This window comes from Brassica napus, chromosome A3, assembly GCF_020379485.1.
Source record: "Brassica napus cultivar Da-Ae chromosome A3, Da-Ae, whole genome shotgun sequence".
Classification (NCBI taxonomy): Eukaryota; Viridiplantae; Streptophyta; class Magnoliopsida; order Brassicales; family Brassicaceae; genus Brassica; species Brassica napus.
Window position 1 is genome coordinate 25,432,293 of NC_063436.1, and position 107,324 is coordinate 25,539,616.

The window sequence follows — 107,324 nt, forward strand, 5'->3', positions numbered from 1 at the left end:
GATGATGGTGGAGTTGCGCCAACATATGCAGTTGCTGGTGTTCCAGACATCTTTAGCCAGATTGGACGACTCGGTGGGAAGTCTAAAGAGGTTTGGTGGTCGAGTGAACAAGACGCTCATAGTGCACACACCTATATTCTACTCAATTGCGAGGATCCATTGATGCGTTATTTTGAAAGGTAACATATATGGACACTTCAAAACACATATAATTAATTATATAATTGCAAGAGATTCATTCCTATGAAATGTGATTAATTTTACAGCCTATTTGTTTCTCAAGTCGAAGAAACATTTCCTGGTATATCCACAAGTGACGTAGACAAAAGGAAAGATCAGCACTTCATTAAGTGGTTGCGGAATCAGGTATTATAACTCAAACTATTTTTTCATACATGATTTGTATTTTAATGTTCTCTTTATTTTTGCAGGTTGATTATGACGACGATGCAGATTATCCTAAGTGGTTACACGAAGTAATTCAATCTCCACTTGTAAAGGTCACCACATCACAGATGTATTTCACACGAGGCTACACTTTTCACACATATGAGTATGGTAGACAGCGGGCGACCAGTAACTATGGAATATGTGTGAAAGGGGAAACAGATTTCTACGGGATCTTGACGGAGATTATTGAAGTCGAATTTCCAGGGATACTGAAGCTGAAATGCGTCATCTTCAAATGTGAATGGTTCGACCCCGTCGTCAACAGAGGTGTTCGGTCTAACAAATTTGGTGTAGTTGATGTCAACGGTGGACGTCGGTACAACAAATTCGAGCCTTTCATCTTAGCTTCACAAGCAGACCAAGTTAGCTTCCTTCCATACCCTCGGATGAGAGATTCGGGTATAAATTGGTTAGCAGTGATCAAAGTTACACCTCGAAGACGAATCATCAGTGGAGAAGAACCACCATTGCAAGAAGAACAGATAAATGAAGTCGAGGAACCTGAACAAGAAGTTGATGACATCCTTCTCATTGATCCGCATAATCACGAATACGAAGATCTTACCGATGATGCCACAGACGAAGCTGTAGAAGACGAGTTTAATGAAAATGATGATATTTCTAGTGATGACGAGAATGTCGATGTATCCGATTGATGTATTTGATTTTGTGTAGTTTGTTTTATGAATAAGGTAATGTGAGAGTTTGTTTTATGAATAAGGTAATGTGGGAGTTTGTTTTATGAATAAGAAATTGTGGGAGTTTGTTTTCTAAATAAGTAAATGTGGGAATTGTGGTTTGGAATGAAAATAAAGATGGGGTTTGGAATATATGAAGTAGAAGATAAGGAATATGGGGTTTTGGGGTTTGGGGTTTCGGATTTTAGGGATTTAAACGTACTGCTCGTTAATTCCTCGTAATCTGACGTCGAATGTACGACGTAATCCTCGTTTATTCCACGTAGGACAGAATCGTCGTAAAGACCTCGTAAGGTAAATTGACGTAAATACCACGTAAAGTAAATGACGAAGGAGGCACTCGTTAATTCCACGTAGGATGATTTCGTCGTAAACACCTCGTAAGACCACGAGGACTTTACGACGAAATTAAAAAAGCGGGGCACGCTAATTCCACGTAAGCCAAAATTATCGTAAAAGAGTCGTAAACTAACGACGATATTACGACGAAAATATTAAAAATACTAAAAAAAAGAAGAGAAGAAAGATGCTTGAATCACATTTGGCGAGACTTACGTAAGTCTCGACCACATGAGTTCCAAATATCTTCTTCTCTTCTTTTTTTTCCAAATTTTCTAAATTGGTGAAAAGCGGGACTTGCTACTTCCTCATAGTATAAAAACTAGAAAAAAAAGAAAAAAAGAAAGATACTGGAATTATATGTGGCGAGACTTAAGTCTCACCCACATAAATTCTAATATCTTCTTTTCTTCTTTTTTTTTTCAAATATTTCTAATTTGAAAAGTATTTTGGTGAGGAGTGTGATTTGAGATAGTGTGTGTTTTGTGAGTTTGTGTGTGTGGTTTGAGAAGGAAAGTTGTGGGTATTTATAGAAAATAAAGGCTCGCTAATTCCTCGTAACTGGTTAACTCGTTAATTCCACGTAACCCTTTTCGTCGTAAAAACGTCGTTAACGAAAACGCGGGCCTTTGTATTTCGTCGCTATTTCGTCGTAACTGAAAACGCGGGCCTCTGTAATTCCTCGTAAGTTTACGAGGAAATTACGAGGACAAGTAATCTTATATATATCCCGAGCGAGCTCGCTCCGTCTTTCCTCTCTACTTCCTCTCCACTTCCTCCCTAATTCATAGCAATGGTAAGTCTCTCTAATTCCTCTCTAGTTTGATTAGTTTAGGATAGATTAGGTGGTTAGTATAGGGAATTTAGATAGGTTTACGGATCTTATGTTATTTAGTGTTGATTAGGTGGATAATGTTGGGAAGTATATGTTCACGAAAATTTAAAAAATTAAATTTTTTTCTCAGGTTCGAAAAGGTAGACTTACTGCCCATTACAGAGAGATGTTCGGTGAGCCGGGTAGTCGTTTAGACCCGTCGTCTTCTTCAGCTCCCGGGTCTTCGGGTCAGGAGACTGTCCCCGAGACTCAGTACACTCAGAGAGTCATTGGATCTCCTTCTTCTAGTGCACCATCGGTTCTTCACGTGCCTCCCCAGATGCCTCCTCCTCCTGTGCCTCCTACGATGCCGGCACCTCCGATGCCCGCGGGTAGGGGTGGGCGTTCGGGTACCCGTTCGGGTTCGGGTCGGATATTTCGGATTTTCGGGTATTTCGGTATAGAGGTGTAGAACCCGTTCGGGTATTTTTGTACTTCGGGTCGGGTTCGGGTATTTTTAGTTCGGATTCGGTTATTTCGGATCGGGTTCGGATATTTAGATTTTGAAAAAAAAATTAAAATTTTCATTTCTCAAGTTTCTTGTATTTAAAAATATAACTTTCAGTTAACTAATTTTTATTTCTAATAGATTGAATGGTTAATAGATTTGGACATAACATTTTAAAACTAAAAAGACACTAATTTAGTTATTTTTTAAAAATTTTGGATGTATCTTTTTGTTAATTTTTGAAATAAAAAATTTGACATGCATTTTAAGTGAATAGCAAATCATTTTTTTCCGTAATTGTATGTATATCATATGAACTTAAAGTATGTGTAGTATCAATATAAATATTTTATATAAAATGAGAGATATAAACTAGAAATATAAGGTTAATTATACATATGTTCGGTTATCTTCGGATATCCATTCGGGTTCGGGTATTACCCGTTCGGGTTCGGGTATCCAATCTCTCCTTATTCAATACCCGTTCGGGTATTTTGCTACTTCGGTTTGGATTTCGGTTCGGGTTTTTCGGATCGGGTTCGGGTGCCACTTCGGATATCGGGTAAAGTGCCCACCCCTACCCGCGGGCGAGATTCATCCCGATTTGATGGTGCCTCCGAGTGCTCCTTACTCGCAGTACACCGTAGAGGACATTCTCCATCTGCCAGGCAGAGAAGGTTTACCAGTCATCGACCCCGACCGACCGGACGGAACTTTATGGTATGTTTCATTATTTTTTTATTCTTTTTAAATTCTTTTATAACTTTAAAAAATAATTTATATTTTAAATTTGTATTTTTCAGGTGGGGGATTGACGGATGTCTTGCATCGGACGTAACCGATACGATAAAAGGTTACTTCTCCATGGCACATCCGAACTGGAAAACGACGCCCCACTACGTCAGAAAGACGTGGTTCAAAATTTACGCTGTAAGTTCTATTAATTAAATATATATCTTTAAATTTTTTTATTATTTATATATATATTTTTTTCTGAAAAACTAATTATAAATTATTTTTTCCAACAGCAAAAATATAATTGGGCCTTGGGGATCACTGAGAGGGTGAGAAAGAAGTTTGAAGCGAAGGCGAAAGTTCGCTTGTTGGACACGGTCTCCAACTAGAAGGGTGACTGGATCGTGAAGGGGTAAGAGCGTGGCAAACCCGCTGAGCTCACCACGGATGTCTGGGATGGCCTCATCCGATATTGGCGTCTTCCTGATTCCATTAGAATCGCCCAGTCTTGCTCTAACTCCCGTAACACAGTCGATGAGCACGGGAACGGGCCGATGCTTCACACTACGGGCCAAAAACCCCACGCCGGTGTCCGTTTGGAAATGGTAATTAAAAATTTAATTATATTAAATTTTTAGTATATTTTTATATATATTCTAATTAACAACTTTCTTAAATGTTTTTTTAGGCCAAAGAGACGGGAGAATTCCCGTCTCTTATGCAACTTTACGAGAGGACCCACAAGAACAAGGCGGGCCGATTTATAGATGGCAAGTCCGAGCAAATCTACAACGATTTGGCTGCTCGGGTTGAAGAACGCCAGACCCAGCTGACCCAACAGTCCACCGATGGATTACCCGTCACCTTATCCACACCTGAAGTGGATAAGCTTTACGAGGAGGTAAATTTTCTAAAATTTTAATTTTTTTAAATATTCATTTAATTTAACTTTAAATTTTTACTAACAAAATTTATTTTTTGTTTTTAAGGTTGTCCCTAAAAAAAAGGGACGGACGTTGGGGATTGGTTCCGTCAACGATGTTCCGAGAGCGACATCGTCTTATGTTCAGCGACGGGATGAGGAAGTCTCTCAGCTGCGTAGGGAGTCCGAAGAGCTGCGTAGAGAGTCTACTCAACTGCGTATAGAGTCTACTCAGCTGCGATCTCGTATGGGTGGACTCGAGGGCTTCTTGGACGTTGTAGCAGCCACAAATCCGGAATGGGCGACTTTGTTGAGGACCATGCGACAACAAAATCCTATCCCAGGCCAGTCACCGACCGACGACTCACATGCCGAGGCGGATGTTCAGGCGAGGAGTGATGAATTCTACGAGGCGATTAATTAACGACCACCCTTAGTTCTTTTTAATTTCGGTTCTTGTATTATGAATTCAAAACTTATTTATATATAAAATATTTTGGTTTTGATTTTTTTAGAATTTTAATTTTATTAATAATTTAAATAATTTAAATTATATTTATAATTATAATTTTTTATATTTTTATAAAATAATGAAACGAAGTAAATTCGTAGCTAATTTTGCGGCTTCTTTACGTGGAAGCTTAACGTGGTTTTTACGAGGAAACATTTACATGGAAATAACGTGGAAATGTATCAAGGTTTTTACGTTTTCTTTACGTGGAAAGCTGTCAAGGTATTTACGTTAATTTTACGAGTATTTATTTACGTGGGTTTTACGAGGAAAGCTTTTCGTGGTATTTACGAGGAAACTTAGCGACGTCCTTACGTGGAATCTTTACGTGGTCTTTACGACAAAATATCCTCCTTCGCTTTTACGACGAAATTATTTCCTCGCTAACTTACGACGAATTAGCGAGGATATATGCGTTACGACAAACGTATAACGACGAAACGGGTTTCCTCGCTAATTCGTCGAAACACTGCTTTTACGACGAAGTAACGAGGAAAACTGCCCTCGTAAAACTTGTGTTTTATTGTAGTGAAAGTCTACTGTCTACATATGGATTATACAACCCCACCTGATCGACTTAGTCATTTGAAACAATCAACTCTGAAAGGCAGAATTAAGAGAATCGGCCTCCAGACATTACTGCGATAGATTCCACAAACTAATTAAATATAAAGGCAGCAACCAAAATTCAAATATGTTTATATCATAAGAAAGAGTCTAAATTATAAACCGACTTTTGACATTTCACAAAAGAATGGCATTATCTAGTGCATTATCTAGTGCATTTGTACTCAATGTTATTAATAATCAAAAAAACGTTGACAAAGCTTAAAAATTAATACTAACTCCGAGTGACCTGAGAGTGTCTACCTATACTACGTCTATACAACGCTAAACGTGATCGTATACATTTAAAACGATAACAAATCCACTAGTAAATACTAGTACTAATTTTTCAAGCTCTAATACTCTCTTCGTTTCATATTAAATATTAAATGTCGTTTAAAATAAAATTTTCATTACAAAATAAATATTTTAAAAATTCATTGCAAATTTATTAAATTTATATGCTTTTATGACTTTATATTTTCCAGTTTATTTTTATACTAATTGAAATATGGTTAATTATATAGATAGGAATATTTTTATTTAGAAAATATATAAAATTAATTTTCACAATTACAGAGCATTAAGCTTTAAACCCACACATACATACATTATAGTATTAAACCCACGAACCCATATATACATTATAGTATTATACAATGAGATTTGATTGCACCCACACTCTCCCTCAAATATGTGTTTCCGATTCACATGGCACTCACAAGACACAATCAATGTTTTTAGGTTCTTTGTCTACCAAAACATCATTAACCAAATGGTTGTGCCTTGTTGTATTGGTAAATGTATTTATTTTCGTTTGGTAAAATGTCATTTTTATTTTACCAACGAAAACATTTTCGTTTTGAAATTGTTCCCTTGAAGCTAGAAGTAATAGACACTCTTGGTTAAGATATTAATTTTCATTAGGTACCGTCTTAAACAAATGTAACATTCCAGTTATCTAAAGAAACGGTTAACAATATGTTGAAACATCTTTTTATTATCAGGAGACTAGAGATTTTTTCCGCGCTTCGCGCGGATTGTGTCTTACAAATTTATTTTATTTATAATATTATTTGTTGGTTTTTTTCTTTTATATTAACTTCTTGTTTTTTCAATGTTAGTTTTTCTTAATTTAAATTTATATGTTTATAATTTTTCATTTTTCTTGTCGTAGATGGAGAATTATATTTTTTATTGATGGTTTTTTGTATGTGAAAGTGACATAAACTTTTTGAAATTTTTAAATAATGTTATATATAGTACGATTAACACATTAAAGAAGAGAAACATATTCAGACACATTTTACACAGGTTTTATATGCATAATTTTAAACATTATATATGTATATATTATAAGTTTGAAACATGTAAATGCTTTCTAAACCTAAATACTTTGTTCTGAGTTTACATAACTTATCGAAAAATTTATTTTTTTTTAAATTCAAATCACAGAAAAAATATCAAAAAGTCAGTATAGATGGGTTTTTTGGGCTTTTAAATCAACACTGAAAAATTACATGAATCAGATAACAACAGTTTTATAAACAACTGGATAAAATTTGACGGAACCAAAGATTTTCACACAATATGTTCTTTCTTCTTCAAATTGCGAAGAGCATATAAGCACAAGAAAAAAATCATAATTTTTGTTTCACTTATATAACATTTTTTCTCCTTTACACATAGAGTTTATTACACTGCTATAAGCAATGAAGAACTCTATTCATATAAGATTCACATCTATGCATTTTGTCAAAGAAGAATTTTAGCCATCTTTAGTTTCGGAATGGACCAACTTCAGTTATATATACTATATTTTCTCTATGATTCAAAACTTACACTTTTAATATATGTGCATATTTCCATGTGAAAAGGCACACACACCATCTATCATTCAACCTATTACTTTTTCCAAAGTAAACACTATAATCCTCGTTTGGTTAACTCCACAAACTAATCTATTTGGATCAGTTTACCAAAAAATATGGATACTAATGTCAGAAAATAATATAAACACTATCAACAATAAATATTGGCACAAGACTATTTGGTTCAAGGAACATATTCCACGTAATGCGTTTATATCATGGCTGGCTTTGCGGAGAAGACTGCCAACCAAGGATCGCTTGAGGCGTTGGGAGTTAAATGTCTCCGGAACGTGCGTCCTTTGTAATCTGGAAATAGAGACTCACCATCATCTCTTCTTTGAGTGCTCTTTCTCTCGCTTGATATGGGAGCCTGTTGCTGCTGAAGTTTGGATTTCTCCTCCGACTGATCTACACTCTGTTGCAGCCTAGATCAATCAACCTCGCGTCAACGCAGATGCACATGCTACTCCAGTCATCAAGCTCTACTTTCAGTCAGCCATCTACCTGTTGTGGAAAGAGCGTAATGCTCGTGTGTTCACAACTGTCTCCTCACCTTCATTAGTCATCCTTGCCTCTCTCGACCGTATGATGCGTGACCGTCTCCTCTCTTACCCGGCAAGTTCTTCTTTCTCCTCTTTTCTACTTCTTTTTATATTTCTTGTATAAGATCTCCTTAAGATTTTTTTTTACCTTGAGTTGTTGTTGGTTGTTTTTGTTTCCTTGCTGTAATAAGTTGTTTAAAAACAACAGTGTAACCTTTCAGAAAATGATAATCTTAATATCATACAAAAAAAAATAACAAATATTGACTTATTTATGTGAATATATATTTTATTTTAAATCATTATAGTGGACGAAGAAAGCACCATAATTTGTACAACAAATTTTTTTAGATTCACCTCATCATACTCACCATTTTACCATTTTAATTACATAATTTTACATGAGTTTCTCCACCCTTCCCGATTATTTTCTCTTTATTTATAACTACAATATAAAGTTATAAACTATATATATTATAAATTAATAATTTATTTACCCTTGAAGTCTAATGATTAAAAATAGAACATAATTCAATATAGATATATGATTCTATTAATAAATTAGCAGTTACAAATTTGAAATTTCTAGAAATATCAAAAATTGTATGTTAGTTAATTATTTTCTAAATGACATTTATTTTTAATTCTTTTTGGATGAGAATATTTTGGCTGAGGTGGATAGTCTCAAAAGCCTTGAATTTAGTCCTTTTTATATAGTAGCATGTAACAACATTTTTAACAGTAAAATGGATTTGTAGCATGGAAATTTATAATGATGTTTTGACACGTCATTTACATGTTATTTATGTGTATAGCGTTGCATTTTTTCATGGTTAATGTTTGGCATATGTATTAATATTTTTAATCACTTGGTTATGTTTTATGATTTATTTTTTCATAGTGCTGTTTGCTGGACAATATCAAATTCCAAATCTTACACATTTATTTGGCTATCAAAACTATGTTTATAGTGAACACTATAACACATATTAGTTCAAAGATGTTGTCATGTGAGTTATATAGTTTACGTAATTTTAATATAGTCTTACACGAAAGGAAAAATATGTGTATCCACCTAATATCCACTTAGGTAAAATATGCCATCTGGCCCAACTCCAAAGTGAAGGAGACATTTGTTTTGTAAACGAAACCATATACCCGATTACTTGAAATTAATGGTTTGGTTAGCTGGGCTGCATTTACAATTATTTTTTTTAAATCTGGCCCAACTCCAAAGTGACGGAGACATCAAACGAAACCATATACCCGATTATTTGAGATTAATAGTTTGGTTAGCTGGGATGCATTTTCGATTTCTTGGTATGGGTTACCAGTGACGTGGCAAAACGATTGGTCTGGAATATTTTGCCTAGGTGGCACCCTTCAGAAGTTCCAAAATTAGTCCCTATTATATAGTGGGATTAGAGCTATAAAGTTAGATGCCGGACGATGTAACTATCTTATCTATTTCAAAATCACGAATTCATTTTTTCGTTCTTTTCAGAAATTGATTGAAAGCTTTTGGGGGAAAAAATAAGATAGAAGAAAATACTAACTGGGCCTTAAAATGGCAGAAAGCCCAAGCTTATGAAAAAAGTCAACTAGTTCAAACCGATATGGTTCGTTGTTCTTGATTCCTGGGACTCCTCTTGCTCCTTGGGATATTCGTTTTCTCTCTGTTATCCGCACGAAAGTGTGCCGATCAATCTCTTCACCATCTGATGATCTCTATAATTTTTTTACTCTGTCTCGAAACGACCAGGTTGCATCAGAAGCTAATGTGGGCACGCGCAGATCAATCCCTGAAGCTATCATATCTGGATCCTATTAACAAGGTTACCATATTTATCCAATACTCCTATCTATGTAACTTCTTTTTGGTAAAACTATATGTGTAACGTTTTGTGTGAAAGTGATGAGTCTTGTGGTTAGTATACACATAATGAATTGAAAATTAAAATTAGTGCGTGGGAATAATTGTTGCTTAAGGACCAAGGTTACATATATATATATATGTGCTTTACAGGGTGTGTGAAGATCTCGTAAAAAGCACTTTGACTATCTGTAACTAAAACCAGGTTTGACTTATCACTTTAATCCTTAATTGTATAGCTTTATCTTATCTTTAAGTGAGCTGAATGCATGTTAGAGAAATGTTTTTAATCCAACTTTCAATCCTTCCTCCTTTAGAGAAATTTAGGATAATCACTCTCAGTTCTGAAATCACTCGGAACCTTTTCAGAATTATCACTGGGAAAGCAATCGTGATTTGTGATGGAGCTTAGGACTTAGTCGTAAGATTGATCAACTAACCAAGGACTATAAAACGTTACATGAACTAGCTTTCAAAAGCCCGTCTAGCTCAGTTGGTAGAGCGCAAGGCTCTTAACCTTGTGGTCGTGGGTTCGAGCCCCACGGTGGGCGTTTCCTTTTTCTTTCCTCTCTAGTCGACATTTTTTTATTTTTTCAAATGAAAACCTTAATATATAGTAGTCACCAGTTGCTCTAAACTCCAATTTGGTAAACTCAATGGAGCTTTCACATTTTCTGCATCGACTCCTTATCTTAACTTGAATCCTACTACTACTAAGATAAGCGTCGTTGAACATATTATATCCTAAGACATCAAACATACTTCTTCATATTGTGATCCCATCTTGTTTTGAGTCTTGTGGAGTATGTTCTCCCTCTTTGTCACAAGTTAGAATCTGTGCTTTGCCCGCCTCTTTCTCCCAATCAATCCTTGCAATAAAAATGAGCAACGTCGAGAAACAAACTGATGCTCCAACCAAAAACCCTATCAAGAATCCTACAAGACCTAGTTTAGCTTTGAACGCCAAACTCACCCCTAACGGCAAAGCCAACAGGTAAAACCCACCAATATTCGCATACATTCCAAGCAATGGCTTTGCCGTTCCACGAACAATCTCTCCACATACCAATAAAGGGAAGTTTATAACCTCAACAACCGCCATTATCAACATCAGCTTCTTCACACCGTTTATGATCATTAAGTCATTGTGAGCGTACAAAGACCCCCATACATCTCTGCATGCTATCATCACTAAAGCTCCTACGCATCCCGAAAAAACACCCACAACGAGTGTAGTGTAAGCTGCTCTATAAGCTCCTTTTGGATTATTCGCGCCGAGCTCGTTAGACACTCGCGTAGCCACGCACGTGCCTAAAGAGAGCATCACAGCGTAAAGCAAGTAGTCGAAGTTGAGAAGTATGACCAAGGTCGATACTGACTCCTCAGGGTTTGGTAACCTCCCGGCTAATATGACCAAGATCTCGTAGCACCACCACTCGAGGCACACGGTGAGACAACACGGTCCACTAAGCTTGATCAGATTAAGCCAGTCTTGACCACGTTGGTCCAACAACCCACCTTGTTTCCATTTGTTATCTTTCAATCCCTCAGCGACTATCACGTACCCCGTTAGAAGAATCACGACGATAAGATCTGTGATCCAAACCGCCATTGCAACTCCTTGGATTCCCTTTGCTCTAGAGAGGAATATGTTGATGGGGATGTGAAGAGAAGTGGCTGCAGCTGTGGTGTACATGATGGGGAGCGTGACGCCTTGTGAGCTTAAATAAGCCTTAAGGGGACAAAGCAAAGAGAGAACTGGTAGATCAGGAAGGAGGTAGATAAGGTATCTCTTGGCTATGTAGGATATGTCTTCTTTTTGACCAAAACTTATGAGGATCTTGTCAACGTTGAGCCACAAGAGAGATATAGGGATCGAGATCAAGAGAAGCAAGAACACCGCCATCAAAAGGGTTTTGTGGAGAAGCTTAAAGTTCTTGGCTCCGAAAGCTTGCCCACAAATGGGTTCCATTGCAGCAGAGATTCCGTATAAAACAGCAAAACCAGTAGCGTTCGCAAAGGAAAACCCTAACGAGCCACCGGCTAGGTTATGCTTGCCTTGACGGCCAAGAAACACAGATGTACTTGTTATCTTACCAAACCACAACAAGTTCATAGCCACCAATGGTAGGCCTATTCTCATTTGTACCTTGAGCTCATGAAAAATGCTCTGCATCAACGTCTTTGAACAACACCCTTTGGAAACTTTCAATCCAGAAGTCTCTAAAGAACACCCTTCAGAGGCTTCTGGATGAAAAGTTTCTAACTTCGATGTCTCTGACATTTGTGTGTGTAGAAGAAGAGGATAATTTGGGGAAAGAGAAGTTAATAAGTGAAGGAATAAAAGGAAGAAAAAAACTTTGGGAGGTTTCAGCCAATTTTTAGCATGGCTTTGAGAATTGCATAGATAATTGCTTGCTTGCTTGTTTGTTGATAAGATCAACAACTCTGCAGGTGGAAAATGGCTTTCATGTTTTCGTGGAGGACTGTAAATTGTAAATTAAAAGCATGGTTTGCGTGAGAGGTTGCGATTTTCTGGAGAAAGTTATTGTAACGCACAAGAAAAAGGGGTGGAAACAACTTGGTGGGTTTCCTATGTACGTCTTAGTGCATTGATGATGATGAAACCATATCAGTCCCATTTGCAAAAAAAAATAAATATATTTTTGATTTTTGTTATTTAATCTTTAAAAATTGAGCAGCTAATATTATAAATATCATCTTCTTAAAGATTTTCTAAACTTGATTCCAGATTTTGTTTCAGCTACTATGCAAAATTCTATGATGGTCAAAAGTATAACTATAATGCACGGATTAAGACCCCGATTAATACTGGCAAACTGATAGTTGAGCTATTCCATCTCTTCTTAGTACCGACTAGAAACTATACTTTTTATTTATTTACATAACTATAAATTTATGAAACAATAGAACACATTAAAAATACGAGGAAAAGTAATAAATAATAAGAGTCAAAAGACAAGAAAAGAGAGGATATGCAACCTTGGCTTTCTATTTTTCTTTATAGAAAAGCAACAAATAATTGCAATAAGGCATATATAACTGTGTGATGAAAATTGAAAACATCATGAATTTAATATACAAACTCCTTTTACGGATCACTTGATATTTCAACTTTATTTTGGTGCTTCTCAAAAGAGCTTTCGTCTAAATTCTATAAGAACCAAAAGAGAAAAATAAAGGGTTCAAAAACAATTCGACCAAAAAAGCTCAAAAAAAATAAAAATAAAATAATGGTTCGACTGGTTGGTACCTATTTTTTTGATAAAAATAATAAAATTCATTACCAAACTTTTAAGGTTTTTTTACAGAACAACAGAAGAACCAAAAACCAGAAAAACTGAAAATAATTTAAACATAGACTCAGATCTTGCTAAGAGAATGAACCGACTACAAGTAAAACAACTAACTACCCGGTAAAATCTGGCATTTCCAATAAACAGTCCTTAAAGATCTATGTTGTCAAGAACTGCTCACGTAGCCCTTCTAATCTGCAACCTCCATGAACAGACAACGATACTCGTGACCAAGTGCACCCGCTCACACTGAATTGAGCTTTGTTCGGATAAGAAACCACCAAAAGCCGCCACAGATCACTGAACCTACACCAAAAAGACAGAGAAAGCAAGCACCACATTGAGTTAAAATGGACAGGAGGCAGTTATTGAGAAAACAGATTATTTATTTATTTAAAAAACTAATTTTTGAGAAAATTTAGAAAGAAAAGATATGACCCGTTTATTTATTTATTTATTTTTTAGGTAACATGATAAGGATTTTCGTGTTTTACCATTAAAGTTAACAGTATTAAATCGGTGGGTGAACATGAGTGACAAACTATCAGTGTTTATTTCATATATCATGAATGGTGATAGTGGACATGAGCCTATATCAGATAATTCAGATTTAAAAAAAATTATTATGCAAGATTTGCCGCTAATCATATACTACTTCTTTCAAAATTAAATCAAAGAATTCGAAGTCCGTGAAATGGGAATCATATGCATGAAAATATGATATCATCGTACTGATATGATTGCCACTCTTCGTCGAATTAAAAGATCGCAAGATTGCAACTTTAGCTGAAACATTTTCTCAGAAGGATAATTTAGAAATAACTACTGCTTTAGAATCAGAGACGTTTAGACTTTTATACGTTAATCACAACTTGACAAGTATGCAACAAAGGCTCGTTTATTTGTGCCGGACCATCAAAGAGTATTTCAACGTCTGTCCGACACATTAGGCAACAAAACATGTTACATTACTGCCGAGTCGATCCATTTGAATAAAGAGGAAAAATAAAAGTAAAAATGAGCTTTCTTTTCTAACCTACACAACATTAAGTGAGTCTATATATGACTGACTGTGTGAAGCTCAAACAATTGTATTGCATCACTACTGAGAGCATTTCTTGACACCGCGGGCAAAATCAAACATGTGATCCTTGACTAACGAACATAATGATGCTTCTGTTGATATTTCGTTTGATATATATAAAGCTTTTTAATCAAAATTATTGGAGAAAGTAAAAAGAATATTTTTGCTGAAATAACTTATACCTATAATAATTTCTAGAAAAACTAAAGTTCAAATTTAAATTAGGGTCTCTTTAAATTATTGGAGAACGTAAAGAAATTACATGTATCTTCGGAGAAGTACGATCTGGGAAAGCAAAACCTGACTACAAAACTCATGTCTTCATATATATTTTAAGTTATCTTGCAGTTACGTACTAGTATTTTATAGTAATATGATTAAGAAGAGATAATTAAAAATTGCTGGTTGGCAGCATTAAGACAATTGCTGTCCGGAAACATTTTTGTGAGCCAATAGCGGAAGAGAGATTACCGTTCAATATATATTTAAAATCTTAATTGAATTTAACCCTCGACGAGCTCCTGAAAAGTTGGACGACTAAACTTATAATTATTGCACAAACCAATATAATCAAAAGACCCTTATTGTTCATAATGCAAGATTCCATTCAGACTGTGTTCAACATTTTAGTTAAGATGAGAGTTTCTTTCTATCCTAAACCTAAACTGATCCAAAAACGCCACAATTTGTATACTAGATTAAAAACTGAACTCAAACAAAAACTATTACATGTTAGATTTCGTTTCACTTCGACCACTGTTATTCCTAAATCAAAGCTCCAAACAAGCATATTTTTAATATCCAACAATCATATTGTTATATCATATCAGTAGCCTTTTTTTTTAGAAGTATCAGTTTTGCAAACTATAATTTCTTTAATAGAACCTAACTATTAGCCCATGTTTGGAGTACTATCCACCCCAAACAAGAACACAGTTAGAGATTTTAATATTTTAATGGCGATCTACTCAAAAGAGTGTAATTGTATCTATGAAATGTGTATGTATATATACGGCAGATATAACTTTACTGATAACACTGAGATTCCTAATGGAAAGAACCCTTGAATCATGTGAGGTTTCTTTGAGCTTTAGTTTGTCGTTAGCTTAATTTGCTCCAACTAGGCCAACTAAATGGTCCTCAGAGAACCCACTTAATCACTAATTAACCCACATGTCTCAATGTTAAAATTGCTCTCTTAATCTCAAACTCTAAATACACAATTCCAAAATAAAAAATATAAACTTATTTACTTTTCTTCGAGAGAAGGTTGCTAACTTATTTTGGAGGATTATTGATTATATCAACTATAAATGATTTAGCATTCACTTGACCTAATAGAGAGAAAAGAAATTCACTTCAACGTTTATATACACATTTATTTACTTACATATGGTGGGAGGGGACCATTAAATGGGTTCGTGACAAAAGCATAAGCACGATGTGATTTGCGGAATTAGGTGTCTTCCACGTGGGACTTCATTTCAATTTAATCATCTAGCTTAATTTACTAACTTTTAACTTAATCTGTTTATCAGTTAGTATTACTTGGAGATCAGGAATAAACTTTCCTAAAAACTGTATAAAGTCCATGTATCTATATGATTCACACAAAGAGGCGTTAAGATTTAAGTATATGTTGGCCTGGATGATGAGGTACGTTTTATATGTTTTCATGATTTCTCGTTTGGGAAAGAATTAATTATAAATTTTATGGGTTCACTTTTAGTAAATGATACACAATGAGTTGTAGTATAACATATTGATTTTACTAACAGTCTAGCTGAATTCCAAAATGAGGAAGTTTTTCGGTAAAGAGTTCTTCGCAAGTCTAAACGCTGAGATCGAAGTTCAAGTAGCCAAGTAAAAATTTCACACGGTGAAGTTGTAATTCATTGTTATAGCCAACCTGTGTCTTTAACCCTAAATGCAAAGACATCATGCCACAGTGTACAGCTTAACAATTGTTTATATCTTAAATCTAAAACTACAATTTCTATATTTGAACCAATGTATTAAAAGTATCATGATATGAAAAGCATCAAAGCTAAATACAATTTATGTAAGATACTGTAGCATATTAATAAAGGCTAGTCACCTGGAGTATTGGATAATGGCACCGCTGGTAGCAAAACATATCAATATATCAGTGTAATAATACCAAAGCATCTATATACAGACTGAGAGTATGACGTCTAAAATGGTTAACACATGTTCATGCCTCGGTTACTAACCCAAATAATTTAACTAACCAATCAACTATTATCCGTAGAATTCGGGATTGAAAGCAAGCTGTCCTGTTCTCTTTTTGAGAGGGCTCGTGAACTTACAACTTTGGTTTGATAGGTTCCGTGCCTTTTGAAACTAAAATAAAATAATTAGTACTGACCTCATTTCCCAATAATATTATTGATTTTGGTAATTGGATAAAAAAACGTTAACAGCCAATCTAATTATTGGAAACAATTCCTTTATGTTAACTTCTCTGAGAATATCAAATACTATTGTACTAACAATATGAAATAGAAGCACACCATTTGATAAGTTAGTTGTTTCATGTACTGTCGTCAACTTTGTTTTAGGTTTATTATAGGAGTAGAAAAATTAAAAAGTGTTGCTCAAAAAGGAGAAGAATTAAAAAGAAACGTCTGTATATTTCTATGATATTGTACACGTTCACATTTGTTTAGCATAATCTGCAATGTAACGTACATATATAGGTTTCATGTTTTCTGTTTTAAATGAACCAAGTTAAAGTCAACCATGAGTAAATTTATCTGTAACTATATTTTGGTGATCATGCTTATCAATACCAACATGATACACCTTGGTTACTACATTACCAGCACAATCTTCGCTTTACCTGTCCACCTCAAAGAATCTGAGCTGAAACCCAAGATATAAAGTAACCCCCGCACAATTCGATTATTCGATAGAAAATTGGTATCCGAGATTTTTGCGAATTTACGTTCTCAAAAATGATAAGTTGTCAAACACACGCAAGCACGGTAACTACCACACATGGATTTGGTTTTCAGAAACTTGCTAGTTTTTACTGGTTGATATAGATCGCAAAATTGTCTCGATGTAAAAAAGAAAGGAGAGGAATGGGAGGAGAAAGGGCACGTGGAGCATGAGAGAGCCGACAAAGAGCATCTCTTTAAGACATTGGAGTTTGTGTTTAATCTCTCTCCCAACAGTTCATGCGATGCCTCTCTCTCTCTGTTTCTCTCTTTCTCTCGTGGTTTTGGAGTTGTCAGCGACATCTTCGCGTCTTCTTGTTATTTCACTCTCTCCAATGCACAATCTCTATCTATATATATATACATATGTGTATTCACAAACTTCAAACCCCCCCACAACTTTAGATCTAGTTGATATTGACAAATGGATCGTTTGACTATCAACTATGTAGACACTACATTTTATATAGAGACCAGCTTATATTCAACGCACAGCGCTAGATCTTATAACCGTGATGATCGTCAAGTACTAAAATAACATTACTAAAATGGCTATTTTCTTTCATGAAATCTAAAAGTTTTAAATAATATTCATCAGCACAATGACATTGATCATCACACCATCATATTACCAAAAAAAAATCAATGATATGCTCAAGATGCATTCCAACATATTTTTTGCAATTGATATTTTTTGTACTTATCACTGAACGAACTAGCTGTAAGTTTGTTTGTTGGTATGTATACATGCTTATCAGATAACCATATTAACTTAAAAAAAGATAACCATAATAATTATATAGCTACATGCAATTATATAGAGGATAGTCAATTAATCATTTGTATATGTATTACAAAATAATTATCATTATAATTATATTATCAGATGCCAACTTTGTTTCTGCCTGATAATTAAAAAGTTTAAACCATTGGACTCTTTTTGCATTCAAAATGTAATGCGTCATGTTTATAACATATGTGTTGATGTACTGAAATTAATGGTTGTAGAACAATCACTAGCTGGCAACTTTACCTGCTGATCTAAACAATGATTCATAACAGTTCAAGGGATCACAAAGTTTACTATCCAAAGACTGCATCATTTTTTCCTATCAAATTTTGATTGGCCTAATAATGACTTACTAAGTGATGTAACATTTAAGGTTAAGTAGGAAAGAGCGAGGAAGTGGGGACCAAAAACACTGCCCATACATAGAAGGAAGGAAGTCACATTCAAAATTCGTAATAAGCACAATAAAAACAAAATATAATGTATTTATTTAACCCTAGGTTACCAATCACAAACCAAATGTAGACTCTAGCTCGCACACATCTCAAATAGTAGCTTAAATAAAAACCCCTTTCTCTGTATCCAAACTTCACTTCATCCAACTCAAAAAGAAGGAGAGAGAAGCTAGCTATACAACAAAAGTAGGGAGAGAGAGAGAGAAACCCTACAAAATAAAAAGGAAGAAGAGACGAAGATGAAGAAGATCCAGCTTGGATTTAGTTGTTCATCATTACTACTCTCTTCTTGGTAGCTTCGACAACAAAACAAGAAGAAAAAAAAGGTCAACTTAAAGATCTGAGCTCTTAGATCCATCAGTCTCTTCTTTATTTTTATCCAATTCATCACGCCATCGAATCATACATCATGGATGGAACACAAAGCTCACTCCCTCCTCCTTTCCACTCCAGAGACTTTCAGTTACATCTCCAACAACAACAACAGCAACAGCAACAAGAGTTCTTCCTCCACCATCACCAGCAACAAAGAAACCAAACCGATCAAGATGACCAACAAGGAGGAGGATTAAACCGACAAATCAAGATGGATCGTGAAGAGACAAGCGACAACATAGACAACATGGCTAACAACAGTGGCAGCGAAGGCAAAGACACAAACCAAGGAGAAGGAGGAAGCGGTGGCGGCGGCGGCTCAGGAGGAGATCAGATGACAAGAAGACCAAGAGGAAGACCAGCTGGATCCAAGAACAAACCAAAACCTCCGATTATCATCACGCGGGACAGCGCCAACGCGCTTCGAACCCACGTGATGGAGATTGGCGACGGCTGCGATCTAGTCGACAGCGTGGCCACTTTCGCACGCAGACGCCAGAGAGGCGTTTGCGTTATGAGCGGTACTGGAAACGTAACAAACGTCACCATACGTCAGCCTGGATCTCCATCTCCTGGCTCGGTCGTTAGCCTTCACGGAAGGTTCGAGATTCTCTCTCTCTCGGGATCTTTTTTACCCCCGCCGGCTCCTCCTAACGCCACCGGGTTAAGCGTTTACCTCGCTGGAGGACAAGGACAGGTTGTTGGAGGAAGCGTGGTGGGTCCTTTGCTATGTGCTGGACCTGTGGTGGTCATGGCGGCTTCTTTTAGCAATGCGGCGTACGAGAGGCTTCCCTTAGAGGAAGATGAGATGCAAACGCCGGTTCACGGAGGTGGAGGTGGAGGAGGAGGAGGATCGATGGAGTCGCCGCCGATGATGGGAGGACAAATGCCACATCAGCAACAAGCTATGTCGGCTCATCAAGGGTTACCACCTAATCTTCTTGGTGGTTCAGCTCATCAAGGATTACCACAGCATGATAATCAGCCTTATTGGTCAACGGGACGACCATCGTTTTGATCACCTCGCACCATCGTAGCTAGCTATATGTATATTTATAGCTAGCTAACCGCAGAATCACGAGTTTATGAACGAATAAGACTATGAACTTAGTCGAGGACGATCGAGTTTCATTTATATTTGGGTCGACATGTATCAGACGAATCAGGTTTTCTTTTTCCTTTTTTAATTTCTCTTTTTGGTTCGTTTTAGCTAGTAGATTTTCTATGTTGATTTGAATAACATTTTTCTTTGTTTCTTGCTTTTTATTTGATGAATTTCCATTGGTAGTTTAAATTTACCTTGTGTTGTTGGCTCTAAGTATGGTATTTTCTTATCAACATTTTATGGTGTTTTCGACAATTTTTATAGTTCATATTCTTAATATGGAACTATTTGGATACACAAAATCTCGTTTATATGACATGGTTGTTAGTAATTGTTATTGCTTTAAGTTTGAGTTTCCGATAGGGAGAGATGGTTTATGTTTTTACAGGAGGCTTCCACATAAATTCTCAGACTTAGAGTTAACTACATTATACAAAATACATTTTAGCTCCATAGTAAGTATATGTACGCTAATTTACACAACAACTATATAAATATGCTGTATAACTAAGACTGATACTGCGGTCTACGTCAACTGATATATACAGCATAACGCATCGAATGAACTGTATTACACAGTTTCTATTGACTCAAGCAACAAAAAAGTTCAAGGACGTTTCCTAAACTAGAATGGCACTTATTTTTTTTTTGTTTGGGTCCAAACATAAGTGCCTAAACTAGAAAAGCACTTCCCAAATCAGATATGATCTTTGGATGGCAGTTATACTCCGCAAGGAGCCAAAGGGATTATTAATCATGTTGATAATTATTATTGGTATGATGAAAAGGACTAAGTATTTTTATAAGTAAAAACATTTTGTGGAGCCAAAAAGAAAAAAAAAGTAAAACATTTTGTAGTGAGAGTTTTCCATCTCGTCTTTAATCATTATGGATATTTAATTTCAATCAATAAGTCTATTTGGATCATAATCACCCTTATTTAGTCTTCATAACATAATAATGATTGTGCTATACACATGTCGTTTGTCGGACTTAAACTTCTGTTGATGATGAAATAAAATCGCATTTTTATGTAATGAGGATGATGTACATAAACATTAGTATATATTAGTATTCATTTGTATAAATACTAATATATAGTACATAATAATGAAATAACATAATAATGATTGTGCTATACACATGTCGTTTGTCGGACTTAAACTTCTGTTGATGATGAAATAAAATCGCATTTTTATGTAATGAGGATGATGTACATAAACATTAGTATATATTAGTATTCATTTGTATAAATAAACATATGATTCTTAATATATAATGTTTACGTACATCATTTTTTTATATAAGAAAAAGCTGCAAAACCGGCGGCTTAAACGGGGGTTAACAATTTACGAGAAAAGTTAAGAGGTATGGGAGCTTTATGTGCATGTTCTCTCTTCATACAGAAACTTATACGCTTACATATGAGCATCAATCAATAGATCTTTAAGTGTGTGTATATATTTACATATATACTATGTATGTATACGCACAAATATATGTGTATATATACGTGGATAAGGAGACACTACATTTGTTCAACTGCTGCCTCACACGTGCGCTTGCTGGTGAATACCATGTTCTTTCGGGACTACCAGCTACAGACTCATATTTATGCATACAATGTTTACTATGCCTGATATAGTCATGTGTATATAGTGTAATTATACAGATATATTAAGTAGCTAAATTATTGACTTTTTATAATAAAATAACATAAAATACTAACAAGTAAGATCATTACAGCTCTTTCTCAAAAAAGAAAGTAAGAAAATCATTATCAAAAGAACATGGTTTTGCGAATACAGTAAATTGTATATAGAATTATTTGACCCTTATTCAGGTTTAAAAGGAGGAATGCCAAGTAGTGCATATATAAATATATATGCTAATCAACCTGCCAAGTTTGCTTCTTCCTTTGATGGCTATTGTGATGTATTAAACTCTAGTGATCCTCCTAGTTGGCTTTTCCTTTATGTTGGAGCAGGAACTGAAAGTTATTGATAAACATAATATAGTTTATTTTTGATAATTAAAAGGTCTTACAACTTTATAATAGTTTTAAAAATTCAGAGTTTAAAATAAATGTTTTATCTAACTGTAACGAGAACCACCCGTCATGACAGAAAATTTTGGGTAATGATTTCTTGATGCAGTGGAAAAAAGACATCTAGCATATACATGTGGGCTTTTAGACAAGGCCTATAAATATCTATTTAGCCAGAAATTTGCAGGAGAGATGGGCCGAATGAGCATTTTAATCCAGTAAGTTTAACTTGAAATCTTAATGTCAATTTTACGAAACCATATTCAACAAAAAAAATGATGAACAAATATTTCACGTGGCACATCTGACGCCTCGTAACCATTCGGAAAAATGAGAAACATAAAATAAAATTGCTGACGACCTCAAGTCCATGATTGAAGCAATTTGCATCACAATCGCTAATAAATATGATGATAATATAGACGTTTCACAACAACATTCACAGGTGTACAACTTGACAATCTGATTCCCGACACAACACATCACATTAGTTGGAACTAGTATATCTTATTCTTATCCTATATACTAATCAAACAAAATTTCATATGACGAAAAAACACGAGTTATAGATAAGATTGACATCTTATTAAATTAAGATGTAATTATCTATCAATTGTTTGCTTAAATATGTAGTTTGAAATTGTCAATACTTTAATAAATGTTTGCTTAAATATGTAGTTTGAAATTGTCAATACTTTATAATAATACATGTTTATTTTGACACGACTATTTCATGTGATTTCTCTCATCAAAGTCCAAACTTGACCAAAGTTCTTAAATAAATCCACAGGCCAAAAGAAGCTTTGATAAATTGATTTTACAAGTTACCCACAAAGATTATAATCCGTACCTGAATAGCATCAAATAGAGATGACTGAGTTTATTAAAGAACCAAATTCATCATCTTACCCCCCTTTGGAAACAATCCACTAGTAGAAACCCAATTCCATTCAAATACAATTTGAGATAAAAGAAAAGAGAGACCAACACCATAGCCTTTCTCAGAACCTTTGAAGTTTATCAGCTTTAATAACCGGATTGGCTTTTGCAATCTCTCCACGCCCAGCTTCTTTGAAATCAAAGCTGCAATCATGTCTCTCAGGGTACCGATGTTCGCCGCAGAAAGTGCTCCCGCATTTGCACTTAAACCCAAGTATACCAACCTTCTTGTTGCAACACAGACACCGGTTCGGCCGTGCAGGTTTAGATGGTGGCTCGTTCTGTTCAGGAACTGTACCTTCTCCTGTTGCAGAAGATGGCTCGGCCACCACAAGAACAGTAGCAACTGCCTTTTCTTTCTCTGGTTTCGCCACATCAGGCTCTGCTATGAAGAGTGTAGGAGGAGGAGGCGATGGCTTGAAAGATTTCTCAACGGCAGCTTTTGCAACAGCTGTTTGAGCTTCCTCTGCGCATATGTCTCGGTAGCATTTCGAGCACAGATCCATGTTTGATGGCGAACCAAAGAAACCACATCCGTTTGCACACAGCTTCGGCTCTGAAGATTGTGTGAAGCTCGTGCTATCATTCTGTTCAGAACCCATTCTTCCTGTTTAAAAAAAAAAAACACAAATTCAAATTCAAAAAATTCAAAATCACTTATTCGACCTTTTTTTTTTAATAATCCAAATCATTTCGAAACAGACCGAATCAAATTCACACAATTACAGCAAAAAAAAAGAAACTCGTCGATTACAAGTAGATCCGAGACAAAACAAGGTTCAGTTACAGATCCGACAAGACAGTCAAATAAAACAATAAAATCAATCAAGACGAAAGATTCTAACCTGTTAGAACTGTGAGATTTCTTCCTCTTTAGAAAGAATTTTATATAACAGATTCAGGAAATGAATCTGATCTATCGGAATAAAAAGTGAATCTTAATCGGAACAAGATGTATTATGATTTGTGCTTAATAGATAAGAATTGAGAACGAAACCTTTCGTTACCAAGAAAGAAAAAGAAATATGAGAGAGAAATGAAACCGAACACGTAACTATGAAGAACATACATCTGTCCTTGTATATATATATTATATAAATATATATTGATGAGTCACGCGTGAGATTTTACCTTTTAGGATATGCGCCGGTATAATATTCTTGTGCATTACGCGTTATTGTACACCTTAGGAATCTTAACTTTCCGATTTTGAAGCCCATCTATTTTGACGGTCCTGATTTATCATTGGGCGGTTGATTGGAATAATGGTTCGGTTCGTTGTATATAACATCAAAAAATGTGTCTCTGTTCTTCTTCTTCTTTTATGCAATCTTCTTTTATGCAGAACTAGGGGTATTCCAGCGCTACACACCGGATTCGAATATTTGTTTGATTCAGTTTTCAAAATCTTGTATTTTGGTATTTAGTTGTTAGCAGTATATGTAGTTGAGTGCAGTTAAAAGGTTTTGCATGTTTAAAAAGTGTTTAAATTGGTATGGTCTTTACCGGGAGTTAGTGTTTTGAAAGTGTTTATATTTTGGGGTCGATAAATAAAGGCATGGTTTGTATCTTAGAGTAATATATGGTATTGTATTTTTGTGGATTTATTTATATTAAATTTCATTTTACTAAATTATGGTTGAGGGGCTAAGCTCGTAAACGCAGCATTTTGAAACGAACAGATAAATTAAATTTAAAATAAAGTTTAAATTTAAAATGAAGTTTAAATTTAACCATCTCGTGTGACATGAGTTCGAACTCACGAAATTGGTGGGTGTTTGTGTTTTATTATAAAGTTTGGAAAACCGTTAAATTATATTTATAATCGAAGAAGCAATTATTTGTATAGTTGAGTCATAGTACAATTTGCATTTTTATTTGGTTATGTTCTTATATGTTTGGCTTTTTCTTATGCTTCTTTTAAGTTGTATCCAAATTGAGTGAGTCAAGGCATCTATGGCTCTTAAAAGTAAACGAACACCCACCAAAAATAAACGGAGACGCAAATAAACAATCGCAAAGGCAGACAGGGTCACAAAGACATTCCGTTTGTATAACGACTCTCGAAACACAGCGAACAACTACCAAAGGAAAACCAGAGAAGATTCTACAGAGATGAAGTCAGCGATCTCTCTGAACGACAGAAAGAAAAGTTCTTCAACTACTGAAAGATAATAATTATGGAACACAATTTTATGAAGCGTGACAATTTCATGTACTTCACGCATCAGTTGATGCTCAACGTGTAGACTTCGGCGAAATGCGAGAGATATGACTTACTGATCAAGACCTTAACAACGACATCTTAGAATTGGCGTCATTTTTCCTTTCAGTTTTAATAAAGAATAAAGGTGGAAAGTAAGCATAGAGTTGCAAAGTTAAGATGAAATTAAATGTAGAAATCTGTAGCTTTGATCCGTTTGCATAAGAGACAATGTATTAGTACGGAAAACTTTATTTAAATTTTATAATATTGGAGTCGATATAGGAACCGCATCAGTTACATCATTTGTTTAGATAATAAAAACAATTTTTTTCATTTGCTTAAAATAAAATGTCTCACAACGGATAGCAATGTCGTTTCTGTGATAATTTATTGTAGGCCTTGTGGCCCTATAAGTTGTGATGTAAATTTCAAACCTTTTGACCATTACTCCATGGAGAGATGTTTTGATGCTGGCCAGCAAGCGTCGGACCGTGCTTTGTTTTCTTTCCATCCAAGTGAATCCAATAGTGGTTTCCCGATGTCCGGATCTCCTCTACATAACATTATTATACCATAAAGGTAAATAGAACTATCATACGAACCTTGTGCTGCAATCTGGAGAAGTGGCAACCCAGCAGCTATGTTCTCGTTTTGGAAATATTCTTGCATTCCACGTAAGTAATGCACCTCCAAGTTACCGGCAGAAACGCAAATGTTCATCATATTTTGGTACATGGTAAGCGATGACAGTGATTGGACTGTGAAACAAATTTTTTCATTTGCTTAAAATAATAACATGTCTCACAACGGATAGCAATGTCGTTTCTGTGACAATTTATTGTAGGCCTTGTGGCCCTATAAGTTGTGATGTAAATTTTAAACCTTTTGACCATTACTCCATGGAGAGATGTTTTGATTCTGGCCAGCAAGCGTCGGACCGTGCTTTGTTTTCTCTCCATCCAAGTGAATCCAATAGTGGTTTCCCGATGTCCGGATCTCCTCTACATAACATTATTATACCATAAAGGTAAATAGAATTATCATATGAACCTTGTGCTGCAATCTGGAGAAGTGCCAACCCAGCAGCTATGTTCTCGTTTTGGAAATATTCTTGCATTCCACGTAAGTAATGCACCTCCAAGTTACCGGCAGAAACGCAAATGTTCATCATATTTTGTTACATGGTAAGCGATGACAGTGATTGGACGGTGAGAGATCGGAGATTTAGGTGTTTTAAGACCAAGGGGTTGTGCGCAGCTTTGCCAAGACCAGGGAATGCCATGAGAGAATTGTGGAATGCTTCGATTGAGTCTTTAGCTAGGAAGAGAATTATTTGTATCTGGATGAAAATTGGCATTAGTTCTAGCTTTGAGATTGATCGTTTTCTAGCCATTGGAAGACTTGAAAAGTTTTTTTGGTTTTTGTGGGAACCGAAATTCGCACTGTCGATTTCCGTTTAAATAAGGAAACTAAGAAAACCCTAGTTTCCCAGAGGACCCGGATATCTGTTAATTACCACACGTCAAGCAATCAGAACACGAGAATAACAACGATAAAAATAAGAAATCGAAAAGAGAGCAAAATAGATCTTATTCCGAATCTGCGTATGAGCGTTACAACAAGGTATAAGCCTGGGCTCGAGAGCTGTCGGCGAGATTCCTAGTTCTAGCAACCCTAAGACGGCTAAACCTAATTGAGTCGCAGCTCGAAATAACAAAAACGGAAAGTTGCCTAAATCGCTCTAAGTGCTAAGTTTGCTCTGAAAAAGTTCTTCTCTGTGCTCCTCGCCTAGGACTCCTTATATACTAGCTCCAAGGTCGGTTTACGCTTTTACTCTTCTGCCCTTAAGCCGTCATAGCATAAAAACGGAGATATTCCATTTTTCCCGATCTTCACAATTATCTTCAAAACTTCCGTATTTATCCGCGGAAACTTGACATTTATCCTTCTTCGCGGGCCAAGCGCGAACCATGCTGTGGTTCACGGGCTTTTGGTTAGGAAAAATCATAGGATGGGCCTCGAGTCGTGTTTTAGGTCCCTTTGGGCCGTCTTCCGACTCGACACGTTTACTACGAGTTTTCCGCGGTTTCTAATCCGCGAAGTTTGATCGATGAATTAGAATAGCGGGAAACATAGACTGAGCTTGCTACGGTCTTCGGGAGATAGCATTCGAAGGTTTGACGAGAATGCAAAGACTGGTGTCGTATCGATGTTCGGAAAGGTTCAATCGCTACACAGCGACCGAACTTTGGCTGGAGCCCGGTCGCTATGTAGCGACCGAGCGAAACGAGTGCTCGGTCGCTACGTAGCGACCGAGCTTCGGCTTGAGCTCGGTCGCTACGTAGCGACCGAGCGGGACGATCGCTCGGTCGCTACGTAGCGACCGAGCTTGGCTGAGCTCGGTCGCTACGTAGCGACCGAGCGGGACGATCGCTCGGTCGCTACGTAGCGACCGAGCTTTGGCTCGAGCTCGGTCGCTACGTAGCGACCGAGCGGGACTATCGCTCGGTCGCTACGTAGCGACCGAGCTTGGCTGAGCTCGGTCGCTACGTAGCGACCGAGCGGGACGATCGCTCGGTCGCTACGTAGCGACCGAGCTTGGCTGAGCTCGGTCGCTACGTAGCGACCGAGCGGCACGATCGCTCGGTCGCTACGTAGCGACCGAGCTTTGGCTCGAGCTCGGTCGCTACGTAGCGACCGAGCGGGACGATCGCTCGGTCGCTACGTAGCGACCGAGCTTGGGCTGAGCTCGGTCGCTACGTAGCGACCGAGCGGGACGATCGCTCGGTCGCTACGTAGCGACCGAGCTTGGCTGAGCTCGGTCGCTACGTAGCGACCGAGCGGGACGATCGCTCGGTCGCTACGTAGCGACCGAGCTTTGGCTCGAGCTCGGTCGCTACGTAGCGACCGAGCGGGACGATCGCTCGGTCGCTACGTAGCGACCGAGCTTTGGCTCGAGCTCGGTCGCTACGTAGCGACCGAGCGGGACGATCGCTCGGTCGCTACGTAGCGACCGAGCGGGACGATCGCTCGGTCGCTACGTAGCGACCGAGCGGGACGATCGCTCGGTCGCTACGTAGCGACCGAGCTTTGGCTGAGCTCGGTCGCTACGTAGCGACCGAGCGGGACGATCGCTCGGTCGCTACGTAGCGACCGAGCTTGGCTGAGCTCGGTCGCTACGTAGCGACCGAGCGGGACGATTGCTCGGTCGCTACGTAGCGACCGAGCTTTGGCCCGAGCTTGGTTGCTACGTAGTGACCGAGCGGGACGATCGTTTGGTTTGAATCCCAAAGAATACTTCTTCGTAGAAATAACCTCGTATAGTTTATTTTTACGAAAATTACATCCCTTCTTTAACTCTTTCGGAAATACGATCTCTGAGGATTTTCGGATGGTAATTCCGTCGTAACCGTTTTTGACCCCAACAGTTAGCCCCCCAGCCCGTTAGGATCATGCATGGGGGGATCCTAGCGTGCGGTTAGGCATGTTTGGCAAGTTAGGCGTGATGGATGGAATTAATATGCGAAAGTCCGAGCTTGAATAGTAAATCCTCATGTCTTATAAGAAGAGAGGTAACTTGTTCCATAATTTTTTCACTTTCTTGTTTTTCTCTAAGATCTTTCAAAAACTTTCTATCTTTCTCTCCACCCTTTTCCTCTATTCTCTTAAGAGAAGTGTAAAGATGTCGAGCAAGAAAAAGATTGCGAAAAAAGGGTCTTCGTCCGCGAGTCCTTACGAAGAGCTCGTCGTTCCGAAGACGGAGTTCGTGCCTCACTCGGTGCATCCTGCCGAGAACGAGGCATGGTGGGTTGCTCATTACGGCTCGTTGATCCCTCCCAAGGAGAAGCCATTCCCGGTCCTGGTCCATCGTGGAGTCGAGGGAAAGGACGCAAGTAGGACCACTGACGAGTTTCTCGCGACGATGCGGTCGTTCTACCGCATCCCGGATGTTGTGGAGTTCCGGGTTCCCTGCCGCGGGGAATGTGCTAACAACCCCCCGGAGGGTTACTTTACTTGTTATGAGGTGTTCATAGTGCGTTGTCGCCTCTGGTTCCCCATACCCGAAATTCTCGTCCGAGTGTTGGACCGTTTTGAAGTCGCGATAAGTCAGTTGACACCCCTTGCCATTCAGCACCTTATTGGGATCTTGATCCTAAGCTATGAGCATGGCCTTTCCCTTTCCGTCGATCATTATGAAGCGCTTTTGAGGCTTCAACTTGTCAAGGATACGGATAAGCATAGGTTTGTCCCTCGGAAATTTATGTCGGTGGTTAAGAAGTTCATTTCGAACTTCAACTCGTGGAAGAAGTTCTTTTTCTTTGTTCGTTTGGACGCTGCGTCCGTCGAAGAGAGTTGCATTCCACTGTTCCGGAGGTTGCCGAACAATCGTCCCTTCATCAATCCTCTTGCTCCGTTCCCTGAGGATATTATCGCGGTGAGGGATCTTCTCAGGAATGGTCCCTTCTTCTGGACTTCTTTCACGCCGAGAAGGGTTCGGAAGGCGCTGAAATTTGTGCAACCTGGTCCAGCTTTGGACGCGGATACGGGAAGCGACTCCGAACCCGACGGCCAGAGTCCCGTTGAAGCTCCGACAGCCGCGCCGGAGTCGAGCTCTTGGAAGGGAAAAGACGTCGATCTCGGCGACATAGAGTTTTCGATGGATGACTCTATGCTTCCAGGATGGGATCCGAACCTTGCTTACGGCGACGGAAGCGGTTCGAGCGAAGCCCCCATTCCGGACTTCGATGATTTCTTTGCTGGGCTGCCATCGGGTTTCGATGCTCCTCCTCCTACGAAAGAATCGGCGAGGCCGAGAGTCGTTGCGGAAGGATCTCGCATCATCAATGGGGTTAGTTTTTTTTTGGGAATTTTTAAGTGATTGTCCTATGTATGGATTTGTAACACGCCTATTGATTTTGCAGGGCCTGAGCTTGCTGGGCTCGGCCATCGAGGCGGGTCATAGAGAAGCCATGGTCTACCGTTTCAAGGCGGAGAAAGCGGAGCGGGATCTCGCCCGCGTGCAAGGCGAGATGCTGGAGCGAGAGGCACAGCTTACTCGTGATCATGCGCGGGCTGTTCGCAGATCGGAGAGGAAAGGCAAAAGAGAGATCGTCGAGGTGATGAAGACTCGCGCATCTCAGTTCCAGGTTGAGTACGGGAATCTTAAGAATGCCTTTACCTCGGTGGGCGACTTTCGCGAGTGCCGTGGTTCGGTCGGAAGTCTTTGGAGGACGCAAGCCGACGACTATGTGTTTGAAGAAGAAATGAGCTTGATGAAGAGTGGGATGAGTGACCGTGCCCACGCTGAGGCGCTTATCCCTCCGATCGACGAGAGGATTCAAGGGTTCTGGGATTCCATCCCGGTTTCTCCTGATACCGAGGAGGTCCCGATCGATTTTCACGGCGGTGGCGAGGAAGTGGATCGTCCTGCGGATGCGTTTGGTGCTTCGTTGTCCGGGGACTTCGACTTTGGATTATGAGGGATGGATCAGTTATCCTTGTTTTCGGTCGAATGTGGCCCTTTGAATTTGGATTTCGTTTAGGCCACGATGGCCGTATTTGTATTTCCGGGACTGGCCGTTGGTGGCTTTGAATCCCTTGCCGCTTTACGCGGTTTATTTATATGATAAATGTTTCGTTTCGAGTTTTTCCTGAGTAGGGTTGAAGTAAATACGAGTTGTCGTCTCGTATGTAGTTCTAATTAGACGTTCGATCTGTTGGTTCGTTCGTGATTTTCGTAAAAATTTATCTGTCTTTACGATTTTCGAGAACATTGAGATACGAACGGAGAGGCATGGTTTATGATCTCGTATCTTTTAGATATCATGCCTTGAGATGTTTGAGACCAGAGCGTTGGGTTTAGGGCAAGACCTAGGTTTACTTTCGGTTAAGGTTTGTGCGGTGACTAGCCGGCTATCGTTTTTCCTGTTGCGATTTCTTCCTGACTCGCACCGGTTTAAAGTCCGCGATATGTTCTCGGCTTATATGACTTGTATGGTACGAATCGAGCATCTTCTCAGAATCTGGAAGTGCTAAACCAAAATTTCGGATTTTTGTTGTAGCGCGCTTTTGTCCTTGTGCTGGACGTTTTTAAAGATCAAAAGAGTGATCGGATTGCGTTTGTTTAAGACGGCTGGCGTGTTCGTCGGGGCCAATCGACGAACGGGGTGTAAGGTTTTTAGTGGTCGCGTTCGGACAATTTGTTTAGCATTGTCCTCGAATTTTAACTTTTTGCGACGTCTCGCAGTTATTTTCGAGGATTATGCGTGTTTGAAAGGTGATAATCTTTACGATTTTTGGGCCGGATGAGGCCGCAGACGAGCGTAAACTGAAGCGTAAGCGTTTTCGATAAAAAGACAGTGTATATTGTAAAAATTTTTATGTTTCTAAAAACTCGATTACAATAATGGCGATTGTGGGAGTATACGAGTATACGCACCCACTCCCCCCCCCCTTTTTAGAGAGGGGGATAGCTGAACTCGTCTTTTGACAAGCTGCCTACGTACCCCTTTCGAGGATCAAGCCATCTCGTAGTTCTGTTTCATGCCGCGAGTGTTCTTACTCGGCGGTTGGTGTCGCGATGTCCGCCTTGACCGTGTCGATCGTGGCTGGGTCGACGCTATTTTCCGGATGTTCCGGTTGAGTTGTCGCGTGGGCTTCGGATTTATGTCGAGCTTCGACGTCCGATGCGTTTGCGTTGACAGACGATTTTACTTCGTCCTTGTGCGGGGTGCTTTTGGCCGAAGATCGATCTATCTTCGCGCGTTTGCCGTTTGCAGAAGCCGTGATTTGCCTTAACTTATGCTCCGCGAGGAAGCATAGTCGCGACTGTTTTTGGCATCCCCAGATGGCCGCGACTCCGCTCGGCGTTGGGAACTTGAGACCCAGGTGGTAAGTTGACGGAACTGCCTGCATGGCGTTGAGCCATGGGGTTCCCATGATCACGTTGTAGATAGCGGGATGGTCGACTACCGCGAATTCGACGATTTTCGTGATCTCCTTGGCCATGACTGGCAATTGGATTGACCCGAGAGTCATCGACACTTCGCCTGAAAAACCCGTGAGTGGTTTTGGCGTCGGAATTACCTCTCCGAGTTCGATACTCATCCGATTGAGAGTGTCGCGGAAGATTACGTTGACCGTGCTTCCCGTATCGACGAGTACCCTTCCGACTTCTAAATCTCGTATGACGAGATCTATGACGAGAGGGTCGCAGTGAGGTTGGTCGATACCGCCGGCTTCTTCCTCCGTGAAGGTGATCGAGCAATTTTGGCCGTCTCGAGGAGGAGACCATGTAGGCCATTTTGCGCTTGATTCTGCCTTCCGTTGGTAAGCCTTGATGGCTGACACGGTATCGCCGCAGTATTGAGATCCTCCGATGATCATATTGACTCTGCGACGATTGTTATCGTTCCCTTTGTCATCCGGCCTCCTACCGCGTTTATCCCCAGGTTGGTTTCGTTGAGGAGATTTTTCGGCGGGCGGATTTCTGTCCGTCTTTGGAGGCCGATCAGAATCGAGGATGAGATCCTTGACGCTAGTTACTTCCGAAAGCTCTCCAGCGAGCAGCTTCGCGGCCAGTCTTGCTCCTAAGACTTTGCAATTAGTCGTGGAGTGTCCTCGGGATTGGTGGAACTCGCAGAAGGTGTTCTCGTCATACCCTTGATTGCGAGTCCATGTGTTGCCCGTGGTCCGGCCTTGATCCGAACTGATCGCATAGTTATGCGCCCCTTGGAGATCTTCCCCCTCGTGATGGACGTACTTGTCGTTACGAGAGTTCTTCTTTTTCCCCTTCGGATCTGCGTCTTTCGAGGATGGTCTTGCCGGCTTATGTTTTTGCGATAAGACTTTAGTTTCTTCCTCCACTATGATATAGTCTGTTGCTTTGTGGAGGGCGTCCTGGATCGTTCGCGGTTTGTCGAGAGTTATCCATTTTCTGAATTTCGACTTGTACCAGAGCGTCTTTCTCAGCGCGTCGATGGCCACTTTGTCGCTTATCCCGCTGACCCTGGACATTATCAATTTGAATCGGCTGATAAACTCGCGGAGGGGTTCGTCTTCCCTCTGGGAGAGACTCCAGAGATCAACATCGGAGGTTTCCCTGTCTATGAATACAGAGTACTGTTTGAGGAATTCCGATGCGAGCTGTCGAAAACTCCCGATGGTGTTGCGACGAAGGCGTGCGAACCATTCGAGCGCTGCTCCTTCAAGATTTTCGACGAACAGGCGGCAATAGCCGGCATCCTTTTCGCCGTCCTTCAGTCTTGCTCTTCCCATCGCGATGTGGAAAGCCTGAAGGTGCGCTTTCGGATCGGCCGTACCATCGTACTTCGGTACTTTGATCTTTCCCGGATCGGACACCCTCATGTCCGAAATGCGATTGGTAAAGGGGGTCTTTCGAGCTCCTTCCAGCAGTCGATCGATCTCGGGGGCAGCACTAGTAGCATGATGGATTTGAGACTTTACGGCTCTCACTTCTGCCGCAGTCTTGGTGATGTAGTCGCGAAGATCGCGGATATCCGATGTCTCGTCAGAGGATTTCCGAGCCTGTCGGCGCTTACTGCGAGTGAGCTCGGTTTGCCTTTCGGCCAGCTCCTCTTGTTCGTTCCAATAGGCGACTTCTTCTTCTTCCGTCATTGGTTTTTCGAACGGGGAGCCTTCCCGAGCGGATCGGCTTCTGGTCCTTCTTGGATGTCTGTCGCCATCCTCGTCGCTGTCGTTGGAGACATCGCTAGGGTCCAGGTCAATGTGTTCGGCTTCGTTATCCTCCGAGTCCTTTGCAGGGAGCGGAAGACTTTCAGAGTTCCCCTTCTCGATGGGAGACTTCTCGCTGGGGTTTTGACCGGAAGGTCGTTCCCGCGCGACTCCTGCTCTATCGAGTGGGGTGGCGAAATCGAGCCTCTTCCCGCGGATTTTGGTGGTTCCGCGGGGACGGATAGCTTGGGTCCTTGCCGTTAAGGTTTCAACCTGTTTGGTCAAGGTATTCACGAGCTTATCCTGTTCTTCCGACCTTTTTTCATAGGTGGCGAACATCTTTTTAAACTCCTCGAGAGTCGCGGCGTTGGCTTGCGCGTTGGCCGCAGATACGTCCGCTACCGGAGTGTGGAGATCGGTGCCGCTGCCTCCGTTAAGGGGAGTTTGCACGTTATCCGCGTCGTTGGTTGACATGTCTGACTGTGTGTGGCTTTTGCGGGTTAGATTGATCCGTAAGTCCCCCTCCTTCTAGCGCCAAACTGTGGGAACCGAAATTCGCACTGTCGATTTCCGTTTAAATAAGGAAACTAAGAAAACCCTAGTTTCCCAGAGGACCCGGATATCTGTTAATTACCACACGTCAAGCAATCAGAACACGAGAATAACAACGATAAAAATAAGAAATCGAAAAGAGAGCAAAATAGATCTTATTCCGAATCTGCGTATGAGCGTTACAACAAGGTATAAGCCTGGGCTCGAGAGCTGTCGGCGAGATTCCTAGTTCTAGCAACCCTAAGACGGCTAAACCTAATTGAGTCGCAGCTCGAAATAACAAAAACGGAAAGTTGCCTAAATCGCTCTAAGTGCTAAGTTTGCTCTGAAAAAGTTCTTCTCTGTGCTCCTCGCCTAGGACTCCTTATATACTAGCTCCAAGGTCGGTTTACGCTTTTACTCTTCTGCCCTTAAGCCGTCATAGCATAAAAATGGAGATATTCCATTTTTCCCGATCTTCACAATTATCTTCAAAACTTCCGTATTTATCCGCGGAAACTTGACATTTATCCTTCCTCGCGGGCCAAGCGCGAACCATGCTGTGGTTCACGGGCTTTTGGTTAGGAAAAATCGTAGGATGGGCCTCGAGTCGTGTTTTAGGTCCCTTTGGGCCGTCTTCCGACTCGACACGTTTACTACGAGTTTTCCGCGGTTTCTAATCCGCGAAGTTTGATCGATGAATTAGAATAGCGGGAAACATAGACTGAGCTTGCTACGGTCTTCGGGAGATAGCATTCGAAGGTTTGACGAGAATGCAAGGACTGGTGTCGTATCGATGTTCGGAAAGGTTCAATCGCTACACAGCGACCGAACTTTGGCTCGAGCCCGGTCGCTATGTAGCGACCGAGCGAAACGAGTGCTCGGTCGCTACGTAGCGACCGAGCTTCGGCTTGAGCTCGGTCGCTACGTAGCGACCGAGCGGGACGATCGCTCGGTCGCTACGTAGCGACCGAGCGGGACTATCGCTCGGTCGCTACGTAGCGACCGAGCTTGGCTGAGCTCGGTCGCTACGTAGCGACCGAGCGGGACGATCGCTCGGTCGCTACGTAGCGACCGAGCTTGGCTGAGCTCGGTCGCTACGTAGCGACCGAGCGGGACGATCGCTCGGTCGCTACGTAGCGACCGAGCTTTGGCTCGAGCTCGGTCGCTACGTAGCGACCGAGCGGGACGATCGCTCGGTCGCTACGTAGCGACCGAGCTTGGCTGAGCTCGGTCGCTACGTAGCGACCGAGCGGGACGATCGCTCGGTCGCTACGTAGCGACCGAGCTTTGGCTCGAGCTCGGTCGCTACGTAGCGACCGAGCGGGACGATCGCTCAGTCGCTACGTAGCGACCGAGCGGGACGATCGCTCGGTCGCTACGTAGCGACCGAGCTTTGGCTCGAGCTCGGTCGCTATGTAGCGACCGAGCGGGAAGATCGCTCGGTCGCTACGTAGCGACCGAGCGGGACGATCGCTCGGTCGCTACGTAGCGACCGAGCGGGACGATCGCTCGGTCGCTACGTAGCGACCGAGCTTTGGCTTGAGCTCGGTCGCTACGTAGCGACCGAGCGGGACGATCGCTCGGTCGCTACGTAGCGACCGAGCTTGGCTGAGCTCGGTCGCTACGTAGCGACCGAGCTTTGGCCCGAGCTTGGTTGCTACGTAGTGACCGAGCGGGATGATCGTTTGGTTTGAATCCCAAAGAATACTTCTTCGTAGAAATAACCTCGTATAGTTTATTTTTACGAAAATTACATCCCTTCTTTAACTCTTTCGGAAATACGATCTCTGAGGATTTTCGGATGGTAATTCCGTCGTAACCGTTTTTGACCCCAACAGTTTTCTATGATTTTGTGGTTGTGTTGAACGATCTTTTATAGCTAAAGTAGGGTATGGTTTTAGATGGTTTGTAGGGTTACTAAGTGTGATATTTGTCAATTTTTTCTCGGGAGATTTATTTGATTTATGAAATTTTCGGCAAATTAAAGTTTTGATACGGGGAATCCCTAATTTTATGCATCATATAATGAGGAGGTTTGATGTATGATTGATCCCTTTTTATTATTTAGAAAAGTCAATTTGATTACACTTATTAACGTCATATTTCACGGAATCGATTTAGTTATTGTGTTGGGTTAAGCTGGTTTAACGGTAAAGTTCTTTTTTTTCAATTACTTTTCTTTAGGGGATATTTTTTATTGGTGTGGCTTTAAATATTAGTTCTGAATATCATAAAATGAGAAAGTGTTTTTTTTTATAAAAAAAAGCTTAACATACTTCGAAATGTAATCAAAAGCTGAAAAAGAAATGCAAATGTCTAAATCGAAATAAGGATAGTTTGGCATGTGCGCAACGTTGATAGTGGTTCTCCCGTAGCTGCTTTACACACTTGATACTGATTTAGTCTTTCTTAGATATTTTGCCTGACGAATCCGACGAATCTCCGCATCATTTTGTAGTGGAAACAGCTTGGACAGATGTTGTCCTTCTCGTTCTTGTGGCAGGTGAGCGGTGGCTGATTGCTCTTCAAAGTGGCTGTGTACTCAGGCTTCAAAATGACATAAACAAACCTCATTGACCTCTTCACCTCTCTCCGAGCACGATTAGTGCGACGTCTGCTTGCCTCCCACCCAAGGGTACGTAAGATAGTTTTTCCTTCTTCAATGTTTCCCATGCATGAAACAACGATGCCATAGAGATAGGTACCATTGTCATAGGAACCTTCAGCTGATTTTTTAGGTGAAGTAACCCAACGGTCTTGTTGTCGTAGGCGAAGAACTGCTTGATACCTTCAGTATAGTGAGCAGCTGGATTGTTGCTGTTGATAGCCTTCACCATAAGATGCTGATAACGATAAAACGTTAGCATGGGATTCATCGCCTGTGGACGTAGGTTGAGACGTTTGATGACGTGATCATCTTGCAAGGCGGAAGAAATCGTCCGTGAGACTGTTAAGTAGTGGCTTATATCTTCAACAAAAGATGAAGCAACCCGGGCAAGAATTTCAGCAAGGAGTTCCTGGGGTAGAGATTCTATTAAAGATAAACTGTTTCAGTAGACATTTTGCTTTATGTTCGAGAGATTTTTTTTGTTTTTAGGTGGAGATGTCGATAGCTTTATAGTGAAACTATATCTTTAGGGTGCCTTTTGAATTCCATGAGTGTAAGTCTGTAACCGATTGTTTAATTTTAATTGCTGGTAAAGCAAATAAGCAATAAAAACATAGTGGGTGTTGTAGTTTAATGCTCATTTTTAATCCTTTTGAACGACGGTTTTGGTATATATTTTTTTATTTTAGATGCAGAAGATGGCTAAGACCGGTGCTTAAGTATTCAGGTTTTGGTTTGATTTATTAATCCATTGTTCTTATAGTTATGCTATTGGTTGAGGGACCTCTTCGGCTTCCTGAAACCAACATAGCAATGTCGTTGATTTAATATTTATAACATCAGAAACTTTTGATAAGGGGAAGGGAAAATCACTCACAGCAAAGCTTGGGGTGGGAGCTATCTCTGGCGCAGCAAACATGCGTGAGATGGTGAAGGTCTGGTGGTTTGCAGTGAAGTTGAAGTCTGTTAGCTTGAGCTGGAAAGTGTAGGTGTTACCAACAATGCCAGCGAGAGTTCGAGGAAGCTCAGTGTCAACATGAGCACTAATACCAATCCCCTGCCAAAGTAGTAAAAACATTACAAATGTATTGAGTTCCATAAGCAATCGTAAACGCTGGAATGGGTTTAAAAGGACTTACCATAATCTGCGCAGCTTCGGAAGCTAGCACATTAGTCAGCTTAGCAACTTCTTTATCAAATCTAAGGAAAGACGATGTGCCAGTCGGGTCTGAAACAGAAAATACTACCCGATACCTGTCGGACATAAATGAATTTCAGTATTTGGTTCAATGACACAACAAACTTAAAAGGGGAAAAAATTACTTCAGTTCAGCTACATCATTGGTTTCATTGCATGAGGGACAGGTGAATGAAGATTCCTCACGGATGAGTTTCTTCGAACAGAGAGAGCAGCCAATATAGCACCAACCATCGTCAAGTTGAATCCCAGTTACTTTAGCCGTGCAAAGGAATTCGATGATCTGTTAAAGGAAAAAAAAAACGATTAATTATACAATTCTAAAAAGGGAGTAACTTCTAATGTATCAGTTTGTACCTGAGGTTCAGCAGAGAGAACAAACTCGTTAAGGTCAGCGACGGTGAGAGGCTCGATCTTTTGTGCATGAACCACCTTTGATGAAGACCCTGTCTCGTCTGCTCCACCACCTGGTAGTCTGTAAGAAGATAATACTGAAAAGGCATCAAAAGGAATGGAATACATGGAACCAAAATATCTAGTGTAGATTATAAACCAAAGGTCTCGCCTTTCAAGCCGATCCTTTCCAGCTGAGGTCTCAGAGTCAAAGAAAATCCTTGAGGCGGATGTTCCATTCAAGTATAACTTGCCTGCCAACAGTAATGTGGAGTTATCTAAGAGAACACAAACCACTATAACAAATGAGATTACTTTAAATGGAATGTTCTTTTACCCAAGACTATTTAGGATTGATTCTGGTGATGAGAACAATCCGTGGCTCCCGCCCGTAGCTATCCAACTTGGTGTGGAACGCAACAGCTAAGGAACAATCCGTGGCTCCCGCCCGTAGCTATCCAACTTGGTGTGGAACGCAACAGCTAAGGAATCAAAAAGACTTACACAAACATTTACATCACTGCAAATAATATGAAGAACATTGTTAGACATTGTAGATAGTGTAAACGATAATAACAAACAGATACAATAACACACAGAATACCTCTCCACACGAAGAGTAAGCATCACGCGTTGTGCTCCGGGTAAACGGTCCGTGATGGTGCTCCTAATTGCACGAACCTCCCCAATAACATCTGAGGTATTATAGTATGATCACATTATCGTGCGAAATGATAAAAAAGTATTATATTAAGGAAAGAAATACTTGGGAGCTGTCTGGAGGTGTTTGCTAACTCAAGAATATGTTCATGTGTTCGGAAGCTTCTCAAAATCAATTCCTTCATTGATACGGATGGAGACAGGACCATCACTCAACTTGAATTTCGGGTTGCTGCGTGTAACGTCAAACTCGCTGAGAGTGTAAACTGATCTTTTAGCAAGACGTTCCCTGAACTTACGTTGGTGAACAGCAGAAACACACCCTTGAACCAGGGTATCCTGTTGATATCAAAGGAGAGAAACATCAGTTAATCAAATAAGCTTAACTGTCAAGAGAGCTAATCGGGAAAAATTAAAAGAAAAGTGAAAATTTCTTAAAAAATCTGAATTAAAATTATAACGGAAGTGAATTATATTCCTGGCCTCAAGAAACAATTAAAATTAAAATTAAAATTTTGTCTGAATCAATTAATATTTTTTTAACGGAAGTTAATTAATGTTTCTGGCCTCAAGAAACAATTAAAATTAAAATTTTGTCTGAATCAATAAAAAAAAATTTCCAAACAGACCAACGCGCTATCATGGAAGTCAGTAAAAAAAAATTTAAAAAAAACTTTGGATCTTGAACATATAAAATCGGGGAATAACACTTACAGCCTCATCGATGAGCAGCATCTCAATACTCATCAGCTCCCCTCCTTTGTTGATATTTCTGGTCTCCCAGAACCTCAGCAAGTGGACCTCAGCAGTATTAGAGCATCGACCGGCTCTCAAATTCGCAAGCAGAGTGTATGAATTCGCCATCTAAAAATGTTGCTTCTAGGAGATCGTATGTTTGAGCAAATCGTTTCAGATGCGAGGTGAAGGGAAAGTGAGGGCCGATATTTATAGATGGAGTTCGAGGCGGTTTGAGGGTGAACGAAGAGATAGATCGAAATAATTATGAATGAAGAGTGGATTATTGAATGGAAAACTCAAAATAAATGTAAGAGTTATGATTCTGGGACGTTTTGGTTTCTATAGTTTCTATGGTTTCTCTTACAGGGTGGAGGCAGGAGAGAAGAAGAATGACGCAGGGGCAAATATTCCTAAAAACTTATGGGCCTATTTTAATATACTTAAGCCCAAACATTTTGTCTCTGATGTCCAGATATTCGGCCTCTCCGTGACACGCGAGCAAGGAAGGAGCGTACAGACCACACAACGCGCTCGCAAAGAAGGGAGAACGTAGACTACACAGACGCCCTACCGAGCCAACACATGTCAAAAAAAGTCCCAACCTGTTTTGGTGTCGTAGAGAGTTGTGTGCATCACACAAATCAATTTTATATATATAGATATTAACTAAATTCTCTTTATTCGAATGTTGATATCATGTATCCAAATACGCATCGTGAAACTTTCTCTATTCCCGCAACTAGTTCGTCTAGCTGCTTGTTATCATCTTCAAATATCACGTTTTTTTTAAATATGGTTAAGATGATAACAAGCAGCTACATGTATTTGCTAGAGAAAGATTAACATTACTTTCTCCATACGGTTTGGATGTAGCACATGGCTTGTGTATTCTGTTCTCCGATCGATCTTCTTAGCTAAAAGAGAATCATTCTCTATTTTCTTTTGTTTGTAATCTATCGACAACATTGAGTCAAAGCTTGTGGATGTGAGGGAATCTTTGACTCAATGTTGTAAGGCGAATAGAGAGGTATAACCGTTTAATGGTAGAAAGAAAAGTTCAAGATACAAACTCAGATCGCAAAATTGCTTGCTTAAGGTGATTAAAATTGAGGGCAAAGTCACTTGCGAAAAGAAGAAGAATGCTTACATACTTATGCATTGGCCTAACTCCCCAGATATGTGATCAGGTGATAAAGAAAAGACTGATGATGTGGTGACAACAAGTAGAGTCTGAAGCTGATCTGAAATTTTGAGAAGATACTCTAGCTAATTTAGAGTCTTTGACGTTGAATAAATGAAACGGGGTCATAGTTCAAGGGGATTAGCTTTTGGATTGGTTGAGACTAGGCCTCATCTGGGTTATACCATCGTCCATGGCTAAAGATTTTTTTGTTCTTTCATAAATTTGAAGTTCTAGTTTAATTTTAAACCGGGTTTATAATCAAACCATCCTTTATGGTGGAATCTAATTCATATAATGTTACAACAAGTTTGTACATAAATTAAAAAATTTACATTGTGTTAAATGCTTAGCTCTTTGTCGTTAGACCATATCATAACGAGTGTGAACCCCATCAATGACATTACCACCGTCTGCAAAAACACAAAAACAATACTCTCCATTGTTATTATTACAAAAAGAAGAAGATTTCTACTATGTCTAAAAAACCATTTCTGACTTGGAACTTACAGATATTGCAGGAGGAATCCCAACAAGAGGATCTTGAAAGAACTTAGTCGCCAGCGCTAGTGCCAAAAGACTACTCTGCATTCCTGTGAATTTTAACAAGAACAAAATGAAAACATGTCTCTTCTCAAAACCTTTAAAACCAAAGAGTTAGTTAAGTTCGTTACCAGTTTCATAGGACAATGTTCTTTGCAAGGCTTTAGAGTCTGGAGCGTTTCTAAAGACTGAACCGGTAAGGAAGTATCCAGAAAGGAAAGCTGAGAGATGAAACATTGTTACCAGCAACAATATGGTTGCTCCAAACGGAGACACAACCGAGTTTATGTTCAACGCCAGTGGCGCTCCAACGCAGCAAGCCGTGTCAAGAACCGATAGAACTGGGAGAAACGGTCTGATCGCATTGGATAGTTTTGGGAACAACCTATAGAAGAAGGAGACACAACTTTGAGGAACAACTGTGTGCTCATATCAATTCTCTTTTCTAATATTCTAACTCACTTGTTTAGTAGCAATCCTGCAGCAATTGGTGCGATCACGACCTGGAGAATGCTGGATACCATTCCTTTTACATCAACGGGTAGTTTCTTCCCTATAAGCAAGAGTGATAGCATCGGTGTGACAAGAACCGCCGTAGCGGTTGATAGAGATGTCATGACGATGCTAAGTGGTGCCAATGCTGGATCCGTCAAGAAAGTCGCGTAGTTTGATAGCTGAGCTCCACTAACACACGAAACCAACATGATTCCAGCACCTATTGGAGTTGGGAGCTGGAAAAGAGAGACAGCAGCTAAGCCAAAGATGAAACCAAGGAGAGGCTTGATGAGATACTGTCCAAGATAACCAAGGAGAATAGCTTTTGGTCTTTTGAAGGCTTCGAGAAAGTCTTTCTCGTTTGAATTGATACCAACGGCAAACATCAAGAAGCCTAAAGCGGGAACAAAGTACCTTAAAAGAACAAGACAGTAAGAAAGAGCTTTTCTTTTTTTTTATAAATTAAAAAAAAAACTAGCAAAAAGTGTAAAGAGAAGAGAGAACCTGGAGGTAAACCAAGTGAAAGAAGGAGGATAGAGAAGAGCTAAGACAGTACTCGCCAACACTACATGAGGAAGTATTGAGTTTGCTTTCTTCAATGTTTCCACTATAGAAGCAGCCCTCTCATTAAACATCTGACGACAGAAAGTAAACAAAACTTCTCTCAATATAAACATGATTGGTTCGAACAAAACATATAAACCTAACTAAACAACCTCCAAGTTCAACCGTTCAAAATCAAAATCAAACCAAACACATAAAAGTTGCACCTTGTCTGAACCAGCTCCAGGATCCAAACCCATGTCTGAGAACTTGTCGGATGCATATCTACGCCACAAATCTATCGATCCGCCACCTAAAAGTTGCAGAACACGATGAAAGTGAGAGAGGGGAAAAAAGGAGTAAACTTTGAATGTACCCAACAACCAAACAAGACATATAAGGTGAATCGAGACCTTGAGAAAGTGAGACAATGCGAGCTGGATAAGTCAAAGAAGAGTTCGACAAGGGGTTTAGCGGGAGAAGTTGAACACGTTGACTTCGATATGGAGCAGGGGAAGCTCGTGGTAGAAGACGAAGTTTTGATTTAAGATGCAGAGTTTCTTTGGGAATTGTGATCACATTCATTTTTATTTGCTTCCTGAGAGTTTCACGAGTTTAGCTTAAGAAGTGGTGGCTAATCTCCCAAGTAGAAGAGGTAACGAGGGGAGGGAGATCAAAGAGAGAGAGAGAGAGAGAGAGAACATATCTACACGCAATTCTTGGCCAGGCCAGGCCCAACCCGGCCCATTTTAAGATTTGATGCTATTTTAATACGTGTGACATAATGAAAACAATATTCACTGTTTGGATCATGTACTGTCACTGTCCAGTGAGATTGTTTTTAAACTATCTCTCGTTTGTGTTGCGACGGGAATCTTGTAAAAACATTAGAAGAAGCATCTTCTACAGATGAAAACGGCCTTTCGGCTACACACAACATTCTCGGCTTTTTAGGAACTGTAGCTACCACTATTCTCATCACAAAGTATAGCGAAAAGACAGCTGTGGATGGAGACCATGAAGAAAGAGGATGAAGCATTGTTGCAATAAAATCCACGTGACAAGCTCTGAGCTGCTGCTTTTGTCTCTATGCTTTTAACCTGAAACATTATACATCGTCTTCTTACATAGTTCAGGTCCGCTCCAGTATGTGAAAGAGCTCTGTTTTTTTCTTGTCTCATTGGTACTTCATTTCATTATTAAATAGTTTTTCTTAAAAAATAAATAGAAGAAAAATACGGTTAACCAATATGAACCAAGGTATGCACAGATCAAATTATTGTGACATGAATGATAAAAACTTTCTTGTTATTTGCACTGTTATCGGGAAACGATTAAAATGAGAGAATCTTCGAATAATTTACTTTTCTCGTATACGTCGAATCAAAATTATTTATAAGAATCTTGTCAGAGCAAAGTTTAATATATCTGAATGAACTAAAATTATTTCGAACATGTTAATTGATGGATAGAAGAAGATAACTGCATCTATTGTCATGGGTATCATGTTAGGCCAAAGTACGTGAATATAAACATCATCAAATAATATATATAGTATAAAGATAGTGCATATAACTAAATGTCCCGACAATTACATGTGCATATGAATCAAGTTTTTCTCTATATTTAGTTAAATTTTCATTTACTACCTTTGAAAATGTTCAACCAACATCTCCCCAAATAAATGTATCTTTGTAATCCCAAAAGTAGCGTTGGTCCAAAACCCAAAACCCTTTGAACAAAACTTATGCCTGGGAAAAACATATTATTAGATTTTCAAATTTTGTCATACCCCAAGAACCAAAAAATGATAATTTGTCCTTTTCTTTTACACAAATTTGGGTCTTTGCGTACTCTCCCATTGAACCGTATTAAATGACAAGTTTTGCTTAAAACAAAATGATGGATAACTTATTAAAATCTACAGTCAACGTCAAGCTGTGTCCACACGTACCTCATTTTCATATGAAACTGATTTCAAAATTACTTTAAATAATGATCTAAATATATCATTTTGAAGATGTTACTTTATAAAGAAAGAATTTCAATTTCCATGTAAAAAGCTTCTATCATCATCCCTCTGGCAATGCAATAGAGTGTTGCATTCGCACGTATACAATAAAAATGGAAAAAAAAAATGAAATTTTCAATTTGATAATTATTCCCATTTTAAAATAGATGTCTCAAAGCTATTGTATATGCTTATCTTAACATCATTCGAAATTTTTTATCTAATGATTTCACAAGAGTAGAAAACGAGCTTTCATTTAGAAATTTCAATCTCCATTCCATAGAATGAAAACTATGTATGTTCAACAAAAGAAGGGAGAATGCAACCGTCAGTGGCAGATACGTAAATAATGACAACACAGAAGGGTAATTATCGATCCAGCCGGAATTGAGAGTGTCGTCGAAAGCCAAGAAAGCTCGCAGACCCAGAGGCGCGCCTCGAAGCACCCCACGTAAGAAAAGAAAAAATATTAATTAGGCTCACTAATCTTCAACTGACGAAAACACCCTCACACACTCTCGCTGGTAGGGGTATAATCGTCTTATCCATGGTCTTAATTACAATTCAAAAACTTCGAGTCGTTACAAAAACCGGAGCGTCCTCTCGCTTCGCTTTTGTGCTTCGAGTGGTTTGTTTGTACACATCACAGCGCTAATACGATGTCGTTTCGTATGGGAAATTAAAATAAAACTTCTTTTTTTTTGTCCGGTAAAACGAAAATCTCAGAAACAGCGAAATTAGTGCCGTTTTCTTCTTCTGCTTCATCATCAGCAGCAGACTCAATGAATCAGAGATCTCTGTAGAAAAGTCAGTTCAGTTCCGTCAGGTTTTTGCAGAAGACGATCGGTGACTGACTTTGGAGAGCGAGAGAGAGAGAGAGAGAGAGACTGTGGAGGTTCTGTTTGATATGGAGTACGAGTTTGATGCAGCTCGGTGGTTCGATTTCACTCGGGAGGAGTCACCAGCTGAGTCTCAGTCCGCCGAGTTCTGGTTTCACTCTGCTCCCTCCTACGCTCCCTCTCGTGAGTGTATCTATCTCTTCTTCATCATCATCATAAGCTTTTTCGCTTTCGCTTCTGTTGAAAAAACTATACATTTTCCTTTGCAATGTTGGTACAATGTGATCACATTTCGATGTTTTATAATTTGCTTCTGCTCATTGGTTAGTTTCGGTTACCATTTCTTTGTTATTAAATTTGTTTGTATTTCTCAGCTTTCGTGACAAAATTGTTGCTCGGAGAAGACATGTCTGATGACAAGACCGAGGCATCCACGAAACCAGAGGAGGAAGACGGTGGCGAGAAGGATGGAGATAGCTATCGCCATCCATATTTGAATAAGACTGGTGAGTTAATGAGTATGTCTGCTTTATCTACCCTGCGCCTCTTTAATTTTTTCCCCCAGTTGATTATATACCACTAGATATGTTTATAGATTCTTTTTTTTTGTTACCTGGCTTCAGGAAATGGAATGCGTTTTGGGGTATTTTCATCCCAACAAGCTCATAACTTGAAGAAAGTTCCAAACCAACCTATATGCAAAGGTGATGACTTTATTTTGCGATAATACTCCAATTATTGTTTATGCTTTTATACACTACATTCAGGCTCTTTAATTATCTTGGAAAATTAGTTTACGTTTCTAAGTACCTTTTTGGATGTGGTCCATCTTTTGTATTTACTTTTTTTTTTGTTTGTGGTCTCTCACTTTTACCAGGGCCAACGGTTAGTAGTCACAACCACAATGATAAACCAAAATTCCGAGCTAAACCAAGCATCAGACCAACTCCAAGGAGCTCAACGCTAATGAAACCAACTGCTAGCCAGTTAGCTAAACAAAATAATGCCAGGTGACGACTGTTGGAAGCATGTTAAAGTCTTTGTATTTTTCTTTTCTCAGCTTCACCTTATACGTAGATTCTTTTGCTTGTATAGTAAATTCCATATGCAAGTGGACCAAGTTCATGAGAAAGGCTTATGTGGGACCGAAGTTCAAGCGGCCAAACGACAGAAACTTGACGGGGGTCTTCTCCGCAAGGTAGAGTTATTATCACTGTTAAAACAGTGCACTATAGTTGGTTCCCTTTTGACAGTGCACTATGTTTATCTGAAATCAGTGGCAATATAGAGTCATTTTTATCCTGTTTCTGTTTCAGGTTGCTGATACAAAGCCGGAGATGACTTTTGTTCACAAGATACCCAAGAAGGTTTGCTTTTTTTGTTTGTTGTACTCTTTGATCTTATGTATAAAGTTTAAAAAGTGTCTGTATATGTAATATTCAATATTTTTTGGGGGAAAGGGAGCACTTAATGAGATCAAAATGATTTAACTATTGCAGGATACAACTCTTGATAGAAACTCACAACATACCAGGACAAAGATTACTGTCCCACAGGAGCCTGATTTTGCTACATCGCAGAGGGCACACAGGACACGGTTAGAGCCTAACTATTTGCTGAAAATGAGTTGTTACAGTAAAGGTCTCATGTTCACATGATGTTTTGCTAATGATTATTTCAGGCAAAAAAATGATGCGAACTTAGAACAGGACTCAACAGCTGTCTATAGATTCAAAGCACGTCCATTCAACCGAAAGGTTTGTATCTGTTACTAAGAACTGTATACTGGAAATGATTTCATTGTCCTGGCCCAACTCAAGCTTGTTTATGATCTCTAGATATTTGATGCTCCTTCATTGCCCATCCGGAAAAAGAGTACTCCAAAACCAACGGAGTTCCAAGTAAGTATTAGAAATGAATTCGTATCAGCTGATATCTTTCCACACAATAACCTGGTGTAAGCCTTAGGATTACATTTATTGACTTTCCTTAACAGGAATTCCATTTGAAGACTTCAGAAAGGGCTATGCAACATTCTTCAGCAGTAACAACAAGGTCTAATCAGAGGAATGATGCGTATAAGGTAGTAACACTGTTACTTTATATTAGTTTTATTGCCTGCCCTGTGATCTTAACGAGTTCTTCTCTTATCTACACAACTTGATCCTTAAAAGTGAAATTTCTTTTTAACAGGGATCAGAAAAATCTAATATAACTGATGCACTTGACGGTATTAACAGAGAAAGTAGGAGGTATGGACCTATAAAATTGAGAAGGATTGCTTGATTTCTCACTTCAACTTGTGTTTGAGGTGTATATAAACTCAAAAGTTTAATTACTCTTGCAGACCAAACGCTATGGATATATCTAAGCATGATGTCTCGGAAGGGAAACATCTTTTTAAAGCTCGTCCTCTGAACAAGAAGGTATCCTTTCTTGAATCTCATCCGCCTGCATTATAATTCTCACACCTGATATAGGTTTTCACTCCTGTGAAACAGATACTTTCAAGCAGAGGAGACATGGGAGTCTTCAAAAATAGCAAGCGAGAAACAACAGTTCCTTTGGTATGATAGTTTTAACAATTATTTTTGCAACTGATCTTCTGTAAATGGAGTTTCCTGATGAGGATGCAAACTGTTTTTGGAATGCAACACAGGAGTTTAGTTTTCATTCAGAAAAGAGAGTTCAACCAGATTTACCAACAGACCTTTTCAGCAAGGTACATCTCATGGTTTAACGTATGATTTGTCTTATCCAGATTACTCTCATAGTTTCTTGACCCGGTTTTATTAACATACAGCTCTCCATCAAACCCGAGATCAAGCAAAATAGTGGATCCCGCTCAAGATTTCCTCAAGCAAAGGTACAGCTTGTGAACCTCAATTTCACTTTGACTATTTTCCTTTTTTCCATTTTCCAAGTCTAATCATTGAGTTGCAATATAATCTTGGTTCAAGGGCTTCAAGGAAAATAGAGTGTACTCTTTCCAAGCAGGGAATGAGGTAAGCTCTAAACTTGTTGAAAACAAAAGCAGCTAGCAATCACTTACAACCTGTGGTTTCTTAATTTCTTGTATCAATACCCATCCATCGCAGGTAACAAGAGTGGCATCTGGAAAAACAGTTTCTTCAGCTGGACATATACAATCTGGTCATAGCGGAATAGTTCCTGAAACAAACCAGCAATGGACCGCTAGTAGGTAAGCTAATAAAGTCAATCATGCAACCACTATCTTTCGTTTCATAGTCGTGTGGTGGATTCATTGTCATGGGCTTATATATCATGCTACAACAGGTGCTTATACCTTATTGCTTTTCTAATTTGGCAGGAGCTTAGGCATTCGCTGATGGTATAGAAACAGCTTTTGTAGCATATGGAATCATCATCAACAACTCCTTTTTACAGTTAGTAGCATAAGAAAAAAAAGATATAAAAAACATAAATGTAAATCAGAAAATACTTTCAAGCTCTTAATACAACATGTGGTTCATATATCTTCATGTGCTTCTCGGTTTTACTAACACATATATTAATTACACAATCTTTAAACATATATATGCCTTCAAATCTTTTGTCTCAGGCACCAACTCCTCTTGTTCGTTCCTTCTAAACAACTTATGCTCAATATGTTGAGCAAATGTCCTTGGAGGAAACTTAGCCGGAGTCTCAGCACTCACCATCTCCGGCAACGGCTTAAGAACGATCTTATCCTTGGGTGGCTCACAAAACACAGCCCAAGAGATTCTTACCTTCTCCTTATTCACCAACCCACGGTGAAGTATACTCTTAAACTTCCCATTACTAAGAATCTCCAACGTATCTCCAATGTGCATCACAATGGAATCAGGAACACATTTTGCGATGACCCATTTGCCCTCGTAGAAAAGCTGCAACCCCGGAACCATGTTGTGTAGAATGAAGGTCAAAGCGCTTACATCTGTGTGAGCTTCCACGCCAAGTGCTAGCTCAGGCTGAGGGCATTTCGGGTAATAGTTTATCTTCATTTGGAGGAGAAGTTCTTCTAAACCGCCAACTTCTTTCTCTAGACGGTCAGGCTCTAAGCCGAGACCGACAGAGAGAGCCTTGAAGACTTTTGTTGCTAGCAAACGAAGATACTTAGCGTACTCACTCGTGGCTTCTCTACAATAATCATCCATAAAAAAAATTATATAACCAAAACAAAGATTTGATTTTATGACTTTGTCTTAACCAAAAACAATCAAAACTTACACGTAATCACTTGGTGTCTTGGGCCAAAGTGAGAGATCTCTCTTGTCTTCAGGATAAACAAGATGGAAGAAGTAGTCTTCCCACTCTAGCTGTCCACTCGCGTTGTTAGCTAATTTACTTCCATACCCTTGGATCTTTCCTGTGGCTTGATCATTTGCGTACTTCTCCTTCTCCTCCACGGACAAACCGAAAAACTCTTCTCCTGCTTTCTTCACACGCTCCATCAGGTCAACCGGTACGCCGTGGTTGACCAAATGCATCACTCCCCAGTCCATAGAAGCCTTCTTGAGCTCCTCTATGCATTTCTCACGTACCGTTTCGTCTTCTGACTCGATGTTTTGTAAGTCGATGGTGGGGACTTGAGGGCCGTCTTCTTTCTTCTCTTCTTGGAAAACGTCGTTGATGCTCTCCAGCTCTTCTTTTGGACGGATGTATTCTTTTGGGATCGATTTGATTCCGCTATTTGCTAAATTCTCGACTCTTTCTACTTCAACCATCTTCTTTTGGCTGGTTTTTAAAGATGAAAACAGAGAAAGGTAAGGAAAGAAGCTTAGAACAGGGGAAAAACAGAGTACTTACTTTCTATTTTAGATTTGTTGCCAGTAAATGAAAATGTGCAAAGGCTTTCTTATAGCAAAAAATATCTCATTTTATTTTATTTTTAATTAAAAAGAAGGATTAGTTGTTGTATTAAGAAGTGTAGAGCTACCGGTTGTTAGTGGATTGTGTGAAGAAGGTTGGGTAAGTAAGTGAGTGACACACTTCATGGTCAACAGAAGATGATAGTTTGGTTTGACTGATGGTTTCACCATCCTTATAAGATCTAACGGTCAAAACGGGGGAGTTCCCGGGTCCTTGTTTGGTATGGGCTATGAAGCTCATTTAAATAGGCCCAATATAATAAACCAATCACTATCGACGATGATTTAAATAAAGGTGTTCAATTCGGTAAAATCGAACCGAACCGATTTGAACCCCAACATCACATTAGGTGGCGTTTCTTCTGCGTCCGTGCGTGCCTAAATCGTATCTCCACGTGTCGACAATATATGGCTTCATCAGTATAATTTTAAAAGGGCAATTGTCAATAATAGCACCTTTAAAGTTTATGTCTCAAAAATAGCACTAGAAGGAGAAAGTCACAAAAATGACATTCATTAAAGGGTAAAATATCCCTAATACCCTTGGTTTAAAATTAAATAAACAAATAAAAATAAATAAAAATAAATAAAATAAAAATAAAAAAAATGAAAAAAAGAATTTTTTTTTATAGTTTCAAATTATATGTTTTCAGATTCGAAATTTTTATAATTTTTTTTAATTTTTTTTTAAATTTTTTTTTTTAATTTTTTTTTTCAAATTTTCTTTTTATAATTTAAAAATACTTTTTGAAACTGTTTTTAAAATTTTTATTTTTTATTTTAGTATTTTTTTTTATAAAATTTTAAACCCTAATTCCAAAACCCCACCCCTTAACTCTAAACCCTAAGGTTTGGATTAATTAACCCAAGGGGTATAAGTGTATATTTACCTCTTTAATGAAACCTATTTTTGTGACTTTGAGCCTTGAGTGCTACTTTGTGAACATAAACTTGGTTTAGTGCTATTCTAGTCTTTTTCTCATTTTAAAATCAGTTAATTACTAAAACATTTTGACTGGTTTTATTATTAGCCAGAATAATTATCTTCTTACATGTTTTTTGAAAATAAAAACAAAACTATATCATATTATTCTCTGTAAAACTTTATTTATTAATTCATTTCTTAATCTGTTTAGATCTGAAAATACATAATTATTATAAAAAATTATTAGTAATATAAATATTAATATGGGATTGTATTATTATAGAACCTAGCATAAAATTAGGTCTATAAGCTAGTAAATTCTGTGTGTTATAATTTATTAAGGGTGGATATTAATGCTGACGTGGAAGATCTCTTTCTCCCTGATGAGAAGGGAAAAAAATATCAGAGATCTCATAAGAATTCATCTCCACACTTCTCTTATCTCTTCTTCCCTCCAAATTTAAAATTTTAATAAAAATAATAATAAATTAAAATAATCAGAAAAAAAAACTTGAAGCTCACAGTAACTCAACACTCATCTTCAACCATAGGTTCATCTTGACAAAACTTCCCCGGAAACAGAGGAAATCTCTTTTCTTTTTCCCAAGGAAAATGGGTAGCAAGATCCTGTTCAGTTTGACAAGCCCTCGTCTTTTCTCCGCCGTGTCTCGGAAACCCACCGCTTCTCTCTCTTCTCCATCTCCGAGGACTCAGTGGGCTCAGCTCAGCCCTGGAAGGTCGATCTCCTTGAGAAAACGATTCTTCTTGTTGCCAGCAAAGGCCACCACAGAGCAATCAGGTCTTCATCCTATCTCTCTGTTTCGAACTCATTCAAAGTTGTAATGAACCTTTTAAGTTTATGAGTTTTAAGTCGTTTGGTCTTACTTTAAGGTCAAGCTGGAGGAGAAGACGTTGATAGCAATATCATGCCGTATTGCAGCATCAACAAGGCTGAAAAGAAATCAATTGGTGAAATGGAACAAGAGTTTCTCCAAGCCTTGCAAGTATAACGGCTACATAAACCATCCTCTCTTTTTTTTTATATATAAGTAACAAATCTTCATGAAGAGCTTGAGCATTGTTTCTTTCTTTCTTTATTGTAGTCTTTCTATTATGATGGCAAGGCGACTATGTCGAATGAGGAGTTTGATAACCTTAAAGAGGAGTTGATGTGGGAAGGAAGCAGTGTTGTGATGCTAAGTACAGTAATCAACTATATAGTCATATCTTTTGTTTTGGTTTCTTAGGCAGAAAGTCATTGCTTTTATGAACAACGCAGGTTCTGATGAACAGAGGTTCTTGGAAGCTTCAATGGCTTATGTTTCTGGTAATCCAATCCTTAATGATGAAGAGTTTGATAAGCTCAAACTCAAACTAAAGGTTCCATTCCCTTTATGCTTCACTCAAGATAGATATATTATTTTTCTAAGCTTCTATTTTATGAATTTTTCTGGTTCTATAGATCGATGGTAGTGAGATTGTGTGTGAGGGTCCAAGATGCAGTCTCCGTAGTAAGAAGGTAAAGATAACATAAACATTCATATGCTTAGTGTTATATACTATATATATAAAGATATATATATTGACAGTCTTGTTAATTTCATTTAATGCAGGTGTATAGTGATCTTGCCGTAGATTACTTCAAAATGCTCTTGCTAAATGTTCCAGCAACCGTTGTTGCTCTCGGACTGTGAGTATATATAACCAGTTCTCTTTTTAACCCCTCAGGTTTTGTCTTTGCTAATATGTTTTCTTTCAATTTATGTGTACTTTCAGGTTTTTCTTCCTGGACGACATTACAGGTTTTGAGATCACATACATCTTGGAGCTTTCAGAACCATACAGTTTCATATTCACTTGGTTCGCTGCCGTTCCTTTGATTGTATATCTGGCTCTAACCATCACCAAACTGATCATCAAAGACTTCTTGATCTTGAAGGTAAAAAGACCATGATCACTCTCAAGGTTTGCATAAGAAAGAGTCCTTGACGAATGTTCTTGTCTCTTTATGTTTTTGTTTGGCAGGGTCCTTGTCCGAATTGTGGAACGGAGAATACCTCCTTCTTTGGAACAATTCTGTCGATCTCAAGCGGTGGCAAAACCAACACTGTAAAATGTACCAAGTAAGATTGTAGCATTAGACCTTTGCTTAGAGAGTTTTCACATATAACAAAGTATCAATCTTGCGTGGTTTTAGCTGTGGAACCGCGATGGAGTATGACTCGGGTTCTCGGTTGATCACATTGCCGGAAGGAAGCCAAGCTTGAACTCTGTGAGGTACAGTACACACCTTCATATATACTAGTTCTACTTCGTTACTTTAAATTCACATGCAACTATGAGATAGTAAAATTTTGATTTGTTCTGTTACAACAAGATGAAGATGGAAAAAAGAAGAATGGGTTTTGTCAGAGGCAAAATATAGATTTGATGCTGTATACTTAAAATCTTGCATGTTCTTTCACATGTTTTCTGATATGTAAGTATTGTGTAAGCAATAAGGGAAATATTTAATGAATATATTCACCAACCTTTCATAGGTAATATGATAGTTAATTCAAACTGCTATAAGCCATAACAAAACTTCAATCTACTTTGGTTTTATTTATTCTGTCTGAATAAAACTTTAACTTATTAAAATTCTAATTTAGGTTTTAATTTGTTCTTTTTCTTACTTTTAAAACGTACAACATGAGTAAAGGAAATGAATTGAAAAGTCTTATTCTTATTGTTAAAGTTTTGATTTCAACTCCAACTTAAAAATGATTATATAAGAAAAAAGTTGCACATGATGTATGCGGTTCACCTTCAAAATGCAAGGTTCATTTTACTTTCTACCGCTTGTTGATTTTCTTGTGATAAGAATTTTAGTTTATGCTTTTGTTCTTCCTACTTGCTCAACAACAACAAACAAGAACAATGACAAAAAAAAAAAAAACATATGATAAACATTTTATTCCGATCTTAGATAAAACTGATTTCCGGTTCACCCTTTATTCAAATCGCTGGAGCGTAAACGAGATACTGGCTTGATCACAAACTTGTTCATGCCTAAAATATTCGAAATATCCTTAATTATAACTTTCAGTTTTAATTCTTCGTGTCCTTTACTCTCCAGTCACTGTAACTCCCAAGGGAAAAAAATGGTTTACATGATTTAACCGGTACGAAAAATTAGCGTGATTAGTGCATAGTGTGGATTAGAGTGTAAAAAAGTTCAAATGGTGTGTAACATAAAGGATTGATTGATAAGAAAGAACTAAAGTCAAGAACACACATAATAAAAGGAACAGACAAAAACCATTACACAAAAGAGGAAAAGTCACACGAATATTAGCACGCCAATGTCTCTCTTCTTTGGCCTTTTATATGAAATAATTTACTAACTATATTATTATTTTTGGTTAGGAAACAAGAGTAATCATGATCATCATCTTCCCATGCTTCTATCATCATTCACCCAATTTTCTCATCCACCACTACACCGATCATTTGCTTTTCTGCTGTTACGAAAAATCATTTAAACCTATACGTTAGAACGGTCATATGCTACTTTAATAGTTATATCATGTCTTTCTGTATAAAGGTAAAAGAGAACTCTGACTAATGAAGTGTAAGTGTTTATAATGTCTGTCTACAAAACACACATCCCCACCAAGTCAAACTCTCTTTTCTCTTTACTCTTCTCCATTTCCTCCTCAACCCTAAGATCTCTTGATCCTCTCATGGATTCATTCTCCATAATCATCATCATTCTCTTCACACTTCTCTTATCATTCCACCATTCTGACTCTCAAACTGCCCAATCTACACGTCTTTTAGATCTCATGATCAGAGACTACACCATTAGAAACTTTAAGCTTAATCTCAACACAGGCACCATACAGAAAATCCATCTCCCTTCTAATTTCTCCGGTATAGATATCGACACGGTTAAGTTAAGGTGCGGGAGCTTGAGAAGATACGGTTCAAGAATCGGTGAGTTTCACATGGGCGCTGGCGTGACGGTGGAGCCATGCCCGGAGAGAGTCATGCTGGTTAGACAAAACCTCGGTTCAAATTGGTCTTCAATCTACTCTACCGGTTATAACCTAACCGGTTACAATTACCAGCTCGCATCACCGGTTCTTGGTCTGTTAGCTTACAACGCTAACCCTGACGGTGTGGCCACGAACCCTTACGAGGTTAACGTTGTTGGTACCGATCAAAACCCAATATTGATCGATTTCTTGAAGATCACGGCAAGTGATAACCCTAAGCCAACGAAGATGAACTCATCAGTCTTGTGTGCGTGTTTCACAAGCAACGGTAGCACAACGTTTAGTGATCAAGTATCACCTTATGTTTGTAAAGGAACAAGACAAGGGCATTACGCTCTAGTGGTGAAGACAGAAGCTAGAGGAAAAGATATTGACAGTAGTGGTGGTGGGATGGTGACGCCGTCGACGGAGGTGGACGGCGGCAGCGGAGGAGGAAAGTTGAGCCGGTGGAAAGTAGCGGTGGGGAGTGTGATTGGGTCGGGGATTGGAGCGATTCTGTTAGGGTTGTTGGTGGTGGCGATGTTGGTGAAGGGGAAGAAGAAAGCAGAGAGAGAAGAAATGGAGAGGAGAGCTTATGAAGAAGAAGCTCTTCAGGTTTCAATGGTTGGTCATGTTAGGGCTCCTACTGCTTCTGGAACTAGAACTCTTCCTGTAATGCCCGATGATAGGTATAAAAACACTCATTTGAATCATCATCGATAAAAACAAAAATTAATTTGTTTTCTGATTTTCCCAAAATTTTGTGTTAATTGAGTTTCTTAATATAATTTTTTTTACATAATTACTTTGAAAGAAATCCAAAGTGAAATTCCATTTTTTTTTGGTTAATAAACCGCTAGAATCCTTTTTTTCTCCCTCTGCAAAAGTGAAAACTTTTACAGAATGGAACATTTTCTCTTTTAATGGTACTATATATATGTTTTTCTAAGTTGGTATATATATATATATATATATATACATATATGTTACCCCCCCCCCCCCCCAATTTTCACACTATAAGATTTGATTATTTTCATTTGAATTTTCTTTTACATTTTAATTTACCCGATTTGTTTCTTTTATATTTCTGATTTCATGAAAAAGATATTTCCATGATTCCATCCTCCACACATCAACAAGGGACATGTCCTTAAAGTGAATGCTATTTTCACCAAACATCGTAATTACATGGAATTTCTTTAATTTTATTTTATTTTATTTTAAATTTATTTGCTTCTTTTGTTTATATATAAAATTATACAAATCTTGTTACAACTGTCTCTTAATTAAATGATGTACTATATAGAAAACAAATCGCCTAACTCAGAACGTGAGACGTTAAAACAAAAACATCTACTCACTTCTTCATCTACTTGCAACTTGCTAGTAAAATTCATTCATTTTAGCAAGATGTTGATTTACTTTTTAAAACATTTTTCAATTTTGATTTATTAATTGATTAATTAATTTCTTACGATAGTAAAAAAGTGAGGTTTTTATCCGATTGGTTTTATTAGTATGTCTAAGATTTAAGTTTTGCTTTAAAAAATATTTAAGTTATATTTTGTTTGCTTCTCAAGAAATTTGGTAATGGAAAAAAATTTCAACTTGATAAAAGTAAGATCTAATTTTATTTAATAAAATTTATAGCTTGAGATTTGGCTTTAGATCTATGAGATTTTGATCTAAAGATCTGCCATATAAGATTTAACTCATCTAAAGTAAATGGGTGAAAATAGGGTTAAAAAACAATAAATAATTAGGCAAGAACTATATGGGCCTAGCTAAAAGCCCATCAAAACTTAAAAAAAGTTGTAAAAAGGCATGACGTAACCAACCCAAAACAGCACCTGATCAACCTCTTAATTCCGCATCAAGTCACATGTCGTTTTCAGTTCTCCTTAGATTTCCCGGGAAAAGGAAAATAAATAAATAAATGGAAAAAGTAAAAAATAACAAAAAGACAGAACAGGTTTATGTTTCAACGCTTAGTTAAATCTGAAGAAGAAGAAGGAAAAAGAAAACAAGTCAAAACACTCAATGGAAGATCCTACCGCAAGCAATGCGACTCCTCCGACGAATTCTTCTCCCCAACTCAGTCCACCACCGTCGATGAACACTCCGATCATCTCACTCGAGTCACGAATCAACCGTTTGATCAATGCCAACCAATCTCCATCGCCATCACGGTCTATATACTCTGATAGATTCATCCCCAGTAGATCCGGATCCAATTATGCTCTCTTCGATCTCGCTAAAGACGGGAAAGAAGACGGAGCTGGCTCTTACGCGACTCTGTTACGCGCGGCGATGTTTGGACCCGAGACGCCGGAGAAGAGAGACATCACTGGGTTCTCTACGTCGCGGAATATATTTCGGTTTAAGACGGAGACGAATCGGCGTTCGGATTCGTTTTCGCCGTTTGTGTCTGATGATGGTCCTGGTGTTAGTCAGAGTCCGATCAAGGCCTTGAGGAAGGTGTCGCGATCGCCCTATAAGGTTTGTGTTTTTTTTGTTTTTTGGTTTTCTGTGTCCGATCGTGCATTGTCGGGATGATTTTGATTGTCGAATTTATTACAACCGATCTCGATCATGTGTTGTGTTTTTTTTTTTTTTGGGAGTTAGATGTGCGCATTGATTGTTTCTTTGACGGGTTGTTGTGTAATGTCTGGATATTTGAGGTAGCAGACTTTAGATTCTCGATCTCGTTGACTTTTGTTGTTAGATTAGTTGATGCATGAAACGTTCTGTGATGAGTCTTGAGATTAGGTTGATCTTAGATCAAACCTATATTGAAGAATGTTTGTTGTTTACTGTTCTTTCTATAACAATGTCAAGCTTGATTGGACTTAGATATTTTTGTGTGTGTGCAATATTGGTATGATTATGGTAACAGAGTCTTTCTTTGTGTTTGTCAGGTACTAGATGCACCGGCTTTGCAAGATGATTTTTATTTAAATCTGGTGGACTGGTCAGCGCAGAATGTTCTTGCGGTGGGACTAGGGAACTGCGTGTATTTGTGGAATGCTAGTAGTAGCAAGGTGAGTGTCCTCCTCCTCTTCTCACTTTCAAATTTCTAAGAAACTTTTCTAAGAAAGCTTTGTTTTGATGTTGATCACTTCCTTGAATTTCAACAGGTTACCACGCTATGTGATCTAGGGGCTGATGATAGTGTTTGCTCAGTAGGTTGGAACTTCCGTGGAACTCATCTGGCTGTTGGAACTAGTAACGGGAAAGTACAGGTTAGATCTTATTTACCTTTTGTTGTTGTAACTTAGAATCTACGTTACAGCATCAAAAAGGAAAGTAACTACACACCCCCTATATATAGTCCAGTCGCGTTGTAACTGTAAATTAGATAGTTCACGCCATATATAAAATCTTGATCATTAGTGGAACAATATCAATGGGGGTTATTACAAAGATGTTTTTCTATATTTGATAAGATATGCTCGAATAAAGAACTATCAAGGGGTTTTAGATTTTTTTTTAATGGAATTTATTCGTTTTAATTGTGTGTTTGGATAGATATGGGATGCGTCGCGGTGCAAGAGGACAAGAACAATGGAAGGACATCGTCTAAGAGTTGGAGCACTGGCATGGAGCTCATCTGTTCTTTCATCTGGTAGCAGAGACAAGAGTATTCTTCAAAGAGACATACGTTGCGAAGAAGATCATGTCAGTAAACTCACAGGTCACAAATCCGAAGTATGCGGACTCAAGTGGTCTTACGATAACAGAGAGTTAGCATCTGGTGGAAACGACAATAGGGTATGTACCAACTACTATATTCCAAATTTGCGGTTACATTATTTTTTAAGTCTTCTTTTCAGCATGGGCTAAAATGGTTTTATTAATAAATGTTTTTTTTTGCAGCTTTTTGTATGGAACCAACATTCAACACAACCGGTATTGAAATATAGTGAACACACAGCAGCGGTTAAAGCAATTGCTTGGTCTCCTCATGTTCACGGGCTTCTTGCTTCTGGTGGTGGGACTGCTGATAGATGCATACGTTTTTGGAATACAACCACAAATACTCATTTGAGTTCCATAGATACTGGCAGTCAGGTATATTTCCTTAGCTTGACATGACTTCCACGAAACATAACCAACGGTTAGTAATCATCTTTGTTCTTGCATGTGACAGGTATGCAATCTAGCTTGGTCTAAAAATGTAAACGAGCTGGTTAGCACGCACGGATACTCCCAAAACCAAATCATAGTCTGGAAATACCCAACCATGTCCAAAGTAACAAATCTCTTTAACCTTTGACTTTGTATATTACTATATGCATCATTAAGGATATGTAGTTAACTTAACCATCTCTTTTTTGGGGGTTCAGGTTGCAACTTTAACCGGTCACACATACCGTGTTCTGTACCTTGCGGTCTCACCTGATGGACAGACGATTGTAACAGGAGCAGGAGATGAAACCTTAAGGTTCTGGAATGTCTTCCCATCCCCAAAATCTCAGGTATAGAAAGCAATCAACTTATCTCCATTTGTGTACTTAATGATCACAAAATGCTATTTTTAGAAGAAAAAAAATAATTCGATTATTTTCCTTCTCTATGCAGAACACGGATAGTGAAATCGGTTCAACATTCTTTGGTAGAACAACAATAAGGTGAAAAGATCTTACAAAACACACAAAGACAGATCATGAATTTCTATTTCAGTTCTTCAACATCAGCAGCCTCTTGAGTTGGTCTTCTCAACCAACGTTTTTCCTAGGGGTGGGCAAAAAATCCGAACCGAACCGATCGAACCGAACCGACTGAACCGAAACCGATTTGAACCAAACCAAAGTCCATTTCAAATCATTCGGTTGAAGAGTTTTCCAACCCGAATGGTTCAGTTCAATTCGGTTTAAACTGAACCGAACCGATAAACCGAAGTGTTTTTATAATTATTTAAATTAAAAATATTAGTGATATCAAGATATTAAAATCCTAAGACTTAGCCCAAGTAATTTTCTTTTGCACGAAGGAAATCCTAATATAATTTGATTTCCATGACACTTCGTCTAACTTTTGTAATATTTGTCATTAAGCCCACATAATTTCCATATTAATTGTTATAAAGTTATAAACTATATTTGTAACTTTTAAAAACATTTTTATTTGGTTTAATATTGAATTTAATTTACATACTTAATTTTTTATTATGACCAACGCGATTATTTCATGACAATCATACATTTATGTATTAAAACATGATTTCTTGTACAATAAATAAACTAAGAGAAATCTGATTAAACCGAATCGAACCGAAATACAAACTGAATCGAATACAAACCGAACCGAATATAAACCGAACCGAACATAACTGAACCGAAATCAATCCAAACCAAACTAACTATGGTTTACTTCAGCTGGAAAAATTCTAGAACCGAACTAACCAAACCGAACCGAACCGATAAAATAACCGAAGTGCCCACCCCTTTCCAAACGGATGCAAAAAGATAACCATTTTGATATAATACGACCATCTGGGTTTGTCACAAAATTTTCAAATTGTATATCTTTATTCAAATTTTTCTTTTTATTCGTCATCATATATAAAAAATTTGTTGTTCAAATTTACTTACGAACAAACCATTTTTATAATGAGTCCATTAATTATAGATGCAATAATTCGTCGCCCTATTCTCCATATATTACTTCTCTGCTCTCTTGCCCAATATGCATGCACCCCATGGACAGAGACAAGTCAAAAAGTCTCATACATTCTAAAACTTTTTATATAAAATCCTTGATTGTTTATAACTTCTAAAATCTGACGAATGAAGTCGGATATACAAAGTCATCTTTGTTTGGTTTAACAACCAAAGAAGAAGATTGTGAGGAAAGATAACAAATAGATCCAAAAGAATGATTTGGAATCATTAGAAGCAAGGAGTGGCCGGTACGCTTTGTATCGTAGACCAGCACACAAGTCTTTTGCCGTCACTCTGAATCTCTTTACCTTCACGTTTCTCCTTTGGTTTCACGTGTTACATCGGTGCATTACGTCCTACTAAATATACGACTATTCATACTTTAATACTATAGTTTTTTAGTATCTACGTCACGGTCTATACAAACCAACTTCTTTGACTTCATTACAAGAGCAGACACATAATATTAAACATGTTTAACATATACAAATAATAGACACATAATATTAAACATGTTTAACTTAATTTAATACTATTAAACATATACAAATAATCGTTACTTTCCTATACCACATTATGTACACCAAACCAGACTAATATTAGATCTACCAAAAGGTTTCCATATACAAAAGACTTGTATTATGTCCGTTGAATCATTAGAGTTTCTCCGGATTAGGAGTAGACATTCCCTCGGATTGAGTCCCAGAGTAGCCACCAACACCTTCGTTACTAAGACTATGAGACCACGGAATCGAGCTAACCTGCGGGAAACAACAACTGCATTCATCCTTGCACCGAGTTTCAGGAAGAGTCTGAGTCCTGTGACCATCAGACGAAGTAGCTTCCCAAAGCGGACCCCAACACTCGACTCTGTTGAACTCATCGGCATTAGAATGGAAATAAACCCAAACAAGAGCTTCTTGTAAATCGGGATAGTTGTTCAACAAGTTGCCGTCTCCATGAACAATAGCCTTCAACACCTGATACATATATCAAAATAAACAATCAACATTTTGTAATGAAACCAAGAAACAAATAAATATTACTTTATTTTTACTTACAACAGGTAGTTCTTTGGAAAAGATGTAGTATCTAAGCTTTGGGAAGAGATCTAAGAGGAAATGGCCTCCGCTAATGTGACAGTGGACGTGAAGAGACATGTCCCCTTTGACTTTCTTCCATTCTGCTACCACTTCATCTCTGTATAGCCTATTTGCCCATCCTTGCAACTGTATCCAACATATCAGCCTCTACATTACTAAAACCATTGTAGCATAAAATACAAATACCTGAGAATTGTTAATGGAGTGAGAAATAGCTAAAGTTAGTTTAGCTGTAATGTCACTGTGAGTGAGAGTGTAAGTCCTTGGAAGCGTTGGTGGATGCTTCTTGTCATCAACACCTAGAAACAATACTTTCAACTTGGATGATTCGAAAATCGCCGGTCCAAACAATCTTGCCATCTGCAACCAAATTATAAGAAAAAACCTTCAAGATATGATATTTTCTTTGATTTAATGAATCATTTGTAGATTCTCAAATTCCTTGAATCCAAAACAAAACAATTTCAAGTAATTCCAAGAATAAATCAAATAAAGAGACAAAAGAATTGATTAAAAGAAGCCTTACAGGAACAACTGATTGGTTCTTCCTCTTGGATCTTGTATTGGAGACGGGGAGAGAGTTCGTACTATTACCCCGTTTGTCTGAATAAGCTGGTTTCAGCCTTGTCGGTAACAACATGTTCGCTGACAAACTATTCATATCTTCTCTCTCTCTTTCTCTCTCTCGAACCAAATCAAGCTTCAATTTTTTTTCAGAATAAGACAGAGAGACCCTTTAGCGAGGCTTTGGAAACCAGATAGATCGATATCGAAAGCTTGGAACTTTAACGATTGCTTGAAGCTTGAGATATTTATCTTCTCTCTTCCTGGAATTTAGGGTTCTTCTTCTGATGATGCGTATTGGGTTGGTTCTTGTCTTGTGTGTGTTAAATGGTGTTTGCTTTACGTTTCACACTTGCTTGCCCAAATCTTATGAGAGACTCTCTCTCTCTCTCTTTTGGAAATTTTTGGAGCATAGGAGAGTGCCACGTGTTATCTAAATCTTTGAATGAGCTGCCCAATGTGGCGTCATGGTGGGGCTAACAAGTGGCTTTGACAGTCTTGTTAGCCATCATCTCCTTGCGATAAACACCGACTGATTCGGCTCTAACCGAACCTTATTTATGAACCTGTCGAGCCGAACCAAGTCTTTCCGGTTTAATCTATTTTAATTGGTTTACTCGGTTCAGAATTTAGATATCAAAATCTATCAAGTCTTTTGATTTCTTGATAATCTCCATCGCTATTTTAAACAGTATGAGAAGCACATTGCAGTCTCGGTGTAGATCATCATCCTGTCTCCAGCATTCGTGCTTGACAAAGGGTCTAATCTCAGCTTCATAGTACTTGGATGAAGCTGCTACATGTTCACCAATACTAACGCATTAATTTTTCCCAAATTCGACACCTGATATGTTCTGTGACGTTGTGAAGAACCGAAGCGGGTCCATAGAGGCTGAGCCAAATAAAGAATGGTTCTAGTAACGAACACAACAAAAGAGTTATTTCACCACCTGACCAGTGAAAAAGCTCCTTTGTTGTTCGGACAGTTATTGATAAAAGTCCATCTGAAGTGGTCTTGACACAAGCTGAGCAATCCTCTGTGTTTTGACTGACGTTAGAGAGGAGAAAGGCCGTTCTTTGTTCAAACTTGAAAGTGCTGCTTTGGTCTGAAAGAGATATAACTCTTGTTTACTAAACTTGGCTTTTTTACAATTATGCCCCTAGTTATTTTTAAAAACTACATTTGCTGGTATATATTACTTTCTCACGTCTATTGTCGGATCTTCGTTGCCGACGTTTTCTTCCAGTCACCACCGTCGACTTCTCCTTCACCGACGTTTTTTTATTTCAAACTATCTCTGGTCTAAGTCGGTAACGTTTAACATTTTTTTTTAAATATAATAAACTAAGCTTTAACATATATTGCAGATCAGTTGTTCGACGAAATGTCTGAGTGAACTTTAGAAACTGTTGTGTGCTTCCGTCAGATATTGAATGCTTTTGAAATGTTGTTGTGGGCTTCAGTCAGATATTGAACAGAGCTTCTATGTTGTTTTTTCTGTCTTCATATGTCATGACAATACAGGTGAATCTTGCAAAGCCTTGATGATGATCAAGACTTTGGTTTCTCCTTGTAGTGTTGTTGTATGTACCGTGCCTCCTCAACCCTTGAGTCTTTTTTTTTTGTTTACCTTCGACTTATTCAATCCATGTGATGTGGCCCAGTTTATATTTTATTTAATTATCTCGTTTTCCATGGAGAGTTAATGTGATAAAACGTAATATTTATTCCTTTGACTAGGGGTTTGGATCTCAAAAACTGAAGCTTGACAGATCTTGTAAGAAAGTGAAGCCGGGAGGAGTAAGGATGGAACTCACAATCACTCAACCTGATGATTGGCATCTTCATCTCCGTGACGGCGATCTTCTTCAGGCTGTTGTTCCCCACAGGTTATATTAATATAACTACCTACAATTTACATGCATATCAATGGAGTGGTTGTGTGTGTGTTTCTTACATACCTGCTTGTGTTTTGTCTGATGAGAAATGGGTTGTGTGTACATGCGTGTAGTGCGAGTCATTTTAGGAGAGCGATTGTGATGCCGAATCTGAAGCCCCCTGTGACCTCCACTGCAGCTGCCATTAACTACCGTGAATCTATTATGAAAGCTTTGCCAGTTGGGAGCAGCTTTGATCCACTAATGACTCTTTATTTGACTGACAAAACCCATCCTGATGAGATCAAGCTTGCCAGTAAGTACTTGCCCCTTTGTTTCTTCATCATAGTCAGATTCATTTTTCATCTTTCAAACTGAGATTGTAGTTTATGTATAATATAATCTCGTTTTTTAGGGGAGAGTGGTGTGGTTTATGCGGTGAAGCTGTACCCTGCCGGAGCCACAACCAACTCTCAAGATGGTGTCACAGACCTGTTTGGAAAATGCTTGCCAGTACTAGAAGAAATGGTCAAACAAAACATGCCTTTGCTGGTAAATGAATCACGCAGCAGATTAGACTTTTTTTTGTCTTTTTTTTACTTTCTTGTCTAAGGAATGTTTATTTGGTTAGGTTCATGGAGAGGTCACAGATCCGAGTATTGATGTCTTTGACCGCGAGAAAATCTTCATTGAGACGGTTCTGCAGCCTCTGATCCAACGCCTTCCACAGCTGAAAGTAGTGATGGAACACATCACTACCATGGATGCTGTGAACTTCGTTGAATCTTGCAAAGAAGGTTTTGTAACTCACCTCTCATTCATTCTTGTCTTTTTGTTAATCTTCCATGCTCACATCCTTTTGTTGGCTTGGCTTCTAGGGTTTGTGGGTGCCACAGTCACACCACAGCATCTCCTTCTCAACAGGAACGCTCTTTTCCAAGGTGGATTACAACCGCACAACTACTGCCTTCCCGTTCTCAAAAGAGAGATACACCGTATGCTCTTCACTTTCCCTCTGGTATCATCCAGATTCCCATTTTCTATATCTGCTTTCTGAAGATCACTGTGCTTTTACTTCATATCCACAGGAGAAGCCATTGTTAAAGCTGTAACTAGTGGAAGCAAGAAGTTCTTCCTCGGCACAGATAGTGCTCCACATGAGCGGAGAAGAAAAGAATCATCATGTGGATGTGCTGGTATTTACAGCGCTCCTGTTGCCTTGTCTCTATACGCCAAGGTCTTTGATGAGGTAACTTCAAACGGTTTCTTACTTTTCCCTGTTTGGAGTTTCCTTTAATGTTCATATCTTTTACCCTCTTGAACATTCAGGCGGGTGCGCTTGACAAGTTGGAAGCTTTCACAAGCTTCAATGGACCTGATTTCTATGGCCTCCCGAGAAACTCTTCAAAGATTACACTGAAGAAAGCTCCTTGGAAGGTTCCTGAGGTCTTATCCTTCTCATTTGGAGAGATCATTCCAATGTTTGCTGGAGAAACCCTTCAATGGCAACCATCTTTCGAGTAATGTGTTGGTTTGGAGTTGTCTAAACATTTCTCCCAAATTGGAGTACCTCTTGTATCTTTTAATTTTGGATTTTCTTATGGCTGAGTTAAAGGTCTGCATTTTTTTTTTGAGAAATAAAAGCAAGATACTGATCAAGAATGCTTATTTTGTGTGTTTGAATCTGTTTTTTTTTTTTTACTTTCTTTTTTCCATTGAATCTAAGACCATCTCCAATGGTTCACTCTATTTTTTACTCTAAAATAGAGTAACTCTATAATAGAGTTGTGATATACTCCAATGGTACTCTATTTTAGAGTGAAAAATAGAGTGATGAACAAACAAAAAACAACTTACTCTATATATAGAGTAAACCCATTTTTTACTCTATTATAGAGTGGAAAATAGAGTACCATTGGAGCATTTTTACTCTAAACTCTATTTTAGAGTGAAAAATAGAGTGGAGTTGGAGATGTCCTAATTGACAGTATAATCCTTAATCAGAGTGTGCAAGATGTCCCATTCTCGTAAACACTACGAAAAGTAAAGTGATTTTTCTTCGATATTACCTATGAATTTTATGATTTCTACTTAATTACGTAGAAAAAAAAGATTGTTTTTTTAATATATTGTAAACAGTATTTATTAAAAATGCATATAAACAAAATACTTCAAGCTAATATGTTCTATGTTCTAAGTTTCCAATACACCCAAAAGGGATAGAACAGTTTTTTATAGAAATTTTAGAAACTCAACCCATTGAATAAGAACAAAATACTACACTATGTTTAAGAACTTATTGACACCTCAACTTTTTGGACGAAAATATATAAAACATAAATAACATTCTTTTGAAGTTGTGAGGCTTAACTTCTTCTTTTTTTAAACTTGGCTTAACGTTAAAGAGGGAGTTTCTTGGATTGTCTTGGTTCAGGAGGTCCAATGAACAAACCAGTCTCCACTTCCATATTGTCAACGCTATCCGTGTTCACTTCTGCTGATGATAACGTTGATGATGGTGATGCTACTACTATTGCTCCCATTCCGCGCCACTTTTATTTACACAATTCACCAAAACTCTTAAATCAGAAAATACTATAGTTCATGGTTACCATAGCATTTACTACTGAAGGAAAATTTTTGTACCTTCTCCTTCAGTTCTTTATTTTCCTTAATGAGATTCCTCTCCTGAGATTTTGACAACGAGCAAAAAAATTTTCTCACTTGAAGTATTGAAAATATGATAAATTTATGTAATTATATAAAGATATGTACACATACATTAGAAAAGAGCGAGAAAAAAAGAAGTAAAGGTGAATTTTGTTTACCTCTTCCTTCAGCTTCTCAATTTCTTCACGGAGTAATTGGTACTGAAAAATAATTGAATTTACGAATATATGTAAACAAAATTTTACATGGTATAACATAATTTAAAGAATAGATAGACCTTCGCATGTACATTCTCATGAATCTTCAGTTAAAACATAAATAATATATCGACACTAGATGTAGCGGCGTTACTCTTTATACATTTGTGAAGCCATGCAAATTAATCATGCACTTAAGCAGCAACGATATACTCATGCATGGAATGCCACAGAAAGGGGATTAAATTTAGATAGCATGTTACGTGTTATATGTTTAACAGAACGTCACGTATTGTTCCATATAACTTTTTCTGCATAGTAATAAAAATGATGAAAACTGAATTTTGATTTAATGTGTAATTGAAAATGCAAAACCATAAACATATAACTTCTATCCTATTACAAAAACATAAAAATATAGTATGTTATCTACACTTAATATATCTTAATCTCATTGTAAAGATGATATTTGAAAGAAACTAAATCCTGATTGCATTTATCAAGGGAAATGATAAGTGGTGTACATATACAAGAACATATATTTTAATTTTTGATATTAAATGAATATCTAGTGTCCTATTATGCAGTGTTTATGTAAAATAGAGTACCTTCTTGGCTCTTATCCTGCTCAAGCCTCGCTCCAACTGATTCTCTAACTGTTGCAGCTCCTCAATAGAACATGCATCAATACCTTTCCCAAGCAATTTTCTGCAATTAATAAACAGCCGCATGATGTTACAGCTTCTAATTCATATCTATACGTAATTTTTTTTTCAGACGTTTATGAATGACAAACCGTTTAGATATATCTAGCTGCTCAATTTTTTTTGTCAAACCATATGTTTCGTCTCTTGCTTGCTGCAAAATAAGTAGTTTAGTCGGTCAAACATATAAACACACAAATAATTTGTATGAAGAAGTTATTCATCCACAATATGTAAAACCCGAAATACGAATGATGATTTGTTTTCAGTCATAACTAAAATCAAAATTGAGATAGAGTTCTGATTACCTGAGAATTATTCTCTCTTGTGTGGTTAATCCCAGTTTCTTTGACCCGTTTCTGATATCGTTCTATTGTTTTTGCTATGCTAAAAATAGTCAAATGCAAATCGAAGAAACGCAAATGTGGAATCAAAATGTAAGCCTTTTGACTTTAATTCCCAACAAACATAATTACTATACGTTATTTCCTTTGTTCCTAAATATAATATTTTTTAGATAAAACACACTTATTAAGAAAGTTGTTTTTTTTATCTAAAAAGTACTATTAAAATTTTAAATTAAAAACTATTCAACTAATTATAAAATAGAACTATTAAATTTGATTGGTTACACAGTTTTTGATAAACTTAAAGCTACCTAGAAATATGAGAACATCCTACATATTGGAACATAAAAATTATTCTAAACATCATATATTTAGGAACAGAAGGAGTATTATTTTAAAATGATAAGACTAAATATGTGAATGAAAAGAAGAAGAAAATATTGGTGCGAATTTATATGTAACTGATCACTTTTTCTATTGTAACTAAACCATATGGCACTGTTGATTATATTGAAGAGATAATTATGTAGATGAAAATGGATATGGTTGAAATTAAGTAAACGGAAAGTATGTGACTTATTACAATAAATAGTGTAATTTTTCAATTATTTTTATATTTAACACGCTATATTGTTGAAATATCTTTTAAAATATTAATTCATTTTGTATCCTCACAAAGAGATAAATGAAATATTAAACGAGCTCAATAATAATAATATATAACTTTATGAAAACAGATTTTGTATATAATTTACACCCTAAAACTGATCTCTATATAAAAGAACTTTATTAGATAATTAAGATTCCACATAGATATAGGACATGACGAGGGGAAAAACCACGATTCTTAATTTCATTGTTCCCAAATTATTAGGATTATATCGTTTATATACTGCTTCCCTTCCTAAACGGTGAATTTTATAGCTTTAAATATATTAAAATATAATAAATATTTATAATTAAATTTATATATATATTTAATCTTAACTTTCTAATAATTATCCAATACTATTAACCAATTAAATATGTTTATAATATTTTAAACGATTTGCAACTTATTAATATCAATTAATAATCTAGCTTTGTAAAAAAAATTCTGAAAATTCTTTCTCTCCTTACGAAAACGGAGGGAATATTCTTAACTGATTAAATACTGAAAACGGAATATTTGTTTATGTTTACTTCGAAATGAATAAGATAGTAAAAACCACAACAACATTCTACTTACGACTTATGATCCATCCAACATCATACACTAATACGCATTCATACAGAGACGGGTAGATGTAAATATAGATGCACATGGACATGCTCAGACAAATACTGAAATTAATACTTACCCTTTAAAAATCATTAAACACTTCATTAAATAACAACTATGATTATGTGGTTAAGAATGCCTAGTTAATTGTGACTAACCTCTCTTGGTTTTGCTCAAAAGACATTTAAATACACGTAGATTGTTGAAATGCCTAATCGTTTTACTGTAACTCTATGTTTAATCCACTTAACTATAACTAAGCGAATAAAAAAAGAGAAAAGAAGGATGAATATAATTCTGATCTACATATGGGCTGACTCCTTCACTGCCATTGCTTAAGTAAACGTGTGTGGGTGAAAGTGAAGATAAATGCATCATTGTTGCCACATTTTTACATATTTATACATACATAATACATCCATATACACACATACAAAAGAAGCATGTAGACTTGCAGATATATACTCCCTCCGTTTTTTTAATATAAGTCGTTTTAGAGAAACTTTTTTGTTTCAAATTATATGTCGTTTTCGGTTTTTTATGTAACATTTATTAGTAATTAATGTTGTCTGACCAATGATAATATATCTTCTATTTTTCTATTGGTTAAATTGTGGTTAGGTAAATAATTAATGATGTTTTTGTTTCGAAAATATAAGAAATTAATGATTTTCTTAATCTATGTGCATAGCTTCAAAACGACTTATAATAAAAAACGGAGGGAGTATATATCAAAGTACAAACGTTTTATATCATGTGCTCACCATCTTAGACATGTCCGCTCAGGCGCTCACACATAAATGAGTAATTCAAAATTTCGAACGTTTGTTCACACACAAACATATATATAGTTAACTATATAAAAACATTGATAAAACCATACTCGCAGACACACACTTGTATGCATACATATGTAGAGAGACACATAGTACACATGTCTACATATGGAACGTTACTTCCTAACATGGCTATTTTGCCTAATTCATGAGCATTCTGATAACGCAGATAGACCTTATTCGAGTAATTAAAGGACTCTATGCTCAAATTCATATCTATATTGCCACATAATAAAACTAACTAGATATATCATATATATGTAGATAGTTAGCATTTGACTTTTCGTTGTTATAAATGGATAAAAATCAAGTATCAGATCATCAAAAAGATCTCATTAGAGAGAGAGAAAGTCAGAATGATCAACTCATCTACAGCAAATGCCATGTACACATATACATACATAGGTTGCAGTGCCATGTAAATCTGATTACTACAAGGGATCTATCCTATAAAAGTACTCCGATCTACTTTTCTATAAACAAAAATCACCATTGAATCACTCTCTATCACGACGACTTTGATAATCACATAACCAAATATAATCCATCGAATCTACGAGTTACCGTGAAAACTGGACCAGGTTAGCCCCAAATCGAGAAATCGATATTTTTAGCACAAGTAGATGGAAAAACAAAGAGTGGATAAGAGAGACATGTATGTACCTAGAGCTAGAGAACTCATAGAGTTTGGATCTTGGAGAGAAGATGATCAAACCAACTTCAGCATCACAAAGGACAGATAACTCGAAAGCTTTCTTTAAAAGTCCATTTCTTCTCTTGGAGAAAGTCACTTGCCTGCTCGTTGCGTTCTCTATCCTCTTGATCTCAGTCTTTCCCCTCACCATTATTCACTTTCTTATCAAAGCCTAAGATCTAAATCGTCTGATTTAATTACGTCAAACAAAAGAAAATAATTTATTTAGCTAAATAAAGCGAATAGCATCAAGAAATTGAAACTATGATTACATTGATTAGACATAGAATAATATAATTTATTCATCAATAATAAGTAGAACTAGAAAAGAAGAAACTCTTTGATTTGACTTTTAGAAGAAAAAAAAAGGAAACAATTTATTTGGTATAAATTGAAAAACATAGATCAATAAAAACTGAAGATGGATTTCGAGAATACCCTCTTTGTATGTTCTATGATCTTGGATTGATGAGTGGTTCTCTATTTGTATATATATCTGTATGTGTTTGTGGAGAGAGATAGAAAAGAATAGATTTGGGGAAAATGGTGTGATACAGATTGCTGGGAACTTCTTAAGAAACCCTAGATTTATGATGAGAGAGAGAACCACAAAATTATATTTTCTTTATGCTTGATATGTGTTGTTGATAATGCCCTTTTTTAATTAATTCTACAATTTTTATCTTTTGCCTACCAGTGGTCTATAAACCTAGTCCACCTGGCTCACTAGTAGCATTACGTTATTTCTTTCTTCTTTTGGTAAAAACTTTAAAATCCAAAGAAGAAGACCAAAATATATCAACAATAAAATAAGTGCAATAATTCTGGGAGGGGAAAGAATAAGTTCCAATGGGATCGACAAGGCTCATTTGATGATATGAAACTTCTTCTTTTGAATTTAAATTGTCTATTCAGTGGGTGATTAAACTATAATTACACAACTCGTACGACGCACATAAATAAATATATTTGGTATGTACGACAGAATTATTTTATGGGATAACTGATTAGTAAATGATACTGTTGGTGTAGTTGCAGATGATCTCTTGAACTTGAAATTATTAAGTATCGGTGATTTCAGAACCGGTGTCCGTCAAAGTGGGCTTCATCAATTCATCTGTAGACAACCAGCATCTCTGTCGGTTGCCAGCTCTTCTCGGACATGATGTGCTCAATAGCTTATTGGCACACGCACCTGACCTTCTGATCTCCGCAGAAATTGAAAGAAAAAAAAAATAGATAGAAAGAATCTGATAACTAAACGGGTAACTGTTTAAGACAAAAAGTTACTGAAACAATCATACATCTTAAATTCTTTTCGCTGTTAAACAGTTTAGGGATATTACAATGTTAGTTCTTTCATAGTATACAAATCGTTTCAAACAAGGTCTTACCTAAATAGATATCTGCACAATATAATTGAGATATCTGTATGATAGATGATTTAATGATGCTTTCTATAGATAAAACTTTATTTAGATCCCTCTTTTTTTTCTTATTATTTTAAGAAATGAACTGTTGAAGCTCACAAGAATTGATTAATAAACTATACTACCTTTATTAAATTTGTTATCATTCTTTTTGTATTTGATTATTTTCTGATGTGATGAGTGAATAGCATTTCATATACACATTCATTCTTTATAACCATATTAAGTACAAATGGATAGATTTGACCAAGAGTAATAATGTTTTTACCAAAAATGTGAAGATACAGTAGTTATTACAAAAGATATGCATTAGTGTATTCAGTGCCAGCTTAAAACTATAGGACCCTTGGACAAAAATCTTTTTTATGCATTATAGCTAGTTGAGTAGAATATTATGTGGATCTTTGTTGTGAAAAACAAACATAAATATAATTATTTAGTTGTGTAAATAATTCATTTTTTTTAATTATCAAACTATATTTTGACCCGTGCAACCGCACGGATGTTTGTTTTCACTTTTCTATACATAAATTATTGTTTTAGAACATAATTGGTATATATTTTTAATGTTAATCATATACTTAAATATTTATATAACTATTTCAAATACAATAATTTTATAATTTACATATTATAATTAATTAATTGTTTAAACCTTATGTATTTGCCACTTCTTATTATATATTTATCTTATTGTATTTGCATTTAGTTATTAAGCAAATTAATATATTAATGAGAAAATATATTTAAAAAATATTTTGTATCTAATTTATGCTAAATTTTGACCCGTGTTTCAAAACTGGATTTCTTTTTACCAATATTTTTATGCTTATTCATTTTAGATAATTTATTATTGTATATATAAAAGTGTAAGATATGTTAATTTTTAGACTTGTATTATATAGTTTGTTAATTTTAAGTTGTTCTATCATCATATTATATTTTAAATAAATAGTTTATATTTATGAAAATAAAATTTATAAATTAATCAATTGAATATAATTTTATCATATTTATTTTAGTATAGTAATTATATTTTAACATGATCATGACTATAAAAGTAGATAAAATAGGATATAATTTATTTATTTTCATTTCTAAACGATAACTTAAAATACATTAAGTTATTGTTTAAATATTTTTACACAGATTTATTAGAATTTTAAAATATAATATATAAATATATATTATATTTAAAATGAAAATATATTATGATTAAAGTAGTTACAAAGATTTTATATTATTAACTTTAAAGAAATACATGTTAATTTTTATACATGTATTATATAGTTTGATAATGTTAACCCATCTTACCAACATATTAGATTTTATTTTTGAACATAAATATTTTATAATTACGAAAATAAAATATATAAATATATAAATTTAATACAATTTTATTATATTTAGCTCAATATAATAATTTTATTTTAATATGATTGATTATGATTATATAATAAATAAAATATTATATTTTTTTCACTTTATATAACTGAATATATTAGTGTATAATAATATTTTAAACTAATTTCAAAATGATTGAAAATATTTAAATATAATTTCGAAAATGAAGATCTTGTAAAAGTCTTTTTAAACAGATTTGTTAGAATTTTAAAATTTATATTTAAAATGAAAAAATATCAAAAGATATTATGATTAAAATATTTTAAAAATTATATTTATTATTAGTCTGAATTAAAATGTAGTATGAATTTCTATGAATAGGTCCATTAGGTCTATTTTTTAAAAAAAATCACACATGAATTAAGGTTGTGACTTCTGTTTTAATATATAAGATACATTGATCAAGATTTAATATGGGAATCCATTTTTAAAAGAAAAAAGGGATCGTCAATAATGAAAAAAAAAATCTTCAAAACGAGAATTATATATATACCTTTATACAACTTTTTTTTATCAACATATATATAATATATTATTACCTTTACTTTCGTTTTATTATAGGGCTGGGCAAATAAACCGAACCCGAAAATCCGAACCGAACCCGATCCGATAAAAATGAATCCGAACCGATCCGAACCCGACATAAATACCGAATGGATCCTGTTTTTTGGTATTTTGGGTTATGAGTATTATCCGAACCGAACCCGGACCTAAATGGATATCCGATAGAACCCGAAACATTTAAAATTACAAAAAGAACTTCTACCAAATATGATCTTAATTATTAATATGTATCCAAAATACTTTAAGATATTATTGAACTTCTAAAATAATTATATGTTACATGAAGGTTGATTGTGGAATGTGGCGGTTGATGCCTGAAGTTTTTAGATTTTGGTTTTGTTTTTATTGAATAATGTTTCTCATTTCATGAGAACTTATTTTTTGTTTTATGATTTCATTTATCTGGTTTTCTTTCTATCACTAACTATATTTATCTTTCGCTTGATTTTGAATAATCACGTTTGATGTTTTTTTTTTTTTTTAAATCGATTTTACTTATGTTTTGGCTATTAAAATATGTACAAATCATGTATTTTAAATCTGAAGAACCGATTTCATTTATGTTTTAGTTACAAAATAGGTACAAATCAGGTATTATTAAACCGAAGAACCGATTGGGACCCGAACCCGAAAGTACAATGGGTTATACCGGTTCTTTGAAGATTTACTAACCCCGACCCGAACCCGATAGAACCCGAACCGGTCCCGAACCGAACTTTTATATAACCCGAATGGGATTGATTTTGATAAACCCGAAAAACCGAAACCCGAATGGATAAAACCGAAACCCGATTGGGACTCCGAATGCCCATGTCTATTTTATTATGCGCACTTTTTGGTTTAACACTTTAACCAGAGTGATGAAGAATTCGCAGGTGAAAACGAAACTTTTCGTGACTTAAATGGTTGTGATAAATTCGTGACAAAAAATAAGAATCAATCGCTGTGATAAACAACAGTGTCCAAACAACGCATGTTATTATAACAGCGACCACAGTCTCGCCGTTCTCACACAATGACAGACCAACTAAATAACACCACGTATACATATTCCCATGTGGTAGCTCTACCTTTTTGTTTGGTGCCTTCTTTGACTCATTTTGTTCTTGCTTTTTTACTTTATTCGCTCGGATTTAAATTGTTTTTTTGTTTTTTGAATTGTTTTAATTATTATGACTTATCTCCATAACCAAGTGGTTATCCCCTATTTGATGCTTTTTATTATACTAATAACACATTCCAAAATATTTTGTAGTTATTCATTTTTCTATATCTCGATACAGGTGTCACACGCTATGAGGACCACATCCCTTTCACGATGAGCTAAGTTATGTGTGTGTATGTTTTCTTGTCCCTTTTACTAGCCACTAAAGCTTGTTGAAATGCCATTCCTTACATTAAAAACAAGAAAACAATCGAGATTAATAACATTGGCTTATGATTCAAGTGAAGACAATAAGTTGATGAGACATTGGGAAGTTGACCCTGATTTTCTCTCTCCTTTCGCTCTGTTCTCTCTCTAAATTCGACACAGAGGAAGGATTGAGAGAAAACTTTCGCCGGAGCTTCTATCATTCTCATCTCCGGTCAGTAAGTTTGATTCTGAGAAGCGGTGATCCTTCTTACACTGCTATCGCCAGCTTTTGTCTTCCGGGAAACGGTGGCTCTGACAGCACCGGTTTTGCCGGCTTTCGTCTCCGGGAAAGCGGTGGCTCTGGTAGCACCGTTCTTTCGCCGGCTTCTTCTCCGGTTTAATCCGGAATCAAGTTCTCGATCTACGCTTTTGGTCTTCCTCTGTCCAATCGACTCTCGATCTGAAAATCTGTTGATTTTGGATCGATCGAAGATGATTGATGTTCTTCTAATCGTAGATCGAGTTTTTTCGAGATCTATAGTTTCATCGGTTTTGGGCTCCACGGTGGAGTTGAATCGCGCTTTGTTCTGAATCCGGCGGAAGCTGTTGTAGTCTTCTGGCGGATCTCCGACTAGTGCGGCGACGAAGGTTGCATGCCGGTGAAGGGGTGGGGCTTCGATTGTAGAACACGTGCCCCTTTGATGGTGATTCGGTCAAGACGTGGCGGCCTGGTGACGCGTGTCCCTCGTAGTGAGGTTTTCAGCACGTGTCCCGTTTCACGCACCACGCGGGAAGAGAGGCGCCTTCTGGAATACGATGATGGGCTTAGGGCCCAATAGGTTACGGTGTGGTTAGCTCCAGTGTTTTGGGCTGGTTAGTAATAAGGCCCATGTTGGGTGATCGGTTGGGCCTGGTTGTATGGTCCACTTTGGGTGGACGATTGGGCTGTTGGCCCATGTTTTTTGTTTGTCCTTTTGTTTGCCTTGTTGGGCTTTATGTTGTTTTTGGATTGGGCTTTTGCCCTTTATATAATATTAATAGATGGAAAAAAAAAGTTGATGAGACATTGGACCGATCTCTTTAATTATACTTTTTTTTAAAGAAGAAATTATATTTATATATATATATATATATATATATGATATTCAACTTTTTCACATGATCTGATTTTCACAATTTACCAAGGTCAACTTTTCTTTTGTGAATGTATTGTCAACTTTCTTCTCCATATATAAGTGTTTTTGTGAGTTTCCATATGCTGATTTTTAGTCTCAGAGTACATTTGCTTGTATATTTTTAGTCTCTTGTTTAAGTATTACAATATATATACTATATACCAAGACATGGGATGTTACACAAAACTTTTATATATTCGTTATAACTTATAAGAAGATGATGCTTGATGATCCTAAATCACTTTAAAAAAAATTGATGATGCAGGTAGACAATAGTCCAACTCAAACCGCAAAACTTGGTAATGAGTCAGTAAGCTGTTTAATACTTATTTCGGTTTGGTTTAGCGGCAAAACTAATTTCGAAATCAATTACCTCTCGTCGTGCTCATGACCTATATAAACCTCCTCTCTCTCTCTCTCTCTCTCTCTCTCTCTCTCTCTCTCTCTCTCTCTCTCTCTCTCTCTCTAGCACCAGTGACATTCGTGAGCCGTCAATGGAGACATTGCATTCAAAACACACGGAGAAAGACAAATGTACATATCATGTACATAATATATCCTTTATGTGTAAAGTTTAGTTTAGCTTAGATTCTTCATTTTATTGATTGTTGGGTTTACAGATAAATTATAGATTTTAGCTAATAAGCAGTCATAGCTTTTTTTGATACTTGCTTGGCTGTAGTGGATATTATTCATTTTTTTGTTAGTCAAATATTCTATTTGTAAATTTTATTCAATTGAAAAATGAAATCAAGTATGTATATTTTGAGAATACTTCTTTTGCAGTTGAATCACAACTTCACAACTAAAGTGGATTCAGTTTCATAGACATTTTGCAAAGTTTTAATTCAGTAGAGAATCCGGTTAATAACTATTTTTTCATCTGTTAGAGATCATCCGGTGGAAACTAAAACTAAAATAATCTGTAAACTAAGAAGATTTTTATATAAATGGATCATTTGAAAAATACATTATTTGTGATTTGAAATTTGAGAAATACACTTCTATTTTACCTTTTTGAAAGTTAACCTTTATTTCATGTGATAAGACACTTTTATCTTGGTTTATTTAGTAATTAAATTTTTATAACTAATTAATTTATAAATATATAACTAAACTAAACTTGTAAATATTATTGTTATTATTATTATAGTAAACATTTTGAGATGAAAACGTGTTCATGCTGTTGATTACTGGTATCTTCGCACATACAAGGATGGATGGACTAAATCATACACAATTTTTAAAGAAATTATCTGCAACTGCAAGAGTTATTCCGTGTTCCAGATTGAAAAAGTTCATTAGATATCATTGCTTACCTAGAATCGTTGTGTGATAGTCAAAGAAGAAAAATACTGTAAAAATAAATTGTAGTAAAAGAGAAAAGATACATAATGCACTATTTGCTTCCTATTGTGTCTAATCGTACATCAAACCAAAATCTTCCAATCACAGGAAGTGATCATTTAGTTATTGTTACAGACGTTTGTGTTATTGACTGCTCGGTTCTTGTTTTTCTTTAAATCATAAGAACAAACAAATACTGAAAATTTGCTATTGATTGTCGTTAAATCTGATTGTTGTTGATTTTATTATAAAAATATGTTTTTTTCAAAAGCATACGATTCTAAAGTGATTCATGTTTTTATTAAAAAAATTGATATTAAAATACTTATAAACATTGTAATTGGATAGTTTGGTAGTTAGAGCATCTCCAATGTATTACTCCATTTTCTACTCCAAAAATAATATTTCTTAAATGATTTCATTTTTATTTTATTAATAATTGCAAATAAATCTTATATTTATAAAAATTTACTAATTAACCCCAACTATTTTATGTTTACGATAAATAATTAAAATATAAATTATTTGAATTAAATATTTATTATTAAAAAGTACAAGAAATCATTAAAAAAAAGACAACATATATGTGGGTTCAACAATGAGCATTAGAATATTTTTTCCACAAATGATCAACTAATGCATTTCGTAATGAAAAATGAGCTTCTTTATCTTTGATATTCCTAAATCGAGCAAATTTTTTTTGAAATTGTACATTTTCATCTTCTGTAATTTCAATACTCGGAAGTGGAGCTTCTCTTCCAAATTCAATTGGTGCATCGAGTTCACGCTCATCCATACAAGATCCAAATGTTCTTGCATATATTCAAGCTCAACCAATACAAATAACATCAAAGCGAAATGCTGAATCACAAGATCAACAAGCTCTTTCTCAGACTTCTCCGTTTGGGCAATATTTCACCGACCTTAGCGGATCCGGAACGAATTTTTCAGATTATTACATTACTTATTTGATGTTATCTTTATTTTTATTTTAATTATTTATGTTTTCTGTTATTTTATGCATTTATTTAAAATTATTAAATAATATTTTTGGAATATACTATTTTCATGTTATTGTATCCATTTTAAATATTATTTAAGTAAGAAATAAAAACATTAAAGATTCAAAGGACTATTTTATAAATAAAAAAAAGTTCAACTCCAAAATGGAGTAATAGCTAGGATTACTCCATTACTCCATTTTGGAGTTGAAAATAGAGTGGAGTTGGAGAAGATTTTACTCCATAATGAAGTTTGGAGTTGAAAATGGAGTAGGGTTGGAGATGCCCTTAGGAATAAGTGTAGTTTTCCAAAAAGAATATAAAGTGGTATAAATTTCAAAATAAAATCTCTTATGAAAGTATTTTTCTAAATTTTCCCTTATATAAAACATGTGATTAGGGATAAAACATTTTTACAATATAAATAAAAAGAAAAAGAGAGATGGATCTCTTATTCTCTAGTCTCCTTTTTTTTCTCGTGTTAAAATCTCTGATTTACTTGGCTCATACCCGTAAGTATCCCTCAAAATTAAAGTCTAACAAGAAGATGAAGAAGGAAGAAGAGCTTCAATTCCTTTCTTCCTTATGATACCAGTTGGTACACCATAACAGACCGGCGCAGCCCCAATCAAGTATGGCAACGTACACACTTCTCTAGCCGCACCTATGAATGATCCGATTTTGCGTCCATGATTATGATTACACTCCATCTTCCCTGACCCATCAGCACTCGATTGTGCTGGCTTGTTACGCGAAGATGGTTTTCTCGTCCTCTTGGTGGTGTTTCCTTTTAGATTCATGGCTGCAAGTTCGTTAGTTAATGACTCACACTGGCTGCAACCACCTTCTGAAGAAAATGGGGAAGGAGAATCTGATCTCTCTCTCAACCAAGCTTCCAACAGCGCTTTCCCAAACCGATCAATGTCTCGGTCTGTTACGTCCCACAGATTCGCCACAATGGCTGGAGATCCAGCTAAGAGATATGAGAGTGGTATGCCTTGTGGGATGTAGCAGCCTTTTAACCATAGCGAACCACTACTGCATCCCATTAGAAAAGTTGCACAACAGTTTTCTAGCTTCTCTATTTCCCGACTAGATAGATATTGTGATCCTGCGAGTATCAGATACAGTAGTAGTAGATGTAATTAGAAAACGAATCTCAAAGTAAACGAGCATTGCACCAAAGACAGGTTTAACGTTTAAACAGCTTAAGGACAGTCATACCACTTCCATGACCGAAATATAGAAATAGATCATGGCTTTTTAATGCTTCTGTCAGCTCTTCCGCACTTGGTACCGATCCAGCTTTCCCCTGAAAGTATACGCAATGATGGAAGTTTGAAAATTTTAGCATCAAGAAAAAGGTTTACTGCGAGTAATGCTGGGCTCTATATTATATGTTACCTCAAAGTTTTGATCCCTGAACCAACTCTCGAATTCGACTTGTGTCTCGCTGAGATCACCACCCGGATTCAGCAAGTAGAACGAATCTAGCGGATCAATAAGAGGGAAGGAAGCAGCTTGAGATCTTGCTGGCTCTCCTTGGAGACTGCGCTTCTTTAGCACAGCAAATATGCTACCTACAGAAGGCATTCGGTACACCTCCTGTTTCCTTAGTATCGGAATATTCTCCCAAGGAAGCATCTAATAAAATATCAGAACACAGTTTTAGGTAAGAAGGTCTGTGAAAGCAAGGGACAAAAAGGACACTCTTATTTGCTATGGGACTGACAGTAATAAAGGATATAATTGACTAACCTGAACTTCGGGATCTAAAACAAGAATGATAGGTTCTCTATTGTCACAACCGTCATGTTGCTCTAGTTTGGTCGCTGCTTCACGTATCAGCTGTAAAGCCAATCCATGCCTACTTTCAGAAGTATTAGCTGCAGCAGTAGGAGTTCTACAGCTATCTTCTTCATAAAGATATCCCCCTCTACCTACATAGCAACCATTACTCAAAGAAAGCTGAGCAACGCATGCTTCTCCTTCAAAATTTTCAATCCCGCCTCCAAGAAGAATCTTTAAAAGCATCTCGTTTACTTCCATTTTGCACTTGGACTTGAGATCTTTTACCAGTTTTTTCTGTACTGAGTCGGGCAATTTGAAGTTTGACAAGTCTCCAAGAAGCAGACATCTCCAGGGACCGAGCCAGGAAGCTTCTAGATTCCTAGAACAAAAGAGTGGTTACCGAATGTTTTTAACAAAATTGTAGACTCGAGCCTAGTTGTGGATTAAGAAGATGGATAAAAAAAACGGTCCTGTATATGCCATAGTTTAAAATCTTAACAAGAAGAGAATAAAATGTAAAAACAATTTTGGGCGTGACAAGATTCTGCAAAATGTCAAGATATATGAAAAGGATTTGATCAGTCTTTCTGAAAGAGAGCCGTCATACCTTAGGAATTTTTTAAGATGATGATCAAGTGTTTTTCTCTTTTTCCACCATGAATTTCTATGCTCTCTCGTGTCTTCTACAGGAGATCCAGATGATATGTGGCTTTCCTCCAATATTGATTTAAATGCTGGAGCTACATCGTCAACCACGGTGGAACCCCATGGACAAAGCCAGCGCCTCTCCAAATTCTTAACTTGAGTCGCTTCCGTAGAACTAATAGTTGCACTGTCGTCGTCTGACATGTCTAGTGGTTCAACGAGATCATGAGTACAAAGAGGAAAACCTTATTGATCAACCAGTAGGCAGTTTATAATTTACCTTCTAGAACCGAATCTACCGGCAAAAGCGTGGCAATCGGTTGGCTTTTCAAGGTGAGGCGTGATACGAGAACCCAGGCACAAACGGGGGAACGAATTTGCATTAGCTCCTGTAACAATTCATTCAAAGCGCCTCCAAGCAAACTAATACAGATGATTGTGGAGCTTGGAAGATTGCTGAAGAATTCTTTAGCAAATTGAACAAGATCTTGAGTACGCTCAGGAGCAAGCCTACAGTTGCGAGTAAGACAAAAATAGAGTAAGCCAACAGGAAATTAATAGCATGCCTGGTTGCTTAAGTGAACTCATGTCATACCTGGGTAAGTCCAACTCCTCAGGAACCATGCAACTCGAGCAAGTAGCCTCAGTACACTGAAAATACAAGCTGTCAGATAAGAGAAGCAACACGTACTTCCAATTGTCAAGCTGAAGATACCTATCCAGCCTCTTTCTCTTACCTCTTTATCTGAGAGGCACTGTGGTTTGTGTCCTCGGCTCAAATTCGAAATGAATTGGTAACTAATATGGGTACCAAGCGAGGCTTGATGGAAGTATGAGACCCAGTGACTTGTAGACAGCTCCTTTCCATCACATACGATTGAGAACTCATCACTTGAGGAAGAAAGCATGTATACAGAAGCAAGCAATCTTGAAACCTGTGGGGGGGGGGGGGGGGGGGGGGGGGGGGGGAGGTTTATACCAGACAATAATTAAGACTGAAACAGAGCCATCAAAGAAAGGTTACCATAGAATAAGCTGAGCATTTACCTTTTGAAAGACTATTGGAACCTCTCTGCTGAGTATAAATGCTAATGTCAACCATGACACCAGTTTTGGGAAAGGAATATGAGACAGATCACAGCAAATAAACCTGTTAAAACTAACAATCAAGAGGGTAAGGAGGATGATAGGTACATAATTCTAAAGGGTATATTTGATCAATTCAACGTATGACTTCTCTCGTGGCATAAATTTAGCATCAGAAAGAACAAAGCTTAAGCATGGCAAAATTGAGAAGAGTACAACCAAAAGATGTCACACATACCTGCTCTCCCTGCAGTGGTAATTGCGCAAACTCAACCAGCATAAGTTGTATAGTATTATTGCCCTATCAATAGCAAATACATCCATTGTGGCTTCTTGGCCAATAAATTCCAGCAACTCACTGACAGAAGGTTGGTTGTGGCTGGACCGGTTACTTTTAAATAAAACAGAGATACTATGCAGTAGTGCTTCATAAGCTAGATGAACTCTACCAGAATCCGCCAAACATTTTCCTGAATTGGAAAACGAGATTATAATGATGCTTAGTGAATGAAATGTGTATATATCACGTATCTTTCGTCAGAGTAGCAGACATATTTTCATGTATATACAAGAGAACGGCCAGAAAACAAAAAGAACACACGGAAAGGGAGAATAAGATCAAACTAAATTTGGCTCAAAACTCACTCAAGGTTTCCAAGACCCTTTACTCTTTTTTTAATCAGCAATTGATGAATTTAATGCTAACTGAATTTCAGTTCTCGTCTACCCTATCAAGCTATTAGATTGTAATCAGTAGGAACATGTCAAAAAGACAACTTCATATGCATGAATTCACGTTTGCATGAGCAGATGAGGTATTAGAGCGTACCGAGGTTAACAAGTATTGAAGATGCAAGCCTCCTATGGCAGAGTTCCCATTTCAAACTTACCAAACTGTTGAGAGACCCAGATTCCATTACGTCTATAGATAGACATTGCGTACATTTTCCTTTGTAGCAAATGCAAAAGCCATGGACTGTGTTTTCTGTGTCCAACAACACCCTTTCACCACCAGAACAATCAGATACATTTGAAACAACTTCAGGCACACAGTTTTGGCATTGCTCTTTACGTGACTGACGCATTGAACGAGTCAATCTTGAAGTTGGCTCAGATATCAAATCATGGTCCTTTGACACGCAAGTTTGGGAAGCTTTAGCTCTCCGTCCCCTCCTGGGGCCTTTGCTTTCAGTTGGCTCTTTATTTACACTGAGTTTTGTTTTTCTTGATTTATATCCTAAAACTTCCCCTCCATTTTTGTCAATCGCTGTTCCATCAGCAATGTCTTCTCCATCAGATCTAATGCAGCTTTTCCATCCTGAGCAACAGATTTTTCCAAGGGCAGCACTAAACAAGCTTTCAGCATGCAAGAATCCATCTGTCTGGGAAATTCTATCCATTTGTATTCGAGATATATCTCCAAGCTGCTTATCCAGTGTAACTTCTAACTTGAGTTTGCACTTTACGCATGAAAATTCTCGCTGATTAGTAACTAATATCTCTTTTCCATTTTGGATTTCCTTTTCTGCCAGATCCAGACTCTGCTTTTTGAGGTAAAAATTTCCTTGCATGATTTAACAAAATATATCAAGTGGCTTATTAACAAAAGGAATAAAGAGAGTAGTTTCATACTTAAAGCAGAAGAAAATAAGAGAGTAGTTTCATACCTAAAGCAGAAGAAAATGCAACTACAAAAGGGAATAGACTTTGCGAGCATGAAATGGCTTTCCCCCATGACAGAAGGGATTCTGCCTCCAACCCATTCCCTATCAGCTCATTAACAATTCCAACCTGCACATTTGGCACCAAATTGAGAAACAGAGAAGTGATGTAACCCCGTTAAAACAGGTCTGAGCAGAAACAGAACCTGAAGGGTGCTTTCCAAATAACATTGGAGTACATTCCAACGACTTAAGTAGCAGTGATTAATGTCCCAGGAAAAATTCCCACATGGCCAAAAGTCAGTTGCTAACGATCTGTACACTTCGAAATCTGTTATGCTATAACTCCGTATCTCTGATATTTTTCCTGCGTCATTGTATTTTTCGAACTGCTTCTCAGCTGTATACTTAAATTTCTCTTGAAATAAAAGAGTTCGTATTCTGTAGGCTTCTTTTGCATATAAAAGAGCCTGTAAAGAAAACACATTACCATTAAGTGCATGCAACAATGACTGGCAATAATTCACAACAAAAACATCGTGGAAGTTTTGTAAAATACTTATAACAAACGTATAACAAATTTAACAAAATTACCTCAGAAAGCTTGCCAAACGATATGAGCCTTTCAGAGAGATCATAATAAAGATATGCAGCTGTGAAAGATGATTGACCAGAAAGTGAGGCCTGAAATGACATTCATTAGCAAAATCTAATATCACCATAAATAATATTTGGCGAGAAAAAGCTATGCAAATAAGTTAAATGTCTTACACTTGAAACGAGTTCTGAAGCTGCATCTGTGATATCATCTATTGTGATATCTGAATGAAAGGGACCTTTATCCTTTTTGGAGCTTCGTAGGAAATCATTTTGTAAATCATGGAAGTTCTGCTGGAACCCAATTAGCCTCGCTTTTGAATCTTTCAGGCAATCTATCCAGAAGTCAATGCACGTAGATTTGTCACCCCAATTCTCTGATAAGCTCAGGATAAACGCATCACTTATTGGAGAAGGGCATAGGGCATGACTTAGCCTTCTACTTTCCCACATCATTCCAAGGCAGACCTCCAATTTGACATGCTTCCGTTTGAATAATCTGAAAATCAGCTGGTATATATGATGATGGAGCTCCGTACATCCCTGGGAATAGTATCAAGCGCCAGATAAAATGAAGCACGCACTATAAAGTATGCCACTAAAAACTGTAGTCCGACTAGAAAATAGGAAAAAGATACCTTCACTGACATCAAATCGAACATATTATACAGTAATGGAACTATGTTTTCTGTTGGTAGACTGTCCTCACTATCATCTAGGCCAGGAATCCTCAGCCAGAGATTTAGCGAAGTACTAATATCTTGAAAGACTTTCTGCGCGAAAGAGACGAGGCAAAATCTTTCAGTGAAAGATCAACTATTAACAATTAGAGGCTATGTCATACGCATTTGCACCTTCGAGTTTGGTTCAGCTTCCTCGGTACAAAAAGCTCTCAAGCAATACGCAATAGGTAACTGGTAAGAAGATGACGCTCCCTCTTTATTTGTCCCATGATGTACCTCACTCTGCTTTCATACACAAAATAACTTGGTCACGAAATATATTATTTAATTAGTGAGCTGCTAATTCTGATGTAGTGAGAGGTATACCAATATAGAGATTGCTTCTGACAGGAAACGAATGCAGTCAGCTAGATGTTCAGTTCCAGATGCCCTTGTTATTCTTGCTTTCCATACTAAGATTCTTGCTCTCTCTACATGCATATCCTCTGTGACATAAACATTCTTCAAGAGGATATCTGCTATTTCGATTCGCGTTTGTTGACCTAGTTTCGAGCTCAAAGAGAACATTTCATCATAGGCCAGAAGCTCCTACAAGCATTTATAAAGAAGAAAAAATACAAATTAAAAAGTATACCAGTATCATTTTCACCAATTTTACAGATACGTAAAGTATATCCATCGATATAAGACAAAGGTAGAAAAAACGGGATTTATAGTAGCTTAGGACAAGTACAAACTTTACCCAACCAATAGCTAAAAGGTTATTAGGATCCAACCTGCTGTAGGATTTTTCCGATAGCTCGATTTGACTTTTTCTTGGAAGATGATAGCAATGAGTACAAAGTTGTACAAGAATCAACCACATCCAAATTCGTGTGACATCCCCGTTCTATCTGTTGATAGCACACATTAAGATATATATATATATATAAGAAAGATAAGTCATTAAACATATACCTTAACCCACTGTTTCACAATTGCCGCAGGACCTGGTAGCCTTCTCATCAGATGTTCAGCCGAAAGCCAATTTTCCAGAATGTGCACCATAGTCTGTCTAATCTTGCATCTACTACATTGCTGGAGTACATCCAAGTAGAATGCAGACCTATTACATGTTTCACCCACAAAATCCATAATGGCATCTTCTGACAGCTCAGATGAACTAGATTGATTTACAAATATCTGACAATCTAGTTCAACACATCTCCATGATGCCTTCGAGCACAGCTTGAGCGCCTCACAAGCCTGCAAGGTAGAACAATTACTCTATAAAATGTACTAAGAAAACGAGTAAGAAGAATATATTATACAGATGAATAAGTCCACACAAATAAAGCAGGAGCAGATTTTCATCCGGTCTTCATACTTTTTGCATAGAAAATATATAAGAAGTCAAAAAGCATGTACTCCACCTTTTTTAGCTCCTTATTTCTGTACAGAACGACACCAACATTGTATAGCGACGCTAATATATACTTGAGTTCTTGAGATCCGATCCATGGACTAGCAATTACATTCTCAACTAGATGGACGCTGATCTGAAAAAGAACATGTTGGATCACTAAATTAGGTATACGATGACATGCTGTAACTTGAACAAGATATGTTTCATAGATTTGTATGCACTGCACATGAAAACCAAACCTCCATTTCTTGCTGGATTCTCAACGAGACAATGAAAGCAGCCATAGCCACGTTTAACAAAGCTTTGTTATTGTCAGTTTCGCTACCTCCCTTTTCAGATGTGCATCTAAGAAATGGCCAAAGAGGAGGTGAGAAAAGCATTCAGCCCACATACAAAGATTTCACATAACAACTAAATAGCTTCCAGTTTCTAAGTGCATTGAAGATTTAAACGCCATCTTAACTGCCAACTATTTGCATATTAACATGATAAAAATAAAGAGAAAAAAGTACTGCATGAATCAACAACTTAAAAGACGTAACTTCTAAAATTCCTTAAAATATATTGGAGTTATTTCCACCATTGACAAGCAAAACAATCTTCTCGAAGAGCACGATCCTGACTAAATGCAACAGAACTTAGCGTAGGAGAGAGAATGATCACCTTACCTCTGAAGGAAGAGACGACCATCACAAAACTGGAGAAAGGCATCATGAATAGTAGACAAATGAGCAGAAGCGCAGGACATTCCCGTTTCCAACACAATTTTTCTTTTCACTGAGTTTATCAAGGTCGCAAGCGGTTGGCACAAGAACTTCAAGGCATCTACATATTGTAGCCACCAATTCTTCATGTTTATGCCTGAACAGCTATCATCTGTTTTACTGATGTACCTTTTATGTCCACCAACCAATGATAAATCAGTCTGATTGCCCAAATCAGTCTGATTGCCCAAATCAGTCTGATCCACCATACCGAGTAAGGAAACTAAATTTTGCCATCTAGTCTCGTCATCGAGCAGGGCTTGAATCTTCCAATCATCAGTTGTATCTTTAACCTTGCTTTCTCTGGAATCGTAAACCATGATGGACAGCCCAGACGAATAAAGTCTAAGAATCAGATAAAGTTGTGGTAACGCCTGCCAAGCAGTAAGTTTACAAATTAAGTCCCTGAATATATTGAGGGAGGTTTACATCCCATTGCCCAGGAGAGTAAACGTACCTCGGAGAAATTCGCTGCTAACTCATTTAACTTCTTCGAAACTTGAATACAGTTCATGTCTCCTGCTGATTGAAATTTGTGAGCGCAATAAGCGACAAGCACAACAAAATCTTCAATATCATCGTTAGATTCAACCTGAAAAATAAAGGAGCAGTGTTATAAGACACTGCAAGTTTGCGGTAGAGCGTCATCTGAGGAGCTATCAGAAACCTAAAGTCACCCAGTCCAGTTACTCGATGCACAGGGTGATAGATAAGTATGATGCAAATCTTTTATGTACATACCTTGAACTGGCAAGTTAAGCTACGCAACACAGACACTGAAATATCAATGGCCATTGACATTCTTCTATCCTTAAATCCGCACAAAACAGAAATCACATCACGGGCAAACTGGAAACGGGAAATGGATTAGATGACAGCAGCTAAAAGAAAAAGCAGGAGCAACAAGGGAAGACACCAACCTTGAAAATCCGATCTTTTGCCAACGCAAACTTATAGTGTTCCTTCACAGTCGCATCGCAAAAGGAACGCACTAAACCCCCATCAAAACGCTCAGCTTCTCTAACAAGAGAAAGAGCACATTTACCAAGATTCGTCACGAGCACTCTATGCAACTTCTCATACGCCTTAGCATCTAAAACCCTGCACAATAACAAAAACCTCAGCCTATGCTATAATCAAAGAAAAAAAAAGAGTTAATCCCACACTGACCTGAACCAATCTCTAACCTCCTCGACCATAAGAAGCACCGTTCTAAACGGCTCATCATCTACCTGCTTACACATCGCCACACCCTTAAAGACAGCCGCCACAGCCTCAACCAAAACCATCGCAAGCTCCGCCTCTCCTTCCTTAACCTCCGGCAACAACTTCGACCCAGCCTCACCGCCTCTAAGCTTCTCCAAAACCTTAAACGCCTGAGCAATCACACTCTCGTGAAACCCCCAAGCATCGAGACAGTAAATCATCCGCAATCTCTGGAACTGAAGAGTGTGCGGCTTGCAGGCTAACTGAGCGGAGAAGGACTCCAAGCAATCCAAACAAAGCTCGTACGCGCGGAAGAGATCCCCGGCCGATTCGCGAGATTGGGGATTGGCGGTGGCAGAGAGGCGTTTGGGGAAGAGGGAGATCGATTTGTTGAGGAACGGGAGGAACTGCTTGCCGAGGGAACGGGAGGAAGGTTGTGGAGAGGTGAAAGGGCGGAGGTAATCGGAGAAGGAGGTGAAGATAGCGTCGGAGGATTCGATGAGAGAGAGGAGACGGTGGTGGTCATCGGAGGAGGACATTGTTTGTTTTCGAATTATTTGTTTTTGTTGGGAGTTTCCCGCTGCGCTTTCTAGGTCTTCTTCCTTTATGCGCTTCACTATACAGTTGACTGATCTGTAAAAGGGATGGGAGATGCTCTCTCTCTCTCTCTCTCTGAGTATCGAACCTGGGTTTCTTGAGGATATTGTTCTTTCGTTTTGGGCCTTGATTTGATATTAAAAGCCCATTATATCAGCTGATATTTGATAGTAGCCCAATTCTAATCAAGTAGGTTTAGATTGTAAAGAACTCGGAATCAAAGATTCTGGAATCTAATAAAATTGGTGGTGGAGCAGCGGAGATTCCTTTCTTCTATTTATTTACTAGGGATTAACCCGGGCTACGCCCGGGATTTTTACTTTTTTCTAATTTAAGTTGTTAAATTATTTATATTTAGGCTATGAAATATATTTATATAAATGTTAAGAATGCATGCCATACTTTAAATTTATTTTTAAATTTTAGCATGTTAAATTAACATATTTTTTACTATTTAAATATTTTTTTGTAATTTTGTTGGCTATCTAGTTATCATATTTAGCAAAACTATCTGTTGAGTGTTGGAATAAATGTTTTAGATATTTAATTAAACTCCAGAGTATTTTCGGATCGACCACATGCTCAACAATCGATCGATCCGTAAAAAGATGGTTGATCTCCTTGGCTAGGTAAGTATAATTTTAGCAAAAATATCTTTGATTTTCAAATATTAAGTATATAACTATTCTTTGAATATATTTTTTTTGAATTGTATTTTTTGATTAAAATATTGTATTATAATGTTTATGTAAAAATGTGATGTTTGAATTGTGATGTTCGTATACTTAACCTAGATGATATTGATGTTTAACATTATTGTTTTCTGGAAATAGAAAATAATGATATATCAAAACGTATCTAATACTTGTTAAATGATAGTATAATGTAAATTACATCCATTATTTGAAAATAACCATTTGTTGTTTTTATTTATTTATTTTAATCAGAAATTATTTTTATTTAAAAACATTATTCATATATAATATAATAGTTTAAGTTTGGAAGATTAATCTATATATATAAATTATGTATATTGTTTTTAAAAAAATTAAGATATTATATATAGAGTAACTGGATAAAAGCTGAATTTCTTATCTTCAAAATCAAATATTTATATTTTTATCTTCATGTTATACTTACCAATCCATCATTGATATTTATAACTCAGTATGTTTTTAAAAAAACTTAGTTTTAAGTAATAAACGAATTTAATAAATTAATTTCATCACCTATAATGGTCTGTAAACTATATTTGAAAACTCTCTAAAATTATATTTTAAGCATAATATTACTATTATTTAATTTAAGTTATTTTAAGCATAATATATGCTAAACCAACTTAAATTATATTTACAATAGGACCATCCTAAACCGGTTAATAAACCAAAAATAATACTAAACCAACATGAACCAATACCTGATTCGGCGAGGAAGGAAGTGTTTCGGGATAAACGCTTGAATGGTTATTAACTGTAATGGTTTGATCATGAAAGAGTTAGTATGAATATTAACAATAAAATTATGGATTAGATTAATTTAAATTTGTAAGAATACTTTTATGTCTATGAAAAGCAATTCAATTCCCATTAATAAGTTTGGCTTTTGGAAGTTGCGGGTTTTCCAACAATGAATCCACCTAACAAAAAGTTCGTTGTTATAAAAAATCTCCTTCAAAGTCATTAAATGTTTTTGGGACGGCGAGAATTGATGGTGGAACCATTTTTTTGCTCGAGTGCTTTGAAGTTTTCCTTGATTGTGTGAGGTTGATGTTGATGGGATAATCAGTTTTATAGGAACTTTCTTGATGTAAAACTATACATTTTTTTTGTTTAATGTGGTATTTCCATTTTTATATAATTTACTACCATTTTAAGATAGATGTACATTTTAAGATAGATGTTTAAATCTTAATATACTTTTTTCATTTTTTTAAATGTTTATTTCCATTTCTTATATTTTTACTTACGTAATATCTATATTTTATATTTTAAAATAGATATTTAAATCTTAATGTACTTTTTCCATTTTTTTTAATTGTGTATTTACTTATATTATATATTTTACATTTTAAGATAGATGTTTAATGTTTAATGAACTTTTTCCATTTTCTTAAAAAATTGTGCATTTACTTATTATTATATATATAATTCATATATTATATATTTACATTATTTACTTATTATTTATTTTTCTGTATATGTATTTCTATTTCCTGTACTTTTTATTTACTTAATATCTCTATTTTACATTTTAAGATAGATGTTTAAATGTTAATTTACGTTTCCATTTTTTTTAAATTGTATATTTCTATTTGTTATACTTTCTATTTACGTAATATCTATATTTTAAATTTTAAGATATATTTTTAAATCTTAATGTAATTTTCCATTTTTTAAATTGGGTATTTACCTATATTATATATTTACTTATTAATTATTTTTATTTATATTGTGTATTTCTATTTCTTATACTTTCTATTTACTAATAATTTTATATTTTAAGATAGATTTACATTTTTAGATAGATGTTTAAATACTAATGTACTTTTTCCATTTTTTTAAATTGTGTATTTCCTTTTCTTATACTTTCTATTTGCGTAATATCTATATTTTACATTTTAAGATAGATGTTTAAATCTTAATATATTTTTTCCATTGTTTTTAAGTTGTGTATTTCTTTTTCTTATACTTTCTATTTACTTAATATCTATATTTTACATTTTAAGATAGATGTTTAATATTTAATGTATTCTTTCTATTTTTTTTTAAATTGTGCATTTACTTATTATTGTATATATAATTCGTATATTTATATATTTATAATATATACTTATTATTTATTTTTCTATATATTGAGTATTTCTCTTTCTTATACTTTATATTTAGTTAATATATATATTTTATATTTTAAGATAGATGTTTAAGTTTTAATGTATTTTTCCATTTTTAATGTAAAACGACAATGTTTAATAGAAGAATTTTGACAAATAGTCAAATAGTTATATTTATGTTTTTTTTCTTTTTTTATAAAATGGTAATGTTACATTATGGAGATAAGCCATTTTTTTAGTGAAAAATGGTAATCTTACATATGTTTAATGTAGATCCATTTTTTTATGTTGTATGTTTACATATTATTGTTATTTTTAAATGTAAAATGGTAATTTTACATATGTTTAATGTAGTATTTCCATTTTTTATGTCGTATGTTTACATATTATTTATTATTTTCAAAATTATATATAATGTTTTTTTACAAAATAGCAATGTTACATTATGGAGATAAGCCATCTTTTTTTAGTGAAAAATTGTAATCTTACATATGTTTAATGTAGTTTTTCCATTTTTTATGTTGTATGTTTACATATTATTTTTTAAAAATAAAAATGTAAAATGGTAATCTTACATATGTTTAATGTAGTATTTCTATTTTTTATGTTGTATGTTTACATATATATATTATTTTCGAAATTATATATAATGTTTTTGTTTTTTTTATAAAACGGTAATGTTACATTATGGAGATAAGCCGTTTTTTTAAGTGAAAAATGGTAATCTTACATATGTTTAATGTAGTTTTTTCATTTTTTATGTTGTATGTTTAGATATTATTTATAATTTTTGAAAATTAGTAAAACTATATTTTATGCCACGTGTCATCTTTCGGAAGTAGTTTTTTTTTTGCTGATGTGGACGCTCTATGGAGCTTCAAAAGGTCCCTTTTATTAGTAGAGATTTTTTTTTAATAATTTTTTTCTTATATTTAAAAATTCTGAAGAAAATGGTGCCTGAGAGAATCAGTCCAGGTACCTCATCTCTCTCCGGGGAAATTGGTACCTTTACAGACAACCACAGATTATTTTAAACTTTTTTAAAATGAAATAATTTTTTTTGTTTGAAACACAAATGAAAGCTTGATTCACCACAACAACATCAACGATACTCTTTCTCTAAATCCGATCCTAAGAGAATGTATCAAGAGAATGTCGAGGGTTACAGTTTGATCAATGAGGCAGCGTTCGCGTGATTCCTATTGAAGGTATATAGTTTATGCTATAACGTTAATATTGTTTTTGATCCCATTCATTACCAATGTCTTCTTACTCACAAGATTCTCTCTGCTGAAGTTATTATCCTAACCATTCTTTACCTTCTTTCAAGATTTGGAGCCTTTCTCGCGAGTTCTAAGGAGTATCAAGCTATGAGCTCTGATAAACACTCTGCTCGTTTCCTAAATAAACTTAAAATGGAGAGGGTCAGGACAATGCTAACACACACTTACCCTTATCCTCATGAACATTCACGACATGCTATGATTGCTGTCATCATGGGTTGCCTGTTCTTTATTTCTTCGGATAACATGCACACCCTCGTTGAAAAACTTGACAATAATTTCAAATGGTGGTCAATGTATGCTTGCTTGCTTGGTTTTTTCTATTTCTTCTCATCTCCGTTCTTAGGAAAGACTATTCAACCAAGCTACTCAACCTTTAGTCGTTGGTGAGGATTATCCCTTCTTCAATAAAGTGTATATGAATTTATTTATTTTTTCTTACTCAGCATATGAATTTCTTTTTATTTTTTGGTAAAAGTATATGATTTTAAAAAAAATTCTTTTGTAATGTTTTTTTTTTTTTTTGCAACTTTCTTTTGTAATGTTGTGTAGGCATGTTGCTTGGATTTTAGTAGCAGCATTGTACCATCTCCCAAGTTTTCAGTCAATGGGTTTGGATTTGAGGATGAACTTGTCCTTGTTTCTAACTATTTACACATCATCCGTAGTCTTCCTTTTTGTCTTCCACATCGTTTTTATTGGGTTTTGGCATCTCGGTCTTGTTTCTCGTGTCGCTAGAAGACGCCCTGCGATCTTAACAATTCTTCAAAACTGCGCTGTAACTACACAATCTCCAAACCTTGTACAATAAAAAAATCACTTGCTTGGTAACATTAATTTTGAAGGAAAAGTCCCATTGTGCAGGTTCTAAGCATAGCGTGCTGTATATTCTACAGCCATTGTGGTAATCGTGCTATCCTGAGGCAAACACCACTTGAAAGAAGGCGTTCTAGCAACAGTACTTGGCTTACTAAACTCGTTCAGATTGATGAGCTTAAAGACCAAGTCTGCTCATCATGGTTTGCTCCTGTTGGATCTGCTAGTGATTATCCGCTTTTGTCCAAATGGGTCATTTATGGGGAGGTCTGTCTTCTTTTTATAATTATTTTAAACTTGTTGCGTCTGTTCTAATCATATCTTTTTCTAGTTGCAGTTAGCATGCAATGGGTCTTGTCCTGTAACATCTGATGAAATTTCTCCTATATACTCGTTGTGGGCAACGTTTATTGGTCTTTATATTGCCAATTATGTAGTGGAGAGGTCAACAGGGTAAGTTGGCAATGTCAGCAACACATACAGAATAATTATTGGTCTTAATGTTAATTTCTATTGTACGGTTAGGTGGGCCCTGGCACACCCTGTGTCTGTCAACAATTACGAGAAGCTTAAGAAGCAGCAAATGAAACCTAATTTCTTAGATATGGTACCTTGGTACTCAGGGTACGTCCAATGTTTTTTTAAGGCATTGTGAATTAATTGAAGTAGGACATTTTAACACTGTCTGATCTGTCTAATTATTTATTTCAGAACTTCAGCTGATTTGTTTAAAACGGTGTTTGACCTCCTCGTATCCGTGACTGTGTTTCTTGGCCGCTTTGACATGCGGATGATGCAGGTACACATATGTTTCTAATGATACGTTATGATCAGGTCCTCTATCTTTCTATTGTATTCCATTTTCTTGTAACCTTCCCTCCATTTATAAATAAATATGTAGGCTGCAATGACCAAAACTTGTGATGGAGAGGAGAGAAAGGAACTATTATATGATCATTTCACTGATATGGATGATTTTTGGTTTGACTTCATGGCGGATACTGGTGATGGTGGGAACTCATCATACTCTGTCGCAAAACTTCTAGCTCAGCCTTTTATCAATGTCCCGCTTGATGATGATCTTGTATCTCTACAAAGGGGTAACGTGTTGCTTATTGGGGGAGATCTTGCGTAAGTTTCATATTCTCTGTCTTTTTGAGCATGTTTAGATGTAACCAAATGGATGTCTTTCTTTGATATATTGTCAGATACCCAAATCCATCAGCGTTTACATATGAAAAACGTCTGTTTTGTCCTTTTGAGTATGCGCTGCAACCTCCCCATTGGTATAAAAACGACTCAATATCTGTTGAGAAGCCTGAGTTACCTGAAGGTGTTTCTGATCTGAAGCATTATGATGGTCCTCAATGCTTTCTTATCCCTGGAAACCATGGTGGGTCCTCACATACTTGCATGCATACTTGGTTTTTATTGGTATTGCTTTTATATATATGTAATAATGTTTTTGTTTTAATTTTTAGACTGGTTCGATGGACTCAATACTTTCATGAGGTATATATGCCATAAAAGTTGGCTTGGTGGCTGGTTAATGCCCCAAAAGAAAAGCTATTTTGCACTGCAGCTACCTAAAGGATGGTGGGTGTTCGGTTTGGATCTCGCGCTTCATGGTGATATTGATGTCTACCAGTTCAATTTCTTTTCTGAATTAGTGAAAGAGAAGGTAGTTATTATTGTTGTTGTCTCCTGTTTGATACTATTTAATATCCAATTTTTTTGCTTTAACAAGAGTTTTTTTTAATCTTTTCATTTTAGGTTGGGAAGGATGATGGAGTGATCATTATCACACATGAACCGAACTGGCTTCTTGATTGGTATTGGAAAGACGATACTGGAAAGAACATGAGACACCTGATATGCGCCTTTTTGAAAGGCAGGTGTAAACTTAGAATGGCAGGAGATTTGCATCATTATATGCGTCATTCTTGTACTCATCAATCAGATGGACCAGCTGCTCATGTCGAACATCTCCTTGTTAATGGTTGTGGTGGGGCTTTCTTGCATCCCACCCATGTGTTTAGCGACTTTTCAAAGTTTTATGATGCTTCCTATGACAGTAAATCTGCTTACCCTTCTTTTAAAGATTCAAGCAGGGTAATTCTTTCTTTTTTTCTTGTTTCTTGGGTCTTTTATATGATTTGCCTATTTTTCTTTAGCATTCTAAAACTTTATATTGTTTGTTGTTCCTGGCAGATTGCTTTGGGAAATATTTTGAAGTTCAGGAAAAAGAACTGGCAATTTGATTTCATTGGTGGCATCATATACTTTGTCTTGGTCTTTTCCTTGTTCCCTCAGGTGCGGTTTTGACCTTTTTAAAACTCCTTTTTTCTCATGAACTGTTTTCTTCTGCCACCGTGCAGCTTGTATTGGGTTATTAAAATTGTAACATCTTCGGTTTGGTCTAAGTTACCAGTGATCGGCTATGCATGTTCTTGTTTGATTGTTGCATGGCTGGTCAAGTCAACTTGTACGTAGACCAGATCGGAGGTGTCACAAAGGTCTTGTCTACTAAAATAGTACACATTATCAACGGCCACTAACACTCATGAGAAGGTATTTATTCTTTGTTGATTTCAGTGTAAGCTAGGCCACATCTTACGAGATGATTCATTTTCTGGCCACTTGGGGAGTTTCTTGGGCACAGTTTGGAGCGCCTTTGTGTACATAACAGAGCAGTCGTATGTGTCTTTCACCGGTGTTGTCATGTTGCTAGTAGCTGCAATTATGTTTGTTCCCTCAAAAATATCTCGGAAGAGACGGATACTAATCGGAGTGCTTCACGTTGCTGCACACCTTACCGCTGCTTTGATTCTTATGTTGCTATTGGAACTCGGCATAGAAACCTGTATTCAGCATAAGCTCCTTGCAACCTCCGGTCAGTTACGAATGTTGTTTTGTATTTGACCCTCGTTACAATGTCATTGACACTAATGGTAACCACAATGTTGTTACAGGGTATCATACATTGTATCAATGGTACAAATCAGTAGAAAATGAACACTTTCCGGACCCCACTGGCCTTCGAGTCCGTATCGAACAGTGGACCTTCGGATTCTATCCAGCTTGCATCAAATATCTTATGTCAGCATTTGATATACCTGAGGTAATGTGTTTTGTCAACTTAGCCTTTTGTTTTAGGACCAAACTTAAGTGTTTAACGTTTTAGGTGATGGCGGTTACACGGACAAACATTTGCCGGGAAGGAATGGAGTCGCTTTCTAGAAGTGGAGCAGCTATATATTATGCTTCTGTCTTTCTCTACTTTTGGGTCTTCTCAACTCCTGTTGTGTCTTTGGTCTTTGGAAGTTACTTATACATCTGCATCAACTGGCTTCACATACACTTTGATGAAGCTTTCTCTTCTCTCCGCATAGCTAATTACAAATCATTCACCCGTTTCCATATCAAATCTGATGGAGACCTTGAAGTCTTCACTCTCGGAGTTGATAAGGTAAGTCTCTGAATTAAAATTGACAAAAAGTAACAAGTTTTGTGATTATGGGATTATTAGCTTGTTGTTCTTTAACAAGAGGAGTATATGTGTTTAATGAGTGCAGGTGCCAAAGGAATGGAAGCTAGACAAAGACTGGGATTCAGAGCCAAGATCGACGGTAAAGATGAGTCATCTCAGAAGGTTTCCAAGCAAATGGTGTGCAACAACATCGCAACAAGATCCTATCAACACTGTAAAAATTGTTGATCATTTTGTTATTAGTAGATCAGATAAAGAAGTTGGAGGATCTTAGTTAGAACCAGTTTTTCAACGATTCTTTTTCTCTCCTAAAATGTAGTATTAGTGTTTTATGCTTATTAATTTAACATATTTATTAATTTATTGAATATTTGATTCATAGAGTTTAATTGTAAAATTATATTTAAATATTTATTTTTGGCAAAAAAAAACAATTTTTTTATTACTCTATTTGCTTTCATCCCCATCTTTTGTGTTTTCTTTTGTCTATAAATCCTTTAAAACTTCTTAAATAAAGTATATATAGATAATAGATACATGGAAACATTATTAAACCAATGACTTCCTCTCTTCTTCCTCTTCTCTACCACCCTCACCTCCGGCGTTCCTAACCGCTGGTCTCGCCGGAATCTTGCTAGGAGGTTTACTATCCATAGGAACCATCTTCAACACTATTCCCATTGCTATCAACAGCAATCCTGACCCGTGCTGCTCAGTCAACGGCTTGGTGAATATCAAATACGACAGCAACAACGTAACTCCTTTCCTCGCCGTTGTTATCTACACACAAAACGTTTTTAAACTTAGAAAACGCATATTCAGTTCACATGTGTAGTAGACAAGATTGGAGACTCACCAAGGCGGTTGTAGCGGCTCCAAAGAGAGCAATGAGGGATAGAACCGAGACTTGACCGATGAATGTGGCCATTGCTTCGAATACAAGCACTCCGTACACATACGGATGCTGCCAAAAACAAAGGCAAAGAAGATATGAATTTTAAAATACATCAATCAACTAATATATGATTAAAGCGTTTAACTGTTAAAATATTACACGATGGTACTTTACTTATGGTTTCAATCTCAATGTACATGACTTCATTATTATTATTCAAGACAACTTGGCTTTTAAAAAAAGGTTGGTAGATTTAGGCACGTCGTCGGTCAATGATTTCATTTCGAATCCGACAAACTTTGACTTCTTTTAATTAAGAGTCTAAACCGAAGAAGCTGACTCTCATTCGAACCATGTACCGAGTCAAAACCTTAACCAAAAACTTTTCAAATCCAATACAAAGTCCTTTCTTTATCACTTTGGATTCAAATGGACTATTACTCATAATGATATGTATAAACCAAAAACTAAAGCGTACTAATTTGGTTGGTTAAGCTTTACGGTTTACCAAAACCGGACAAAACAGAGGATTGTACTTACTTGCCAGCACGCAGTCCAAGCACGGAAAAGCTCTCCGGTTAAGACCATGGGAACAAACAAGAACGGTAATCCAACAACCGTCGAGCAGAAAAGCATCTCCATCTGAAACAAATACTTTACAAGAATCTTAGATGCGAGACAAACCAAAAGGAAACAGGAAGAATAGAGTTGTGCGTTTTCTTGCCTGAGTTGTCTCGGGATTCATTGTGAAAATGGCTTCTTGAAGATTACCCAAGAAAGCATCCATGATCAGTGCACCAGTAATCATCAAAATCCCTATCATACTGAAGTTGGGAGACATTTGTGCGTCTGCTAATGTGAATAGTATCAAACCAAGAACCAACAAGAAGGCTGAAATGTATTCATGGACCGGGTATTTTCTCCTCAGACCGGGTATGAACGCTCCCATTATCATCACAGGCAACACCTGAAACCCATTTGAACAATTCTCTAAACACTTGGCTACTTTAAACTCAATGAGATTGTGAAAGTACCTTGGTGGATTTGAACATGATTTGAGCAGGATAATTGAGATAAGCCAAAGAGCCTTTGGTTAAGCCATGTGATCCCATGAGAACAGCAGAGAGTTTGACATAAGTTCTCATAGGATTCACAATATGCTTTGTGGTGAAGCCTTGAAGGTAGATGAGGAACAAGTAGACAAATCCTTGTATAAACGTGAAGTACCAACCAAAGCTACAAAGAGACAGAGAGAGAACAAATCCAGTTATTATTATTTTTATTTGCTAAAAATCTAAATAGTAGGAGAAATTAAAAGTTGACTTTACCTAAATTGCAGGCGATTATAAACATATTCCTGTAAATATAAAAAAAAGGACACAAATATCAGAAAAATCAAGTCAATAATCACAAGTACAGATCCAACAAATTCTCTAAAGTTTGTTTTTTAACAAGATCACAACTGTTTTTGTGTGATCTCACAATATCTGCAATTTAAGAGGATATTTTTATAGTTTGATTATGAAATACATAAATCAAAAAGCTTTTGCGTGTGTGTTAGGAGAGAGTTTAGTTGGTCATGCAATGAAACATCAAACACTTAGCATGCAAATGATTTTCTTAATGCACCATAATCAGGAGATAATTATGCTGAATTATCTCAAATAAACAAACAAAAATGATCAACGTTATCTATTATAATTCGGGATCCTCGAAATGAATAAAAACCAAAATTAAAAAAAAAAAGATAATTAAATGAATGATGAAAAGAACCTCGCAAACTCCGTTGACGAGGTAACCAAAGAAGAAACCAGAAGTGCAGATGAGAAACTGTTGCCATGTTGGTCGATCAGACAGGGAGATTCCAAACAGAGATCTTGACTGTTCCTCGTTCTTCATCCTTTTCTCCTTCTTTAGAACTGGGAAGAATAATCAACGCTTCTTTTCTTTGAGAAAATTAAAAACAAAAAAGGTCAAAAGAAACCCAGAAAAATAAAGAGTAGAATCACAAGAATTTATGTAAAGTCATTCATAACGGTATAACACTCCTCGAAATAACCAAACCAAACCAAACTCTTTTCTAATTCACTCTTCAAAGTCTCGCTGATCAAACGAGACAGAGAGAGAGAGAGAGAGAGAAATAAATAGAGATGTATTGGGAAATGAGAGAGAGAGAGAGAGAGTAGAGAGGGGTTTTAAAACTGGAGGGTAAACACACATGAAGAAGAAGAAGAGGCAAGGGGTCTGAGACTCGTCGCGTGATTCGCCACTCTGTGACACGTTTTTCTTTTCTCTCTAAGAGACGTTCTTCTTTTCTCTTTTTACGTTTTCATTTGATCTCTTCTTTATTCTTCCGGTTAAACTTTAAAGTTTTTCAAATAAACCACCAAACTTATCTATATTTATCTTTCAATACTTTTCACTTCACACCAGATTAGAATATTTATTATTTAACTACCTTTTGTATCATCCGCGTGACACCTCTCTCATGAATGCTAAATTAAGACAGTATCCCATCACCGGTTCGGTCCGGTTATTGATCTCTTCTTTATTCTTCCGGTTAAACTTTAAAGTTTTCAAATAAACCACCAAACTTGTCTATATTTATCTTTTAATACTTTTAACTTTAGAATATTTAATATATTTTGTATCTTCCGCCTGACACCTCTCTCATGAATGCTGAATTAAGACAGCATCCCATCACCGGTTCGGTTTGGTCCGGTTTATTTATTATTTAATCATGAAAAAAGTTGGATGTGTCTGTGTATAGGTCATTGGATCTTTTCTCTTTTATAGCCGGGTCTGTGAATAGATATACAATCTTATTTGGATTAATTAATTTTTTTTTGTTAAATTGATAATATTAAATGCAATAGGTAAATTATACTTCCTATGTTTCCGAAAAAAAAATTTCTAGAGTATTCACGCATATTAAAAAAATAACTAATTTCTTACCATTGAATTTATTATTTATTTTATTATATATTTTCCAATAAATATCAACCAATAGTATTCAATCAATTCAATATTTTTAACTAATATTATTAAAAATATACAAGTTTTCAAGATTAAATACTAAAAATACTTTAAAATTTTAGAAAATCTATTATTTTGGAACAAAAAAACAAATCTAGAAAATTTTACTTTCAGAAGGAGTAATAGATTAGCTTTTCTACAAATTGACAAGTAGCATATCAAAGTTAATAAGTGCTGAACAAAAATAACATATCAGACATTTAACATTTTACCAAAAAAAAAATATATATATATATATATATATATATATATCAGACATTTGTTAACGTAAATGTAAATGTTTATTTACATTTGTTATGGATAATTTCGGATCTTGAGAATATTCTTACAACAACCTTAACTAGAATCACGCATATGATTTAATCGAATCTCAAGTAAATAAACCGTCTGGCATTTTTTGCACCTTCGTAAAATAAAAGGCGCTATTCGTAAATTATATAACTTGTGGGCGATTTTCGTATTTGATTAAGGAAGTTTAAAAGAAATAATGACTCTATCAATGCTGGCTTATTAGTCAACTTTTCGATTTAAGATAAGTAAGTTATTGTCTCAACTCTCTATAGAGACGCCATTACAGCCTGTCCATTACAATTGTACGACCATTTTTCGTGGTTTTATTCAACTTTTATCGGAAGATTTTTTTTAATGCGTTAGGCCTCACTATAGTAGCTCATTAATCTCACGACTCATGAGTAACGTAAGTCAGTACATGTTTTTACTTTTAACCTTCTATATTCATAAGTATTAACTATTAAGCAACTTAATCTCATGGTGTTTAAAAAAAAACAACTTAATCTCACACATATTTCGTTGACCAGCGTAAGAATCTTAAGCATAGTTAGGAAAATTGTTAGAGAACTTTTATAAAGTAATGAAATCAAATATTGAATAATGAACAAAATGGAGGAACACAAACAAATTGAGTCAACAAAAATATAGTTGCTGTTTTAGAATAATTAGGTGGTACATATTATATGGAATAATTAGCTTTCGCCTTGGAATCACGATCAGCACATATGGTACGTGCCAGATAAAATTAATCTTACAGTAACAACAACAAATATATCACATTTATTTAGAGATATATATATATCTAAACTAAAGCCGTGGTAAAAGCAGATGAATATAAACCCAAATTATGTGAAATTGCACATATGTTTTGAATAGTCTTTTTTTTTTGGTCAAACATGCTTATATTACTACTTAGTTATCAAGGTTTCTTCTCACCACAGAGGGGTTGAGATACAAAGACAAAGCCTCTTTGGCCAGACGATCAGCGATCGTATTAGAGAGCCGAGGAACAAACTTAAAACATATAGAAGAGAAGGAAAGACTCAACACACTGATGTCATGGAGAATTCCTTGCAGAGCGATCACAGAAGAACTTGCTGTGATCATGTTAATCAAGCCCCTTGAATCAGAGAAACAAATGAGGTCTTTGATGTTAAGAGAGATGGCTGCTTTAATTGCTTCCTTGAGTGCCAAAGCTTCCGCAACTAGTGCAGAGGCCACAAAAGGGCAAGCAACAGCTCCTTGTGATCGTGTATCACCCGCAGCATTGGTGAAAGTCCATCCCATGCCACCTGCAGAGGAGGCACCTTTCCACGCTGCATCAGAGTAACAATAGTACACATCACTTGGGTGTTGGGTTTGAATCGCCTTTGAGGCGCAGTCTTTAGACGAACCAGACCGTGGAGAAGCTTGTGCCATTGAATGTTGCCATTCTTTAGCATGCTTAAGCGCTTTTCCTAATACCTCTGTTTCAGAGAAAGACTTGTTTTCAAACACCAGTTGATTACGAGAAGTCCATAAAACCCACATTACCCAAGGATACAATGGGGTAGTCAGTCCTGAAGGCGGTAGATTAACCATTCTTAGGCATTCAGAGAGGATGGTCTCTATCGACTTCGTCGACACTGGACTCGGAACACACATTGCTGGGATTGCTTCCCATACTCTAACCGCAAAAGGACAGAGGAACATAACATGGGCGATGGTTTCCAATTGTCCACAGCGTTTACAAGCTCCATCCACCCGTAAGCCTCTCTTGAGAAGTGACTCACCCACTGCCATCGCATTACTGGATAATTTCCAGAGAAAGCTCTTCAGTTTCGGTGAGCAGTTGACGTTCCACACACAACGGTGCCAGTTGAAATCACTGGCTCTTCCTTCCACATTGAGATTTGCAGTTGCGTATCCCGACTTGGTCGTGTAATTCCCTGTTTTATCAGCTAGCCAAACAAGAGTATCACACATTCCATAGTCACTAGGGACAATGCTCCGAATCTGAGCTTCATAATGGGGTAAGCAGTCTCTAATTTTCTCAATGTTCCACAGTGTGGAGTCAGGTAGCATTAAATCAGAGACGAGCAAGTTGTTTTCTTCCTCGCGTGGTGGGCCTATGGGACACATCTGATGTGTAGTTGATAACCAATTATCACTCCACACTTTAACTGTATTACCATTTCCAATAGCCCATCCCAAGCCTTTCTTTAGGATTTCCCGCCCAGCCAGTATGCCACGCCATCCATGTGAGGCCGAGTTTGGTGCGTGGCAGTCAAGGAAGCTATCATGTCGGCAGTATCTGGTCAACAGAGTTCTTCCGAGCAGAGAGGTGGGATTTTTGAGCAGTCTCCAAGCATGTTTTGCCAATAATGCATCGTTAAACACTTCTATTTCTCTGAAACCGAGGCCGCCCGCGCCTTTGGGAAGAGTAAGCTTATCCCAAGCTACCCAACACATTTTCTTAACCTCTGGTTTCGCATCCCACCAAAAACGCGTAAGAACAGATTGAATCTGTTTACATAAGGATTTTGGGAGCTTAAAGCAAGACATCGCATAGGTAGGCATCACTGCTAGGACAGTCTTAAGCAGCACCATCTTGCCTGCAGTGGAGAGATATCTAGCAGTCCATCCATGTGCTTTCTGTCTGATCCTGTCTACAATCTCTGCAAAAATGTCTCTTTTCCTTCTCCCGAAATGTTCCGGTAAACCCAAGTATTTGCCAATCCCTCCTTCATTGGTAATGTTTAGCTCCTGCTTAACTCTCATTTTTGTCACCAAGTTTGTTTTGGAGGAGAAGGTGACAGCAGACTTGGCTCGATTAATACACTGCCCAGAAGCCGCCTCGTATCTGGTAAGGATTGAAGTGAGTGCTCTGCAGCTGGTCGAGCTCGACTTACCGAAAAACATTGTGTCATCCGCAAATAAGAGGTGATTAATCGGTGGGCAGTTGTGGCCAATCTTCACTCCCGGCAGAGTACCACTTATCATTGCCTGCTGGCACAAGCCCGATAAGACTTCCGTGCAAAGAATGAATAGGTACGGAGACAGCGGGTCTCCCTGTCGGAGTCCTCTCGAGGGAAACACCTGTCCTTGCGGTCCTCCATTAACTAGGAAGAAGAAACACACTCCATAATCCAGTTAACCAGTGTGTCGTGGAAGCCTATCCGCAAAAGGACCGCCTGAAGAAACGACCACTCAATCCTATCATACGCCTTGCTCATATCCGTCTTTACGGCCATAGAGACATGCTTTTTAGCTCCGGAACGGCGTAGGTAATGCAGGATCTCATGAGTTATTAGGACGTTATCCGAGATAGCCCGACCCGGTACAAACGCTGACTGAGAAGGAGAAATGATGGCGTGGAGTAGGGGCTGAATCCTTTTAGTCAGTAGTTTTGCTATAATCTTATAGTGCGTTGTACAGAGAGCAATGGGTCGGTAATCAGACACCTTTTTGGAGTTTTTTGTCTTTGGAATTAGCCTAACATGCGTCTCATTTTGCCTTGGGTGAAGCTGGCTCGTGTCAAAGAAACTGCGGATGTCGCTGTAGATATCATCCCCAATAATATCCCAAAAGTGTTGATAGAATCCGGCGGAGAAACCATCTGGACCCGGAGCCTTATCCGGATGTATAGCAAACACAGCCTCCCTAACTTCAGCCTTGTCGGGGATAGCTATAAGAGGCAAGTTGTCCTGCAGAGAAATCTTTGGTGATAGAGCTTCTTGAATCACCGAGTGAGAGTCTGATCCTCCTGCTGTGAAGAGGGATTGATAGAAGGAGACAAAGGTGTTAACAATTTCTTCCTCCTTAAAGAACGCCTGTCCTTCTTCATTTTCTATAACCGAGAATCGGTTTCTGGCTCGACGCCCTCGTGTTACCGCATGAAAGAAGCTAGAGTTACTGTCACCTTCGTTCAACCATTGGATTCTGCTTCTTTGGCGCCAGAAGGCTTCTTCCTCCGCATATGCAGTTTGTAAGATTTGCTTGAGTTCCAAGATACGGTCCTGGTTTGGCGACTGATCTGAAAGGGCATCCTCAAGTAGCTGTTGGTTAGATATAATCAGAACCTTGCTCTCTTCCGATTGGTTTTTGACCCAAGTAATCAAGTTACGCCGGACACGATCAATTTTTGTCAGCACAGTTGCGTCACTATCCAGTTTCCAAGTTTCATCCACCAGTTGTCTGATCTCAGGTTTTGAACTCAGGCTTCGGTCATACCTAAAGTTCCCTTTTTTCTTTTTGAGATTTAGATCAAAATGAGTGAGGACTGGTCTGTGATCAGACCCTTCAAACCGAAGATATTCACTCCTGGCCGCTGGGAACATTTCCATCCACTCAACATTGGCCATCACTCTGTCTAGTTTGGACTGGATAAAATGTGTGTATCTTGTCCCTCGCCACGACAGAGAATTACCCGAGAATTGGAGATCCCACAACCCATTTTGAGCAACAAAGTTTCGGAAGGACAGGAAGGACCCTTCCCACCGGGGCGGTCCTCCAACTTTTTCTGTATTATCTAACAGATCATTGAAGTCGCCAGTGAGAACCCATGCTGAGTCTCTTTGGGCTCCTAGATCGGAGAGTTCCTGCCAAAATCTCGGTCTATTTTCACTCTGTGGCGCACCATAAATATAGGACACATAGAAAGATTTTCCATT

At 37.0% G+C, this 107,324-nt stretch overlaps 16 protein-coding genes, 1 long non-coding RNA gene, 1 other non-coding gene and 1 pseudogene across 25 annotated transcripts; 9 read left to right on the forward strand and 10 right to left on the reverse strand.

The window, feature by feature from the left end:
- Nucleotides 1-9,429: 9,429 nt before the first annotated feature.
- On the forward strand, nt 9,430-13,687 carry LOC111214278. Its single transcript, XR_002663800.2, has 3 exons — nt 9,430-9,831; nt 10,023-10,074; nt 12,324-13,687. It is a non-coding gene; the product is annotated as an uncharacterized LOC111214278 (long non-coding RNA).
- TRNAK-CUU lies at nt 10,348-10,420 on the forward strand. The gene has a single exon. It is a non-coding gene; the product is annotated as a tRNA-Lys (tRNA).
- LOC106440479 (protein DETOXIFICATION 56-like) lies at nt 10,513-12,327 on the reverse strand. Its single transcript, XM_013882162.3, has one exon. It carries the CDS (start codon nt 12,151-12,153, stop codon nt 10,636-10,638), a length of 1,518 nt encoding a protein of 505 aa, XP_013737616.2. The 5' UTR covers nt 12,154-12,327; the 3' UTR covers nt 10,513-10,635.
- Nucleotides 13,688-18,233: 4,546 nt separating the features above from the next.
- LOC125589965 (AT-hook motif nuclear-localized protein 24-like) lies at nt 18,234-20,152 on the forward strand. The gene has a single exon (XM_048762703.1). The coding sequence runs from the start codon at nt 18,888-18,890 to the stop codon at nt 19,869-19,871; it is 984 nt and encodes a 327-aa protein (XP_048618660.1). The 5' UTR covers nt 18,234-18,887; the 3' UTR covers nt 19,872-20,152.
- A 2,632-nt stretch (nt 20,153-22,784) lies between these two features.
- LOC125589968 (zinc finger A20 and AN1 domain-containing stress-associated protein 9) lies at nt 22,785-24,048 on the reverse strand. The gene is made up of 2 exons (XM_048762706.1): nt 23,790-24,048; nt 22,785-23,551 (listed from the first exon to the last, which is right to left on the reverse strand). Exon 2 carries the CDS (start codon nt 23,544-23,546, stop codon nt 23,007-23,009), a length of 540 nt encoding a protein of 179 aa, XP_048618663.1. The 5' UTR covers nt 23,547-23,551; nt 23,790-24,048; the 3' UTR covers nt 22,785-23,006.
- A 12,566-nt stretch (nt 24,049-36,614) lies between these two features.
- Nucleotides 36,615-38,826, reverse strand: LOC111212655 (annotated as a pseudogene).
- Nucleotides 38,827-41,413: 2,587 nt separating this feature from the next.
- Nucleotides 41,414-43,405, reverse strand: LOC111214486 (probable sodium/metabolite cotransporter BASS6, chloroplastic). Its single transcript, XM_048762714.1, has 7 exons — nt 43,150-43,405; nt 42,964-43,049; nt 42,698-42,828; nt 42,161-42,607; nt 41,830-42,083; nt 41,666-41,748; nt 41,414-41,568 (listed from the first exon to the last, which is right to left on the reverse strand). The coding sequence occupies exons 1-7, from the start codon at nt 43,319-43,321 to the stop codon at nt 41,497-41,499; spliced, it is 1,245 nt and encodes a 414-aa protein (XP_048618671.1). The 5' UTR covers nt 43,322-43,405; the 3' UTR covers nt 41,414-41,496.
- Nucleotides 43,406-45,527: 2,122 nt separating this feature from the next.
- LOC125589970 (protein TPX2-like) lies at nt 45,528-49,083 on the forward strand. Its single transcript, XM_048762718.1, has 18 exons — nt 45,528-45,769; nt 45,961-46,092; nt 46,210-46,290; nt 46,464-46,596; nt 46,682-46,784; nt 46,903-46,953; nt 47,086-47,183; nt 47,268-47,343; nt 47,425-47,487; nt 47,583-47,669; nt 47,780-47,838; nt 47,934-48,012; nt 48,088-48,153; nt 48,246-48,308; nt 48,390-48,452; nt 48,547-48,591; nt 48,685-48,788; nt 48,918-49,083. Exons 1-18 carry the CDS (start codon nt 45,655-45,657, stop codon nt 48,934-48,936), a joined length of 1,437 nt encoding a protein of 478 aa, XP_048618675.1. The 5' UTR covers nt 45,528-45,654; the 3' UTR covers nt 48,937-49,083.
- On the reverse strand, nt 49,029-50,521 carry LOC111214282 (leucoanthocyanidin dioxygenase-like). The gene is made up of 2 exons (XM_022716844.2): nt 49,820-50,521; nt 49,029-49,729 (listed from the first exon to the last, which is right to left on the reverse strand). The coding sequence occupies exons 1-2, from the start codon at nt 50,314-50,316 to the stop codon at nt 49,123-49,125; spliced, it is 1,104 nt and encodes a 367-aa protein (XP_022572565.2). The 5' UTR covers nt 50,317-50,521; the 3' UTR covers nt 49,029-49,122.
- Nucleotides 50,522-51,775: 1,254 nt separating this feature from the next.
- On the forward strand, nt 51,776-53,917 carry LOC111214284 (PGR5-like protein 1A, chloroplastic). 4 transcript variants are annotated; one of them, XM_022716848.2, is made up of 10 exons: nt 51,776-52,184; nt 52,277-52,389; nt 52,489-52,585; nt 52,665-52,765; nt 52,848-52,904; nt 52,999-53,075; nt 53,162-53,324; nt 53,411-53,508; nt 53,583-53,662; nt 53,763-53,917. In XM_022716848.2, exons 1-9 carry the CDS (start codon nt 51,998-52,000, stop codon nt 53,650-53,652), a joined length of 963 nt encoding a protein of 320 aa, XP_022572569.2. In that variant the 5' UTR covers nt 51,776-51,997; the 3' UTR covers nt 53,653-53,662; nt 53,763-53,917. The 4 variants fall into 4 exon arrangements, with proteins under 4 accessions (XP_022572569.2, XP_022572570.2, XP_048618700.1 ...); XM_022716849.2 differs by having other exon boundaries at nt 51,806-52,184; nt 53,769-53,917; XM_048762743.1 differs by having other exon boundaries at nt 51,869-52,184; nt 52,283-52,389; nt 53,769-53,917.
- A 245-nt stretch (nt 53,918-54,162) lies between these two features.
- Nucleotides 54,163-56,209, forward strand: LOC111214283. Its single transcript, XM_022716846.2, has one exon. It carries the CDS (start codon nt 55,012-55,014, stop codon nt 56,125-56,127), a length of 1,116 nt encoding a protein of 371 aa, XP_022572567.2. The 5' UTR covers nt 54,163-55,011; the 3' UTR covers nt 56,128-56,209.
- Nucleotides 56,210-57,091: 882 nt separating this feature from the next.
- Nucleotides 57,092-60,514, forward strand: LOC111214285 (protein FIZZY-RELATED 2). The gene is made up of 8 exons (XM_022716851.2): nt 57,092-57,903; nt 58,323-58,445; nt 58,542-58,646; nt 58,933-59,175; nt 59,281-59,475; nt 59,555-59,656; nt 59,751-59,882; nt 59,986-60,514. The coding sequence occupies exons 1-8, from the start codon at nt 57,445-57,447 to the stop codon at nt 60,037-60,039; spliced, it is 1,413 nt and encodes a 470-aa protein (XP_022572572.2). The 5' UTR covers nt 57,092-57,444; the 3' UTR covers nt 60,040-60,514.
- A 971-nt stretch (nt 60,515-61,485) lies between these two features.
- On the reverse strand, nt 61,486-63,097 carry LOC111197916 (magnesium dechelatase SGR1, chloroplastic). The gene is made up of 4 exons (XM_022716856.2): nt 62,697-63,097; nt 62,357-62,530; nt 62,129-62,296; nt 61,486-62,047 (listed from the first exon to the last, which is right to left on the reverse strand). Exons 1-4 carry the CDS (start codon nt 62,829-62,831, stop codon nt 61,724-61,726), a joined length of 801 nt encoding a protein of 266 aa, XP_022572577.2. The 5' UTR covers nt 62,832-63,097; the 3' UTR covers nt 61,486-61,723.
- Nucleotides 63,098-63,892: 795 nt separating this feature from the next.
- On the forward strand, nt 63,893-66,278 carry LOC111214286 (dihydroorotase, mitochondrial). 4 transcript variants are annotated; one of them, XM_048762756.1, is made up of 9 exons: nt 63,893-64,045; nt 64,260-64,318; nt 64,476-64,624; nt 64,747-64,928; nt 65,028-65,164; nt 65,244-65,409; nt 65,491-65,607; nt 65,701-65,861; nt 65,942-66,278. In XM_048762756.1, the coding sequence occupies exons 2-9, from the start codon at nt 64,280-64,282 to the stop codon at nt 66,134-66,136; spliced, it is 1,146 nt and encodes a 381-aa protein (XP_048618713.1). In that variant the 5' UTR covers nt 63,893-64,045; nt 64,260-64,279; the 3' UTR covers nt 66,137-66,278. The 4 variants fall into 4 exon arrangements, with proteins under 4 accessions (XP_048618713.1, XP_048618719.1, XP_048618718.1 ...); XM_048762762.1 differs by having other exon boundaries at nt 63,911-64,041; XM_048762761.1 differs by lacking the exon at nt 64,260-64,318 and having other exon boundaries at nt 63,952-64,259.
- Nucleotides 66,279-66,779: 501 nt separating this feature from the next.
- On the reverse strand, nt 66,780-72,376 carry LOC111214287 (agamous-like MADS-box protein AGL19). Its single transcript, XM_022716857.2, has 8 exons — nt 71,760-72,376; nt 71,291-71,509; nt 68,492-68,570; nt 68,276-68,337; nt 68,088-68,187; nt 67,441-67,482; nt 67,259-67,300; nt 66,780-67,164 (listed from the first exon to the last, which is right to left on the reverse strand). The coding sequence occupies exons 2-8, from the start codon at nt 71,470-71,472 to the stop codon at nt 67,012-67,014; spliced, it is 660 nt and encodes a 219-aa protein (XP_022572578.2). The 5' UTR covers nt 71,473-71,509; nt 71,760-72,376; the 3' UTR covers nt 66,780-67,011.
- A 7,524-nt stretch (nt 72,377-79,900) lies between these two features.
- On the reverse strand, nt 79,901-90,246 carry LOC111214417 (separase). 2 transcript variants are annotated; one of them, XM_048762764.1, is made up of 27 exons: nt 89,399-90,246; nt 89,149-89,329; nt 88,970-89,077; nt 88,686-88,820; nt 88,133-88,602; nt 87,704-87,809; nt 87,472-87,597; nt 87,017-87,304; nt 86,836-86,952; nt 86,426-86,647; nt 86,231-86,341; nt 86,015-86,149; nt 85,551-85,919; nt 85,374-85,463; nt 84,986-85,249; nt 84,786-84,909; nt 83,948-84,682; nt 83,357-83,588; nt 83,080-83,191; nt 82,770-82,967; nt 82,628-82,683; nt 82,313-82,542; nt 81,995-82,238; nt 81,355-81,766; nt 81,001-81,240; nt 80,821-80,908; nt 79,901-80,707 (listed from the first exon to the last, which is right to left on the reverse strand). In XM_048762764.1, exons 1-27 carry the CDS (start codon nt 89,971-89,973, stop codon nt 80,133-80,135), a joined length of 6,543 nt encoding a protein of 2,180 aa, XP_048618721.1. In that variant the 5' UTR covers nt 89,974-90,246; the 3' UTR covers nt 79,901-80,132. The 2 variants fall into 2 exon arrangements, with proteins under 2 accessions (XP_048618721.1, XP_048618724.1); XM_048762767.1 differs by having other exon boundaries at nt 83,080-83,182; nt 89,399-90,245.
- A 3,574-nt stretch (nt 90,247-93,820) lies between these two features.
- BNAC07G37770D lies at nt 93,821-98,895 on the forward strand. The gene is made up of 16 exons (XM_013882139.3): nt 93,821-94,069; nt 94,192-94,530; nt 94,697-94,922; nt 95,009-95,227; nt 95,298-95,413; nt 95,486-95,584; nt 95,672-95,759; nt 95,862-96,091; nt 96,169-96,353; nt 96,442-96,641; nt 96,734-97,072; nt 97,172-97,273; nt 97,556-97,853; nt 97,933-98,081; nt 98,145-98,429; nt 98,536-98,895. Exons 2-16 carry the CDS (start codon nt 94,232-94,234, stop codon nt 98,722-98,724), a joined length of 3,024 nt encoding a protein of 1,007 aa, XP_013737593.3. The 5' UTR covers nt 93,821-94,069; nt 94,192-94,231; the 3' UTR covers nt 98,725-98,895.
- Nucleotides 98,865-101,675, reverse strand: LOC111214124 (UDP-galactose/UDP-glucose transporter 2). Its single transcript, XM_022716288.2, has 7 exons — nt 101,119-101,675; nt 100,674-100,702; nt 100,380-100,581; nt 100,070-100,312; nt 99,886-99,987; nt 99,307-99,414; nt 98,865-99,230 (listed from the first exon to the last, which is right to left on the reverse strand). The coding sequence occupies exons 1-7, from the start codon at nt 101,242-101,244 to the stop codon at nt 99,000-99,002; spliced, it is 1,041 nt and encodes a 346-aa protein (XP_022572009.2). The 5' UTR covers nt 101,245-101,675; the 3' UTR covers nt 98,865-98,999.
- A 1,909-nt stretch (nt 101,676-103,584) lies between these two features.
- Nucleotides 103,585-105,654, reverse strand: LOC125607204. Its single transcript, XM_048777063.1, has one exon. The coding sequence runs from the start codon at nt 105,652-105,654 to the stop codon at nt 103,585-103,587; it is 2,070 nt and encodes a 689-aa protein (XP_048633020.1).
- Nucleotides 105,655-107,324: the final 1,670 nt, after the last annotated feature.

Coding starts and splice junctions, on each gene's coding strand:
- LOC106440479 (XM_013882162.3), bottom strand. CDS start 12,153: ATGTCAGAGACATCGAAGTTAGAAACTTTTCATCCAGAAGCCTCTGAA.
- LOC125589965 (XM_048762703.1), top strand. CDS start 18,888: ATGGATGGAACACAAAGCTCACTCCCTCCTCCTTTCCACTCCAGAGAC.
- LOC125589968 (XM_048762706.1), bottom strand. CDS start 23,546: ATGGGTTCTGAACAGAATGATAGCACGAGCTTCACACAATCTTCAGAG.
- LOC111214486 (XM_048762714.1), bottom strand. CDS start 43,321: ATGAATGTGATCACAATTCCCAAAGAAACTCTGCATCTTAAATCAAAA. Junction 43,050..43,149: donor CATTGTCTCACTTTCTCAAG/GTCTCGATTCAC, acceptor TGCAACTTTTAG/GTGGCGGATCGATAGATTTG. Junction 42,084..42,160: donor GCAGGATTGCTACTAAACAA/GTGAGTTAGAAT, acceptor CTTCTTCTATAG/GTTGTTCCCAAAACTATCCA.
- LOC125589970 (XM_048762718.1), top strand. CDS start 45,655: ATGGAGTACGAGTTTGATGCAGCTCGGTGGTTCGATTTCACTCGGGAG. Junction 46,597..46,681: donor GCTAAACAAAATAATGCCAG/GTGACGACTGTT, acceptor TTGCTTGTATAG/TAAATTCCATATGCAAGTGG. Junction 48,592..48,684: donor CTTTCCAAGCAGGGAATGAG/GTAAGCTCTAAA, acceptor CATCCATCGCAG/GTAACAAGAGTGGCATCTGG.
- LOC111214282 (XM_022716844.2), bottom strand. CDS start 50,316: ATGGTTGAAGTAGAAAGAGTCGAGAATTTAGCAAATAGCGGAATCAAA. Junction 49,730..49,819: donor AAGACACCAAGTGATTACGT/GTAAGTTTTGAT, acceptor TGATTATTGTAG/AGAAGCCACGAGTGAGTACG.
- LOC111214284 (XM_022716848.2), top strand. CDS start 51,998: ATGGGTAGCAAGATCCTGTTCAGTTTGACAAGCCCTCGTCTTTTCTCC. Junction 52,390..52,488: donor AGTTTCTCCAAGCCTTGCAA/GTATAACGGCTA, acceptor TCTTTATTGTAG/TCTTTCTATTATGATGGCAA. Junction 52,766..52,847: donor AGCTCAAACTCAAACTAAAG/GTTCCATTCCCT, acceptor CTGGTTCTATAG/ATCGATGGTAGTGAGATTGT.
- LOC111214283 (XM_022716846.2), top strand. CDS start 55,012: ATGTCTGTCTACAAAACACACATCCCCACCAAGTCAAACTCTCTTTTC.
- LOC111214285 (XM_022716851.2), top strand. CDS start 57,445: ATGGAAGATCCTACCGCAAGCAATGCGACTCCTCCGACGAATTCTTCT. Junction 58,446..58,541: donor GGAATGCTAGTAGTAGCAAG/GTGAGTGTCCTC, acceptor GAATTTCAACAG/GTTACCACGCTATGTGATCT. Junction 59,476..59,554: donor CCATAGATACTGGCAGTCAG/GTATATTTCCTT, acceptor TGCATGTGACAG/GTATGCAATCTAGCTTGGTC.
- LOC111197916 (XM_022716856.2), bottom strand. CDS start 62,831: ATGAATAGTTTGTCAGCGAACATGTTGTTACCGACAAGGCTGAAACCA. Junction 62,531..62,696: donor AGAACCAATCAGTTGTTCCT/GTAAGGCTTCTT, acceptor ATTTGGTTGCAG/ATGGCAAGATTGTTTGGACC. Junction 62,048..62,128: donor TTTCCAAAGAACTACCTGTT/GTAAGTAAAAAT, acceptor TATATGTATCAG/GTGTTGAAGGCTATTGTTCA.
- LOC111214286 (XM_048762750.1), top strand. CDS start 64,169: ATGCTTTTGAAATGTTGTTGTGGGCTTCAGTCAGATATTGAACAGAGC. Junction 64,625..64,746: donor CAGGCTGTTGTTCCCCACAG/GTTATATTAATA, acceptor ACATGCGTGTAG/TGCGAGTCATTTTAGGAGAG. Junction 64,929..65,027: donor TGATGAGATCAAGCTTGCCA/GTAAGTACTTGC, acceptor CTCGTTTTTTAG/GGGAGAGTGGTGTGGTTTAT.
- LOC111214287 (XM_022716857.2), bottom strand. CDS start 71,472: ATGGTGAGGGGAAAGACTGAGATCAAGAGGATAGAGAACGCAACGAGC. Junction 68,338..68,491: donor CAAGAGAGAATAATTCTCAG/GTAATCAGAACT, acceptor CTTATTTTGCAG/CAAGCAAGAGACGAAACATA. Junction 67,165..67,258: donor ATAAAGAACTGAAGGAGAAG/GTACAAAAATTT, acceptor TGTAAATAAAAG/TGGCGCGGAATGGGAGCAAT.
- LOC111214417 (XM_048762764.1), bottom strand. CDS start 89,973: ATGTCCTCCTCCGATGACCACCACCGTCTCCTCTCTCTCATCGAATCC. Junction 89,330..89,398: donor GAGGTTAGAGATTGGTTCAG/GTCAGTGTGGGA, acceptor GTTATTGTGCAG/GGTTTTAGATGCTAAGGCGT. Junction 80,909..81,000: donor TCAGGGATCAAAACTTTGAG/GTAACATATAAT, acceptor GTATACTTTCAG/GGGAAAGCTGGATCGGTACC.
- BNAC07G37770D (XM_013882139.3), top strand. CDS start 94,232: ATGAGCTCTGATAAACACTCTGCTCGTTTCCTAAATAAACTTAAAATG. Junction 94,531..94,696: donor TACTCAACCTTTAGTCGTTG/GTGAGGATTATC, acceptor AATGTTGTGTAG/GCATGTTGCTTGGATTTTAG. Junction 96,092..96,168: donor CTTATTGGGGGAGATCTTGC/GTAAGTTTCATA, acceptor ATATATTGTCAG/ATACCCAAATCCATCAGCGT.
- LOC111214124 (XM_022716288.2), bottom strand. CDS start 101,244: ATGAAGAACGAGGAACAGTCAAGATCTCTGTTTGGAATCTCCCTGTCT. Junction 100,703..101,118: donor TCGTCAACGGAGTTTGCGAG/GTTCTTTTCATC, acceptor TTATATTTACAG/GAATATGTTTATAATCGCCT. Junction 100,582..100,673: donor TATAATCGCCTGCAATTTAG/GTAAAGTCAACT, acceptor GTCTCTTTGTAG/CTTTGGTTGGTACTTCACGT.
- LOC125607204 (XM_048777063.1), bottom strand. CDS start 105,654: ATGATAAGTGGTACTCTGCCGGGAGTGAAGATTGGCCACAACTGCCCA.